The sequence below is a fragment of the Helicoverpa zea genome, chromosome 4, assembly GCF_022581195.2.
Source record: "Helicoverpa zea isolate HzStark_Cry1AcR chromosome 4, ilHelZeax1.1, whole genome shotgun sequence".
Taxonomy (NCBI): Eukaryota; Metazoa; Arthropoda; class Insecta; order Lepidoptera; family Noctuidae; genus Helicoverpa; species Helicoverpa zea.
The window spans coordinates 3,672,760-3,798,369 of NC_061455.1; the positions used below are offsets into that span (position 1 = coordinate 3,672,760).

At 36.0% G+C, this 125,610-nt stretch overlaps 3 protein-coding genes across 4 annotated transcripts; 2 read left to right on the top strand and 1 right to left on the bottom strand.

Moving 5' to 3' along the window:
- Positions 1-24,072: 24,072 nt before the first annotated feature.
- Positions 24,073-78,434, top strand: LOC124629929 (hemicentin-1-like). 2 transcript variants are annotated; one of them, XM_047163603.1, is made up of 7 exons: positions 24,073-24,391; positions 57,823-57,919; positions 64,056-64,255; positions 69,018-69,228; positions 72,186-72,325; positions 76,433-76,601; positions 76,826-78,434. In XM_047163603.1, exons 2-7 carry the CDS (start codon positions 57,847-57,849, stop codon positions 76,957-76,959), a joined length of 927 nt encoding a protein of 308 aa, XP_047019559.1. In that variant the 5' UTR covers positions 24,073-24,391; positions 57,823-57,846; the 3' UTR covers positions 76,960-78,434. The 2 variants fall into 2 exon arrangements, with proteins under 2 accessions (XP_047019559.1, XP_047019561.1); XM_047163605.1 differs by having other exon boundaries at positions 24,074-24,391; positions 72,186-72,313.
- Positions 41,316-45,038, top strand: LOC124629928. The gene is made up of 2 exons (XM_047163602.1): positions 41,316-41,844; positions 42,381-45,038. Exon 2 carries the CDS (start codon positions 42,384-42,386, stop codon positions 44,703-44,705), a length of 2,322 nt encoding a protein of 773 aa, XP_047019558.1. The 5' UTR covers positions 41,316-41,844; positions 42,381-42,383; the 3' UTR covers positions 44,706-45,038.
- A 30,489-nt stretch (positions 78,435-108,923) lies between the features above and the next one.
- Positions 108,924-111,721, bottom strand: LOC124630135 (juvenile hormone epoxide hydrolase-like). The gene is made up of 7 exons (XM_047163870.1): positions 111,501-111,721; positions 111,106-111,333; positions 110,690-110,854; positions 110,420-110,566; positions 110,025-110,235; positions 109,563-109,797; positions 108,924-109,370 (listed from the first exon to the last, which is right to left on the bottom strand). The coding sequence occupies exons 1-7, from the start codon at positions 111,681-111,683 to the stop codon at positions 109,037-109,039; spliced, it is 1,503 nt and encodes a 500-aa protein (XP_047019826.1). The 5' UTR covers positions 111,684-111,721; the 3' UTR covers positions 108,924-109,036.
- Between the last annotated feature and the right edge of the window lie 13,889 nt (positions 111,722-125,610).

A 125,610-nucleotide genomic window follows, 5' to 3' on the forward strand; every position in this document is an offset into this window, starting at 1 on the left:
GTTCGGGTGGCTCATCGTCCCTCTGTCTACTGAGACGACAGACCCGTGTCGACAGCGCGCGTTGTTCCACGCGCTCCTCAAAGAGATGTCAGCAACCCCAGCGGGGCCCAGCAGGGCCAAGGGCTGCCGGGGCTGCGGGTTGTTCGAAAGAGATACCGCGGCCCTGGTACATAAAAGGCCTATGACGGAACACGACGGTTTTTAGTCAGTAAGAGTCTGACACTCCCTCTCCGCTGCTAATCCACAGCGGAAGGGGTCATTTGATGATTTTTGACGTCGTTAAAAAAAAAAAGGCAAATTGTGACCGTCGGATTCACATTTATTTTTAGTCACCAGTAAAAAAAAAAACATGTTTACTAATTGTTTGTAGTTCATGTAAAATAAAACAGTAACAAGTTCAATACTTGTGTGTATATATAGATAGATAGATAAATAAGGGGCAAAGCTTCAAGTTTAAGAGTACAACCTACTTTCTCAATCCTTCAGATTTCCACAAATATCTATTTATTTGTAGAAATAACTTACTGTAAATAAAAACAGACTTCTAAATAAACACAATCAACAAACGCACACAGAAATAATGATCCAAAACCGTCTCAGACCACAGAAATAGATGTCTATCTTAACCTAGATACGTTACAACAACGTTTACATACAGGCGTACTCGACAAATCAGATTGTAATCGTAGTGTGCTAACAAGCGCCCCACACGCGACGTCCGTATGTCACATCATAAGTACATGTGAAATAGTCAACGGCCGGCTATGCGGGCTGACAAATGACGTCCGAATATGAGGTCAGTGGTGGACAATGATAATGTCTCCAGTAACAAATGGAGGGCTGCACCGAATAGCGGGGCCGTCGTGATTTGAGGATTACGATATATTATTACCAACGACACTATCGGGCCTGAGGTCTGATGACACGCGATGTAGCATGTCCAGACGGCCGAATTCTGAGAGTTTATTGCTAGGACTATGCTAGATATGGTTTAGGGTTTGTAGTGTGGTTGGTGATTTAGAGTTGCTGGTCATTTGGGATTTGAGGGTCTGATATGACAACGTCACATCCACAGCTACCCTTGACTTTATTATTTGTAAGTGTAAGCACTCCTTTAAACACTCTTCGAAGCTAATTAACTGTTCGAAATTATTTAAAAAATAATTCACTTTTGTTTTAAAAGTTTCGTGGTAATTAATTAGTCAGTTTAATTCAGCCATGCAAAATAAATTAACGCAATAGTTAGCAGAAGATAAATAGTTCATTTCAAATAAAATATGCAGCATTTTTCACATCAAAAAAATCTGGCAGGGCCATTATAAAATCTACATTACTTAACACCTGCGAACTCATTTACACTAAACTGTTCATACCTTACAGACATCTTGAACGGCTTTAGGCAAGGCTCCAAAATGTTATCAAGTAGAGATATATTACACTAGAAGCCACGTCAGAAAGACGTATTAGGCTGGAAGCCAGGCCCAATAGTATCTAAGGACCATACTTATTAACGTACGAACTAGCCTAATAATCTAGCTTTAGGAAGATGGAGCTGAACCAATTTTTCGTAGGCTGATAGCCTGCATTTTTTTTCAAGGTAATGTGTTTGAATGTAGGTATCGAATGTCTGTTTAGTTATGAATTACGTAACAAAGTATGTACTGTCAAACTATTGATCTCGAAGGCTTAAGACTTACATACACAAGCATTAATTAATGGTACAGGCTTCATTGTATCATGTGGGCCACTTCTTTTTAAAATACTACAACGTTGTCTTATTATGTAAAACCCAAAAAAAAATTAGGTAACTTGAATTACTAAGCTTCGTAAAATATAACAGAGGTATTTTTATTTTCTCATATATACAGCTTAAAACTAATAAAGGTCATCAAAATTACGTAATGAACAACAGAAGTAACATTAACTATTTCGCAGATATCTTCAACATTCGTGTTTACAAATAAAATACAAAAACACAGAGCTTTTACTCGATACCTGAGAATGATACCCCCGTAAACATTACAAAGTGCAAAAAGAACAATCAAGTTCCTTTCGGTTTTTTGCATTTGCATGCAAATGCTGCCCAAATATAATATAATTGCTGTTAAAAGCTTAAATATTTTCATATCAAAGAATTGAATATTCAGTTTTAGAAGCTAACATTTTAGTTTTGTTTTTTTTTTTTTACCGAACTATAAATAATTATATTGTCTACTGAATAGTGATAAATTTAGAAAAAAAAAACCTTTTGGCTTAAAAGCCTTATTATTCCAATGATGAACGTAGGTCCGGTGGTGGTTTCCCAATCAACCATACAGGTCTTAAGCTACCATCATTGAACCACTGTCCACCGCCTTCTTAAAATCGTCAGTCCACTGTGCTGTAAGATATACTACAGTCGTTTGAAATGAGTAAGAAAACTCTAGCACTACTTACCTACATAAAACAATCTCCATAACATCAGCTACGTAACATTTTAAAACAAAACAAATGCTTTGTTCTACATTTTCCAACAAAACATAATAGGATTGTCTATACAGAAACATGTTTCAAACATACTAAGAAGCTCTCAAATCCTAACAACATCAAGTTTCCTACAATTTAAGATAGCAAACAAAATAATAACACAAAGTCTGTTATTTAAAACAAGACTCTTCAAAGTTGGGTAAACAAGTAAACATTGCAGTCTCTTTGAGACTTCCAAAGTGAAGTTTAGACTTTCGGTGATATCGCGAGAGCTTTCAAAAACGATGTTTCGCCACCATTTGCAAACATAGTGCATAAATGTTTGCTTAACGTTTAAATGTACGGAATGTGTTCTAGGAAATGTATGCTTTTCTGGTATTCTTAAAATGCAAAGTTAACATTCAGAAAAGATAAAGAGAGAGTGCTTTTTGAGGCTAAAGAATCCATCAAGGTAAGGATCTTGACGCTACCTGAATGTACTTGAATACTCCATTGCATCTTATCGGTACTGACTTAAAAATAAAATTCTCCTGTGTGATTAAAGGCAGCATAAATATTCAAAATCATTACGATACTGTGTTCTATCCACGAATCATATTGTTACTTAAAAAAAAAATGCTGTGCCTAATTGATTAAAGACAGCTTAAAAACTTAAAAAGTCAAAATCATAATCATATTAATAAAATCATGCTCTACCCACACATCATATACATAAAATATACCTATGAAACATAGTCCACTTAATCCAGATGAATATTTAGCCAGATAATCCAGCAATATAATCTTATGTAAATAGACTAGACGCCCACACTTCAGCCAATCGGAGCATATTCTCGATCAGGTAACGGAGGTAGGGTTGAGAAAGGTTATCGAAAGGAATTCGAACTAGAGATGTCTTTTTTATTAAGTTATCGTGTCGATAAACGGGTTTTATTTATCCGTTGTTCGATAGTTGAGGTAGGTAAAATGAGACTTCAAAGTTGGTTGAGCAAGTTTTAGATTAAGGCTTTACAACATGAAAATAAATTGAATACGTTTTCTTTGTTCTTTAAAAGGATGATTCGTTTTTTTTCCTTTATGCTGTTAATATTGAATAATTATTAATATTTTCTTTAAGCCTATTGGCGTTGTGTAAAATTCTTAAGTGAGCTTAAATAATAATAACGACTGATCGTGGAAAAAGGGACCCACAACTTTAGGATTGACAATACCGTTGCGGCCAAAGCCGGACACGGATACTTATATTAATAACTAAAAATATTTTTTATCGATAACCAACAGACAAATATTGCCCACCACTACATTATTATCGCAGTAATATATCAACAGCGTAAGAAATGACACGGTTCATTAGTTGGGGATTAATATCACTAACGCCAAAATGGCGGGTTTCATTAATCACGCCAATAATCCTGAGTCTGCTATTTCAGGACAGTATGGTCAACAAAAGTAACAATGCAAATTAACGTGTGTAACCAGTACGGTGGGCTAAGTAAGCTCGTGTGGCATCAAACTGTGAAAAATTGTTATTTATACTATGACTTTTGTGGGGGCTTTCAATGAGATTTAAAAGACTGGCAAAAAGTTAAACTTACAGCCAGTTTCTTCATCAAAAGTTAAAGCCAAAGTAAAAGTCAAAGTAATGTCTAAGTAAAAGTAACGGTCAAATTCAATTTTTCTATTAGTTTTGCTGTCACTTTAGCCTTGAAAAAAACGTATTTGACCGTTACTTTTACTTTAAACATTACTTTAACTTTTGATGAAGAAACTGGCCGTTAGACAAAAAAAAATAATAATAATTTGATGAATTGGAGGCGTTTATTACGATATTTTTTTGGAAGAAAATTGTGATCAAAGCATCAATTTATTTGCTCATCAAAAGCCCCATTTTGGATGCATAGGAAGTAATAACATTGCATTAAAACAAAATAGGCTCAATCAGACCACAAACAATTCCTGAACTGGATTATCCGAATCCAGATTGATACGAATTACTGTACAAATTCAAAATATATTTCGACAAAGCGGGTTGATAAAATCGATCCGATAAATGACAGTCCCAAAGGGGTAAAAGAATTTCTACATAATTATCGCTATACAATTCCTTTTTACACCGGACAAAAGGACTGATCAGTCTGTCCTATTGAGACGAAATATGGAAGAAAAGACCTGAATTGATTATATCATCCCTTTGCATGGAGAACAAATGACTAGCGGAGGTGTCATAATGGAAAATCTCCTAAGAAAGTAGCGCTCCAAAATGCGGGTGAGCGGTTGACGAGGAACGTTACTGTTTTCGCCCCTAGACGCTTTTTTTGCACCCGACCATTATTTGAATACCGTAAATCGTTGACAGATGTCTCAAAGACCCCTAAACGCTACGTTAGTTCACTCGTAACTGATCGTTTTGGTCATGCCCACCATACGAATTTGACCTAGAAGAATGCGCCTGACCGACGAGCATTATAGCATCTCCGCTCACCTTTCCTTTCTCTGTGGTCCTTTGTAATTCGGGAAAGTGATGACACTTTAAATGAGGGTACTTTGTAAATTAGGTTCGAAAGCCTTCAATAGGTCTGATAGGCATTACTTTTGTTCGAGGCTCTTCCTTATGAGTTTGTTATGAGTTCAATGTGTCAGCACCAGATGCTAGGGATAGGCGTCCAATATAAACTGTAAATTGTCTTTATTTTCACTTTGTTTTATTGTTTCCGGATCAGGATAGTAGGTGCTTGTAGTAGAATGTGATAGCAATTTTGATATTTTAACTAGTGTCAAATAAAATTGACAAAGATATGTAATCCTCTAAATAACTTCAATGTTTCTTAACTTTATGTTCATGTAAGTACTCGTTTCTGTACAATTATAAAATGATGTTTGAGTATTACTTACGTATTGTAGCGAGACAAAAACATTTATTTTTCTTACAAATCAAATGCCATTTAAGTATGTATTTCAAAACAGAACATTACTAAAATTTTCGTGCCAAAATACTGGTCAGTAAAACAGTGCCATTTCCTGGGTTTAATGAGAAACTGCTAGCTGTCACTATGAGCTTACCTAACACCCTATATCATGGAAGTTCGTTTCGAAACAACCTGTATAAAATATTAGGGTGCATGCTTTATAGGATTGTGGTATCATATAAATTGTGTGGAAATGATTATTTAGTATTGTATCGTGTTTGGTTATTGTGATTTCAACTATTAACATACAGGTATTTACATAATAAAAACTTTTTTGTTAAACTGAACTGTCGAAAAATTGGTCCTCATCGCTGTCACCTGGTAGTATACTCAATAGGCTGGTGACATTGTAATGTTGGATGGCAATTCTTAATCGTTTTTATATTCATAATATTATCCAAAATATTATTTCATTCACTGTAATGGCACTTTTTGTCACAGTATGGTTCAGGGATCCTGTAGGTACAATGTGGAAGCGAGATAAATTAAAAGTAATGAAATAATTTTGGATATATTTAATTTTTAGTAACACTAATAACCACAATTTTTTTGTATCTATAACCCAATAAAAATAAAAACTATCCACAAAAATTTTGTAACTACAATTCAACAAAAAAATGCTTGTTATCAAAGAACAATAACTTCAACATTTTTCTACAAATGTAGTAGTAAAGAAATAAAATTCTACAACATCGTTTTTTGTTTCTCGCCCTCTACAATTTGTTACCGACAGCTGAAAGGGGCGGCTGTAAGCTGGGCTTGACAACTTGTTCAATGTTATTTCTCAATTGAGTTGTATTGGAAAAATGTTTGATTTTCACTACAATATAACCTTCACTCAACTTATTACATACATATTTCTTTAAAATTAGAACTCTCTGCGTATTACACTGGTAATAAAATGGCTGAACCATCATCATCATGTGCCCAGCCTTTTTCACAATTACGTTGGAGTCGGCTTCCAGTCTAACTGGGTACTCCTTCATCATCATCATTTGCTCAGCCTTCTTCCCAACTATGTTGGGGTCGGCTTCTAGTCTAACCGGGTGCAGCTGAGTACCAGTGTTTTAAAACATAATGATTAATTAACACTTCCTTTTTGTAACAATGGTTATTGGGTTTTGAATGAGCTACTCCTTTAAGTTTGATGTTTCATGAAATAAGTAACAAAGAGTGTGTAACATCATTAGGGCGGAAATAGCTGCTTATATTTATGTACACGTGAAATGATAATTAACATAACACGTGGCTTCAGTAATGTTATGTAAATAAATACTTATCATTTGTTTTGTAAATAAAAACACAAACACAAATAAATAAAAACAAAAAGCCGTGATTCAGTTTTTTATACAATATTTTTATTATTCAAACAAATACGTCGCAATGAAAATCGTTTTCAATTTAGAAGATAACTATTCAATAAAGCAGTTTTTAATTCTAAGCTTCATCTAAACTCCACGACCCGTCATCAATCACAAAAGAACTAAAACACTTATTCGAAAAACATACAAAAATAACACTTAAAACATTTTCAAATACAAATACAAAAACAACATTAAGCTGAGATCAAAACCTTAACGACGTCGGGTGAACGTTCTAAGTAGCAAATGTATTAGAAACTGATATTCTACACATTGAGTTTTCCCACACACTGAGTACACCAAAAAGTTCCCTAAGGACATATTTCTTTCAAGCCCTCGGGTTCATTGTACACAAAATTGGTGGCACAGCATCAATGTCCTCTAAAAATGGTCTATCTGGCGAAAAAATTGTTTCAAAGTGATACATTGGTTCGTGAGCGTGTCCACTGTCCAATCTGGTTGATTTACCGTGCCAATAATCTGTGTCGTCGCGTGACGTCAGGTGTCAGGCGTAGTTGCGGCGCGGTATTGTCACGTACTACACAATGGAAACATACGGAGTTGTGTTTTGATAGCACCCGTTAGTGTCAAAGTTTTGGGCATTAATGTCAAGGGCGAGCGAAGAAAAGTTTTCTATGTTACCTACCTGTTTGTGTCGTGAGATTTTCCCGACTACCGATTTGTGTATTTTGGAATGTACTGTGAATAGCACAGATTCTGCCTTATGTTAATTATTAAACCACCCAAAACAAAAATGTGAAAGACTGCCAAGTTCGATAATATGGGAATGCTTCGCCTATAAAAGAAGTGAGATCTGAATAAGTACCAAGTTCCATACACATACCTCAGTTAAAAATAGTTACTTTTTAATGATGTTATAGTTCGGCCATTCAGAGAATGCGTTCCTGACACGTCGCGATTGAACTGACGACGTAACTTTGCAATGGCGTTGCAGTTACGATAAAAATATTTTTGCTGGTTGTTTACCGTTTTAACAATTGAGGAGCATTAAAACAACATTATTATATCAATAATCAATGAATGTTATTACGTCGTCAGTTCAATCGCGACGTGTCAGGAACGCATTCTCTGAATGGCCGAACTATACTTGGCAAGTTCACCGTTATAAACCTACTAAAAGCAATGAATCAAGTATTTAATTTTCTATTATAACTTGCCAAGTAACATCATTAAAAAGCAACTATTTTTAACTGAGGTATGTGTATGGAACTTGGTACTTATTCAGATCTCACTTCTTTTATAGGCGAAGCATTCCCATATTATCGAACTTGGCAGTCTTTCACATTTTTGTTTTGGGTGAGATTTCATTTATTTTTGTAAGGTTGTTTATTTTTATTTTTAACCCCCGACGCAAAAACGACGGGGTGTTATAAGTTTGACGTGTCTGTGTGTGTGTGTGTGTGTGTGTGTGTATGTGGCATCGTAGCTCCCAAACGGATGATCCGATTGTAATGCGGTTTTTTTTGTTTGAAAGGAATGTCATTCGGGAGTGTTCTTAGCTATGTTTGGTGGAAATCGGTTCAGGTCTTCAAGGTCATCAGCTCGTTTGTTAGGTGTGATAGGAATGTTACACGCTCAGTTTACTTGCAAGCATATGTGGGATCTGAAATTTGAAATACTAATGTCTTCTGGAACCACTGAGCTGGTCTGCTGTTAGGACACGAAGATAGGAGACGTAACCCTGAACTGCCGTTTAGTAAACCCATCGAGTTTGGGCTCGTTGAATTTGTCTTGACGAGTTCTCTTCATGTTTCTGATTGACGAGAACCTGATGCTGGAAATGGGATGTGGCGGATGAAACCCTGGAATGCCGGAATGAAACGGATAAACCGATTTATATTTTTGCTGAAAATCTAGAATGACCAAAGGTTAATCTTTGTTGTTTCTCAATCTGTGCAATTCTCCCAGAGCTGGTTTGTCATGAGGATTGTTAAACAGCTTCTTTTGGCCGAGATCGCATATAGCGACCCCATCTTAAAATAAAAGAAATTAAATGAAAGAAGGAAAAATTAAGGAGCTCCTTCAAAAAGCATGAAATAAAATTAAATTATAAATTTAAAAAAACCCCCGACCCAAAAAAAAAGCACGCAATTATTATGACAAAAGGTTAAAAACGCTAAACCCTATAAAAAGCAAAAAATAACTTTTAACACTACGTAAGTACCAACTAAAGCTTGTCAGACTAAACTAAATTTTGACGTGTCGGGGGACCGCTTTTTACCTTTAAAAATACTTACATAAATCAAATGATACCTACCAAATTACAACATTCGTATTAAAAAAACACGTATCTTAACAAAATTGTATAAAAAGTTATAAGAAGTATATGTAATGTAGTAGTATATAATTACTTCTAACGTTAGGCTAATAAATTAGAGCGGTCCCCCGACACGACAAAATTTAGTTTAGTCTGACAAGCTTTAGTTGGTACTTACGTAGTGTTAAAAGTTATTTTTTGCTTTTTATAGGGTTTAGCGTTTTTAACCTTTTGTCATAATAATTGCGTGCTTTTTTTTGGGTCGGGGTTTTTTTTAAATTTATAATTTAATTTTTTTCTTATGATGAAGTTAGTTAAAGAAATGTCTCATTTATACTATCTTTTAGATTTTTTTACATGCACTATGTTTCTTACAAAGAAATGAACTAGATTAAATAAATGGACTAGATTTACCAACTGACTGACATGACATGTTATCATATATTATGTTCGTGGATCAAAGTTACACATTCATTATTTTCGAAAGTGATTCACACTTGGCCGTTTTCAGATTTTTACTTTACTTTGACTAAATACAAACCTTTGTACCATTCGAAGATATATTATATACATATAGATAAATTTAGTAGTTTTAGTTCCTTAGGGGTATAAATTTACACCGGGTATAAAACACCTTCATTATTTTGAAACCGACTCACACTTGGCCATTTTCAGATTTTTCCCTTTACCTTGACATAAAGACCTACCTCCATGCCAAATTTCAAGTCAATACGACCATTGGAAGTGGTCTAGGTTTTTGATGAGTGAGTCAGTGAATCAGTCAGTCAGTGAGTGTATAGTAAAAATAGCTATTTTCTGACGTCAATATCTCAAGACCTACAATAGGTATATTAATGAAATTTTGTATTTTAGATAAGTGAGGGGGTCTCAACAGATACTAGAAATTTGATATGCATAAATAAAATAAATTTTGAGTTACAGGGGGGTCGAATTTGGCCCGAAATGGTTCGTGTAATATAACCCACGGCCGGTGTGTCGCTTTTTTTGCTCGAACTTGGCGGACACACTGCCGTGTGTCTAGATAATTTATTTTTTTATAATAACAGACTGAATTGAAAATTAAATGCATCTTACGAAAGGTGTAGCAGTGGGGTAGAAACAGCAATGAATAAAATGTCCGTGGCTTACTCCTAGTTTAGCGTACCACACGCATAATTCAAGAAAATGGATATGAATTTTTCCGCTATCTTCTTCTGCCGGCCATATACTATGTGATAGGATGCAGATAGAGGCATTTGACAGTGTGAACATATGCACTTACCACAGAGTACTTTGAACTTAGTTCGTCAATATACAGTGTCTTCTCTTATTTCTGTCCGAATCCATTACTGTATTTGCGATGCAAAGGCACTGAATTAAATCTAATCGTTACTTAGATGCAACATCTACCGGTAACTAACTCGGAAGCAGGCCGGCACATTTTAAACCTACCCGGTATCCTGACACTGCAAGCGAGCAGCAAAAAATGTCAGATTAAGGTCAAACAGACAATGAAACAGGGCAGAGTCTGTCGTCCAACGCCTGTTTTCTTTGGCCTCGAGTCAAATGTTGCATTTAGAAGATGAAATTTTCCTAGAAATTTTTGTAAACCTATTGTGAGCTTCATAAAGACATCCATTATTATACTCCTCGACGAAAATTGCATGTTTACTGTTCAGCCATTAAATAAATCGTTTGGATAATCCACGAGGAAATACCAAATGAAGTTTGTTGCCTTCATTTTATTTTCTACTTCGCTAACAACAAGATATTTATATTAAGGGGTGTAGGCGTGCCGAGCCGCAAGTATTGAAAAAGATAATTTTGCTGTGGCTTTCTTTGGAATTTATTTTTAAATTTTCTTCTGCGTTTTCTTTATTGTGTATGCTAATGTTGGATAAAAAATTACATTTAATTAAGTAACCAAGTTTATCAATTAAAATAACAGTTTATGTACCAACTATATTTACTGATGCAATAGATATCTTTTTTATTGATTAATATTCTGTACATTTATAGTTCGGCCATTCAGAGAATGCGTTCCTGACACGTCGCGATTGAACTGACGACGTAATAACATTCATTGATTATTGATATAATAATGTTGTTTTAATGCTCCTCAATTGTTAAAACGGTAAACAACCAGCAAAAATATTTTTATCGTAACTGCAACGCCATTGCAAAGTTACGTCGTCAGTTCAATCGCGACGTGTCAGGAACGCATTCTCTGAATGGCCGAACTATAGTTATAATTACATTTTGATGATTTTTTTACATTTTCTGATAAGATGTATTAAAAAATACCAATTTCACCACAAAGATGTTTCAATCTTTTGCTTAAATATATTCTAGCAGGACCAATATATTTCTCTAGCGTTTTTTACTGAAACTTCCTGCAGTTCTGATACAAATAAACAATCTGTATTATGTCGCGATATTTATTGTATTTATTCTATTACAAACAAATCCCTTATTCTCTTATTTCTAAATCGAGCTGCATATTTCAATAAAACTTTCGTCTTTTGTCAGGTACGAGATTCATAAAGTATTACAGTCGTTTCAATGAGATCTTCCCACGGAATAAAGAAAAATGAGCGGAGATGCAGGATCAGGTTAGCAGGTTATCAGGTTGACAGGTACTGTGGGCATGACCAAAACTCTCAGTTACGAGTGAACTAACAAGTCGTTCGGTGTCTTTGGGTATTCAAAGTCAAAGATTTTCGGAATTACAAAAAGTAATCGGATTCAAAGAAGGCGTAGGGGCGAAGACAGACACGTTCTTTGTCGCACACCCGCATTTTGGCGTACTACTTTCTTAGGAAATTTTCCGTTATGGCACCTCCGCTAGTCATTTTGTTCTTCATGGACCTTCCTGAATGCGATGCTGATGTGATGTAGCGTAAATATTTTACGATGGACGACGTAACTCCCGGGTGCAATAGATGGAATTCTTATTGAGCTCAGATATCAAGTTTGTTTAGCTGTAACGAGTCAAATTCTTTGTGCTTTGCATTCTGTTTTTGTTTGTTTGAAATGCGATTAGAATAAATACCTACTTGTTGATGTTCGGTTAGTTTTGATGTGGAGTCAAAATTAGATGAGTACACGATATCAGAGACCCTTTCAATAACTTACATGTCATAGTATTATTTTGGTTAACTATGTATGTATCTTATGAAGATCAAGTTTGAATATGCACGTCCAAAAAAATATTATTTCAATATACAATTTTACATGATACAACACAAAATTCACTTCGGTGACAACTTTGTTTTGTAAAATAATAACCGCTCTATTTACAAAAGCGAATATTTCAGTCAGTTGTCAATGAAGGCTTTTTATTTTTTATTTTTTTATTATGAAATTAAATGTCTTGTAACCGTGAGATCTTGTTACAAACGTCTTGTTACCACATGATTATTTTTTACTGTTAATGTAACATCTAAGAAAAACTCCAAATAACTTTTGACCAAAGTTCAGTATTTCATTTCATTTCGTTTCGTAGGCACACCTAAGTTTGTGGCCTTGAATCCAGCGAAAAGAGGTTAAAACTACGTAAATGTTTAAGCTCGATATTTAAACAAGTAAAAAACACATACTGCTAGGACATAATATTAATCACCAAAAAAGTTTAATTATACATTACACTGTGTGTTTTTGTTTTATGTAATGTACTTAAAATAAAAATAAAAGAATTGTCAATACGTTAGCATTTCAAAAGGAAGTTTACAATCAGCTCGGAAAGAAGTAAATTAAGTTTTTTCCAAGTTCAGGAAAGCAAACTTTTATCAAGTTGAAGGAATTCAACACATTGCGGAACCGTGCTGCTGTAAACTTGGCACAATTAATTCCTCTAGAGACTGAGTTAAAGCTTCCAGCTTCCGGTACATTAATGAGGAATTTCTGATAATATTATAGACTACAGAAGTCATTTTTAACCGACTTCCCAAAAAGGAGGAGGTTCTCAATTCGTCGGGATCTTTTTTTTTGTTTTTTTTTTTAATTATTTTTTATGTATGTTCACCGATTACTCGAAGATGCCTGGACCGATTTGCAATTTTTTTTTTGTTCAATAGGGTTTACCTCCCAGGTAGTTCCATAGTCATCAGGTCAGGATCTGATGATGGGAACCCCGAGAAATCGAGGGCAACTTTCAAAAATTATAGGCATACGTAGGGTAAAAACTTAACACTAAGGTGTATGTCTGATAACACTTTGCAATGGTGAAGGTTTGAAGCTAACCTGATGATGGAGACCAGAGAAGGTCGAGGGAACTCGACAACTGAATGTGTGAACTGCATCGTGTTTGGGCTTATATTATTTGTATTGACGAGACCTTTGCATCAGTGAAGGTTTGGAGCTGACCTGATGATGGAGACCAGAGAAGGTCGCGGGAACTCGGCAACTGAATATGTAAACTACCTCGTGTTTGGGCTTATATTATTCGTATTGATGGGAACCTTCCACTTATACAGATAGTGACAACTATGCTTGTCACTGAAAAGCTTAAAATAAAAAACTTAAAATAAAACCGACTCCCAAAAACACTGAAAAGCAAAAAAAAAACTATTCTTTGGTGCATCGGCCTAGAAGTCGGTGGCGTATAAACTCAGGTACATCCAATAGACACTAACTTCTAGGCCGATGCACCTAAGAATAGTTTTTTTTTTTGCTTTTCAGTGTTTTTGGGAGTCGGTTTTATTTTTTTTTCTACTACGACTATTTTTAGGCACATAAGAGCCTTTGAATATTGGTATTTTGTTTGTAACATTAATGATAAATAATTTTAAACTATGCACAATTGAAAAATTAAAAATAATGTTAAATTGTAGTTATTGTTTCGGATTTAATTCCTTTGCCATACTTATTAAATCGTTAAGTAGTTCTTCCACGTATCCATTATCCAGTATCCATTAAAGTAGATTATTTATTCAGAGATTACGAATGTAAATGTATTGTTTATCGTTCTTTTTAAAGAGCAATATATCTGTAAATCATTTATACCCAATATTCTATATTTTATGGGACCTTTTTGATAACTGCTTACTATTTATAAAAAAAAATATTTTTATCGATCATTTCCTGTGGATAAGATATAACCTATGTTACTCGATAAGAGCGTAGCTTTCCAACAGTGAAAGTATTTTTCAAATCCGTTCTGAAGTTTCGGAACCTTTAACAAACAAAAAAAAATTATATTTTATAGGACTTTTTCTATTATTGCTATAGCATATTTTTTTTAAATAACCGCTACCGCCGACTTCATGGCCACAATATAAGTGAAACATCTTTAATATTCATCGCGACGGTGCCGTCGCTATTTATGTCAACGGCTTCGTACGTAATTTGACAGCAAAAAGCATTGTTTTGAAACAATATTTTTTCTAACACCATTGTCATTTATAAGGATAAGGCATTCTCTTTAATTATATTGGTAAAGGTATGTATATTACTTTTTCAAATGTCTTCTTCAGTGACGACAACAATATTCATCACCTCTGCCCTTATCTCAATTCATTATTTATTGCGTTCATCATTGCATGTCATCTTCTTTCATACCTTCCTATTATCGTCATTTCCAAGTAACACTCCTTGAAGTACCTATGCGGTCTTTCAAATAACCCATCCGTTGGTGATATTTCTAGAAAAAAGTTCGCGAATAATATTTCATAGAATCGCATCATGAAGAATGCCTCAGTAACCAAACCTTATATAAACCCAGTGTTTATAGCAAAATTACTGAATGCAAAGATTCAATTCAAGGAAGAAGGAAAATGTATATACGCATTATTATGCTGTCGAGAAATTGAATCATGCAATTCCTAGGTATTTTGTAATGGCGCGGGAAACGTAAGTATGTATTTGTAAGCCCACGTACGATACTGAAAAAAGAATTCGTGTAAAACTCTTTCACAAAATGACAAGGAAATATGCAATATGCATATTTGTTTAATAACTATTTCGTGGACCAGGGTAAAAAGTAGCTTTTCTTAATAAATGGACTTTTCTAACTAATGTGTTTTTTATTGGTATAAACATTTTCTGAAATAAGAGCGATCAAGCAAATGACCAAACTCTTCAGCCTAATAATATCAGTTTTAACTTTTCTGTGGTCTTTCCAATGACTATTCAATATGGAGCTATTTCTGCATTAATCAAAATACATGATTATGAAAACAATTTACACCATGTTGAATCATTATAATGTTAAACATAAACCTCAAGGTTATAGGAATCATGTTACCATGATCACAAAGCCATGGAAATTACCATATTGTGAATGTTAATATTGTTCCATAGTTTCATTATACAACCTGCCTGTTTGTGATGTTGATATTTGAATTAGAATTCGATACCTATTCTGTTATGTGTTCCTGGTACACTAAAGTTAAACTAGGGTACGGAATTGTTCGAAAGAGTTACCGCGGCCCTGGTACACACAGGGCTCAAGAAGGAACATGGAAGGTTTTATTAGTCAGTAAGAGGTCTGAGTCAGGTCATTTGATGATTTTTCACCAAAAAAAGATACATTCAGACTGTATTTTTGAGGAAAGAAGTTTTGCAAGGCTATGAATTTTTATGCAGCCAAAAACTCCAGTTAGAGTCCTAGATCAAGAACGGTTTTTTTTAATATAAAATGATCTCTGTAGTAGTTGAAGCGTTTATGTTATAATGTATAAAAAAAGCATATTGCCCATCCATGTAAACAGTACGCGGGTATTTTAAAACAAAATTGAGACAATTTGCCTATCTTATAATTACAATAATAAACAATCTATAACATATAATTAACCCGAAACTGTGACAGTTAATCACTACACCGCCAATATTCTGGGCGGAATACAAAATTATTTTCCTCGGCGTCTAACTTAATTAGTGTTGCATCTTACCGCAACGGCTTACGCAAGTTAATTAAAAACTGTTATATAAGCAAGCCGCGTATATATTTAGATTAACTGGAGTCTTTGTTTTGTCATGATTACATTCTAGAAGTATTTTGAAATTGGAATCATTTTGTTTGTGTATCTGGCCAGATTTTATGACTTCATTTGTCTATTTTTTTATTGTTTTATAATCTCGATTATGATTTTCGTGACTCCACGAAGGTTTTACTGATATTTAAAAAAAAATGCTTGTGGAATGAGTTATTATTTTGCTAATTCAATGAAAATTTAATTCAATCTATAGCAAAAGCTTAAACTGCCCACTAATCTGAAGCAATTTTTTTCAAATATTTTATGAACACAAATTATACGTCTAACCTAATCGAAGAATAATATTTTCATCAAAAAGAAAATTAATCATAACTCGTCAAAAAGTAAAATTGGTAAACGCCAAGAAATTACTTGCAGTCCATTTAACGTTAAAAAAGTTAATGGTGACAGAATTCCATGGAATAAAAAGTTTTATTTACTCCAAAAAAATTTGGTTCAAAGCGAATATTTTTATTACCCACGGAATTTCAGAGCAGAGACGAATATACCGAAATTGAAAAGCCATGCTATCAAAGTATCGAAATAAAATAAGTATTATTGAGACAAAACAAACACGCGTGCGGTATTCAACTGACATTTTAAATGTGTATATTTTTTTTGTACAATCATCATCTATCATAATCATCCGCCTAGCTTTTAACTAACTTTTTGGTTGTTTTACAAGGAGCAACCAGCTGTCTGATCTTCTTAGCCCAGTTACCCGGACAACCCAATACTTCTTTGTCAGACAGTCTTCATAAAAACTATTTTTTCATGCCAATATTATCTTTCAAAGCAAAGCAATCAAAAACTGACTTTAAATCCTAACAATTTTCCACGGTAAACTAACACCAGTTGCACTACGTTCGATCAATATACAGAGTCGTGTTGGTTTAAAAATCACAGCGTATGTATTCAGCAGTGGCAACCTGTACTTACTGTATCTCGTTTACACCAACACAGAGTAAAGAAAGATGAGCAGAGATGACGGAGTGCATGTAGGTCAAGCGATTTCTTCTAGGTCAAATTCGTATGGTGGGCATGACCAAAACGATCCGTTATGAGTGAGCTAAAGAGGCGTTTGGGTTCTTTGAGACATCTGTCACGAAATTTGGGTATTATAAAAACGTATTATAGTAACGTTCCTCGTCACCCGCTCACCCGCATTTTGGCGCGCTACTTTTTTAGATGATTTTCCGTTAAGGCACCTCCGCTAGTCATTCTGTTCTCCATGACCTCGCACTAGTTCCACCCACGAGGTCTGTTCTGTAAAGGATATGTTTTATTTACTAGTTCGACCAGATACTCAGCACTTAAATAGTAGTTAGTTCACTGGCGTTGAATGCGTTAATACAAATGCTTTACATCCAATTTACCTTTGCACAAAGTTACGTAAGGATAAGTTTAGGATAAGAATTTTATATTTCATTCCCACATTATCAAATTCTGAACTAACCTGAGTTTTCAATTGATTATTAAAATGTATATCTGTATACCCGAGCCGGAAAAAATTGCTTAGTAGTAGTGTTGTGTTTTATAATTGTATACATATAAATAAACTGACCATGATTTAAATAGATTTCAGTTCGTGTCTTGTCTTGTAAATGTAATGAGTTCTAAAAATACTGCCACTCAAAATATTAATCTATAAAAAGAAAATGTCTTAAAGAGACATGATTGATGTACAAAAGTTTAATTATCGTCCTTTTCTATTTATAGATTATTAATTAAGGAAACAAGACCTTATTAGGGAACCAATGTACCAATAAGCCGGGATACTTTGGATACCACAAAAAGAAACACGACTTTACAAAGCGTCTATAAATTGCCTAATACGACAAACGACAAATACGTGGAAAATGAGGACAGATGATGAACCTTTAAAGTGTGTGTAAAAAACCTTTCTTTGGAAGATCTTACAAAGTCTAGCCTAGCAAAAAACTGACTACGTACACTACTAACTGATTAATAAGTCCTACAAAAACGAATTCCACCTACTCAACGTTTCGTTCTACGCAAAGTTAAACGGTAAACCTCCTCATATTAAAATCAAGACGGACTTGACGGACGGACGGACAAGACTTGTAAGCCAAACGGGAAATTGAAACATACTTTGAAATAAACATTTTCGCCCGCTACATTTCCGTATTAAGTAGGCATTTTCAGGAATTATTAGCTTGCCAGTTTCTGTCCGTGAATTTGGCTACGTTAATTTTATAATTTAGTCGGTTGTTTATTTTAAATGCTATGTTTTTTATGGGTATATTTCTTTTGCAGTGGAACCCGTATTTTTTGCATCAAAGACTTAAAAGATCCATTTATTTTAATATACTTTCAAGTTAATAATACAAGCAATAAGTTAAAGGGCACTTCAGTGTAAATTCATTTAAATTGTTGCGTCTTATCCAAATATAACTAAATCTTAAGTACCTTTAACCTATATGAATACTTGACTGTCGTAAAGAAAGACATGAAAAATTGCGAACTCGAAGAGGAAGATGTCCAGGATAGAGCGAAGTGGAAGAAGATACGGAAAGCGGATAAACGCTAAGAAGAAGAAGACTGTTACAACATGTTTTCTTTACCTCTTTATCCCATTTTCTGCATAGATGGTAAATCTCTGTCAAATTAACCAATACTCTACTAGAACCAACTTATATTGCATGTAGTAAAAAACGTAAAGCCACAGCATTAACATCAAGCCCTCAACATTCGAGCAGCGCCAGTCAAAAGCTTAAAAATACACCCTGTTAAACTTATTTAAAAATATTCTGAAATGTCCGTGGCGTGCCGTCCAAAAATGTACCTATAATGTTTATTTCGATCACCGGCCGTGGACGATCGCTGCCGTCACAGCGATCGGCAGTGCCGTTAAAATCGCACGCCTGGATGTACAGTATTTCGTGACAGTGAGACGTAATACCTACCTGAACTTTTGTGGAGTTAGGGAATATGGAAGTGGTAGGAAACAGGGTTTTTCAGCATGTCATTGTTCAGGTAAACGCAATAGTTAAAAAGTCGATGTGTATCACATATGACTCATAGGACAGGGAAGTTATTAAAAGGCGGATTCATTTTATCTTTAGATTCACTGACTACTATATCAAGCATCGCAGAGCTTAAACTATAAGGGTTAGAAACTTGAAATTCCTTATATAACTTAAGGGAGCCTTAAGAAAGTTTTTTTTTTTAATTCACTAGAATTTCAAATCGATTTATTGTACCTACAGTAGTATTATTCTTTTGCTCTGCTTCCAAAGGATGTTGTTTGAGAAACTGTCTTCATTAAGATAAATTATAATTTATTAATAACAATACTACAAATTCTACCTAATTAATCAAAGTCGACAGTGCAAAGGTTATTTATGACCGGCTAACATTTAACTTACTGAAACAAAAAGCTATTGAAAGCTAATATTTTTCTTTAAAATAATTTAGTTGGGACAAATTAATAATAACAAAACTTTCTAACTTTGACATTCAAAGGTCAAACAAAATGTTAATATTAAACAATTCGGTTACAGTTTATTTAGAAAATGTTTGCACGATCAAAGAAATGTTAAAAACGTTTGAACGAAGTAAAGACAAATAAGCAACACAATATTAAACAGCATTGCTTATATCGGTTATGAAGTCAGTAAACATTAATCTATTTATTTTTTTATTTTGCATTTTTGAGCCGTTTGGGGTTGAAACTTGGGACCATGGGGCCCAAGTGCCCACAGACTCTTTCGAGAAATCAGTAAGCGATTAGTGGAGTCCACTCGTGACCAAAGGGCTGGCCTATACTTCGGTCAAAGGATATGCATTGCCATCCAGCGTGGCAATGCAGCCAGCCTTTTGGGCACGATCTCAGCTGACAGCGATGCGATTTCATAAGATCAATGGATAGTAAATATTCTATTTTTATTGAATAAAAATTGATAATAGTGTAGCCGTAATAATGTCACTGCTGGCAGAGGAAAATATTGTGAGTAAAAAGTTAACTCTTTTTCATAAAAAAGTTCTGTAATACGGTTCTACACGTGTCGGGACACTCCCACGCACGCTCTCAAATACATCGCACTTACAAAATTGAAAGTTTAGATTAAATATCTGGATAGATGTTCCTCTTTCACGCAAAAATTTAAGATTTTTTGACGGACAGCATGTCGCCTTCAGTTTTCTAAAATAATTTAACATAAGAAAAAGATCTCATTATAGGCACGGTAACTTATTTTACAATTTCAACATTTTAAATAACAGAACAAGCCGGATCAAAAAAATTATTTGCAAAAAAAAAATATTAACAATTCTCTAGTTTAGGGTAAACGCGAAGCCACTTCCATTTACCCTAATTTCTTAGCTCGAGCATTTCATATCGAGTCGGGGACGCGTCGGCATTTCCCGAACCTCCTGGGACGTCCTACGTGACGAGCTTTCACTCCTAAAATATTTGTACTATTCATCGCCACGAGTATTAAAATGTGTGCTATTCGACCCCGTCTTTTTATCACACTTTATTTTTTTATGAGTGAATGTTATGTACCTACGTTTTGTGCGTTGTTTGCAGTTACAGTAACGAGGTGATGTTTTTTTTGCTACCATTTATAACCAGCTTAAAATGGTTTGATACATTTAAAATATTTTCATTTTGCGATTTTTAACCCTGTTTTTTTTTTTGGAAGAAGTGGATGGTTGTGTCTTACCAACTGTGGGGCTAAAATTAATGTTCTTTGAAATACCTTTCGTTCCATCTATGTTGTACAAATACTTCAAGGCCACGTTAACAACAACAATAATTAATTGTTCAATTCTTCAAATCTATCAGATAGATGTGTTGTTAGGGACTTTTTTGCGCCACGTCTTCTTTCCGGCAAAACACGTAAGAAGTAGTGAACGGCGGGCATTTTTTAATCTCATTTATGACATGATGGTCGCAAATTCTGCGTTTCAGCCTATTTTGAATAAATGCATTACAATCAACAAACAAATAATCGACAATTCAAACAATAGCACTTAATTGTCCCCAAAAACCCAACAGCAATGACGACGAAAAAATAAACCTATAGAAAAATAACGAATACAAATGATTATTTTTCCGACCCAAATATCGACCAATAGAATTGCACCATTCGACGTCACGTGGTACAACCTACATGGTATTATACTGAAAATTTTTTGAATATTTTCTCTGGTCGTTGCTACGTCAAACTGACAGGTTGTGGCCGACATTTGGGACGGAAAAATAATCTCCCGAATACCACACGAGCTTCATAATTATCTGGCATTTCCCTCAAGGTTCCCTGCAAACAAATAAAGTCGTCAAGTTTTTCAGGAAAAATCACTCGCGCTTCGCGCTTTTGAAGCTCTTGTGGTATTATAAGTGAAAATTCCGAATATGGTTGTCAACACATAATAGAAGTCGATACAAAGGGTGAAAGTACCGATTACGAGAAACACCAGTCATTTCATTATTGGCCTATTTCACCTCGATTGGTATAAAACCTGGCTCAATCGTCCTCATTGAGCTTAATGATCAGGCTTTTGTGTTGTAAGCTGCGGGACGGTTTCAACTGTTTTCCGATCGAAAAAAAGCCATCTGAAGTTATTTAAAATGTGTTTCATATAAATCATAACGACTTTAAGTTTCATGTGAGCAAGAAATACGTGTATACTTTTATCATAAAGTTTCCCATTTTTTTGTTTCTTTGTTTGTACCATACTAAAGGCTCCGAAACTATTGAACTGATTTGAAAAATCCTTCCACTTTTAGGAAGTTACATTATCCTCGAGTAAGAAAAGCTATACCTATTTTACACGGAAGGCGGGTGAAATCGCGGGAAAACAGCTAGTCTTTTATAACAGAAACGTAAATAAAATTGTAATTACGAGAATAATTTTACATAGGTATTCTAGTTCCAGTTAACGTATTTATTTTAAAACACCAACTTACATTAAACATAGGCACCAATTTTTAAGCTAACGAAACTATTATTTTAGGTCTCAACGTGTCACATAAATGTTTATACAAAAGAAGACTTCTATTCAATGTCAAAGGTCAAACGCGACCTTTTCAGTTATTTTAGGCGATACATTTACACAAGTAAAATTCTCATTTAAATATTAGATCTTTCCTTTTTCGACCTGCTCTCAGGTCAATTGACTTTTCCATTTTCCCATTTCTGAATGGTTGCAGTATGTAAGAGAAGACTTTCCGGTATCCCGAGTATAGCCGAGTATACCCGAGTGAACCCGACATAGAAAGCAGGAAATCGTATATTCTAACTTGTGACAAGTTTAGCCTGTGGTCCGGACGCGGTTGGTGACGTCATTTGATCCTGAACCGATGTAATATCAGATAATGCTTAGAATATTGTCCAATATCTATCAGCGAACTATTCCAATAGGGTGCTGTTAGGTTAATATTAAGCGGTGGTATTTTGGTTTATGCGCCAATTAATGCATAGATAAAACGACTGCAGCTTGTGGAGTGAATGTGATTATGTAATTTGTAGGCAGAATGACTGAAAATTTAATATTAGTTTAGGTATATTGTGTATCTTTGATAAGCATAGGCCTCGAGGTCAATAACTTAGAAAATCATACGTAGTAAAGGTAATAATTAACGTGGATGCGGCATTTTGGTATCGATTAATTAAAATGGGGATTTTGAACGGTCATTGCATAGGTAAATACATAACAGTCAAATATTAACAGCTTAACTCACATCGCTCTCATTCACGTCAAACCCATACTCATCAATTCTCTAACGACAATAGAATATTCAGGACCAGCTAAATCTATTGTTACAAGCACATAATTATGCTATTTACAAACCACCTACCACCAGAGAAATCTAGTTTTAACCGGTACCTAGCAAACAAAGCTTTTGATTTAAATCTACGCAATAATGGTGAGTGAGTGAAACGTGACCAATGCCTGAATGAACGAACGAAAAGCTGAACAATTCGATGCTTCGAACACAATTCATTCAAAGTCTGTGAGCATCGTAAAGCCGACATCGACGGTTAAACAGTGATGTCAATTGCAGTTGAATACTTTTTACTGAGTATAAACGTAACTACAGTTTATTTTATCCTCGAAACTAAAACAGCTTTTTTAAGATTCGAATATTGTTAGTGCGATTATATAAGAACTGATAGACAAAAAGTATCAATCTAATAAATTGAACAATCCTTAATCGTAACAAAACCGAACACGATCGAAACTTCGCTTAACAGCTAGTTTATTAATGTACCTCCAGTAACTTATAAAATAAAAATATCTTACAAAAGAAAACAATTATATTTTCCTGTAAACATCACAATAGCGCGCTTAAAGCTCCAACCAGGCGTGCAGCCACTACAAAAACTCAGTTTACAAATTCAGAAGAATATTAAAATAGTCTGTACAAACTCTGTGGTAAAAGGTTGGAGGTTCAACCTGTATCTGTAGAATTTTTAATCTAGTTAAAAGGCTTTAAAAAACGTTTTTGGGAATCAAGCATTGCCATAAAACCCTCAGAGGATACCAAAAGATTAATTGCAATCGTAATTTAGTGCAGGTTTATTGAGAAAATCTTGTTAAAGCCTTACTGTTTTAACGTACAAAACAAAACTCAGAGATGAAAAGGAAAGAAAACAAGGCGACAATCTCATCATCTCTTTAATACTTCTAACAAAATACACACTTAAGATTAGACCCTCATCGCTCCATTTAAACAAAAAACAATACAAAGTACATTAATTAAGGCGAACAGGACCAAAATTTAATTACGCCGTGCGTAAGTTATGCTAATTCTTCGGCCGATTATAAGATTAAGTTGAGTGTGAATTACTGTCGTTCCTTATAAGAAAAAGGCGGGCTCGTTGTACCGCCTTGTTGTTCTTCGGGTGATTACATTGCGGGAGAATCCCTCGGCGCGTTTCTCGTACCTTCAACGGGCGGTCGGCGGTTTTGCAATTTAGTTGGAACGGGCGATGAGAAAAATTTGCGGCGGAGGACGCGGAGCGCTTGCGCGCGGTAGCACGCGGCGCGGCATCCGCGGCACGGCAAGCCCGCAGTCAGCGACGCGGCGCGACGCGACTAGTCTGCGCCGACACGCTCCGAGCCCGGCCCGCGCACCCCCCCGCACGTCAAACTAACTAATTGATTTATACCCCCAAACATTAGTAAACGAACTTACTACAACTTTATGTGCCACGCAATCTACAGTGCTGTGAACTTTTTTACGTTGAACAACTCCCAGTTATGACTTCAAAGTGTTTTTAGGCTCGTTTAAAGTTTATTTTCTCATGTTTTATTTAATGCTGGAGCCGGAGGAGCAGCAATATGTCATGGTAAAATGACACTGGATGAATGATGGTAAATATTATAGCCACGCTCTTTGTGTTAAGTTAGAACATCACGCTGAGTCACGGTGACAAAAATGAGCTAATGGATTCCCTCGCACAAAATAGACACACAAATAAAACGTGAAATTTAAAACTCTGCATCATTTATTATCTCGTCACCAACGCAATTTGTATGAATAAATGAATAACTAATCAGTTATTACAACTTTTACATAATAATATAGCTAGAGTTCTGGGGAAGACTTCGTTACGATGTGAATTTTAATATAACTAATGCTCCGGTTCCCGGCGACTTCTAATTCTACATTTTACGACTTTTTTGAATATTTAATTTAACGTTCCAACTGTTCAATTTACAAGTGAAACGAATGAAAATCTCTGTCGCACTTTTTACGATTTTCTAACGACATTTTTAAAACGGTCAAGTTTATATCTTTTAATTAACTTTTAGTGAAGCTGAAGGAAATAATTAAAATTAACACCAATAATGGGGTACTGTTTAACGACAAAAAACGCCATGTCAAATACTGTTACTTAACTGCATCCGATAAGAATGGAAGCTGACCCCAACACATTTGTGGAAAGGGTAGGCAGATGATGATAATGACATAACAAAGAAACTTTTATATTAAAAAAAAAAAAAAAAACAAATTAATATTTCATTGTCAAACCAAATTCTGGACAGTTGGCTCTTTGTATAACTTTTTATTTGCTAATTGAGCAATCAGCGGCTTCATTAAGACACTTCCTATTTCCTTGAGCGCCAACGAAGGGAAAAGATCTTTCTCATGTTTTATTTATTTCTATTATTGCTTTTCTTTTGGGCGTAGTTAGCAGACCATTAGGTTTCACTAGTATAACTTTCGGCATTTAGCTTACGCAGAATAAACGTTTTCGGAGGTAACTTATTTATTATAGTCTTATTTATTATACTACACTGTAGGAAGACTATGGATTGTTGGAGAATTTTCGTTTAGCGTGTTAAGTATATTGTGAACTTATATGGTGAACTCAGTGTGATTTAAACAGTTTTAAAACACATTACACATACAAAGATATGTGTATTTCAATAACACAGCTAAATAAAAATGATTCTTTCCATATCAATGTCTAAAACATACACAGCCTTTATCAACATCAAAAATGTTAGCCACAAAACAATTGCTATACTTTAATACACGATTTAAAATTGGAAATGACAGGCGAGCAACAATTTGTCCTTTCTTACTCATATTTATTCTATACAGTTCGCAAAAACTGGCTTAGTGCCAATATCACAAAATGTACCTACTAGGTAGTAATTTTGAGATTTGCTTCGCATACTAAAATACCTTTTTTAAATTCGATAAGAAATCCGTAAAGTTGGATTAAACTTTACGGTGAGCTATTTTGGCCTACTGAGTGATGGTTTTACTTCTGAAAATTGTTTTACATGGGTAAGTATATTTTTTTATTCATATTTGGAGTCTTGTATAGGAACTTCCAAATATTTAATACCTAGTTAGATAGGTATATTAAAGCTGTCGATGTGTGGATTGACAGGCACGAGGTATGAAATTGATCTTCAACCATCCAGGAACAGACCAATTGTGAGGTAAACGTCAAAGGCTTAACCTTGATCGATCTGTATGCTTACTACATATATATTTATTTATATAGGACGACAAAATACAGGAGTCATAATAATGTTCCAAAATATAGCGGTTAACCGGGTTTAAAAACTCCCCTCGATTACCCAAATTAAACTTAATAAAATATTAGCCATTTGGGTGCGACGATAATTAAATTTAACGCTTATGCCTTCATTAATAAAGTCCATATTTACGTGTTAATTTGCAACAATTTACATACTTTCCCGTAATTTTTACGGCACACCCTTCGGAAATATTTTTAGTTAATAAAAAGTTTCGGTCGTTTCAGTATTTGGGCTGGAAAGTAGGCATATTATTTTCACGTAATTTTAATGGCAGGTTGAGTTTTGGAACTGATGTCTTTATTGCCTTCCATAAAACTTAATTTACGTTTGCTCGATTACAATATTGTTCCCTTGCTCTGTGATCAATATTTTTGTCACCCTCGAGGAAAATAGTTCTAAAAATATACCTAGTTCTTTGCTATGTTTTCAACAACAGTTTAAAGATGACCTGTTTTGGAAAAATATGTAGGTTTTTCAGATTTTATAACTAAATGTACTCACAATTTCAAACATTTATTTTATTACACTTCCAATTCACGAAACAGACTTAAATTGTTTACAATATTTAACAAAATACAATGTTTATGAGATAGTACGAACCGGTCTATTAGATATTCATTCGATTGAGCTCAAACCAGGAGCGAAGCAAATTCATGTTTGTCAGTTCTCGCTTCAACATTCACCAAAGATATTGGCTAACAACGTTACAGATGCAGCTGAAATGTTATAGATCGTATACTCGCTGTTCCTTGTAGATTTCTGATATTCTCAGGTACAACATTATTTGATGGTTTGCAATATTCGATCTATCTGTTTGATTGGCTTCTAAAGATGTAATTTTGGCATAAGCCCCATACAAGTAATTCCTATCTCCAGTTAAGTATTGGGAACAGTCGTTAGATGAATACATTGGGTACTTGGTTTGTGTAGGTATCAGGCAGCAATTTTTAAAATCGAACATTAAAAACACAATTGAAAATACGGATAGCAATGAACTGAAATAAGCTCATAATATTATGTTTTTTTTTCATTGAATATTTGTCTGTCATGTTATGACAGGCTTACCTACATACCTACTATGTTTTATGAGGAAAAGGTCACCTAAACATTCGTCTGCGTAGTTGTCAACATTTCTGCAAAATAGTTTCTTTTTGGTAACTTTAATAAATACACCTTCATAATGCTTAATGTCAATATGATTTGTCATTAATACATTTCAAGTAGTGTCATAAATAAATTTAAAAATAACTATGTTTATCTGTCTGCCCCACTTTCACGCCTGAACAAGGAAAACGGACATAACCTATTTTTTACTCAGCTGCAGGAAGTAAGTAGTCTCCCGGGACATAGGTGCTTTACATAAGGTAGGGAAACAGTCAGTCCTTACTATTTTTACAAACCTTTTGTACTTTGTGTTCAAAAAACCACAAACAAAAATGGAAAAGAATAACTTTAATTCGATTGTACGTTCAATTTTGGAAATTTTCCAGTTTCATAGAAAAAATGGCACTCCCACATAAGTTTTTAATTGGCTCTGTCTACATAATAACAATTGTCATTGCAAACTTTTAAGTAATAAGCAATTGCGTAATGACTTTATGATGAAAGTGGCCATTTTATTTGTTTACAGCGAAACTCAATTAATACATGCGGCTAATGTAATTTTAAGTCGATATGCTAATGTAGTTTGATAATTCTATATTAAGTATAATTCGTATACGATACTATTACAGTAATATTTAAACCAATAAAAAGAAGATATTTTGGTTTCTTTTTAACAGTCTTCAATAAATGGAGAATCAGTTCAGATTTTTTTATAATAGGGACAAAAATTTCTTCTAAGATCAGATATCTGCCTAAATCAAGTAACAAAATGTCATTTGTCAACCGTATTTATTATAAATCAATCAATGAATCGATTCTTGAACAGTTAACTACATATCTGTTCTCAAGCATAAGCCAAAACCAATTTCGCTTAAGAAAACACATGCGATCTTAATCCTTCCCCATCAGTTAACATCGATATAGCTAGTACATATACCCCGTTTCCTCCTGACTATTCACCAAGTGCTGCAAAAACACTCTTATAAGCCTGTTAACGTAATCGCTCACTCGTTCGAGATAATCGATTCGTCTTGTTCCACTAAACGTTGGAAAAGTTTTTCGTGTACAAACTGACATATCAATCAATTTTCTGTGTCTTAATTATTTGTGGAATATTTTTTGGGTAAATATAAATCACTCTTTAATAATAATATAATTACAGAAGTATTTTTAGGTACTTGATAATATTCCTTGGATCCGCAAGACCGATGTTGATGAATCTTTAGTTTTTATAGATACTACCTTTCTCCAGCGATTTGGCCCTCTTCTTGGTTGAACTATTACATGTATGGATAAAAAGTAGCCTCTAGGTTATTCTGATTTACAAGCTGTGTTACTGTCAAGTTCATGAAAATTCGTGCAGCGACATAGCACACGTAAAACTTTTATAACATCGGATATCATGGCCGTCTCTTATTTTTCTTAGACGAAACCACACAGATTAATTTTTCCACGTGCAATCGATGGCCAACTTCTCAGTATAAACGAAATAATTGACGATCACGGTACCGAACACGGATACCATTATTTGTGACGTAATTATGGTTAATCACATTCAGGTAGAGGATCCTTATCAGGCATACAATACCCTCCTTCATAATAATCTTCTTGGTCGGGTGAAATCACGTCATTGTTGCCTGATAGTGATGTGATGAGGACAAAGCGTCCTTGATTATAGGAAACAGATACTGGTTGAAATAGTAGTGTGATCTAAGAGGTGATCTTGAGGTGACAATCTTTGAGGTTTGGTGTAGTATTTTCTTGAACAGTAACCTTTAAAACACAAAATAAAACATCTGAATTGATAACCTCCTCCTTTATGGGAAGTTGGTTAAAAATAAGTGATGGAAAAATGAGAAAACAGCCGGCATCATAGGGTACAAGTATAGTTATGGCTAGAAAAGTTATCGTGTATGCCGGTCGTATTTGTAATATCGGACATTTAACTATGTATACATACATAGGTAAGGGAAGTAAACACCTATAGTTATTTGCCATCTAGAATTTGCGTTTGCGGACACAAATCAAATGTACACAAATATTATTCAGACTAAAGGTCATGAAATCGATCTCAACGAACCGCTATTCACTGGATAACTGTGCCAAGCGACCAAACACATCGCGATGCTTGTTTGTTTTAGCTACAGATAATGTATGTACATATATTGAAAATATAGTATCATTTCTGATTACATAATCATCAGTTAAAAAAAAAAACATCATATACCGTAAGATATCATTAGCTAAACTGAGGAGGACTAAGCTCCATTATGAAAGACCAAAGTACTTTTATAAACTAGCAACATTTAATTAATTCTGCCTGCCAACAGCCTATCTTGGCCACAATTAATTACATTCAAATACCTCACACACACAATACCGTCGCACTAACACAACAACACGCCCTAAATTGGCTTATAATGATGTCATAATACAACAATAACGATACACTTCTAACAAAGAACAAGGGTGCTAACAATAACCGAATTTTTGCGAGAATTCCCAACGCCAACAATTTGATAATTACATGCCTAACTGTTATTGGGGGACTCAGCACACCAATTAGCAGCTCGATGCTGCAAATTGCTTCTCGATTAAGCAATTACCACGCAATTGAGTTCTAACATCAAAGCACCCCACCTATATTTTAATCAAAATTAGGTTATCATATTTAGATCAACACCACAACCAAGGTTAAGATGCTAATTTCATTTTGACGCAGGTCAGCGAAAATGGAAAATAAAGGAAAAGCGTCCGGGAAGAAAACTTAACAAGTGACAGCTTCCTAGGGTTTTCGGAACTGACAAGGGTCAACGGAATCGTTGGATACAAGCCTCCCAGAATCCTCGTAAAGTGGGGATCCATAAGTTACGCTGAACAGCGCCTTTCTGCGCAGCTCAAATCATTACGTCTAAACAAAAAGATTAGATCCCTTATCACGTTTACCGGATTCTTTATAACAAAAGGAAAACAATGAAACAAAATAAAGCGTCGCCGTGTTCCGTAAGTCACATCACTAGTGATCCACTCCCTCAGAGATGAATGTATTAATATTCTCCTAGCGTCTCTCCTGGGTGATAAACGAAAAAGTTTGCGATCCAAAAAAATATTAAAATAAAAAATAGGTAGCAACTATATTAATAAATTCTTTTCACGTTCAATACATACGTCTCCGCAGACATAGGCGAAGGGAATTTCAACTAGGTATACGGTATACAGCATAATATTGTTACTAGAGAAGGGAAGATTAATCAGAATTCAGATTTGGCTTCCTTGTTACTTTAGGGTAACACTACGGGCTGACGGCAGCGTTTATTTGAATAAAAGGGTTGTTTTACGCAGATATTTTAATCTAAAGTCAATAAAAAGATCCCATGTAAAGGATTCAATGATCCCCAGTAACGCTGAAAATGTTGTTTATTGTTTTGATAAAACAATTTGTGTGTTTCCTTAAATCATTCTGTTTATATTTATATCAATTTACATAAGCAATAAATAACATTTTTGATCATCAAAATATATAAATCAAAAAACGTCAAAAATTAGGCGGCACCGAAACATCCAACAGAAAGAACTCCAAAAGAATTCTTCGCAAAAAACAAATGCATAACTCTTAGCAACGATCTTTGTCAGAAAATAACAAAAGTATTTGAACATCGTCCCGGCTAAGCGATAAAAAGGCCGAAGATTCGACGTTGGCCGAAAGATTGCTCTCGTCCGGACTCAAACGTTACGTATAGGAGCATTATAGGGGCCCCTACCAGGCATTTATGTAGCTCGATAGTTTTTAGAATTTCTCTTATGACCTAGGCTCTGGGCTCTGGCCAATTTAAAGCCTTTCGGATGATTGGTAGTTTATTGAGAGCGATTGGCGGTATTTTGTAGGCCTTATTTACTGAAAGATATGTTACTGGCTTCCGAAGCCAAAAAGGTTCGTTGGTAAGGCAAACTTAAGTTTACTCGTAGACCCTGGTAGTTTTATACATAATCGGAACTAGATATGATATAACTTAAGGTATATTTATCCGACAGGGAACTGTTGAACTGAATTGTACCGACCGTGGTTGCGGGTGGACTCATAATTCATTTTGTGGCTCATATTAATATCCGATACTATATTGCATAAAACACATTATAACTATCTAGATTCTTTATGAAGTCATAAAGTAGTAAAGAAGCTAATAAATTAAGAACATTCACCTCTATATCAAAGGAAACGATTGTAACCACAACTTCCAAGTTTTATCGATTCTCAGCTTCCTACTACGGACCTTTCAAACTCGATTTTTCTAATCATTCGGTCAAATGTTTGTTCGACTAATATTGTGATAAACTCGTCGCCCTAGTTCTTAGAACTTTATTTAATCAGGAAAGAGTTTCTATCTTGTTTAGAGATAACTCTGTGCTTGCTTGCGGGATGTTTGTTGGTTATTATATCATAGATATAACTTAAGAATAGTAATATCAGTTTTGGAATATGGGTTTATACTCCTTGGGCAGTAAGACCTCTTTTATATTTGATTAGGTACTAGTTTCTGCAATTTGCCATTATTTGCTCTCTAAGGAAACTAATTCCCACAGTTGGAGTTATTCCTATGTATAAGCTACATTAATGTCCATCAAAATTCCTTTAGCAGTTGGCACAAGAAGAGGTAATAAACATACACACTCATAAACGCTTCTATAGCATTGGCATTATTCACTCCAGAAAAACCTAGATCTAAGTGCCCATTTTTAGTTAATCCCAGTTGACACAGAAGTGATTAGTTCACCCGCATAGCTAACCAAACTCAGATAAAACTAATCTAGCCCACCGTTTGACCTTACAGCGTAGACACTCACTAAATATTTGTGGAAAACAAACCTGACGAGACGAAATCTATTTGAAGCTGACCCGAGATAGCGCGCTCAATATGCCCTGCGAACGAAGATTCCTAGGTTTATCTTGACCAGCAAATGTGCTTGAAGTAAGGCAAGTACCGTCACGGACATCAATTCTCTGAAACTCATTGATTTATATTAAATAGTCCTTTAAAAAAGCTCTCTCAGAACGTCAAAGTAGTTGTATGACTTGATGAGTTGTAAACTAGTTGCATGGTTCCAAGGAGTGGGTCTCATAGAAGAACCGGCAAGAACCAGCGAAAGAAACAGAGTCAGCATTAAAAATACTGAACAGGTGTATATATTAATTATTTACAACATGTTAGGATTGAACTTGCAGATTACCACCAGATGATAAGTTGGAGTTTCGGTATGTGTTCAATCTCGCGAAAATATTACAGAATAAAAGTCCCAAGGTTTGAAAGTGTGTGAAAATTAATGCCAACGATTATAGGTACCTTCATTCCTTTCCTAGACGTATTATGAATGAAGATACAAAGCCATACGTGCGTAAGATTCACGTACGAAGTATATAATGTAGTTGTTTCTCTCCTAACGAATTGTCTGCAATTCTATTTTGTTCCCAGTACTTCATAAGCCCAATCTAAGATGTGTCGATATCTTTTCGCTCCAATAAATACTATTGGATTTTCTGTTGAGAATAATATTTCGTTTCCTAGCTGTCGGCAATTAAGTGACTTGATTTTGTTCTTAGTTATGGTGGCGTGGTAATTAATGATATCTGTGAAGGTATTGTTTCAGTGTTAATAATTTTGGAGTAAATTCAATATATAGGTGTTGAGAATTGTTATAGTATCACGTTTTGCTTTCTGTGTATAAAGAGTACCTTTCCCGTGGTTCCACCTTCAGTCCCCGGAGGAACTTTCTTTCTGAACCTGAAAGAAAGAACATAGAATATCTCCTACCAAACTTCCACCAATTTCTTTTAAAGCATATCCGTGATGATGGCGTCAAAGCGTGTCAAAAACAGACATTATTTAGTTACGTTTGCATTTATAACCTTAATGAGAAAGAAAGGATTTCAAATTAAGCAACCTGCCACAGCTTTGTTCAGGAAATTTCGACGGTGACCTAACCACAAATTCTATTGACAATAACCATTATTTGTCCACCAGAAGACAAGGCTAGCTAATTTCGGTACTTTAGATAGAACCTGCTGATTTGATTGATCTTAGATGTCTTTCATAATTTTCAATTTTGAATACGGGTGATTAGTGTTTATCTAGTGTAGCTAAAAACATCCGTTCATTAACTGACTCTCAGTTTATGTATATGTTATCTGTTACACAAAATAACGAACCATAAAAAGTGACGTTCATAATAACGTTGCAACTTCTTGTCTATAGCACACAATAAAATTATCATCCCAATTTATGAACAAAAAAAAAAACAAAGTAGTATCGAGGTCACAACACTGAATAAACAAAAGCTCGTCATCCTACCTAAACATAATTTAGAAAGAGGTTAATCAACTTTCTAAGTACCTAAGTTTTATGACTTTAGGGTTCACTAAACGCCTAGACTCAAAGATAAAAGTTAGTGGCGAAAATGTTCTAGAACAAACAAAAGCTAACCCACGGAGTAACGAAAGATGAACAGACATGCCATTATGCAGGTAGATCAAGCGCCTTCTTCTAGGCTAAATACGTACAGTGTACATAACTAAACCAACAGTTACAAGTGAACTTGGTGTAAGAGTGTTTTGGGTTATTTGAGACGTTCTGCCGAAGACATTTTGGTATTACAAAAAATGATCGGGTACAAAAAAGGCAGTAACGTCCCTCGTCCCCCGCACACCCAAATTTTGGCACTGTTACTTTCTTAGGAGATTTTCCGTTATGGCAACTCCGCTAGTCATTTTGTTCTCCATGGACTAATCAATTTCTGAAGCAAGCGGATCAGTAGCCAAACAATAAGAAGTCATTAATAAGAAATTAAAGTTTAATTCGGGAAGTTCAATTAGTTTTCATCGCTTTTCATTTAAATTGGCAATGTTTTATTTGGAGAAAACTTTAAGAGTACTTTAAGAGGAAGCACACTACAAAGTTTTAGTCTGCCGATGTTTGGTTTGGATTCACAAATAAATAAGAAGATGAATGGAAGTACACACGTAACAAGGTAATTGTCCGGATTCTTACCGACTAAAAACTTTTATTGAATTCACAAAAAAAAATTACCTTTGTAAATTCTTTCTTTCCTGTCATTATTATGTGTGTGTACAAAAATTTGTAAATAAATATGTATGTCGGAGGCGTCATCAGGATGGCACTATCGTCCGACATCAAGGGTAATCAAGCAAATAGATAACTTAAAGAAACTCAAAAATCAAACAAACTCAAACGTTTATTCAAATTAGTCAGAACAAAAGACAGCCCCCAAAACGCCCGCCCTTCGCCACTTCCTATGTGTTTTGGCTGGGGAGAAGAAGTGGCGGAACAAACTCTCCAGCAACACATGTCTGTCTGTTAGGTTAGAAGAACTTTACAAAAAAAAATCAAAAGACTTTACAATAAGTTTAGGTACTACAACGCTAGGCAATAACACTGTTTAGGTACTTGTGTAGGTACACTACACGTAACGAACGGCAGTAACGCAACGACTCCACGAAGACTCGACGAAGCCTCGACCAAGACTGAGCTCCGCGGACGCCACGCTGACCGCCACGACTCTGCCAAGCGCGCCAAAATGCACGCACCAGAGGGCGCGCTTGCGTCTCGTTTAGTGTCACAAATAAATAAAAAAAAGAAACTATCACCGGGCCAACAGTTGGCCGACTGTTTAGTCTGCATTGTTTCCTTATTTTTAAATAAAACCTTTCATTTTTATTTAAAAGAAAATGTTACAAGCGATTTTATATTTCAACTTCTTGGGAAGTTGTCTTTGTCATGTTATCGAATAGGAAAATATCTTGTATTTTCTCGGATAAACAATAACTCTATTTCCGTATTTAATCGGTACCAAGACAGAAGCTTAGATATCAATATAGAGATTGAGTTAAACTTGTGAATAATATAATATAATATAATACATGAATATTGTCATTGTACGCGTAAGCTCAGGAGAGCTCAGTCGCCGAGTCGCTCAGTCATACAATCATCATCCTCCGAGCCTTTTTCCCAAACTATGTTGGGGCCGGCTTCCAGTCTAACCGGATGTAGCTGAGTACCAGTGCTTTACAAGGAGCAACTTCCCTATCTGACCCCCTCAACCCAGTAACCCGGGCAACCCAATACCCTTTGGTTAGACTGGTGTCAGACTTACTGGCTTCTGACTACCCGTAACTGCCAAGGATGTTCAATGACAGCCGGGACCTACAGTTTAACGTGCCATCCGAAACAAAGTCATTGGTCTCTAAGATATACTTAGAAAGCTCAGTCATACAATGTGCTTGTACATTTACACACACAAGTATGCCTTGACCGCTGTAGTAGGATATATCATCTGTATCTCGTTAATTTTAAACAATATCTTTCATAGCATTTGTCAGCTTTGTATCTCCTTTAAATTATCACAAAATATCCTGATTTTGCAACTGTCAGGCCACCTCTTTACCAGACCCCTTCTAATTATGAAATTGGAAGCTAAAAGCTAAGTCTCAGCCCTTAAAACCTCTAGCTTCCAATCTATGCAATTAATACCTTTACTTTAATTGGGGTGAATTTCAAATGGTCTGCAATCATTAGTGCGTGTCAAGAATTCTAGACAGTCTATAAATTAAACGTCGACAGCAATAAAACAGAACTTATATTGTCATTATTTCTTGGTAATTAAGTTCAAGACCTAAAATGCAAATTTAAGTATTTAGGTTTGCATAGTAATAGGTCCCATCTTTTAATGATGATGGAGGCTGTAAAACTATTTCTTAGATTCAGTAAGTGTTGAATTGGACCTATTACAGTTTTATAGTATGTGGTTAATAACAACTGGTTACGGATTTGATGTCTTAGTTCCATGCTATAAAAACGCTAAGAACAGTATACAAATATAATATGTACAGTATACAAGTAAATATGGAAGTGAAGTTTGAATAAAATGGCTATTTTCAGTTTTCATCGAATAACTTTGCTAAATGTCACTCGTAGGCTCGTAGCCCACTTCACTTGTTTCAAAAGAAAATAAGTATCTGTATGTAAAGTGTCTTCAAGTGACTTTACAATTAAAAGGCATTCTCCTGAGTACACAACTCTCGTATATTAATTAGTTTGAATTAATTACTCCAATAAATGAATTGTTTTTTTTTTAGTTTCATAAATTGAAAGTTTTTTATTTATTTTTGCAATTAATATAAATACCAGCATAAAAACTTACGTTAGACTTAATTTTCTTTTATCAGACCTACAGAGAGATCAGTTCCTTTGATTAATACGAGTATAATATCCATTTCAGATGAGCATTAATTACTTTTTGCTCATTAGAGACATATAATCCATCTAGAAAGGTCTTATTATCCTTTACGATACCCTACGGAATGTCTAGCCTTATCTTAGGTCTGTGGCGTATTAACTCTAATGATTTATACTCTATTCTGTCAGAATGGAATATCGATGGCTAAGCCTAGATCTACGTTTGATCTTTTTGTTCAAGGCATAGGGATTATAATAATTATGATGCTTTTTGTTTGTATTTATTTTGTAATATTCATGCAAGTATTCCATATAAACATATGTATGTATACAGACAAGGTCAGTTATTTATGTTACTGAACTAGACTGTTTTTTTTTTTAAAGCAGCTTACGGCTATTTTCAAGAGCTATTCTAATAACAAAATATGTACGGAGGAAACATCCAAAGCCATAATAAATAAAGGCGACTGTCTTTATTTTCGCATCTTTACCTAAAGTTATTTGGGTTCGAAGTTTGTTCTGACCCTCCATACATCGCCGTAATCATCTCAATATAGACTTCCTTTATTCGTCTTACTTATAATATTATCTATGACTTTAATAAATAAAATATGACCTAAACCACGCCTAATAATATAAGCCAACTTCACCGTAGATAAACGCTATTGCGAATGACGTAACATTGCAAATAGTTTCAAAAATGGAACAAGGCCCAACACAATAATGATGTACGTAAGTAACAGCTATCACGGTTCCTATTATTTGTTCACAAAGAACTGTTCCTTGTCCCCTCGTATCATTACGTTCCTGTACTAAATTGAATAAAAGGCGGACACACCGACATTCGTTGTTAACCCGAGATGGTCCCGCAAATGACTGACAATAGACTCGATTGTGTCTGAATGAAGTGATTTGTGACGGATCACAGGTGAATGTGGAGTCTAAAGGTCAATTTGATACTTTTTGTGAGCGTTCGCACTTATTGAGATAAAAGATTTATCTGAAGAGCGTTCAGATTGTATTTTTTGTTAGACTTCAAGGAGGAAATTACTTGTATTTGAAGAGTTATTTTTATGCTTAGATTTTTCAGATGTCTTTAACATAAAGACCTCAGTATAATACCAATACAAATCTATCTTATGTAACTACATATCATTTCCGTAACAATTGATGTTATTATAAATCGAAGTTGTCAGTTATTTGAACACACACAAATACATATTCTACATACTACAAATATTATATTATTCATAACTACATTCATGTCTATCCGTTTCCTGTAAAACTTTTCGAAAACTGTCAGTCAGGCGTGACAGCAGTTTCAGTAGTTTGAAATGATATTGTCATGAGACGACTAACAGAATATGAAATGTTGATACATGATAGCAAGCAGACATACACACACAAACATTTAAATAGCTGAATTAATAGTATAGGTACGTATACTTACAAGAAAGTAAAAAAATATCCTACTTAAAGAACGCAATATGTATGAGGTAGGTATGTAAATTGTTAGGGATCTACCTTTTCACGCAAAAAGATCTGGACAGATTTTCCTACGATGCTACTTTTTTCATATACAGCAAATAGCTTTTTCAAGATACTAGTGAATCCACGGGTGGAATAAAGTCCTTCTAAAAATTTTTATTGGCAGAAATTGGCTTACAATTTTATGAAATCCGTTAACAAGATTTCATCAAAATCTGCTACCAATTTATTGGTTGATGGGTTAATTATTTTTTGCCCACGAATTTGCATACATATAATTATGACATGTAGCCCGAAATAATAATTATAATTCTTAATTAGTTAATTCTGCTAACGACTTTAACGAGATTTTATATGTTTTGTTCATTACAATTCATTTATGGTTTACTCGTTCAAATATTTTAATTAATTAGTTTAATTGACTTCCACTAGTAAATTGTTGCCCAAATACATTGGTAATTTGTAAATGACTCGTGTGTTACTTGTTTCTATTATTTTGTACATTATTTTCAAAACAAAACATTATGACGTAATAGCTTGATATAGGTACGATGTATCGATAAAGAATATCTTAATACACTATGATGTTGAAATTGTTTTCTAAGAGAGAGGTCCTTAGGGGCATCAAAACATGCGTAGGCGTCTGCCAGACCCTATTTGCCTGCCTATTTAATACTTTTTTACATACAGAAAGTCTGCATTATTATTCAGATAGGCTAGACGGATTTAACGATCTGATGATAAAATATATTATAACTAGTGAAAGGTCCAAGTTTTTTCAATGTTTTTAAAGATATTTTTGATCGGTAATATTTGCGTTCTGCGTGTGTCAGTGTTGGTAAAAATACAGAGTGATATTTTTTCGCGTACGTGTTGATATAATTTACATTTAATAAAAGCCTACTTTTTATCCCACAAAGCTACAACAAAGGAATAATAATTATTTTGCAAAGACTCACGATCGAAGTTCGAACTACCAGTTGCATTATTAACGTAGACTTTAATATTTGCTCATTAAAATAAAGACGTTTCATAAGCTGATTATTATATTATATTTTATACTTAATATAATGATGTAAAGCTAAACAAAACGCAGCATAAAGCTTTCTAATACAGATTATGCTGAAAAGAAACTCTGCATTTTTTATTTTAAAGAATACAATGACAATACATTAGCAAGAATAATGCTTCCAATTTCGACGAAAGTTTAAAAGGTCGTAATACTTTTGTGTCTCCGTTAGTGGTTCTAAAAGAAAATGTATAAACTGGTTCATTGTTCGTTTTTGTGCCAGTTGTAACATCATTTCTTATTACCCGCTTGAGACTTGTTTTTGGCAAATATTTTCCATGTTAAAATGCTCAATTTTGAATAACTAAAACTGTTCTATGCCTTAAAGAAAAAGCAAGAACATAACATTTTTAATAATGATGTCGAAAAACTGTTAAATGACTGTACAAACAAAAAATATTACATTACTTAGGTGGTGTTTTTATCAAAGTTATTACTACTATATATTTAGAAGCTTTAAGGCGGTGTTATATCTTCAAATCAAGACACTTTCGCCTGAAAGGGCATTCATAAGCAATTCTGAGATTAGGTCACGCGAATACGACAGACTTATCGAAATGAATAAATTCAAGGTCTTTTATAGGACTTATATATTACAATTTACTTTTAAGAACCTGTGCAAACGACAGACTTAATTATCAACCAACTATCGGCCGATAGTTGGCCATCCAGCGGACTAAATAGTTCAGTTTTAAGAAGATCGTAATTTTTTTGGTCGGAATATACCTGATTTGCCTAATAAGCATAATTATTACCACACGCTCTTCAAGACTGAAGACGCTGAAGACGCTCTTCAACACTTTCTTCTGACTAGAAGTATGCAGTGTGCAGATATTTTCTCTTAAAATCAATGACCAAACAATACAGAAAAAAAAAACTTTACCGTAAACATATAAAATTCCTAAAAGGTTTACCTTGTTTGATCGAATCCAATTCCCTAGGAGTAAATTCTTGGCCCATACAACACATAAGCGATATATTTCCACCGCTAAATCAATTTATCTGAGCACCTTTGAGAGCTCGCTAAGCTATTGCCTAAGTCTGTAACATGGAGAACAAAATGACTAGCGGAGGTGCCATAACGGAAAAACTCCTAAGAAAGTATTGCACCAAAATGCGGGGGACGAGGAACGTTACTGTTTTCGTTCTGATACGCCTTCTTTGAACCTTATCAATTTTGTAATACCAAAACTCGTTGACAGATATCTCAAAGGACCCGAACTCCTTGTTTACTCGTAACTGATTGTCTTGGTCATGCCTATACGAATTTGACTTAGATGAAGACGCCTGACCTACCTGTATTATAGCATCTCCACTCATTTTTCCTTACTCCGTTGTCTGTACATTTTATCGAACAAGATCAAGCGTTCTCTAAGATTCGCAATACAACTTGCAGGTGGTTTTCAAAGCTTAAATATATATATGCCGGTATAATCTTTCAAGGTTTTCTTTACTAGCATTTGATGTGGCATAAAGCGAAATGTAAATGGGACAAAAAATTTATTCTTTTAACAATGATATTGAAAAATAAAACATACGAATGAAATTGTCCGAGTTATTTATTCAATTTATTTAAAAAGGACCTACTTCTGGCTTACGTTACAGTAGGTATAGCTACTGTTCTATTAATTAAGGAAATAACATTAAACGTGACATTGACAGCGTGAATTATCTCGTGCCTCTGTGACACTTGTCGAGTAGACAGTAGACATATAGAAACAGAATTAAACTTGTTTTTAATTTATTTAATTACATTAAAGTATACACGAGCCTACATTGTTCATTTGTAATATAATTATATTGAAACTGTGAACCTTGAATTTGTTTCTTCTCGAGTTAGAAAATACATGCCTTATTTGGAAAATATATGTTTGCATATTGAAATTAATATAATTTAATAAATTACTACACTCATTCAGAGACTCAAACTGAGGAGGTCAGATAGGGCAGTCGCTCCTTGTAAAGCGCTGGTACTCAGCTACATCCGGTTAGACTGGAAGCCAACCCCAATATAGTTGGGAAAAAAGGATGATGATTCAGAGACTCAAACCACTCTATTTAGCTGATAAGCAACTATGTCATATTACCTTTGTAATTCAAAAAATAATACAAATATTTTATCAGATTTTTCTCAATATTACTTTTGATTCCAACCAGACTTATCCGTCTCTACAAAAAAATAAAGATTGTATTCAAATCACGTATGTACAACCTGAAAGGTGTATTCTCAGTTCGTTTTAAACCTGTACATTAAATGTAAATGTACTATATGGGTCATTGTCATAACCGCGTAAAATTTTGTTACAGACAAAAATCTAAAATTTTAATATAAAGTTGAGAGCTTATTCTTATTTTATAGTAAAGATTATAATTAATTATTTATTAACGTATACTCATAATTACAGATGAAATAAAAATAAACTTTCTACAACACAATTGTTATAGAAAAGTCAGCCTCGGTGGACTGTTACCGCTCACCCTCTTCATACAAATTCGACCATTTATAAAAACCTTCCAAGTAAACTTCACGTTCGAGTATGTTTTCCTAAATTAGACATTTTAATCACTTCAATAACTCAATAATAAACATTATGGCTTAAAAATAAGTCACTTTTAGCGTATAGTATAATGTTATTAAAAGCAACATCTATTTGGTGGACGACATTTATTTTTACAAAATATTTGTGATAACAATAAAATGTTGTGAACGGAACGTTATTCTCGAACGCGTCCAATAGTCAGCTGATCGAGCGCAGCGCCATTTTGTCGCCGGCCGAACAAGATCGAAGTTATTGCTCCTCGTTAAAAATCGCAAATTGTTTCAAAGTTGAGTGTGTCTTTTCGGTTCCTTGTGGATTTTGGTAAGTAAAACCTAAGTAATTCATTACTTTACTTTATATGTTAGAATTGTAAGTAATTAATCTATTTTCAATTGCAACTTCAACATAACCTCAAAATACTGCTTGGTATGAAACAAATTGCCAGAAAAATCCACTCGGTGGACATCTTTTTGGTGGGCCGTGTGTCCACCAAAAAGACGAATGTCTACCGAATGGATTTTTTTTTTTTTTGCTTTGTTCGACCGGGTTCTGCATGCGGGCTTTAACAGTAAAACTAGATATTTCACTGCATAATTAAAATATTGTCTTCGGAAAGCGGTTTGATACATACAAATATTTACTAGATACTTGTTTGTTTTTTTGCAATTTGGGTTTCTAAATTGGGTGATTAAGCAGGTATAAGCAAACATTTTAATCGCATTTGGATATCATTATCAGGATGAAATCTGATGATTTTTAACATCTGGTGGTTGACTTCAATGTGAGATATTCGTGTTTTGCTTTATCAATAAATCTTTCTTTTTGCTTTGCTCAAGCTCGTTCTCTTTTATACACAGGCAATGGTTAGAACTAGAAATAAATTGAGTGAAGAAGAAAAGAAAAAGAAACGACGCGAGCAAAAGAAGTTAAGTATGAGGAGAGCAAGAGAAAAAATGAAGAAAGACCCAGTAGCGTTAGAAGAAAAGCGGAAGAAAGATAGAGAGTACTACTATAGGAAAAAATCGCAAGGGGAAATTAAGACAATAAATGATTTATCAGAGAGACAGCAGAGACAATTAAGAAACAAATGGAGAAAGGATGCAAAATTACGTAGAGACAGACTGAAGTTACAAAGAGAAACGGCACGATTCACAGATGAAACCCCTCCAACAAGTTCAGCTAATTCATTGACATCAAAATCAACTTCCCGGGCTGCAGCAGGCCGGGCTGTAGCTGCGAAAAATAAACGTCGACTTAAATTAGAAAATCTCATGCTAAAATCTAAACTGAAGATTGTAGAAAACAAGCTGTCTAAGTACAAAATGCGCTTAAGTAGATTACAGAACAAGAAGAAAAACAAAGAAAGAAAAAATAAAACGAAGGTAGTGAAAGAAGATTTGAGTGACGCAGTTCAAAGATTTTTACTGAGTGACGAATCAAGTCGTACCACAGCTGGAAAAAAAGAAACTATTACCAGATTTAAACAGAAGAAACAGATCCGGTTCCTCAATGATTCTCTTCTCAATCTGCACAAAAAATTTGTGACTCAGATGAATTTACATACGTCGTATAAAACTTTTTGCCGATATAGGCCGTTTTGGGTCTTGAATCCAAAAGTTACAGCACGTGAGACTTGTTTGTGTGCAACACATACCAACATGGAGTTGATAATAAAATCATTAAAAAATGCCCGTATGATCAATGAAAACTCTGCAATGGCAGTGTGTAAATCCATTTGTTGTGAAGACATGAAAGAAAACTGTCTGGAACGAAAATGTTTGATATGTAGACACAAAAAGATAACATTCAATCAATTTACACCAACAGATACAATAAAATATGAGAGATGGGTCACAAAAAAAGTTATGCAAACGATTAAAGGTCACGAAAAACTTTGCCAGAAGACTATCAAAGAAACAGTGAATACGTCCAAAAGACAACTGATGAACCACTTGTTGGACAATATAGAACGTTTCATGAAGCATACTTGCAATATGTTACATCAGTTTCGTGTCATCAAAAATATTAAAATAAATATGTCAGCATGCGAAGGCTTGTTGCATATTGACTTCTCGGAAAATTACAATTGCAAGTATTCTTCAGAAATACAATCGGCCCATTTTGGTGGATCTAAAGACCAGATTTCATTACACACTGGAGTATTCTATTATGCTGACGAAAATACTGAGGAGAAACGCATCGTTACAAAGTCTTTTTGTACGGTTAGCGAATATTTGAATCATAGCCCTACATATATTTGTGCTCACTTAAAACCAATTATTGCAATGATAAAAACATTAGTGCCTAATTTAAAACGTCTCCACGTTTTAAGTGATGGTCCCTCGACGCAATACAAAAATAAGACCATGTTTCATTTGATTGCTGCTTACTTGGCTGAAGAAACACAGGCAAATAATATAATGTGGCACTTTAGCGAGAGTGGGCATGGTAAAGGGGCCCCTGATGGTGTAGGAGGGTGCCTCAAGCGAACGGCTGATAAGCACGTAGCTAAAGGAAATGATATAAGCAATATCGATGAATTTATTAAATGTGTACATGAGAGCTGCAAAGGAATTGAAGTTATAAAGATCGATGATACTACGGCCAAAGAAATTGAGGTCAAAATTAAAAACTGCACTATCCGGCCTTTCCGTGGCACTATGCAAGTGCATCAAGTAACATGGGACAAAATTGATCCCAAAATGCTCCAGTTTCGAAGGCTGAGCTGTATTACTTGCAATCCTGGTGCGTCGTGTTCTCATTATGATCTAGGTTGTATAAGTCTTGACTTACCACCACAAAACTTACACATTGAGATACCTGCTCTTGCCAGTTCGCGCTCTACGCCAGTTCAGAGTTGTCCTAGCCCCTTTTCAAATCTACATAGCCCACTGATGAGTCCAAACTGGACTCCTATAGTTCAACAGTTGTGCCTTTCAATCGACGGAAAAAAAAACTGTAGCTCAATAGTTGATGAGACTGAAAGCAATGATCCTGAAAAATCAACTTCTTCAAAGATCCTGCGTGGACTAAAAAGTCGAAAACGCATTCGGTTTGCCGATGTTTACTCTGACAGTTCGTGCTCACCACCTGTTTCAAGACCTGAAACACCAGCAGAAGTACACCAGAAGCGTTCTCAACGTTTTTGGTCATCATCAGAGGAGGATGATATATTCTTTTAGTCCACCAAAAAGACATAATCTTTTCGGTGGACAAGTTGTTTTATTTTATCTTTATTTTGTTTTTGATGACACCAGGTTGTTTTTTTTTTATTTGTGTTTATGAGGAGATTCGATTATTTCCATCGAAAAAGAATTAAATTATTTTGTTTTTTTTCTTACTTAATTATACATTGCGTACATTTGGTGGACACTCGTGTCTTTTTGGTGGACCTATAAAACTGTTTTTTTCAAATAACTATGTTATTTCTTAATTCTGATCTCAGACAATTATTTAGTATTGTTACAATTGATCTCATTTATTAAATGAATGTACATTTCTTTAAAAATATTAGATTTTTTTATTTTTTGCAAACTGAACCCCCTTATGACAATGACCCATATACATTATTGATACATGTTGCTTCCGAGAAAGGTACGTTTACCCGCTATTGTATTTACTCTAAAACGATACGCGCTTGAACAATAGTAGGTCCCATTTATTGTCTGTATATACGTATTATATAAAAGGTATTTGTTAGCTTGACAATTATGTGATTGTAGGTATATTGTCAGGGGCTCAATTCTGCTAATTTTACGTAAGCGACTTATTATTGATATCGAACTGAGATTCAATCACGACTCAATTACAATTGCTTTAAGATTGTAGATTAGACTATCCTTCAGACCAATGTAATGTCATTCGAAAACAATTGGGAAACAAATGTCTGCTAAGGTTAAAACTGCTATTGAGAATCAATTGATATCCAATTGACATATACTAAATTAGCAAAATAAAGCCCCTGGTTTTTTCAATGATCATGTTCGAGCTTTCTTTGTGTTTGTTCGAATGGGCAAGGTTGGATCAGTTTAAGTGAACACGTGTTAATCTGTAATTAAACAGTGCCGTTTCAGTTCGTGATTAAATTATAGCGATTTACATTTTCGTGTTGGCAGTGAGACAAAAGAGAAATTGTTAAATAATAAATGTCAATTTCACTTTTGCATACTTTTCGTATGCTAGGTTCATTAACAGTATCGTATTCTGAAGATGTGCGCTCTTGCGTAAAATAAAATTTTAAACGTTCTTTCGTTTATGATAACATATTGCTTAATTAATTTACAAGCCGACGTGAAGCACCTACCAAAATTTTTGCTTACCATTAGGGTCGGTATACATCATACTCGTACCTTCAAAAACCCGCACAATTCAATTTGAATGAGGTGAAGAAAAGCATCTAATTAGCCCAGGTTCAACTCGAGTGGGAAACCGGGGTTAAACTCAACCTGCCCTCAAAAAGGATGAATAAAATATATAAGTCCATCTTTTTTGGGCCAAATTGAGATCGAAAACCGTCTGTACCAACAAGGCCTCAACCTAATTTGTATTCACGATTAATGATAGTAATAAATCATACAAGAAATTTTGGCACATAGGAATCTTTCAAAAGTTTTATAAATGTTAAACTGGCGGGCTGTAGGTGATTTTTGGGTCAAACTTTTGCTAGAACGCTAAGAATTTTCTATATATTCAGTAACTAGCTGTTGACTGCGAGTTTGACAATATGAATTTCACTTTATGAATATAAGTTTGACTATTCAGATAGTGAAATAAAAAGTTATTCGATATCATAAAATATCTGAGATCGTGTTTACCAACTTGGATCCTGAATCTTTCAATCCTTTCTGTGAAATAGTAACAACCATATTTCCGAACGATTCGATCCGAACAAACTTTCACATTCATAATATTCTCAGAATTGTGTAGGATTAAGTTTCATCATTATAAATGTAAAGTACTGTATATTTTCGTAGGTACGTATCTTTTGTTATCAAGTACGGGACCGGCATTCACGTACTAAGCATCCCGACAACAAAAGGGTGAAATACTTTAACCAAAATAAAGATCTTTCTCCTTTATCCTGAAATATTCACAAAATTCAACGTGGTACACGTTTTAAGCAATGATTTGCGGATTATGTTTAAAAATTAAAAAGGTTGACAATCTCTTAAGTGGGTGGTGAGGGTTTAATATATTTAAAACATTCGGAACGAACACAGCTTTCCGTTTAATAAAGGTTCTCTTTGTTAAGTCCATTTCTGCTTAAGAGTGAATACTATAGCAGTTCTTATTTCAGTACCTAACATTACAATTCCAGACCATTTTTATTAGATTTTTGGCTTTTAAATAACAATAAATCTAACAACATTTCCCAATTAACAAAAAGTTTGTGACCCTTACCTTCTACCAAAAATTCTTACCCAAAAAATGTTTGTCACAAAAACATAACATTTCAATTTAAGGGGTACACCGGTTCCCAGAACGTCGCAACGTCCCAAGATACGAGGTCACTAAACAAAAAAGTGACAGCAGGCAATTATTGCCAGCCGTCGTATACGCAGCTTGAGAAAGTTGCGCCATAAACGCTGCATGAGAATTGGTTTGAATAAAAATGAGTTCAGACCACGGAGGTTTTTTACGTTTCCATGTTCACGAAATTGATAAAACGGTCGGTGGAGATAGGTTTATAGCACTTTTTTTGAATTTTTGATGTTACAATTTTGACCTGGTTGTATGGTACTTAGAATCTACAGGGAAGACTTTTATAAGTAACTAGCTTTTCGCCCGCGGTTTCACCCGCGTCCCGAGATGACTGCTTCCCGTAGCCGGATGGTGACAAAAACCTAAGTATGTCCTTCTCCTGGCTCTAAACTACCTCCCTGCCAATTTTCAGCTAAATCGGTTCAGCCGTTCTTGAGTTATAAGTGGAGTAACTAACACGACTTTCTTTTTTATATATAGATATAGATTTTGTCTAAGTTTTTTTTTCTATGTATTGATTGTACCAAAGTTTTGCTTACTTTTTCCGTTGAATATAAAACACGAATGTTATGTATGTGGGTCAAGAGAAAATGTAGGGTCGGGAATGTTTGACTTGTAACAAATGTTAGCAATTTCAGATAAACACAGTTTTGGTACCTTAGTGGAACCTAGTGGTATCGTATTTTGTTAGTGGAAACACTTTTAACGTGGGTAAAAAATACTGAGAAAACCTTTTGAAATAACAGTCGTTATGAGTATTTTTTCATCGAATCACACAAAGGTCTTATGCCTTTCATTCCTTTCTTCAAGATTGTTTAATATTCGTTTCGTATTAGTACTAATATAATTGGAATTTCTTCATCTCTTTCACTACAAAATTCTTGATGTCGACAAACATTTTATTTTATAATGAAACCATGACTACATTATATAGTAAAAACCAAATTAAAAATGGACAACGACAGGTGTTTATTTGCGACAATTTATTTAATTGCTTCTAAATGTACACACCGCATGTTTTTGTTCAAAAACCTCACTCACTCACTCAGACCTCCTCAATTAAAATGCTTACAAATTATCACATCACAATTCTCTTTGTACGAGTAGACATAATCAGGTGTTCGTCCCGTTAAGCGTGGTAGACGTGTATTCGATACGACGGCTAATTCACAGGCGACATGACAGGTGCAATCTATCGCGTAGCCTACCCAGCCTACCCACTACATGCGCCTCAAATTAGCTGCGTATCATTGGCGGAGCGTTTAGGTAATTAACTTGAGTCAAGTGCACAATATTTTCACATGGTGGAATTAAAAAAAAAAACTAAGCTTTGTTTTGAATGCATGTTAATTTTGTTTTGAAAATAGCTATTTGACACTAATTTCGCAATGAGCTAAAGAGGTGTTCTGAAATATTTTCTTTCTCTTCTTCAAAGTGTCTCCTACGTCCCAAGAAACCTACTTCCCGTACCTGGAAGTGGATAAAAAGTCCGTCTCTTCGTTTAAAAAATTATCAATTTATTTAGGCTCCAGCCATTTAGGCTCTGCCTTTATTATGTTACAAATAAAGTAACTAACACGACTTTATTTGAATATATATTATTATGCAGTTTGTATTATTTTTGAAGAAACGTCAAATTCCGATAGTTTATCATGATCCATTGACCTTTATTCATTAACAAGTAACCTACGCAGTGCAGCCACATCATCAATGTTTACGATATTGACGTTACGGCAGAGCTATAAATAAATTCATGAATAATTATAACCATATAATCAGTTCACTGCCTACTGAGCCTACGTAAACTGTAATCACGTCATATTATGGCGTTGTGAAGTAAATATAGTTTACCATATTGATAGCAAACTTAAAACATGGAAGCAGTAATGTCATAAAGTAGTAAAAAATGTGTCGATACAAATTCTTATTGAAATTATAAATACGAAAGTAACTCTGTTTTTCTGTCTGTCCGGCTTCCACGTCAATACTTCTTAATCAAATTAAATGATATTTGGTAACAGGTATTCTAGAGCTTGATGACCGACAGACCGACCTGAAACGACATCGGCCCCTTTTTATCCGGGTGTGGGAGGTGAAAGAAGTAGTTGCAGCTTTAACGGAACTATATAATTTAACGTATTTCATTCACTTTTTTTTTTTAAATATCTTGTCCATATTTTTTGCCTCATTTAATATTATTATAGTCATCCGGCGATGCCCTATTTAAAAGTGTTCTAGCTTCTGACCATGATATAATCTTCAACACTAGCCTGTCGTATTATATCAAGCAACCAACTGTGGGAAAAAATGTATTGACGCGCCTGATAACAACACCTCATAAACGCTGCTTAGAAAAATATCTTATGTAAAAGTATTTTCTAAGTTACTGGGTTATTTAACAGTTTAAATATGATTTAGGTATTTGAAACTGGGTTCACATTTTTTGTAGTCATAATTAATCGTCCTAATTTCTCATAGAGTTTTGGACCGAATATTATTATAACAATAGGGTATGTTCCATTTTTATTCGAGACTATTTTTGTTTTTTTATGTATGCGTTTCTCATACCAACCCTGAATTACGATCAACTAAAAGTTCTCAACTTACAGCATAACCAAAGGCTTGTAAAATCAAAGCCTAGTTTAATAAATTCACTTAACTGGAACGCTGCCCGTGCACCCTTTGACAGAATGAAAGCGAACATGGGTGTCCATATAACGAAGTCTATAAAGGTCTTATTTTATATCGAAATATTTTTACACGCTTTTTATTAGCTTCACCTGTATGTTTGTAGGTTTGTAACCGACTTCTTTGGGCGCGATTTTGACCCACTTTAAAAGGCCAGATTTTGTTCAAACTTTGTAGATTTATTGAGGACCGATGACAATACACTAATTTGATAAAATTATTCCATTTTTAACCGACTTCCCAAAAAGGAGGAGGTTACACATACACATCGATTACTCCGAGGTTTATAGACCGATTTACGTGATTCTTTTTTTGTTCGACTCGGAATAGCTGCCAGTTGGTCCCATAGTCATCAGGTCAGGATCTGATGATGGAAACCCTGAGAAATCGAGGGCAACCTTCGAAAGTTGTAGGCATACATAGGGTAAAAACTTGACACTCAGGTGTACGCCTAAAAGCACTATTCAACTGTGAAGATTTGGAGCTGACCTGATGATGGAGACCAGAGAGGGTCCAGGGAACTGGACAACTGAATATGTAAACTACCTCGTGTTTGGGCTTAAATTATTTGTATTGACAAGACCTTTGTAACAGTGAAGGTTTGGAGCTGACCTGATGATGGAGACCAGAGAAAGTCGAGGGAACTCGACAACTGAATATGTAAACTACCTCGTGTTTGGGCTTAAATTATTTGTATTGACAGGATCTATGCAACAGTGAAGGTTGGGAGCTGACCTGATGATGGAGACCAGAGAAAGTCGAGGGAACTTGACAACTGAATATGTAAAATACCTCGTTTGGACTTATATTCTTTGTATTGATGAGAACTTCCCACTTGTATGGATAGTGACAACTATTCGTATCACTGAAAAGCTTTAAACAAAAAAACTAAAAAGTAGAAAATAAATAATAGTTTTAAAAAAACTAAAAAACACGCTTTTTATAGAAAACCGAACTAAAAAATAGAAAATAAATATAAATTAAGAAAATAGTGTTCAAAATTTCAATGAATATAAATTAAGAATAGTGTGAATACAAAAAAATATATTTAAAAAAAGCGTGGGGTGCTTTTTAAGGTATTATCGAAATGAAAATCACTCTACTCATATCTGTCAAATATTTATAACTATTGACACCATGCACCCCACGCTTTTTTTTAAATATATTTTTTTGTATTCACACTATTCTTAATTTATATTCATTGAAATTTTGAACACTATTTTCTTAATTTATATTTATTTTCTATTTTTTAGTTCGGTTTTTACAGAACTAAAATAAGGAACTGTTCCTTACAGTGAGTTATTTAAGTAATTTCCTTTCAGGTAGAATTTATTTTGTTGATCATTTTTCTATTGAAAATAAGTACAGCTGACAGCGTGTGAGTAATTCAATTATTGATAGGCATTTTTTGAATACCCAAAACCAGGATAATTGGTAGGCCGTTGAGTTTATGTTGCTGTTTTGTTTATGCGTTAATTCCTGTATTTCATACTTTTAAGACCAAAGTTGTCCTGAAATTAAGAAGTGACAAAAGGCATACTAGGCAAACTTACCATTTAATCTCAAAATCAGGAAATTAGACCCAGTTTTTCAAATAAGAGAAAAATCTGTTTCTTATACAGGCATTCGATCATAATTCTTGTGGAAACCATCTTTCATCTGCTTGTGACAAACATTGGACAATAAAGTATATCATAAATCATGAAGACTTATCTTGTGAAATCTAGACAGTTTTCCCCTTTTCATTTTTGTGTCTTCAGTTCTTTACCTTAATACTGTTGAGACAGAGGGAGATATATTCGATTTATATATGTATGAATGCTTGCGGCAAAAGAACTGCTTATTCTTCTGTCAAAGTATGTTGAGGTCGGCTTCCAATCTTAGCTGAATGCAGAATTGCTTATTGCATCCACGTAAAGTATTTTATTCAATGATTCACCATTGATTTTGATCGAATATTTGACAAAACGAACTAGGGTGATAAGCTAGCTACCAGGTAACTCTATCGTTGAAAATTTAGATTTTTAACTAAAGAATATATTAATATCTATGCTATATTTTTTTAATAAAGCATTAGTACGTAAACACTTACTTCTACTAAGACTCTCAATAAATACGTCCAATCTCGCAGATCAGGTGCAATGTCTTAAAAAATATACCCATGTTTAATATCAAATAAGTAGAACCACTCTATCACGAGGTTATTACAGTACGTGCCATATAAGACTGGAAAATATGTTCCCACTATACGAAAGAACCTTTTTGATGACACTTTTATAGTTCCCAAGCTTATACCTAGAAGGTTTCAATAAAATTTTACGTCATACCTCCAAGATGTCGAACCGACAACTTAATATCGTCGATACAAGAACTTTGTATAAAAATGTTGAAGAACAAATGGAATTCTCAGTGGGGAACTCCCTTGAGATGGCAACTTCTAAAAGAACCGGAGGCCAAATCTGTAACCTAGTTCTATGATAAAACTTAAGCTATATCTCATGTTTACTTACATAGTACTTAGTTGATACCTAGGAGACGTAACGTCTCAAAGTTCAGTGCTTTAGGCTCCCCGTTGAAACACTTAGATTGAGATTTTAAGTAAGTTCGCGAACTTGTTATGTGAAAGTGAAATTTTCTAGGCCACGGAATAATATTTTGGCGTATACGACTCTAGTTTTACACTTAAATAAACAAACAGAGACAAATTGTTACCCGCGGTATCTTCTGCGGTTTTGCGTAGTATGAGCTACGCCATAGCAGTGCTACGAATTCGTAGTACATGTAGCTACGAGAATAAACGATTCCTACTCGAGCGCAAATATTTGTCTTTCATTATAATAAACGCTTAATATTTTTGAAGTGTTTATCTGTAGAGCATAAAATATAGTTCCAAATATTTCATTCCTATACTGTATTAGTTAGCCAATATAACCACTAGGGACAAGTTTGTGGCATACATTTACATTAGATATGTAATTGCCAATTAACCGGTCGTAGATAATTACCAATAACAAGTATTGTCAATAATCATGCGGCATCTGTCACATTATCGTTTAGATCTACGACCCTTGATATTAGTTTGTAGCTATGTTAATAATATTACATGTATAATAAATTAATTAAACAGTGTAGTGGGTAGCTTATCGATATTAATGGATTGCGTTACTTTGAGAATATATATTAGTTTATGACATGTAGCTTTACTCATTCCAATGATACGTTTTCACGCACCCTGGTAAAAACTACCCTTAGTTTTAATATTTCTTCACCGTATTAATCTGTTCAAATCTGAACGGATATGTGATGATCCAGGATAAATTATAAGCTGAGATTTTTTTCTGAGGACAAAAATAATACCATACTTCTTTTCAAGTTATGTTACTTGTATACGGTGGTTTCAGTCACTTGGTGCTTTGCTTTATCTCTCTTAGGTCGTAGCAGATTGCCGTCCTATCGGACTATAAGAGTGACGGAATAGGGTTTGCATCTGTGTCTCTGCAAATGCTTATACACTATATTACTGCGCAGATGGCCGACAGTCGAGGCCAGGACGACATAATAAGACTTACTCATGAACCACAAAAAAGTCATGAAATTCATTATTAAGGGTTTTATAATAATTGTGTTCTAGAACTAAATTGCTGTCGCTACAGTAACAAGGTTACGTAATAAAACAATAACTTAATACTTACATAACTTGATAAAATTAAGCTGTCATTCCTACTTAATGGGTTACATAAAAGTTTGTTTACTCTACTTGAAACAATGTTATTTTGAAGATGTATTGTATAAGAAATGATAGTAAAAGAGGTATTTTATTATTGGTATAAAAAGCGTCTCTATTTTGCCTACTTATATAATCTAGTTACTAAATAAATCACTTACTAAAATGCGATAACAGTATTCATACAAAATTCACATTAAGAAAATTACCCTTTTTAAGCCACTTACAAGAAAATATTTAACATACAGTCCAATTTAACCATTTTTTTTTTAACGACGTCAAATGACCCCTCCCGCTGTGGGTTAGCAGCGGAGAGGGAGTGTCAGACTCTTACTGACTAAAAACCGTCGTGTTCCGTCATTGGCCTTTTTTGTACCAGGGCCGCGGTATCTTTTTCGAACAACCCGCAGCCCCGGCAGGCCTTGGCCCTGCTGGGCCCCGCTGGGCAATTTAACCATCATGTCCAAACCCTCTTAAACAATCAATAGTTAATCTTATTCCACAACATTGTTAATTGCTAATCCCATTAAACCAATCAGAGGTCCAGTTAAATAATGCAACGTCTCAATACAAACTAACAGACTGGCTAGTTATACTGACCAGCGATAATTTTCCCTTCAATTGAGACCTCGTGGCTCGTGATTAATTGCACAACAGATTGGACCTTTGCACCCTTGGATTAATAAAGTTGCCACCCTTTTCACCTACAAGTCAGATCAAGGTCTTTTGGAAATTTATTTTGTTTTCGAAAGCTGGGACTTTATTTTAGAGTGCCTGTAAATTATACTCATGTCTACCTTTTAACTAAAATTATAATGCAAAAAATAAGGTATATATGTTTGTGTGATTGTGTGTGTACACTTCATGCAAAAACTTGGCTGTAATGCAGCTTATAAAACGAAATTACAGATATTTTTCTATATCTATGTGTGGGAAGTAATTTCCTCGGAACGCGGGTTGAGCGAGTGTTGAATAAATGCGGTCATCAGAATAATTAAATTCATATTTCCTAGCACTAGAAATTATACGAAGCTAATGCTCAATAACCGCCGTTTCATGGAATTTCATTAAATAAACCAAGCACAAGAACACTATACAGCAATAAATTCACAAAATTCCGAGTACACAACAGTATTGAATTGCATAAATTACTAAACAATTTCAATTTTGGTAACAGCGACATCTAGCGAAATTTCCTCGAACTACGTAGAAAAATAAAACAAAACACTCGCGGAAACATGTCTGTGTTTGCAACAGAATTGTGCTTTAACCATATTTACATACATATGTAGGTACGCTATCTGGTCGGGAATATCAAATAGGGAATCCCATACAGGTTTCTAGGCTATCGTAAATTATATGTATCTACTAAGCCTTCAGTGTAGGTTTAGGCTAAATACAGTTTTAGGAGTAAATATTTATTTTTGTTTGTGGCGTGGACTTCGGCTCAAATTGAAATGGATTATGCTTAGTGAGCCCACATGTTATGTAAGAGACTAAATACACACTAACATTGTAAAGTACACAATCAAACAATAGATAGTTATCTACGGATGTTATAGGGACCGTAGAGAGGAAAATTCCTTCCTCTGTGATAGGAACTAAGTAGAAACAAGCAATTGGGTAGGTACCTAAAACATTGAAGTTTAAATCAAGTTTCACAGTTACGTGCACAAATGGGTCAGAATCACTATTTTTGTACTTATAATGTAACACCTTACCTATATAATTATATTCGGTGATATTATAATCAAAACTCTAATAACTACTGAAAAAATTAACACCCGAATTTGCATTAAATTCAAAATTACCAACGCGCCTAGTCTTAACAAAATTGACACAATAGTCCAAAATTCCCGCGAAATATTAATTAAGTAACAATACATATTTGGTTATTGGAAGCCATTGCAAATATGAATACTTGAAATTATGTAGGATATGTACGGTCAGCGTCAAAAGTACCTGAACAAAATAACATTTTCAAAAGTGCCTAACAACGTAAACGGTACATAATTTCCTTACAACACAAACATTTACTTAACATCCTAAACTTTAAAAAATAGACGAATGCTATAGGACTCATTTAAGCATCTTTAGCAGTCGTTACAGGTAGTCAGAAGCCAGTAAGTTTGACAACCAGTCTTACCTAGAAGTATTGGGTTTCCCGGGTAATTGAGTTGAGGAGGTCAGATAGGCAGTCCTTCCTTGTAAAACTGGTACTCAGCTGCATTCGGTTCGACTGGAAGCTGACCCCAACATAGTTGAAAAAAGACAAGCCTGATGATTTCTCGATGATACAGTGTTTAGCAGTTTATAGAATTTTGATTTGTTCAAGTACTTTTGGAGCTGACTGTGCGTGTAGGTTACAATTGTGGCTCAACCCACATGTATTATGAAAGGTATTAATCATTTGAGGATCGACACTAATGTTACAATATTGGACATTCCCAGACAAGCAATTATTGATGATGTATGTACTATTCATATTCAATACTAGATCTAGAACAATTGTTCAGTTATGTGCTGTTTGAAATCTATTCGGGTGTAACTTTGAATTATAAAGGCTTCGATTCCTATTGTGATTTTTTATTTGGTTGATTTTTTTATGTTTTATTTTTTCTTTCTTCTTCAATAATTTAGTAAAACTTTAAGATCACAAAATAGCCTTTGTTACTACCGCCGAATGGACACCAATTTTAAGGACTGCTCAAATACCATTCTACTTATCTCTGTCACATTTAAGTTTCAAGTGATATACTTTAAGTTCTGGTTTAGTCAAGTTAGTAAGGTTATTGCAATTGGTTTTGTGACCGTCAAAGTAACATTTTTGGTCTTCCCACGTTTTGCAACTAAATCCAAAAATATCTCAAACGAAACGATCTCCTCATACTTTATTTTATTCATAGCTCACGGACGGGGCGTTCCGTTGTATCATGTTACAGAAACATTACACGGCTGTATTGTTTATGACGAACATAAAAAAAAAATGTTTTTACCGCGCACACCCACACACATATAGACAATCTCACACACTCATAAACTCATAATGCCTTTATCTTATGAACGCGAGCATTGTTTTGGTAAAATGCTTAATATTACTAGTTGTTTCAGATAAACTAGGGACTTCGTGATTTAGTAAACATGTTCTATCTCAGGATAGCGGGTGAGATATACCTGTGTGTGGAAATATACATGCACCTTGTCGTTGTATGCGCATGCTCGAGAACGTTTAGTAGTAGTCTTAGATACGAGTATTATGAGCGACGTTTTCAAAGGCAAACATTAAAAGGAAATAATAGTTTTGTTTCAACATCAATGCTGGCTGTTTGAAATTTCCATAGGTAATTCTTATCTAATAATTCTACCTATGTTTCAAACAATATAAACAAAAAGTTATCATTCAAATAACCACAACATTCGGAAGTCGAAATCAAATTACGGTTCTTAATTCCGACAATCGGGATTTTACTTAATGTCGGTCTTTTGTGTCGGTTCATGTTATCCTAATGTAACTTGAACCGGTACAAATGATGGAATTTCATTATTTATATCATCTCGTTTGATATGTCGGTTTTTATTTTGTATGAAACCATATATTTAAGCCTTGGAAATCAAGTATTTTGAGAAAAAACTAGTGGTTAGTAAAAGCAACCTTCACTTGTAGATAATTTACTTTTTTTTTGACAAATCACTTCGTAAAAATGAATGAAATCCAATTCGATGGCGTGTTATAGACATCTAAAAAAAGTTTGTTTTTCTTCAGAAAGTAATAATCTTACTTCAAATATATTTTTGTTGGCGTGACCTACTTATATTTACGAGTAGTTTTTCTCCCACGACAGACTACATACTTTTTTGATTGATGATGTTAATATTTGAATGTGTTATCGAAAATCCCTATTCAATCCATACACTATTGGCAAACACACGAATAAAAAATACTACGTAACTTTATTTATTTCCCTTTTATTTTTGGATACAATAACAATGGCAACAATTAAGCGAACGAAAGCTTAACACAATTGTTTATTTTTTTGTTAACCTAATCGCTGGTTGAAAGGATCAACGACTACGCAATAAAAAAGGTTTTATGTCACAATCATACGGGCTGAACAAAATAACTGGGTTTTTAAAGGTCAAAAACTCGTTAAATATATTTTATTTACCCGAAATGAAGCTATTGCGCGCCGTTATATCCGCGTCTTGAACTAAGTGCAACATACATTGTAGCCTTCCTAAATAAATTGCTTACCAGTACATATTATACCTATTGGACCAGTAGTTCCAGAATTTAGAGAGCTCAACCAATCAAACAAATTCATCGGGTTTATTAAACAAATATAATAATATGTAGACTGTGACACAAAAACATCCACATGATTGCTAACAGTTCTCGTTTATTTCAGTGATCTCGCTTCGAGCTGATCGTAATGGGGCACATAGCGAGCGGAGTAAAATCCGCGTTATGGCTATCTCTTCTACATGGCTTCCTTTTCCTCATCGGTAAGTATGCCCCTGTTGTGTACCGTGTTGTATTACGTATTGTTTTTGAAATATTCCTTTTTTAAAAGCGCCTGTCGTTTTGCTAATGGCATGTGACATGATGTGAAAAGGATGGTTGCTTTTTATTTTGCATATTTTTTTCTGACGTGATAACAGTACTTAGTAAATATTTTGTTGTAAGAAATTGTCTTTATTTAAACCATCGATTGGTAATGCGTAGATATGGTACTTATGTATATAAGACATGCTGCAGTAGACTGCGTGTTTTCAAAATAAGCCCAGTAGTGTACTTTGTCTTCAAAAATAGTTACAACATTAAATCTCCTGAGTCAAACACAACAAAATCTTTATAACAAATGGGTACTAACCAAGAACAAATGAAGGTTTATAACTTTACAGCCTTGAAATATAGCTTGAACGGACACACGGCAGCTAGTATTTTAGACTTGAAATGGGAAAACCTATTTGAAAAATTGTTACGTGGAGTTTGGTAGTGCCTGATAAATGACGTTAGGGTTGTTCTCTATCATAGTGGGGCTAATACCAGCTATAAATCTGTATAGTCATGTAGATAGGTCATGCTCGAATTGACAGTTCTCCGAACTGGAATTCACTGTGTTGTTCCATTGTTTTTCGCAATTATTTTGAAACGAGATTTTTTGGTGTGTCCGAGTTTTGTAGGTTAGATTAAAATTTTGAGCTTTTGATGGACATTATAAAAACCAGTGTTCTGAACTAAAATAATGCAAAACCACCGCAAGTCATGATCCAGAAGTAACAAATTTTATGCCAATTTTCAGGATTTAATTCGTACACACTTGTAAATGTAAAGTTCTTAACTACCATGTGTTGCAACTTTGTCAATATAAGAAACTTAAAAAATACTTAATAGCCTCACGAGGATTCCTAACAAAAACGAACTGCAACTACTATGACGTAGGAGCCGATCAGTTATGTTCGATCATCCTTTGTGTTACAATAGTAGTTTCAACACGAATTGAAATGTTGCACATAAAGAGCTAGGGTACATCGCTACATTGATGGCACATAAAACTGGAATCACGTTACGAACGAAATGAACGATACATACATTCCATGGAGAACAAAATGACTAGCGGAGGTGTCATAACGGAATATCGCTTAGGAAAGTAGCGCGCCTAAATGTGGATGAAGGCCGAGGAACGTTACCAGCTCCGCCCTTATACGCCTTCTTTGGGCCCGACCATTTTTCATAATACCAAAAATCGTTGACGAATTCCTCAAAAACCCCGAACATCTCGTTAATTCACTCGTCACTGATCGTTTTGGTCATGCCCCGTGCGAATTTGACCTAGACGAAGGCGCCTGACCTACCTGCGTTATAGCATCTCCGCTTATCCTTCCTCACTCCGTGATACATACAAACATTTTACGAGGAATGGCTTAGAACATGTCCGTGTGAGATTTGTCGGGTCCCATTTTATTTGATGGAAATCTTTTAAGCTTCCGTTCAGATAATTGGCATTTTCATTCTTTGACAGCTGGTACGAGTAGTGAGAATTTTATAAATGTGAGCTGCAATCTTTTTAAAAGGCTTTGTATTATCCAATCCCTGTAGGATTGTGGAAAACTTATCGGTACCTAGATAAAAAACCTAGTATTCAGCGCTTTCTTTTATTTCTTTTATTTTTGAGGTAGACTCAAAGCCCCGCAGAAGCCAGGTAAAAAAACTAGGGCAATGATTTTTGATTTTGATTTTGATATACATTACCAACTATACAAACAAACATGCTTTGTAATGCTGTGAAAACCAGCAACATTTAAAAACAAATGAAAACCTCATTCGAATCTCATATTCCGTTCCACAAAATGTTCCAAACTTAAAACGTGCTTCTTAAAAGCGAAGATCCTGGCATAAAACGATTTCATCCAACACAAGTCCTTGAAAGACAGACAACAAAAAAAAAACAAGGATTATTAACTATTAACAGCCAGCAATAAAGGCCGATGTCGTTGCCAAATAACTGATACAAGTCTGAATGATATCTGGTCGTAAATCATAGAAACTCTTTTGTGAGGCTCGGCTCGTATTTATTTCCTTTTGGTTGGCTGGCTTTGAATAGAAACTGAATGTTATGGAGATAATTGACTTGCAGTTCTGTCTGGCGACGATTTTATAAGGTCGCTATTGTATTTTTTTTATTGGCAGTTGAGCCTTTGCTTTTAAGAGACAAGATAATGTACTTACATTTTGTTTTAGTTTATGCTTTGATATTTATTTTCATGTTGAGGTTTTTAAAAAAATCTAATGTTAGGACGGTTTCAGCCGCAGTTCCTCGCGCGTCCCGAGGCAACTGCTTCCCCTTACCTACATGGCCCTAAGTAGCCTAACTGTTTTTATACTGATAAATCATTCAGCAATTTTTGCATGAAAGAGAGTCAAACATACTTCTACATACCCATGTAGGTTATTTTTCATAAAATATTTACTTAACAGGTCATATGTAGAGGTATTGTTGTCAAGTAATTTAGAATCAAACAAAAAACCGGTACCTACAAACGTGTTATGTAGGTAACATAGGCAGTCTCTTCACAATACAGCACATTGTCAATAACCTTATTAGATACAGACCTTCTTACTCACTAGACGTCCACTACATTCGAGAGCATTACATCAAAGAGAATTATGAACCCTGTTCAAATTGTGTACCACGGTCTTACGTAAGAAATAATAATAGTATTTGTAGTGTTTATATTCAAGAAAGCGGATAGAACTAGCCTACATGTACAATAGGCTGCTATGATGATGATGATAGTCTACAAAATCCTTCACCATCCATTCCACCAAAGTTGTTACTTGTCCGGCATCCAATAATGACACGGTACGAAAATATATTTTTAGATTAAATAAATAATAAACAAAAAATAAATAAATATATCTAGAACGTAATTATATGGAAATAAATGAAATTCACTGATCACTATTGTGTGTAAAAACAATAAAAAGCTACTGCTTTTTCTGTTGAATTTTTACCCAAAATGCTGTACCATCATGTGCCATGAATGCACACCAGACAATATTCAATCCTCGTATTGTTGAATTTTCAACGAAAATTCCTTACCGTAATGTGCGTCTACGCACACCGAGCCTTATTCAAGTAATCTATATAAGTAACGTATATCTCCTTCTCTGCAAAAACAGAAGTACGTACATTCACATGTATCTTTTGCTTCGTTCAGATTCCAAAGCCAGCGTAGAATTTCCGACTTGATAAAAAATGGATCACCATACATAGCAATTCAAAAATCCGGGAATCTATTCTGATAATGTTAAGCCGTCAGTTCGTTGATATTCCTGTGAGTAAAAATTGAAAACTCAAACGTGAGATTCGTTAGAGGATTGGTATTTTGCGAAAGCATTGTTTTGTATTTCTTTTTCAGATGTACCAACCGTTGTACGAGTGTATACACAGAATGTAGATCGACTTGAAATATTTGGTTTTTTGATGATCGCGAACATGAATACCTCTTTTAAAACATATTGAAAAACTACGGTTACGTAATAAGCCACAAGGAGTTTGGAAAGCTCACAGTCGTACGAACAACCTAATATGTGGGACCTGGGATCTAAGTCAAGCATTTATAATCACCCTTACTCTTACTACTTAGTTCAAAAAGTCATACATCATAAATAAAATAAAAACAAAACAACAAAAGTAAAATGGAACTACATTTAAATTGGACACGAACTTCTGAATTAAATTCACTAACTGCTTCCAACTATGAATGCCAAGTATGACGCTGGACTGCTGGGAATACCACAACAGGGGTGGTTTCACACCCCCATGAAACTAATTTAAAGTTCCACAGCTAATACTGATAAAACAAATTATGGCTATGGGGATGACATTATCATAATGGAAGCGGAGGTAATATTTAAGTCAGACAATGTTTCACTCTCTGGGATGCCTAAGGGATAAGCTTATCTAGGGATTCAGAATTTCGGTAGGTTTAAATACGGAACATGGTTCGTGTTAGAACCATGTTCTATATTTTTTATTAATTCTTAAAATAAATGAAGATCTGAGGCATAAAAAACAAAAAAAAATCGTTGTACCAGTAATTTTTTAAACTCATGCTACAGTAATTCGTAAGAAAAAGTGTATAGTTTCGTAATGTAGTATTTATTTATTTAACAGCGGGGTTTCAAAAACGATTTAATGAACACAAGTTTTAGAAAAAGACAAACGAGTAAAAACCTAGCTAGAAATAAAAAAATCAAAAGTTAGGAGGACCCAATTAGTCTCGTAGAATGTAGTTTCGTTTCTACGTAGACAACTGGGTTAGCAAAATATGGAGGTAAAAATATTAGAACGTAGACTCGGCGTATATGAACTAATTATAATTTGAAAAACATTATAATTTGAATAATAGGTGGAATATAGAAACTAGTTACCAAAAAATAACATGTACAATTTTTTTAAAATAAAAAATCCTTTAATGCATACTTAAAATCTAAAAGGCTAATACGAAATTGGCAAGTAACTTTAAAATTCGATGTACATATTTCCCATTATCAAAATAAACCAAGACAATAATAATAAATTATTACTTAATTACTGTTTATTAACCTTATTAACGAAAATGTACCACAAGCTTTACACCCACGGTTATTGAGCACATAAATATAATTTCGAATAAAATATACATTGATGCATGAAGTTAACAGTTCCTACTTTAATAAAGTCTTTAATAAAATGTAAACTCTAAAATGCCATTTTTGAAAGTTAAATTCACTTTTCCTTAGTACTTTAGATCTGGGAAAAATACATAATTACCAAACTCATTTTTCGTGCCAACATGAACAACACTGAGAGAGAAATACAGATATTCATAAACATTTATCTCAATTCTGATAACAGCAAGCACAAATAGAATTCTCAGATAACAGAATTTACATTGAATTCTGAACAAGGAAAATACATCTTGAACAGATAGGAAATATACGGGTAAAGCTCATAATCCCTCATTCAGTGAGTTGACCTAAATCACAATATTATCCTAATATAACTTACAAGTACCAACCAAACAACCCCACTTAGTTTTAATCCTATTTTATAAACCTAACTCAGCGAGAATTGCTTATTTTAATCGTCCCAGCTGCCCTGAAATATAGTCTACAAAATTGCTTTCAGGGAACTCCTGAAACGCTCTGAATTCAGCTGAAAACAATAACAAATATGCACGAGCCACTTAGGTGTACCAACGTCAGTGAGATTTCAAAATTCCACGTAGTGAATGTAGATAAAAGGAGCAATTAATTAGTTTCTATTAACATTTCTATCAAAGTATTGAAATAATAAAACAGCATATTGTTCACTTTGAAACTGATGCGGAAATGTAATTAATAATTCACCGTGTTGTCCATACTTCTAATGAAACATTAACTTTATTTAATAAATATTTACTGGAACGGAACTTGGTTTATGGATTATTTCACGGTGTATTTAACTTTAATACGTTTTGAACGTTACGAGAGCTCTGCCGTACTTGTGATCGCGAATGGACCCTTAAACTCGGAGATTCAAATGGTGCTTGCAAGGAATTCAGCCGGGCTTACAGAAGTGGAAATCTATATACTTAGGAGCTCAATTCTTGTTATTTGGTTATTTTTAAATAGCTTTTTTGCGGGTTTGTTATTTTTAAACTAAAGTAGGGGGGAATATTTACTTGAGTAAATATTTATTATGTTTGGGTAATCAATCAAGGCCAATTTATAAATAGCGTTATGATGTTACGAGTAGGTAGACAAAGTTAATATAACATAATGAACCTCATAATAGTCTACATAATTACGCTCTAAACTTTTTTTTTTTTTTTATTGATAAAACCTTACCGCAGACTTGGGGGTCCTCGCTTTTAATTACATATTTTTTTTACTTAATTATAATTTTCGTCGTCTTGGATTCACAAACTTCTATCTACTTCTAGTCTTAAGACTATGTGAGTCCACCGCGTATTTATGAATTTATTTTTACGCTCTATACTTAGAGCTAGAAAAGCTGCAGCAAAACTAAGGACGTATACTTCATTAGATTTTATTCAAAGGTCCCTCCAAATAAAATTACTGATCAAAGTACTTTTCTGTTTCCACCAGCTGATTCCGGCACAGAAACTCCTCAAGACCACTCAACCATGGACATCTCTTCGCGCCACTTCAGAGCTGAATTCCTTCAAGAATGGCAGGGTTCGCCAGACGCTCCGTACTTCGACCCCAGCACGCCGAGAAATATCACTGGTTTGGTCGGCCACCCAGTTAGACTACTGTGCAGAGTGAAGAATTTACAGAATAGGACTGTGAGTATAAATATGTATATCTATGTTATTATGCAATTAACTGTTACTTAATACAGTTTTCTGTAACTGTTGCCAAAAGAGAATAGCCAGACCATACAACAATTTAATAAGATATGAAAGAGCCTGTTAAAAATAGGCAAAGAAGAGATTTTTTGCAAAATAAAAGTTGTTAAAGTTTCAACAACATACACATTTCTAACATGCCCTTAAAAAGGAAATTTTCTCATAAACCAAATAAAAATCTAAATCACGATGGCTGTTACCCAGAATTCAAAACTAGAAAATTGCGAAAGTTATTTATTTCATACAAAGTAAATTTTCCATTAATTACTGCCAAAAAAACTCTCGTGTAAAGTGGATTTCGCCGAATTTATCCGAACAATATTTATTTTGAAACCACGAAACATTTCACATTTAATGAAAAAGGTAACTACTTGAAGTTCTCACGATTTATCATCGTAAAAAATCTTTTATATTCCAATGCAAAGGCTTTTTCGCCCGGTTTCGTCCACATTCAACTTTAAATTTACTGCTCGGTCGTAAAACCACTACAGCAGTATTCACTTGTCGTCAATTTTAAAGCTCGTGATTTTAATATTTCCATTACTGTTACAGAAATAATAAAGTGAAACGGAACAATATTCTTTTGTAATGGAAATGAATGGACATATCACAATATCATATCGCATATCGACAAAACTGATGTGATGAATAATTCTATTGTAACGATGTCATATATCCAAATGTCATTGAAATGGACATGACTATTCGGATGATGCTTTAATTAAACAATCGTTTTTCATAACGTACATACTGAAAAATTTCTACGAATAGAAAATGGCTCAATAACACTTCGACTCCAACATGGTAAAAAAAAATCTTCTATACTCTTGAAAAAATCACAAAACTGCCTATAAAAATTGTTAAAACACGTTATAGATTAATACCGCCATCCGAACAAATGACCATAGATCCGCTCTGTACTAGATCGTAAAATTCTTAAGTGTTACAGACCGGCAATTTTATATTTACGCTTAAGTTGAGGTATCGACCATTTTGCCTCTAAAGGGCACACTTTACCGCCATTGATAACTTCTATCCAGTAAAACGCTTAAGAAGATCCATTACAAGGAATTCTTAAAAAAGGTTAAGGGCAAATTGAACCCGTATTTTTTTTTTCTTTATGCCTAAAGTCCATCAACGTTTTTCCCGGGCCGTTAAGTGACTCGACGTCACAGTCGTGAAATAGCTGTTTGTAAACAACATTAAAATATTTTTATAGCGAGTTATAAAGTAAGGCAGGTTGACACTTGGAAGTTTTTAATAGAAGCTGACGTTTAAGTTGCGTTGAGACGAGTTTTGTACGATGGTGTGGCGTTGAAGATTGGTCTTTACATTGTATGTTTTAGTGTTTGTATTTTTCGTCATAATAATATAGCGGTCGTGATGTCTCAACTACAAAATCCCCCGCATACTCTAAACTGTTGGCCAATTGCTGGCAGACAGTTTATTTTGAAAGTAATCGTGAATTTAAATACTTTGTAGTCGGTCTGACGGGATGCCTGATCGTTGTAATGTCCCCTTTAACATTCATCTCCATACCAATTTATGAGCCCGTTCAAACTATCAGCCGTCTGTGTATAGCGTGCCCGGAAAACAACAATGGAATTTCTGAATGCATAATATATACAAAAAAATCGGAATTCGACAAGCGTGACCAACTAACATGAGGGGTTCAATTCAATTCCTTGGTAATATTTTTCTGTTGGATAATTTTCCAGTGTGATTATGGACTATATTTCCAACTTCATAAAGTCTTTAATTATTTGGCATGAATCCTGTGACAATTTTACCGTCTTCAGCCGTATCATCATAACTCACAGATAGAATTTCAAAGCGGGGGCATAGTTCAGATCCATCACGCTGATCTATTAGCAAACTGGTATCAATTTGTCGTTTGAACCTTCGAAATCAATACCTTCATTAATAATGTCTTTGAACACTGAGAAAACAGCCTCTGTTATAATGACAGTGTCCTCCTTTGTAATGCTAAGTTGTTCTATTTATATGTATTTTAACGTCTTAGAATATTTTTGTTGCTTAGTAATTTAAATGCTAGCGTTTTACCTCGGTATTGCCTCAGATTATGAGGTGTTTCTTTATTATGTCTCAGTCAGTCAGTGTCCGTTTCGAGAATTTAATTTATTCAAATTAGGGACATTCTTTCCCTAAGCTTTCCAAAAGTGTGTCCAATATTTTTCTAATGCGAAATACCCAAAAAACTACCTATAATTTTCAGAGTAAAATTATACTTGATTTGGTTATAAGTTTCAGCGAGATAAACACTCAAATCGTACGCAAATCCAAAATAGTGATTCCTTCATAGATATCAAAGTGTAATAAGTACCACCTGGTTGTGTACAACACCATAATATTAAACAATGCAATCAGAAGTTTGAAATAGAGGTATTAACCCCACACATACATACTTAAACGGACTTAAACCCAACAATCATTATCCAACATGTGAAGACAAAATCTAAGAAAGATCATTAAAGAGTTACTATTAGCATGTTCTACAGCTGACATCCCGCTTCATAGTTGATGAAGGAAGTTTTAATAAAACACACAAATAAACGTTGATGCAGCTAAAGTTTCAAGAATGCAAATGCAGGTTTGCTATGCTAATGAGGAAAGCTTTCTTTGCACAAATGAGTGGCTCTCAGAAGCATTTCTCAGCAATAGTAAAAAGTACAAATAGGGGTACTTTGGTATTTTGCACCGCAACTATTTTAGAGCTAGGTTTTTCTTAGTGATTTTTATTGTGTCTTCTACGAACAATTTTATAGAATAGAAATAAAAGTTTTTCTCAGCTGAATCCGGTTAGACTGGAAGCCGACCCCAACATAGTGTGGGAAAAGGCTCGGAGGATGATGATGAGAAATAAAAGTTTTTCTAGGGTTTTGGTATGCTGATGCAACATATATTTTGATAGCGTGTGGATCGTTTATTTTGTATTTAGAGCTTTTTTAAATGTATTGATATATAAAGATTTCCGTATCACAAACAAAAAAATAATTTAAATAATACGAAAAACCGATACGAGTATGTTACTTTACTCTTGTACTTATCAAACACATTTACAATTTCTAAAGATAAAACCAAATGTTTTGGTTTCATACGTGAATTTTATGTGTTCGATTCAGGAAACCCTTTGTATCGTATCTATGTGTGTCATCTAGCTTTGCCGTTGGAATGAAAAAGGTATAAAAGATAGGGAATAAAAAGGGTATTTTATGTTCATGTTCCTTTAATTCTTGGGTTGTGTTTATTTGTTATCATTTCTCGCTTGATTCGGGAAACGAAGTGTCGTTGAGGGTTTTGCGGCGACAAAGAACTGATACGTATCACTAGTAACACAAAGATTTGTAAAGGTCACAAACACAATACAAGAAAAAACTTGTTTTTGTTTGTTTTGGACATAATAAAGTTCCTAGAAACGTAGGAAGTTCCTGTTAGAAGGTCCAAGTTTAACGTCTGCTTCGTTTTTATAAACACGATCATACGAGGGGAGGTCAATAAGTTCGCGGAATTGAGGGGTTGGCGGGGATAAATTTGCCCGTTCAGGTAGGCACTAGTTTAGCACCTCATTAAGAGTATATATACCAAGTTTGAACCTAATCGGGTCATTAACTTTTGAGTTATCGACCTGCAAACAACTAAATCGGGAAGAAGTCAGCCAGTATGGAGAAAATTGAACACCGTGTGCCGTTATTAAGTTCCTTACCAAGCAAGGAAAATCCGCTCAGACGATTTTTCAAGAGCTGTTAGCGGTTTACGCGGACTCTGCCCCTGGTAAAACCATGGTTGGTAAAACCAGTGGCATGGTCTTTTCAAACAAGGAAGGGAGTCCATTGAAGACGACCCCCCCTCCGGACGGCCAATTGGGGCCACCACACCGGAAATCGTCAAAAAAGTAGAAAAACCTGTATTGGGACTATAACGGGACAGTACTACGCTTCTTTACTGGAAAGATTGAAAGAAGCCATTAAGGAAAAAAGAAGAGGAAAACTGTCAAAAGGTGTGCTCCTTTTGCACGACAATGCACCCGTCCACACGTGCCATGTTGCGACGGCTGCCATTCACCAATGCACAGTCTAGACTTGCCCCCAGTGACTATTATTTATTTCCAAAAATGAAGAAAAAGCTTCGTGGAAAGAAATTTGACGACGATGAAGAAGTCAAGTCGGCAATTTCGGCCTATTTTGACGCCAAAGACAAATCATTTTTTTTCGATGGTATAAACAAGCTATTTGAGAGATTCGAAAAATGTATTAGGGTTAAAGGAGAATATATTGAAAAGGAAAAATAATTTGGTGTTTAATTTCAACCTCCTTCCTTCGTTCTCATTCCGCGAACTTATTGACCTCCCCTCGTATAACCTGAGAGCTACCTACTTTTGTGAATTGTAATAAGTATTATGCGTAGTATTTTGACTGTAGTTGCCAATCTGCTTTAGGCAACGACTTGATAATTTGACGAATGATAGTTTGAACCTTTAATTAGAAGACTTAAAACCTAACGGCTACTCTAACCCAGAGGTGTCGGGATGCCCGGGAACTGAGAAATTCAGTCACTCCGTGAAAACTCAGCTTCATCAGGTTACACTGGAAACCACTCCCAACTTAGTTCGGAATAGTTTAGGCATATGATGAAATTCATTTTTAGGGGTTCTTAATAAATGACTTTTTCCTCTACGTAGGTATCATGGGTCCGTCACCGCGACATCCACCTGCTGACGGTGGGGCGCTACACGTACACCTCGGACCAGCGCTTCGAGGCGCAGCACAAGCCGCGCTCCGAGGAGTGGGCGCTGCGTATACGCAGCCCGCAGCGCCGCGACTCCGGACAGTACGAGTGCCAGATATCCACCACGCCGCCTATCGGCCATGCTGTCTTCCTTAATATTGTAGGTTAGTATACATCATAGTAGCTCGTGGCTAAGACAAGGCCGTGTGAATAATAAATAATAATAAATAATAAAATATTTATTTATTAGCGAAAAATTACAGATTACAGATAGGTAGGCACAAAAAATAAATAAAAATAATATGCAGTGTTCGTTACAATGCACACGGGTACAATATTATTGTTGTATTTTGCAAAATCTGTACAGGTATATTAACCCTGCCTCTTAAACTAGGGTGACCTGTATCTTAAGAGACAGTAAATCGACCTGACATAAGGTTAAGCAACGCTTTTCCATGGTGACCATCTTGTCATTATTGAGAAGCATTTTTGAATACTTATGTGTTTCTTATTTTTTCCGTAACTTACCTACTAGGTACAAAAATAATGTTATCTAAGTCTATTCAGTCGTGGAAGCGTTACTGAAAGAACTGATTATTGGAAGAACAACGATTAAAAAGAATAACATGGTTATATTCCTTCTGTTTGTCTACTACATTAATAAGGACCAAATAAGGAACAAACAAACAAATTATTTTGCTCAAATAGTGCTGTATTTTTCCAAAAGAAGTTTCTGAGTATTAAACTCAAGTCTGATTTGATTCTGCCCTTGACTTCTATAACATTTTATGTATGGATTTCCAAGAACAGGGCACGACCAAACATAATATTCTGTTCCTTACATTATTTATTGTATCCTGAAATACTTCCAGGAAATTGTATACAAACTCTACGGTTACTTTATACCGGTAAGCAATTTTTTACTTGAATATAAAATTCAAGTAACCGATATCTCGATGAAATTCAACTTTTTATATAATTGTTCTTTCTATCCAAATATTTTATTTTCAAAGAATTTTTATTTAATATTCAAAAACTAGTTAACCGTTTTTCCGCGTTTTCACCCACGACTTGTGGGCACTACTACCCATACCGGGATAAAATATAGCCCATGTTAGTCGGGAAGAGTATACTTAGCTTTCTAACAGTGAAAGATTTTTAAAATCGTTCGAGTAGATTCGGAGCCAAATGTTTCTTCTTGATAAGTATAGATTATGATTTTCATTCAGATTCAGATGAGATTTCATTGAATTATATTCAAAGATAAACAATTTAATTTATATTCTGTAACAATATCCATTTCACAAACATATTTATGTAAATCACACATTCCCTGGGATCGGACTTAGTATTTGCATGAACCCTAAACAATTTGGAACATAGGGTATTTGTTGTTTCCACGGAGATTGTTAGAGGACGCCCTAAGCTCTTGAAATCAATATGGCCGTACCATTTTCAGTTTTTCTATTTACAAAATAATTTACTTCAGCAATAAAACTCAAAAAAATAAAACAAACTTCAATAATATACCACCTTTAATAATATAAAACCTTTTCAGTTTAATATAACCGTGCTGAGAACCGCATCAAAATTAGTTCAGAGAAACGTGAGATAGTCGCGCACAGCATGATACATATGTACGTGTGAAACTGAAATCTCCTTTTTTGTTTTTTTTTTTTTTTAAGGATAAAAAATAGATGTTAGTAAAACAATAAACTTTTAAATACAACATTCGTTATAGCTATCTAAATTCAGCTGAAACCAAATCTTGTTGTTTTGTTGTTTGAAACTTAAAACTAAAACAGGTTATTTGAAACGTTTTACTAAATTATTTATCCACTCTAACAAATATTTCAATGTGCAGGTTATTTTATGTAATTATTTTAATAAATAAATAAACTAGATAGATTTTAGTTTAGTAACTGCATAACTATGGAATGGAGTATTTGCAGTAATTCAATATTTTCCCATTAAGCTAAAATAATTTTCTATTTTTAACTGCGTTCATACAATAATGTGAAATAAATGGACTATATTATTTGAGAATTTCTATACTTCTATGCTAATATAACAAAGAGGATTTTTTTTGAACCGAACCTACTGAACCGAATTGAAAAATTCTTTCACTGATGGGGAGCTACATTATCCCTGTGTAATATAGGCTATATTTCAACCAGATATAGGCAGTAGTGCCTACGAGACGCTAGAGAAACCGTAGGAAAACAACATATATTTGATAAAAAAGCGGAAAAGTAAATACAATATGCTTCAACGCATTTCATCATTTTCCTCCACATTGTTCCTTATTTAATCATCTTATTCAGGATCTAATATATAAAAGATCTTACAAAAAGTTATTAAATAGGGATCAGGCACTATTTACGGAGAGGATATTAATTTTCAGAAAAAAGGGACGGCGCTATCTGACTTCTATAGCTCTGTCTTTCTCTCGCACTGAAATCTGTCACTACGGCTTGTATACGAGTTTTGTATACATAGGTCCTCTTTATAAGTCACGGCCAAAGCTAAATACATTATGTATTTATTGGATTTCGTCCTTAAATATTAATGCTTTATAAAGAAGTCAGGATTTATTCATAAGATATATAATATAGGTACATTGCTTTTCAATGATTCATAGGTTCAAAAAAAATGTATGTACTATACTTTTTTTATTAAAACTAAAAGCTAGCTACATATTCTCGAGTGAATAGGGATATAGGTTGTATTGTGCCCTTTGTTATAAATGTCTCTGACAAATATTTACATTACAGTATGTTGTGATTTGAACTGGCAAACTATTACAATATGAGAAAATCTATTCATTATTCTATCTATCTGTATGTATGTCGCAGTTTCACGTCCAAACTGGAACCGAATTAAATTAAATTTGGTGTACAAATAGTCTAGAACCTGAGATGGAACAAAGGCTACTTTTCACCTAAATACGGAGAGTAGGTCCCTCTGGGTTCAAATGATACTGCGTGGTACAGCTGTGTCTCAAAATTTTAGACTTTAGAAGTCACGTGTAATGCATATCGCATGAAAATAACACAATTAAAACCTACCATATTTTTTTTACTAACATTAAATTAATTATAATCTTATCTCCATCCTCTAGAACCAGAAACAATAATCTCCAGCGGACCAGAACTCTTCATTCAAGCTGGGTCCACTATCAACTTGACTTGTACCGTACGCCACACGCCCGAGCCACCCAGCTCCATAACGTGGACACATGGAGAACAGGTAATTTCAAATGTATGTTTTACTTTTATATTATTATCTTACCCGTAGTTTTCCTTTAACTTTTAATCACACGACACGCATTTGAATTTTCCATGCTCTATTTGTTGCCTAAATTCATTGTATATGGTGTTTTGTTTACTAAAGATAGGAATTTTACGTAAGATGTATGGGGCTAGTGTCTAAAGATTATTTCAAGTAGGCAAATCTACAGATACAATAGAATTTTGGGAAAGATCGTTAGACTACGTGGAGTTCTTCGTAGCTGACTTCGGATTGGTTTTATTTGACGAGTTAAATCTGAAGTAAATGAGGACAGTCTGATAACTAGTTAATTACAAACATTTTGAATACCAAATTGACAACAACGTCCATCAAAATTAATACTGTCAGTATAGAAATTCAGTTAATTAAACTCGTAATATTGACTGAAAAGCCAAGCCAATATCTAATTAGGAGCAGTTAGAAATGTGGTCCCACATTAACTATTGTTAACCGCAATATAGTGTGCAGTCTCCGTACACTATCTGCGGTTTCATGGATCCAACACATCGTTTGTAATGCTAAATTCTATTTAAAATAGTCTGAGCATTGGTATATAATTTGTTGGTTTAGTTAGAGACTATTAACGAATAGCTATTGCATTCGAAGTGATTAAAGGTTCAACTAAAACTAGACCAGTCATTTGTGTTCCAATTTCCAATTTGCTGACATGAAAAAATAAAAATCTATTTTGATCAAATGCATGTTCCACGTAGTATGTATGTAGCAGTAGGCTAAATTCCTCATGTGCAGAACAAAAAAGCAACGGCCCCTAGTTCCCGGCAGTCCCGCTATTCCCGGTCCTGGTGGCGACCGTGGTTACGGCGGGGCAGGGGGTGCGAAGAATCTCCGGGTTATGGGAGGCCACCAAACAAAACTGACTCTGGCGACGTACAACGGCCGCACGCTACGGCTTGACTCGCATCTGGCGCAACTCGAGGTGGAACTTGGGAAGATTAGGTGGCACATATTAGGGTTATGTGAAGTTCGAAGAGAGGGGGAGGACACCATAACCCTCGAATCAGGTCACCTAATGTACTTCCGAGAGGGAGACCAACAATCCCAAGGTGGCGTTGGGTTTCTGGTTAATAAGTCCCTAGCTGATAACGTTATGGAGGTGTCTAGTGTGTCGAACAGGGTAGCGTACCTTATCATAAAGCTCACCGACAGGTATAGCCTCAAGGTAGTGCAAGTGTACGCACCGACCTCGACACATTTAGACGATGAAGTGGAGGATATGTTTGATGATATATCAAGGGCCCTCCACTTCACTACAAAGACCCATTACACCGTTGTCATGGGGGACTTTAACGCTAAAGTGGGAGTACAGATTTGCGGCGAATCGGCAGTAGGATCCCATGGATTTGGAAGCAGGAATCATAGGGGGCAAATGCTCGTCAACTTCCTCGAACGCGAGGGGCTGTTTTTGATGAACTCCTTTTTCAAAAAGCAGCCCCAAAGGAAGTGGACGTGGCAAAGCCCCGACACTATGACCAAAAATGAGATTGACTTCATCATGACGAACAAGAAGCACATATTCAGAGACGTCTCCGTGATCAACCGGTTTAACACTGGGAGCGATCACCGACTTGTCCGAGGCTCTCTGAATATCAACTTCAAGGCCGAACGTTTCCGTCTGATGAAGGCCAGGCTCCGACCAACACTGCTCCAAACCATGACAGGATCTGAAACGTTCCAGTCAAATTTGGAGAACCGATTTGCCGCCGTGGAAACCACAGCAGACGTTAACCAGAACCACGAATATGTGGTTCGGATCCTCAGGGAGGAAGGTTCGAGATTCTGTAACATGCAGCGTAAGGGCAAGAAATCAAAGCTTTCGGAAGAGACATTAGGGCTTATGAAGAAACGACGTGAAAACCCGCCTGTCACTTCGTCAGCTAAGCGGGCTCTAAACCAAGAGATCAACAAGCACGTACGACGCGACCTCCGGTGCTCCAATACTCTTGGACAGCTCTTGCACTCTCTGAGACAGCTCAAAAATGGAAAAGCCCCTGGCGAGGATGGCATTACAACAGAGCTATTAAAAGCGAGAGGTAAGCCCGTACTGGGGGAGCTCCAGAAGCTTTTTAATGCCGTCCTTTTCGAAGGGAACTCCAGAGGCGTGGAGTAGGAGTGTTGTCGTCCTGTTCTTCAAAAAGGGAGACAAAACCCAGCTGAAGAACTATCGACCAATTTCCCTCCTAAGCCACGTATATAAGCTGTTCTCAAGAGTGATCACGAACCGACTTGCGCGGAGACTCGACGAATTCCAACCACCGGAGCAGGCTGGGTTTCGGAGCGGATACGGCATCATAGACCACATCCACACAGTGCGACAGATTATACAGAAGACCGAAGAGTATAATCAGCCCCTGTGTCTAGCATTTGTGGACTATGAGAAGGCCTTTGACTCGGTTGAAATCTGGTCTGTTTTGGAGTCCCTGCAGCGTTGTCAAGTAGATTGGCGATACATCCAAGTGATGAGATGTCTCTACGAAGCCGCTACAATGTCGGTCCAAGTACAGAATCAGCAAACAAGGCCCATACCGTTGCATCGAGGAGTGAGATAAGGGGATGTTATTTCCCCGAAACTGTTCACTAATGCAATGGAGGATATGTTCAAGACGTTTAACTGGAAAGGACGCGGCATCAACATCAATGGCGAACACATCTCTCACTTGCGATTTGCTGACGATATCGTCATCATGGCGGAAACGCTGCAGGACCTACAACAGATGCTGAACGACCTGGCTGAATCTTCTCTACGCATCGGCCTACGGATGAACTTGGACAAAACCAAGGTCATGTTCAATGAACATGTTCTACCGGAACCGATTGCGATACACGGCGCCGTTCTCGAAGTTGTTCGGAAATATGTATACCTCGGGCAGACATTGCAGTTAGGTAGAAACAACTTTGAGGACGAGGTGAATAGGAGAATTCAGTTGGGTTGGGAAGCTACATCGAGTCCTAACATCGTCGATCCCACAGTGCCTAAAGACAAAAGTCTTCAATCAGTGCGTCCTACCTGTCATGACTTACGGAGCCGAAACGTGGACACTGACGGTACGGCTGGTCCACAAGTTTAAAGTCACTCAGCGGGCTATGGAAAGAGCTATGCTTGGCATTTCTCTGAGGGATCGCATCAGAAATGAGGTAATCCGTCAGAGAACCAAAGTCATCGACATAGCCCACCGAATCAGCAAGCTGAAGTGGCAGTGGGCTGGCCATATTAGCCGAAGAACCGATAACCGTTGGGGTAAACGAGTTCTAGAGTGGAGACCACGCCTCGGCAAACGTAGTGTAGGACGTCCTCAGGCACGGTGGAGTGATGACTTGCGCAAGACGGCTGGCAGGAGCTGGATGCGAGCAGCCGAAAATCGATCTCAGTGGCGTGCACTTGGAGAGGCCTATGTCCAGCAGTGGACTGCTATAGGCTGATGATGATCATGATGCATGTTCCACATTAAATGTTGACAGTACTATTATTTAGGCTTTAGCCAAATTGACTGCGACACGTTGAACAAAACATCAACGAAATTCGATGCCCAAAAAAAGTATTACCTTGTAAAAATTCACTGAATAACTTCGGAAACTCGGCTAATAACTGAATTTGTCGACAAATCCCCGCCAGGCGGGATTAAGAGCATTAAATTCCTGATGTATACGGAATTGGGAACTTAATCCTGAGTCAATCGATTTCATGGTTTGAAAGTGATTACGTAATGACTGGCCCGATGAACAAATTCGTTCAGTAATTATGTCAGCAGCGAATTAGCACAGCAGTATTCAATTTTAATGGAAATTCAATAGTGTCAACACACTGAAAGTTTGCATATTAAAAACGCAGTAATGTTGTTTGCAGCAATTTAAAATTTGCATTATTAATGTTTTGCAAACAGAAACATTTAACTGATATTTGTTTCGTAAGTAGTTTTGGAAACAAAGTCTTTTAACGGCATTTGTTTATTACTTATACTGATTTAAATTTTGCTACTAAACGAATAAGTATTCCAATTTAGAATCTCTTAAGCATAATTAAAATTAATTGCAAATATTTTAAGTCTCGACAATTTTTAGGTGATAAACTTTGATTCTGCACGGGGAGGCATATCTTTGGTGACAGAAAAAGGCTTGAAGAGTACCAGCCGACTCTTAGTACAGCGAGCCACAGGCTCAGATGCAGGTATTTACACCTGTGGGCCTAACAACGCTCCCTCGGCAGCCACGAGAGTACATGTCCTATCTGGTAAGAAACATCAAAATTATGTTTCAAAATAAGTTTTATATTAAAACTAATTAATATTAAAACTCAAATTAAAACAGTCTTTGTCAATATTTAATACAAGTTTGGATAATTTTCGAAGCTAACAGTGTCAAAGGCTTCGTCCAAATCTCTGTGATTAATTTCTTGTTTATACTACATCAGCTATGTTGATACTGTATCTCATTTGTATTGTTCTCCGTTCCTAGGTGAGCACCCAGCTGCGATGCAACAAGGATGTGCAAAATCAACACTAGACAAGACCGCCTCCATACTATGTTGTCTGTTAACACTATATGTACTAAGAAAACCTTCGTTTAATAACCTACAGTTTGGTACTTGAATGTAAAAGCCCCTCAAGAGAACCATAAGCTGGGTCAATAAAGTATTGTTATTTGAATGCTTGAGTAAAAACAAGCGTGATTTGATTGGTAAAATGGATAAGGAAAAATGTGTGTACTTTTGGTGCCTAAAAAAACTTTGTTAAAAAGCCACGGCGTCTTGCAAATAGACAACTTTTTGGCTTTAACAGCCTTTAATATCTCGTTATTTGCTTTTATCAAGTTACTTTGTAAAAGTGATTTTGTTTGGGTCGTTAAACATTGTGAATAGAATCCTCAATGGACAACAGTTTCATCATTGGGAAAGTGTTTTGTAGGGTTAAAACCCTCGTTCAATTAAAAAATCATTAGGCTGTTATATTTAGTTTTAAATGTACTATAGTTATTTTGTAAATATTTCTATCACTTCTCTGTATATACTACTTTAACATATTACAATTATATCTTGTAAAGCTGTCCGTCCGTATCATTATGTTAACACATTGAAGGGTCGGTGAAACTGCGGCGTATTTTGAAAAGGTATTGTTTAAACTCATTAGCAGTAACGTAAGGGTATATAATAATAATTAATTATTACGGACGGACAGCGGAACCCTTCTAATTGTAACTTACGTCTAGTTCTAGAGAATTTAATTGACGAGATAAAATGGTTAATAACGATTATGTTTATGTGATCGAAAGGCGTGGTTTGAATAAGATTTTTACGTAAAGATAAGGCCCATAACGTAAGGTCCCCCATACGTTACGTGAGATAATAAGCAGCCGACACGGTCCATGGTGATTGTCAAGCCTAATGGCGGTCGCAGATGCTTATAGAGGTTCCCGGGAGTATATTGCACACTTTTAGAAGACATCGGCACGGATCGGGTTCGGAACAATGTCCCTCGAAATATAAATAACACGAATAAGCGTGGGTTTTACGAAATTTGAGCTCAGTCCTTTCTCTAAATAGTGAGCGGATTTGCTTGGTAATGCTTATATTTTTCAGTCGTCTAATAATACCTACATTTTTCACTAATGAGTTTGGCCTGATTTTAAATTAAGGTCCCTGTTTAATAATTTCTATTCGGCGTAATTTGACTCTAGAGATTCATTTGTTTATTTTGGGCAACAAGTTTTAAAATGGCCTTGTCGACAAATGATCGTCTAAAACCCTTAAGTAATATAAAATATCAGAATAAAGCTCAACTATGAATAAATAAGGAGACGTGTCGGCCATTAAGTAAAGCCTTGAATTTTAATGACACACTAAATTGTGTACAAAATTTGAAACACGCCAGGCCATTTTATAAAAGATGCTTTCCGACGTTTAACACAATTATCTTGACAGCTAATAAGATGTCGTCATTGGGGAGCGAATAAATTAATGTAAATTGACTGTAAATAATTAAACCCAAATTATTGTCCAATTTTAAAATAAATAGATACGGAATGTATGAATAATGAACGTCAACGAAATAAAATTTGTTATAAATTACGTTTTGTGTTTTATTGTGATAAAGATGGAATTTCGTATAATTATGATTTCTGTTGATCCTTCTCCGTGTGAGAGGAGGCCGCGGCCCAGCAGTGGGACGATAAAAAAAGGCTGTAACAGTAACAGTATGATTTCTGTTTTGTGAACAAATGAATGATAATGAACGAGCGTGTTTTTTCTTTTTTCGCATGAAAGGTTCAAATTATTGTGATTTACGGAACATATTTCTCACCTAATTTACCACGAGGGGTAAGTTGAGGTAATGCTTCAAATGGAGTATCTACACTATACACGAAAATATCCTTATAATGGTTAATTTTTGAAGTGGAACATTTTTCTAAAACGACAAATTGGATTGTATGGTAAAGGAATTGTTCAGAAATCTATCTTCGTCCACAGTTTATTTACGCGGCCTAGATTTCAATGAAAATCGATACGAGGCTACGTAAATATCTTCAGTTTAATCTCTGTCGCTTTCACGGCTTAATGAATAATGGACTCTATTTTTATTTAGCACAAAGTGCAGTTTCGTGTTCCAGTTTATTTGTTATTTTTTTTTAATATTGGACAACTATGAATGCGATACTGTGAGCCAGTAACACAGTAAAAAATATAATATGAAATCGCAAAAGAAATTGTAATATTTATCAAACTGAAGAATGTTTAAAGGATTAATGAGGAAAATATTATTTTTACCTTCCCTCTAAGATATTGATTAAAATCCATATTTATTAGGTAAGGTTAGTCTTATCAGTTTTTTGGACTTTGGATTTCAATTCAAAAATTGATTACCGTAGAGGCGGGTTACTTTGACCCTAGGGCATAACTTTGGCCCAAATCGAGAAAATGTTAGAACTGTCCGCCGTGTCGCGACCGTACAACCGAACGTCGTAGTTCCTTCGGTAACTAATAGATGGCGATATAGACGTGTACTTGTGGAACTGTTTTACCGACTCAACTGCACGTCGCTACATATTCGCGCCATTTGAAATTTTGACCCTATCACCGGCGTATTTTTCTGCTGCAAACTTTGATGTGTATTGCTGTATTTTGGTAAGTTTTGCAATTGGATTGTTATTTATTTTCTTAGGCATGTATATAGGAGTATGGCAATTGTTTTTTAAAGACGATTTACTTGTGTGTTGGGACTTAAATTACAGATCTAGAAAATCGGTATACATTGACCGCCTTTTCGGGTAACTTTGGACCAGCGGGCCAAAGTAACCCTGCGAAGTTTATTAGTAGAGAACTTTACATTTTTGATCCGTTTGTTACAGAATTAAAACACAAAGCGTTATTCCTGATGCCATCCAGGTACAGACGACAGCCTGGCAGTCGTCGGTATGTCGACTACACCCAGGCAGATTTAAAAAAATGTCTGGATGCAATCCAATCAAAAGTGCTCACACAGAGAGCAGCTGCAGAGTTGTTTAACATTCCTCGCAGTACTTTGAAGAACAAATTGATCCGGAAGCACCCTAACAAACCAGGTAAACCTAAAATTTTTACTGAAGAGGAAGAAAACGCTTTTGAAGCACACATAACTGCACTTTCGGAATATGGGTTTCCGCTGACAGCATTAGACCTGAAAATGATAATTAAAAATTACCTTGCATCCCAGGGAAGAGTTGTGAAAATTTTTAAGGACAACATTCCTGGTAAAGACTGGTTGGCTTCTTTTCTTTCACGACATCAGTCTCTTTCACGGCGACTTGCTAACAATATTAAAAGAGCCCGAATTCAAGTGTCGGAAGATGTAATTTCCAATTTCATAGAAAACATCGACAAAGAACTAAAAAGCGTTCCACCCGAAAACATATTCAACTACGATGAAAGCAACCTTTGTGATGACCCTGGAAAGAAGACTATACTATGCAGAAGAGGAACAAAATATCCTGAAACTATAGTAAACTCTACAAAAGTTAATTTTACTGTCATGTTCTGTGGCAACGCCGCTGGGGAAGCAGTTCCACCGTTCATCGTTTATAAGTCGGATCATCTCTGGTCGACTTGGACTGAAAATGGCCCCAAAGGTGCTCGATACAATAGAACAAAGAGCGGATGGATGGACAGCGCAACTTTTGAAGACTGGTTTCTTAATCATCTTATGCCAGTCCTCAAGAAGAAAACTGGAAGAAAAGTGGTGATTGGAGATAACCTTGCTTCACACATTAATAAAACAGTTTTGAAGGAGTGTGAGAAGCACAACGTTAGTTTTATTTGCTTGCCACCCAATGCAACACATATACTTCAGCCCCTAGACGTGGCATATTTTCGACCTTTGAAGTGCAAGTGGCGACAAGTAATGCTTCAATGGAAGAATAGTCAATTGGGTAGGAAACTGTCAACTACACCTAAGGATCAATTTCCACGACTATTGAAAACCGCTTTGGATTTTTTGACCGAGACCAAAGCGAATTTGGTTGCTGGTTTCAGAAAGACAGGCATATACCCCGTCGACAAACAGGAACCATTGGCTAGATTACCTCAACAAGATCGAATCATAAACGCAGATCTTATCGGAAACTCTTTTATGCAAAAATTGGTACAAAGCCGAGCTGAAGCGTGCCCTGAACAGAAAACAATTAGGAAAAAGAAACTTAATGTACCACCTGGAAAATCAATCTGTGCCACTGACCTTGCAGAAGCAGGTCCATCGGGTTTACAGCAGGCTAATACTATAAAAGAAATGAAAAGGGCAACAAAACGCAGACGACGCAATGTCTCTTCATCTTCAAGCTGCACTGACAGGACCATCAGTCTGGCTTCTTCCACTGAAGACCACATAATGCCTTATGACTCTGAGGATGATGTTCTCTTGAGCAACTATGTGAGTCAGATTAATGATGCTGATGCACATGCATTTCGAGGCGATTTTTTTCTGCATTCACCTGATCTTCAGCAAGATTTCATAACGTTCATCGAGCATGAGAGTGAAGTAGAAGTGGAGTGTGTCTCTCCTGTTCTTCAATTCACTTCCCTTCAATCCATAGAGGATATACAGATCGTTGAAGAAAAGTGTAATAAGACTGGGAAAAATTTAGATGCACCGGTCTTTGAATCTGGTTCGAAACGGCAAGTTGAGGATGCCGTTGTAAAGAATAATAGAGACCATTCTGCTCTTCATTTAGGAGAAAAAATGCAGGTCGTAGAAGGTTGTCCAGACAAAGACTTGCAGGTCTCAACCGTATGTCAAATCAAAAAGTTACCGCAGGATACATTAGAACCACTAGCTTCTCGTGGAGCTTCACGTCCTCAACTTGATCTAGATCTTGTTGTTAACGACCATGTTCTAGTAACATGGAACTCACGCAAATACCCAGGGCAAGTGTTATCAGTATCCGAGGAAGGAGCCTTTATAACATGCATGAAAAGAGATAAGACGTACTGGCGGTGGCCCGCGATTAAAGATGAACAGCTTTATAGTTGGGACCATATAGTACGTAAGATTAATGCTCCTAAATTTGAAAAAAAGGGTTCTTTCTCTGTTCCTGAAATGAACGAGTGATAAGAAAAGGTTTTTCAGTAATGTTTGTAATATTAGATTAGATGCTACTCGTAAACGTTGATTCTCATACCTACATAAGACTGAAATTATAATTTTATATGACTGAAAAGTAAAATATGTCTCCGAAGGTTACCTAATTAATCTAAGATTGTTACGTTAAAACCGTTTAAGTTAATATTATTTTAAGTTTTGAAAGTTTGTTAAATTTTTTGAGACATTTTGTAGTATAATTTTTTTTTTTTTAATATATAATGATTTAACCTCGTGTTTTAATTTTTTTTGAATTTGTTTCTTACATTAAACCTCTCCTGGCTATTCAATCTTACCGCCCTTGATGGTTTCTTTGGCCCCTGATAGCTGCAAGTGCGATTTTTTACCAATAAAGTTCATAGGGTTAAAGTTACCCTTTCCTAAGAATAACTTTGGCCCAAAACTTTTCATAAAAAAAAAAACAAGTTACGCTTATCATATTTCTAAAATACACTTCGCATCTTGTTGATTATATCCTTGAGCTTCTTTATAACTTTTAAGAATACTAAAAAGACAATACCGATACAAACTACAGATAAAATTCATAAATTATTCGAAAAAAATAGCCAAAGTAACCCGCCTCTACGGTATTAATTCAAATTAATCTAAAAAGGAAACAGGCATGTGCAATGGAGCAAATAGGCTGGCCTGATAAAATAAAGAAATTTAAAAATAGTACTTTCCTTAACCAAAATTATAGGTACAGAAACGGTTACACCCGCGTCCTGACGAAAGTACCTACTGCCCACACCTGTATAAAAACTAAGACAAAAACTGTTTTTCTTTTCAATCGGTCCTGAAGTACCTGCCTGAAATTGGTAAAAATCCTGAACAAGGCACCGACTAAAACCTTACACATAGCTAAAAAAAATACGTAAGTAATCTTCCAGTACTATAATACAGCAGTAAGTATTAAGTAAGTAATAGGGCATTCACTAAGCTATAAGTAATAGCGGTAAGTAAGAAAACTGTTGCGCTCGCAACTTAACAAGAGAAAACGTTTTTAATTTAAGTAATACGTTCACTTCTCTAGAACAAATGACACTCTTTACTTATTTCCTAGTTATGAAACTTTTAAAAGGAGTCACAAGGTTTTATGAAACATTTCTTCATCTTAAGCTAACCTGTTTTTCTTACTTCAACTCTTTTTATTGATTAATTTTACAGAACGTCATCAGGCTGGTACATTTCGAAAACGGTCAACAATAATAAGCAATTATAACACTAATGACCATTTTCATCAACAAATACCAAAATTTAGGGAATTTAGGGAACACTTAATACGAATTTCGATTTCACCAAAGTTTAAGTATCCCTTATAACCTTTATCATTGGGGGAGGCCTTATTCTAAGTGACACTTAGTTAGGGAAACGTAGAGATTGTTGGTGAAAACGGGTATTGGTGTCAAGAGAAAGTAACAAACATCCAAACACAAGTATTTAGGTACGATTCTAGAACCAATTTACCTGAAATTCAAACGTTTCACTATCATCACAGCGATTCAACACTAGCGTACTACAAAGAACACACCTAGTAGGTATGCTTACGCTTCCGTACATTCGTGAGGGAAAGCAGCTACTGTCAAAGCGGTGCTAGGTACAGTCATAGCTCGGCATATTAAGTTATCATTAGTGACCTTCATACGAAATCTATGTGTAATCGTAGAGAAATGTGCGTGAATCAAGGCAAGGAAAATTTTAGTTCAAGAATTTCTTTTTAAATAATAACAAAAGTGAATTCGTACTCTAGTGCTACAAAAAGCAATGGAATGTCAACTTCTTGGGGCCAGCCAAAATATTTTAGTTCGTGCCTCGGCCAGCAATGCGATAACGTTGATTTATGACAGTACTTACACAAATACCTATCCATTCATAAATTGCATCCAACGCCTTGTAGAATATATTTACATTTTCTTTTATTTTCCTAAAATAGCGACATGACTTTGGATTTGCAAGGATGCTAGTAGGTAAGGAAATTAAGTGTTGCAGACTAATCAACCTGGCATGGTTATGTTGGTTTTACGTGAACCATTATTATCAATTGGCGGAGCAAAACAATTAATCCTGGAGTCAGTTCAATGCTATTTTATGGAAATAAAGGGCCACAGAAGAAACCACGGAATATCGCCACGATTAAGACTGTCTGTTTCTTACAAGTCTCATTTCTCGATCCATAAATAAAATTATAAATTATTACGATTCTTATTAATTTACCCAAATAATTTAAAAAACTATTAGTTCACATAAACTATGTAACTATTCTGTTGTCGTTATTTACTCAAGTGACGAAATACTAGAATTATGTCCCTAACAACAGGACGATTGAAACTTCAGGACAAATTCACCGAGTTCCATATCAAACTTGTGTTAGAAAGACGAAAGTTTGGTATTTCCGTGTGCGGCGGGTAGCGGCCTGATTGAAGTATAATGTTGTTTACACATAAGCCTTGAAGAATTTGTAGTAGGTATGTGTCTATTTTAGGTAAATTTTTGAAAACAATGACATGAAAGCATGAAAGAAGAGGTTTAACAGAGATAAGTGGATTGTGTAAGTGAACTGAACAATTGTAGGTCTACTATAATACAGATCCTTGAATCAGATGAGCAAACATGCCTATAAAAATAACTAGTAAAGTAGTAGTTTATAGAAATGTGTCCAAAATCAAAAGAAAACATTCATTCAAAAAAAGTATCGTCTCCCTATGTCTTATAACATATTTACACACACATAGTATTCATATTATCACATTCAATATTCAAAATGTTCTGATGTGTCATCAATAAATCGAATTACACATTATACCTATCCAAAAATAGAATATACCCAAATGTATTTTTTTAAATAAAAATGTATACCTAAAATATTGAACAAAAATTCACATTTAGAACTCGCATAATTTTTAAATAAAAGAACAAAATCGGTGTTCGTTTTTTAAATACCTCCTAATTTAATAGCCTATGTAAAAAATAAACTTTCTTTTTATGACGTCGTCAATTTCCTTTGCTTACGCGCCAGTAGCTTGCCAAAAACGTTCAATACTGGCATGCCAACATTTACAGGCTTTATGTAAATGTTCAAACGTAATTAATTATACCCTCTTTAAGCCCCCAACGTCCGTTAATGAGGCAGTATAATTTATTTTATAAAACAATTTATTTGTATTGCACGCCGTCTTTAAACAGGGAATAGATGTAAATTTCTGCTGTTAAATTATTCGGAAAATTTTTGGAATAGCAGCTCAGAGAATTACGATCTGATAACAAGACAGAATTACGGTTATTGTTTTAGGTTTTAATAAACATTCTGTGTAGAAACTGTGATAATTTTACACTCTAAAGATTACGTTACTAAATAAACTAATAGATTTAAAACGTAATTAACAAACAACGGGTGATCGTAATCATAAACATGGATTTATTTTCTTTCGAACTATTTTCAAAAATAAAAGATTTGACAATTAGAAAATTTGACACAGTAACAGAAATACGCAGTAACAAGACTTGTATACACGTGTAAGTTAATTTTCACCTCAAGCAAATTGTTAACAGTATGCCAGTTGCAATGTACAGAAACTTGTAACTTCATAAGTAACTTATTGCTAACTTAACTAAGTATGAACATACCGCATGCACGCACTAAGAATGATTATGTCTTGGTAAGTTAGGGGTACCTTGATAAGCTACATGTGTTAAATACTGCATTCATATACTGCTTCCCGGCTATGGGTGAAGACGTGGGTGGGTATGTCTTAGAACTGAGGAGAGCTGGGTAGTTTGTTCCACCATTTCTTCTTCCCAGCACAAAACATAGGAAGTACTTAAGTACGGGCATTTTGGGAATGTTTTTTGTAAACTTGACCTTCCAAAAGTGTACTTAGAATAAATTACTTTTTATCTTAAGTTTCTAAGCGGTCAATAGATTGTTCCTATTGACATCAGAATTTTGTCATGTTGTAGAAACAGCCTTACAAAGTAATAAAAAATTTGTTTAAGGAAAAAACTAACTTAGGGATATTTACTTTATTTTTTCCGAAATTATGGAGATTTAAAGCTTAATTTAATATTTTTCTTTAATTTTTCCTTGTTATTTGTTTTTATTACTTTCATCTATTTTCCACGTGTACGAAAGAGAACGTCATCACTAATCCTACTAATATTATAAACGCGAAAGTTTGTATGTATGGATGTATGGATGTTTGTTACTCTTTCACGCAAAAACTACTGAATGGATTTTAATGAAACTTTACAATAATATAGCTTATACATCAGAATAATACATAGGCTACAATTTGTAAACATATTGTTCGAAATACTAAACCTGCGCAGACGAAGTCGCACCAGCTAGTGAATTATAATTTAATTTACCTTATTTATTATTTTATTTCATTAAACCACAGTATATTTAATACTTGACTAAACTAGCTTCCCGAATACCCGAGTAAGTAGTACCCGAATAAAAGTAGCCTTAATGTTCCACGATAAATGGCCTATCCAACACTGAAAGAATTCTGCAAATCAGTCCAAAAGTCCTTGAGATTAGCGTATAGAAGTGAGAAATCCTGCAACTTCAGCTTCTACTAATATACTATCTCTATACTTCTTACATGCTAGTGAAAAGCCCAAAACTCACGTTACCTATACTTTTTCGTTTCAGTCAGTACCTACATTTTTAACACAAAACTTTTTGGTGTTTTATTTTTCTTCACCTTATAAAGTAATAATGCAGGCCGAAAACAAAAACAAAATAGAATCAACTCCAAATTCAAACTACGGAACCGACCAAAAGTCTGACGCTAAGAACCCGGGAACTACTCGTAGAATAAAAATACGAAGTATTTGGAAGCCGGCGCGAATCAAGTTAGATTAGTAAAGTTTGATTTATTTAGTTAATTACACGACGCGTCTGAACTTAGTTGAATGTTCAATTAAAATCTAGATATTTTAGCCTTTGGTTAGTATGCCAAATTCGTAATTTTTTGTTGGGATTTAGGTTAATAGGTTTAGGAAAATAAAAATGTCACTGTTTTTTTAAGTTGGTCTAAGCCTCGCTAGGTTGGTATAGCAATATTTTTTTATATATTTATTATTTTTAGACGCAGACAGACTTTCAAAATAATGTTATTTTTAGCGTAGTTAACTTCGTTTTAGTATTTTATTTAGCGCTCCGGCTGCCCACAGATTAAACAGACGGTCGACCAATGATCAATGATGATCAATGAACCATAGGGCAAACTGCCCTATGGTTGGCATTTTTTTTTTAGAAAATCGTGTTAGTAATCTCAGTTTATAGGCTGGTACTGATACCAGAAAAAACATGTTCTTATAATATGGGCCCGAACAAACTGTAGGTCCACTGAAAGTTTGGACTGTGTGGGCGTTCTAAGGACATCTAATATTTCTCTATATTTTTCTATACATAAGTCTATAAAGTCTTAAACTAAATGATTTATACAGTCATAAAACATTCCCCTCGGGTTTGGTATTAAATTAAAATTAAGGAAATGAAAAAGGTAAGATAAATGTGTCCCAGTTTTTACGGTTAAAACAAAAAATAAACTGTGAATGCCTAAAAGCTTTTTATATTAGATCTGGGACGCCTAGGACTTTTAATATTTAAAGTATCCTTTTATTTGAATAATGCTCAAGAGATTAAAAATGAATTATACAAAGCCTTCTAGTTGCTTAACTGGTTTTAAGTACTTAAACCGATTTCAATTAAAAGATTACAAAGAACAACGGCCATCAATAAACACTCAATAAAAATAAAATTACAACACGAAATAAATTGAATGAAGCAAAGCAATGAAAAGTTACAACGGCAGCGATAGCCAATTCATTCAGACCGGTAATAAACCCTTTTAGAAGTTCACTGTTCACATTAATTGTACTAAAAACCTGTCTTAAATTAATACTATCAGCAGTTCTATTCCAAGCGCTGCAATTTGTCCTGGAACCTTTAAAATTTAATTATATTCGCGAAAATTTGAATCCTTGAGTTCGAGACGAACTTTGAAAGTTCCATCTCTGTGATTCGGCGGAGCAATATTATAGATTGTGCCAGCTAATTGGTAGAGCTTAATTGAATTCAGTTCAAATTGAGTGCCGGGAAGTAAGACACCTCCGATAGAATTGTTAAAACTTATTGATGTAACAGAAGTTTTAGTATAGAAAATTACGTTCATTCTTGTTCTGGAGTCCCGAATTTTCTTGGGCAAGAATAAAAGTAGCAAAGCGAGTGTATGGACCAAATGATCCCAGAGGGATTACTGTGAAAATTAACTTGTTCAAATAAAGAGCACTACATTGCGCAAGATATTCGCAATAACGAAGGGAACAGAGAACGAATAATTATTTTTTGCCATTTTTCCGAGAAGGTTCATTTAAGTCCATAGTCACGTCGGCTCGGAATCCGTAACAAGTTTTTTCTTGGTCAGCAGAAATTAATTCACGTAATCGAAACCCAGACGAACTTCATTTCGATTTGGTAAAAAGATAAAAGATATTTTATTCGAGTTGGAACAGAATAAATTAGGCAAATTTATTTTTCCATTGAATAATATTGTTGTACCTAACAGAAAGTTTTACAAATGGTTGTGAGATAAAGTACAAAATTATAATGAAAATCTAATGTTCTATGGTTGGAAGAGTTATGTTAACCAGAAATCGAGTTTCAGTAACGTTACAGTTTTCTGTTGAAATAATAATTATATGATTATTCCGTCTATTTTTGTACCTCTATAACATAACCATCCAGAAACTTACCTCAGTATCCCATTTATTACGCACCCCAAAAAATACAAACCACAAAAGCAAACTGTAGTTCAAAAGGATTAACCTGAGGAAAGACAGTTGGAACTTTCGCTGAGTCAATTTACGAGCCTTTCGTCTTGAACCGTACCCGCACGTCAGCCTCAAAAATCTCGTTAAAACTTAACTGGGGAAGTTTAACCGGTCCGTGGGTTCTAGCGGCGCAATGTACGCTGTAGCTACGGAACCAAGATTGGACGAATGTATTGAAGTGCACTGCACGAACGGCAAGACGGTTGATTGATACTTCTATTACGTCTTGTTCTACAGAAATTGTATGCCCGTTCTTGGAATTAGTCTGTCGTTGCTTCTTCAAAACAATTGGTTCTTCGAAACAAGTGAAGTGTAGGGATTCGATTACAGGTGTATGTCTAGAAGTAATTTAGATTGATACGTCATTTTGATGCATTCTACGAATAGATGGTTTTATCAATTCATCGTGCTTTTGAAACCTGTCGAATTTGATTCCGTAGATACTGTTTGCTGATCAAAATACGAGGAAGTGTGCAGGTTACACACTCTTTATCTTTTGACCTTAACAAGTCTTTTTGTTGTATATGCTTTTGAAACTGCCAGTCTAGACAAACTTGGTGCACTATTCCGTTATTCCATTTAGACGAAAGAAAGTAGGTTACAGTTGAAAAAATGTTTCTAATAATTCTCCATGTAACACTAAAATAAATTACTGGCAGAAAAAATAAAAATAAACATTGAATACTAGTAGTACTACCCCATTTGTTACGTTGGAGTTTTTCGACAATATCAGAAGTAACAACCTCATTTCGCTTCATTAAATATTCTGTTCTCGTATCTTCGCTTATTAGTTGTTCTTTATGTTATCCTTAGAGCACCCGCATACTGTCAACTTTTAGTCGGCCGATACTTTGTTTGGTTTCATAAATCAGTATGAATATTAGTGGCAGTACGCACGTTACAAAGATCAAGTATTTAACCGGTATCAGACCGACTAAAAACTGATTGGCATCAAGACTTTCATGAAAAAAAAGAAATTTCAACCATCGTGTCAACTGTCGGCCGACTGTTTAGTCTTCAGTTTGTGGGTACTTTTAGTACGAACATGTCCACATCTGAATAATAACCATCTCGGAACAAAACGTGGACCCTTGACAATTACCCCTTTAATTAAATCCTTATCAACATTTGCAGTCACGTGAAGTCATTTTGAGGAAGCAGGAGAAGACCTTCTTTTAGAGTTTTATAATTAGGGAAATAGAAGATTTAAAAAAGTTTATAACAATATGTGAAGAAAAAAGTTTATTGTTTTTATCAGTATGGTGCGGATAGTGTGTTGTCATTGATTTATATAGTAGTAGCAGTATTCCTTTCCATGCTGTATTGTAGAAGTAAAACGAACAAAGAACATTTTCATGGAAGCTACCGTTCTGTTCATTAAAAACAACAAAAACGGGATAAAAATCAAAATTACAGCGAACTCCAATAGAGCGAAGCATAATTTATTTTCAAGCCATTAAATTTTGGCAACGAAACTACATGTGAGACGGTAGAAATACCTAATCCTAAACTTAACTGTAGAGAGAGAAATTTGGCAGGCTTCTGAATAGCGGACCGAACAACGGTATCACCATAGTCTACAATAAATAAAACCTTTTTAAATTAAAAACATTTCCGCTGTTTTCCCCGAAGAAACTGCTGATGTTTACAATGGAGAAGTAAATGACTAGCGGAGACGCCATAACGTTATGCCTCCGCCCTACACACCTACATTGGAAATGGCTCATTTTTTTGTAATGTCAAAAATCGTTGACAGATATCTCAAAGTACCGTCAGCCGAACGCCTAGATAGTTCACTCGTAAGTGATTAAACTTTCACAAAGCAGCCCGTTGTCTGAAGGTTGGTGATTGATTCACCCGTGCATCGGAGAGCACGTAAATGTCGGTCCTGCGCCTGATCTCTTTCCGGCCGTCTCGGATTGCCGTCCCATCGGGTTATGAGATTGAAGGAATAGGGAGTGCACCTATGTCTGCGCAAATGCTCGTGCACTATAATATGTCCTGCGCAGCTGGCTGATCTCCTTAAGTGAGAACAGTCGCCGAGGCCGAAATTGGCAGTGGATGCCATGAAATGATCGTTTTGATCATGCCTACCGTACGTATTTGACCTAAAAGAAGGCGCCTGAATTACCTGCATTATGGCATCTCCGTTCATCTTTCCTTCCTCGATGTGTTTTACTTACAAAAGTTGCTGAACCTATTTTCTGAAAGTGAAGCGTCTAGTTTATTAGCTACCGCGGCTACACAACTTTTCAGTTAGCTAATAACTTTCGATAATCGATACCCGTGTTTTCGACAACTATTTTAAGTTCGAAAGATAGGATTAATCGGTTTGAGAACTAGTTTTCTTTAGTTTTCATCGAATAAGTTTACCTGTCTGAAAGTTAGATACACATATAGTGTGGTGACTAAGAAAATACATAGGATACTTTTTATTTGAGTTAGTGAAGTATATGGGTAAAACCGCGGGGAATAACTAGAATCCTTAAGGTAAATAAAACGTCATAAAATTGTGAAAACACAAAAATTGCGAGATTTTAAAAGCTTCTCAAAGATTTATTAAAATGAAGTGAATTCTTTAATGAACTTAAGCGTTGAGTTATAATCTTGAGTAAAAAACATTTAAGTGCTAACAGCATTCCTGCAGACGAAGTTTATTTATGGGTATTACCGTTTTTAATGGGTGTGTTTTTTTCATAATATTTTTGACTTTTTTGTAGGTGCTGGGATAATAGGTACATGGGAGTCATCACGTACATACGCGTAGGTATATAGGTACATAGTCGGTGTTGGTCAAATGCAAAATTGAAAGAAATTTCATATGGACCTAGAAGTCCAAATCAAAAGAGAATATTTTTATTAAATTACTTCAAATATTTCTACTGGAAGCTGACATAAATTTTCGAAATTCCAGCTCAAAATGAAATAACTAAGTTGCCTAACCCTATTAAACCTAAAATCAGTCGTAGATTGTTATTTCATAAGTACTATGAATTCAGTAAAAACTTTTTGATCCAACCTCCATTGTTCTTCAGTTGAAGTTCAATACAATAGAGTTATTATTTGGGAAGCACTTAACGGCCTTGTTTCTACTTGGTTAACTTCCAGGCACTTTGGAAGTTTTTCCAAAATTATTACAGTCACAACTTTTGTTTGTAGTTTCTGTAAGAGCGATGAAAAACATCGGATTACTGAGAAACATGTTTGTATAATGTTTTTGAATGGTACTTTTGTATTTATAGAAGAACATCTACAATTTATAGTTTAGGTAGGAAAGTAATGAAACGTAAAGTAAACTAGGTGTGAAAAGTAAAGTAAAAATAACTAGTACTATACTTACACCCGTTTTAAAAAAAAAGTAAGAGATGTATTTCCCATATTATCCCCATTTTCCAATTACCCGTATATAATATATGCAACAGAACAAACAAAAAATAAAACCTTAAAATACAGGTAGAATAATATTCATAACTAGGTGTTGCCCGCAACTTCGTCTGCGTAGGCAATATAGAATAGTCAAAATACTACTTATCCCGTAGGTGCATTCTTTCACGTGACAGTATAATTAGGATTAGCACTTAGTAGCAGTCGCATAGATTCATTGATCAAGGTTGTGTTGTGGATGTGACCATTTATCTAAACAAAAGAAGTAAAGTTTGTGACGTTGTGAATATCTCTGGATCTAGTCAGCCAATTTGGAAAATTATTACGTATGGTGCGTAAGTAATTTTCACAGGAAACAGTTACAATCTATGTCTATATGCTTTGAGTCTGACAAAGCTGTCATTTGTACATTTTGTGCAGCTGCTGCGACTAATCAGAAGCCAGAAAGTCTGTCAGTTTCACCATGGATATCGTCTTGTGTAGTGAGACTGGATTGAAGATAGGTAGATAGGTAGTCGCTCCAAGCAAGATATTGGTACTCAAATAGATTCGGTGACTGGAAGGCAACACCAACATAGTTGGGGAATAGCTGGATGGATGATAAAATGAGTCATCATCATCAGAAGGCGCATAGGGTAGGATAGTTTCACAACTGGGGAGAAACACTTGTATGACGGGGATTTTCTGTGCACTGACTCACTATGGTAAGGCTGACCCCACCTTAGGCGTGCGCGATCCTCGGGCGTGTGTGTAGCATGTGTGAAGAGTGCAAGCGACGCGCTCGCGGCAAGCACGCGGCGCTCGAGTTGTGTTCTTACCCCTTCGCCCGCTATCCCCGCCGCCCGCTAAACGCCTTAGCAGTTAAACGTCAAGGAGAGGGGCGCGTGCGCGCCGCGAGCGCGCTGCAAATGCCGCAGGGCAGCAAAACGCGACGCTCACGCAGCGCGCTCGCGACACACACGCGGCGCCCGCGCTACTCACACGCCCGAGGATCGCGCACGCCTAATGTGGGGGAGGCCTAAGCCGGGACTCCACCGAAATGTTTGCATTAGTTCACGAATAGGCAAAATGTACGTATCTCTGAGAGTCCACTTCATGTGTTTGTACTTGAAACCTGCAGTTTTGCCAAGATTTTCAAAATGTACGCTTGCAATTTGTCATTTCTTGGTGGAGCCAACAAATCGAAAGAAACATAAGTGTTGTATACTGTGCGTCACTACCGCACACCGGGAAAATTTCGCTCTTGCGGAGGACGTTTATAGTATACCATATTTTGTGTCACACAGGACGACAGTAAGTATCCACCGAAACACTTTCAAAGATCTGATGAACGAACAAATCAGACCTGACTTGGTCACCTGGGGCCAATCAGAGCTCTATGAAGCGATCATATGCTTTGGCTCCTACTGTTATTGTGGTTTCTGAAAATTTATTCACCTCATTCAACGATGAATGTAATTCTGATGGTACTATTAAGAACACTTGCTTAGCGCAGAAGCTGACGTTGGCAGGTCGACTCTTTTGACTTCTCGAATAGGACACCATTGGTGTTTGTGCAATGCACACCTGCAATGCATGCTGGATTAGGATAGGATACAGGTGGATAGGATTTGCAACAGCAAAAAATTCTGTCTTTGTGATTGAATGACATCAAACGTAGTTTTATATAAAAGGTGTTTTTTTAGACTTGGCTCGGGCCTTACTGAGACTGTTCGTAATCGTGACCAGTGTATTTGCGATCAGAAGTTGAAAGTAAGCATGTCTCTGGTATGCGACTTGTACGTTTTCAGACGCATAAAGCATTTTACGTGTGTATGGTATTAAATCGAGAAAGCTCCCATTTCTTATCTGCACTTTGTATCTGGGCTTGTTCTTAAAGCTACAGAATCCTACATTAGCCACCTACCTCACGCTTAGCAGCGCTTGCGAGAGACAGATCCTCCTTTCTTCTAGGATTAAGTTTACATATTTTGCATCAGAAAAAATAATTAAGGTCTACTTAATACTACTCACTCAAAGTAATTTGTTTTAAGGCCACCACATTAGTGGAAGATAAGCTAAACTATGTTTATGAAAAAATCCTGATATGAACTCCATCTGTAACTTTAAATGATAATTAATTGTTATACTAAAGTCATCATTTTTGACATAATGTTCAAAAAATAATTTAGATGGCACCGTTTTAAATTTGGCTGAGAACTATTAATTTTCCTTTCATCAAGGTAATAATTATAATTGGATTTTGATGTGGCACGGCAAACTGACAAACACTATTGAAATGTCTATCGAAAAATTACACTACGTTTTAAAATATGGTGAATTACGGAAAATACATAACTCCATCTGTTGAAATAATAATCCTCTATAAAGAATGTATGGTAATTTATTGTCATTTACCACCTCGCTCCTTTGACAAATTTTATGTTTTTTATTTAACACAGATTACCACAGATGGAGCTACATACTTTAACCTAGGCTAAACAAAATTTTCATATTTTTTTTTTCTTCCGAAGTTACTTATGAAGGTGTGATTTTCTGTGTAAAGGTTATTAATAATAGGCCGATCAACTAATATGAGTACAACATTCAAATGTACAGTTTTGACAAACAGATTGCGTGTCGTAATATTTTACATCTTGAATTCACAAAATTAATCATATCTTTTGATAGAGTGAATCGATTTCGATGAAACAAAAACTAAGTAATACCCCAAGTTACGTAGAATTTTTGTATATAAGCATTGTCTGCATTGAATTCTTAGATTTTACGTGAATCCCGAACGAACAAACAGATAAACAGATAAACAGACAAACAGACAAACAGACAAACAGACAAAAATGACAAAAATGATGGAAATGGGTTCTGTTAGTTATCCTTTAACATGCTGGCTATTTTTTTTGTCAATTTCTTCAATGTACAAAAATTACTTTTCTACAGATTTATTATATGTATAGAAAACACGACTAATGATGGAAATAAACACGACTATTCATTAAAAAGAATTTATACACCACTGTCTGTTGATTCAGGGAAAAAATAGAGGTGGATACAAAAAAAATATTTTCCACTTTCACCTGGAAAAGGAAATACTGAAAATTTGAATATTGCTAGACTACACTCTTTTTCAATTAAATTCGTTCTTTGACTTAACATTTTTTTTTTAACTAAGTAAAGTTTATAAGCAATTAATTAATCCACACCTCGCCTCTCAAAAACACTTAACAACTTTCAGAACATTAGGTTATACACGAGGCCAATTATCGTTTAATTAGTACCTATATCTTTGAAAACTTTACCTTACTTAAGTTTATAATGATTTAGGTTTTATACTTCACCTTACCAATACTCACTTACAATAAAAAAAATACGTGTATCTTTGGACATTAGGATACGTTTCTTCATCATCATCATCATGTCAGCCAACCGCCTTCCTCTGCTGAACTTAAGTCTCTTCCAAAGAACACCAACTATCCCGGTCAAGGACAGCAGCTCACATCCACTGTCCGTATATTTTCAAACCGTGCTTAAATTAGAATATACGCTGCCCATTCATCCGAAAACAGCCGCCAACCCTGACCCGGCTGACACAATAAAAACAAGCTTACCACCATTACATAAACGAGAGCAATTACATTATCAGTCTGACACCTGACCACACAATGCTTACTAATTAAAAGAATAATGAAAAAAAAAAGCAAAACAAAAACGGCCGGTATCACAATCGTTGACACGTTGAGGTAATTTGGGATAATCTACCGCCCCCGTCACTTCCGTAGGTACCAGGGTATAATGGTGGGGCCACACAATATAGACTTTCAGTTTGGATAAATATCTGTACGAACTTAAAGTTTGAATAAAAATCTAAAGAGGAAATGGAAAGTCTATGTTGTTTTTGCAGACTTACTTTTTGCTCAAGTGGCTCAGACTTTATACAGCCTTTTGTGTGCACTGATGTGTTGCACAGACAAAATTCTATGAAAGTCTATGTGAAACTTGTATCATGTAGACCCTCCATTAAGTGTAACTGGAAAGTCTGCGTAAAAATTTGAATTCTGAGTGAAAATATGATGACAAGATGATTGTGCAGACATTTGTACGCACGATTTGTTGCTCAGACAAAAGTTTGTGTGAAGTAGACATCGTGTGTACCCACCACAATAGGCGTACCCTCGACAGGATTACGCGGCAGAGCCTGAAATCCATTTGAGGATCTATTGGCTAACTGGCAGTGTACTTTATCTACAGCTAATTGTGTGGATGGCTGTGGTACGCTTTGTAGAGACAATGTTGTGTCGATGTTGGTTCATGTTTGTTTGTTTCAGCCGAATTGTGTGATGATAGTGCTGTTGAAGGGTTTATTGACTATGCCAGGTGGAAAGGACAGTGTTACCAAAAGGTTGTTTTGGTGATATAGGGAATATGGGGGGATATGTGACGTTGGAGGACTTTTATATATTTATGAACGTAATTTTCACTCATTATTAGGAGTTACTTGAAACAGACCATATGGAGAGATATCCAATATATCCATGTGTGAGGATTCATATTCTGATATCGGGAAATTTTCATGTAATTCGTTCATATTTTTAATCACCCACTTAAACAAATCGACCTTAATTTTCCATAATGCCTACTAATAGCAGCGGAACTACAACGACAATTACAGTACTGAACCTCTATATTTAAAACCCCAATTATCCCCTACAACATGCCACAAATCAATGTGGCGTATTTACCAACACCCCACCCTAATCGTTCATAGAAAGGGGAGTGTGGGGTTATTTCAGCCACTTCACAACACCGCCGGCCAGACGGGTTTAATCGTCGCGCCTCGGTAGGATTACGCGACGGACCCTGAAAATCGGTGGAGTGAATCTATCTAGAACTATCACTGGCTAATACGGATTTATGAGTGTTAGAATGTGAACTTACAGCCTGCTTCTGGACAGAAAAGAAAGGGATTTCAAGTTTGAATTTCATTTGTTTTTCTTTCCAGTGTATCTTACACCTAATCAAACAGATAAACCTGTTTAATATTTGACGAATTTAAGGCTATCCTAGGCCGTTACTTTACATAACCTACTCCAATCTCAAATGCGAACTCAAAATCTAGATCGTAACGTGCCAAAATAGACCAATACCAGTCAAAATCAGGTCCAAACGTGTCCTTAATTTTCATGTAAATCAGAAATCAGTACACTCGCAGAGAACGTGGTCATCTACGATACAGTCACTAACAAAAGTGAAAAGCAATTTTGGAAGTCACGTTTAATAAAGTATTACATTACTTGCCGTTTTAAATGAAGTTTAAATCTCTTTTAGAGATAATAGCTGTTAGTAAGTTGTCAAGCACGTTTATATTGATCTGTTCTTCGTATAGTACTTGGGTAACCGGGGGTAATCTGCCAAGGACATTTAGTAACAATATAATCTTTTTATTTAAATAGCAATAAGGAAGATAATACTGAGAAGCTGAGTAACAGTAAATATGATTGTTTGTGTTCCCAGATATTGGAAAGAATATTATTTTCTTAGTGAATTAAGTGCAGAAAGGAGTCCTTCATATGTGTGTGGACCTAACAATGTTAGGAAGAAAAAATGTTAAATTTTTTAAAAACTCTTTTGTACATTTATGACGCTATATTTATATTCAAATTATTATATTATTAATGGAAAAAAATATAAGTACGTACATAAACTTAAATAATTGTATTCACAATACATTATGTTCGATATCTTTTATTCAGTTCCATACCTCCAACAAGTGTTTCTGTAATAAAATTGGACCTGTCCTCAGTAGGTATAGACTTAATCAATATCGATAAACAATTTAATAGAACTCTTAGCATAAGCGTAAACATAAAACAAGTCTTACAAAAATTATAAAACGATTGTAATTTCATTTAACAATAATCGTTAATCGAATGAACGATTTTCGATTTATCTTTTTGATATCAAGTTTTCCTTTTGCCTAAATTTGTACTGAAATTAAGCTACACTAAAAAATAGCATTTTTTTTATGTTATTATACGTAGCTCGCTTTATGCCGTAGCGTAGATATACGCGAGACACAATTGATTTTCTATTGTTTTATGATTAGCGACATACAAGAGGTTAAACCAATTGACATGAAGTTTGAATTGGAAAATACCAACACTCGTACCCAACTTAAATGGATAGGTATTTTTAATTTATAAAAGTAATTATTTCAAGACACAAGTGAGACCGCAACCATATCTAACTACTTGCGCAGCCTAACAGCTAATTATAATTTTATAACGTCAATCAATGTCGTTTGAATGAGACAAAGTTCCAAGTAATTTCATCAGCACTTCATCCCATCTAGGTCGAACCTTCATCAATCAGATATTCGCCAGACATTCTTGTACAATAATATCACTTGAACGGCAATCACCGTAATTGGTTCTGAATTTAATTTTAATCTCCTGCAAGCTCTATGAACGTTTTGTCTATGTCACCGGAAAATAACAAGATCCGTAAGTTTATCAATTTACTAGGAAGTTTATAAACTTTCGTAAAATTCTAAACGGTAGATAAATTGTAATATTTTACGTCCACATTTTCGTAAATTGATAAACTTACTGAACTCACTCGTAAAATAATAAGTAAGCAGTAACCAAACGCTACGCGCGATCTGATTGGTTGGCTGTCACGTGTCACTTCTCCTTCCTCGCGGCCGCCATTGCTGGCCACGGAACATAAACAAACCGGTTTGCTCGTGCTTTTTTATTAGTTTTGAATGTTGAACTGTGTTGCAACTGTGAAAAATAGCTTTATTCTGTTAAGATTATCTAGCAGTAACCATAATGAGTGACCTACAAGCTGCGGACACCCAAAATGAAGGAGATAGTGTGGTAAATGCTAATGGACACAAGCATTGCCACTGTGAACATTGACCAATTAGAGAGCAGTGTGTTATTTTACGTATTTCAAAGATCGTATATTTAAAAGAGTTTCTGTGATTGGTATTTATATTATTATTGTTATTGAATAATTTCGTTAGTTTATAAATTTACCGTATGACGTCGGAAATTGATAAATTTACGAAAATGTGGACGTAAAATATTACAATTTATCGCCCGTTTAGAATCTTACGAAAGTTTATAAACTTCCTAGTAAATTGATAAACTTACGGATCTTGTTATTTTCCGGTGACATTTACACTACTACAGTAATCTATACCGTATAAATATAATAAAGAGGTTTTTTTTATTATTTGTTTGTACCTCAAAGGCTTCGAAACTACTGAACCAATTTGAAAAATTCTCCCCTAGTAATATAGGCTATATTTTATCCCGATACGGGCAGTGGTTCCCAAGGGATGTGAGTGAAACCGCAAGAAAACACTAAAACAGCAAGCTGTAAATAAATCGCGTCTGATACAGGATCCATGGAGTATTACTTTGGTTCAGATGGCCAGAGGTCAATTGCTTTGAAAACTAAGAAATTGTGCGCAGAGCTTTCGAATAGGCATAAATCATTTTGAAGTTACAATAACTGACAGTCTCGTAGTTTAATTGATTGTTTTTTGGGCTTAATTAATTTTGTTAGCATTACTCTTTGTTGGGTTTTTCACACTGATAGACCTTTTACTTAGGTATTTTGAAATGAAAGTAGGTACCTATCTAAGTTCTCTAATTAATTTGAAACTATCAGATTCTTATACAATTATAGCTGTTTTCTCGCGGCTTCATCCGCGTATAGGGGAACTATGTTTCTCGGGGATAGTCTAGCTTCCCAATAATGAAAGAATGTTTCAAATTAGTTCTGTTGTTTAGAGCAACAAACAAAATATTTCCTTTTTACTATATTACTATAGATTAAACTAGAAACCATTTCTTAAAAATATAAAATCATTTTACAGCCCCAACCGTCACCATACAAGAAAGAATAAGCGCATTGTCAAATGTCGGCTTCGCAGAATGTCCGTATGACAACATTTCTCAAACCGTTTCAACCGGCTCCATATAACTGTTCCCGTTGGTAATTTGTACTGGCTAGGAGATAAATTGAGCTCTCCGTTTCGGGGACAACGGTTGAGGGGAATAAACTAGTGAAGCTACCAGCAAAGGTGATTTATTTTCTTCTTGAATTGCTTAAGGGTCGTGGTACCTAGATGTACCTAAGTGAAGGATTGGAGCAATGATTATTGCGCTGAAAATTAATTTACGTAATCTTGTAAAAGATGGCAGATATTACTTTTGATGTATTACAGTAATTTGTGTTTTGTTAACACATTTTTTTATTTTTTAGATCCATTTTGCTTATACGTTATGAATGCTTCTAAAAATTAAGTGCAAATCTCTTTTATCTGCTAAAATTAAAAACCTTTTCAGACTGAAAATAATATTAATTTACATAAACACAGACAGACCTTTACAAACCAAAATGAACAACACTTACAAAATGAAAGACGATCAAACGAACCTATCATTAATAAGCGAGCCACAGAGTAGGCAGGAACCTAAAATGGCAGTGTACTCATTAGACTTGTGTCCATCTATGACCACAACAGGCGTTTCGCCAGTTAGTTAGAGGGAACTGAATCACAATTCGCAACACTACGACGCCGGATTTATCGCCGCAACTAATCGCTGGACTGTAATGCCACAGAGTAAATTTTAACAGAAGATTAGTAAAGATAGTTAATTAAATAATGACGATGACCAAAATAAAAAGAAAATATTAAAAGTTCGAAAAAATAAGTAAAAAGTTGAAAAATATGTTATGTACCCTAAAAATCTAAATTTCAAACAAAGGTTAAAAGATTATTATAGAAAAAATAAATGATGAGGCAAAAAAATGTGAGACTTCTGTTTCACTTATTCTATGTCCATACTTCCCAAGTAACCGTTTCCCACGGAAATGCGATTTTCGTAATTGAATACGAAAACGTGTATTACCATGTGAGTTACAATGACCGGAGGCATCCACTTTGCCTAGGGATTTATTTTCAGAAAATACTCGAAATAGAAGTGGCCGTGCTCTTCAAAATCTATGACTCGTTTAGTTTCCTAGAATCGAATGATTCGCTTGTTGGTGGTCCGATTGGCAATTTAAATCGATTGCAGAATCGAATGTGAATTGTTGAACTAATTTTGCGTTTCATTAGCTTTTTGATTGGTATTCCATCTGTTCACTATTGTCAAGGTAGTTTGATTCTTATTGATATAATGTTTGAATGTTCTATTTACTTAATGCTCCAATAACGGTTTCAAAAAGTAATTAAGTTGGAAAAATGTTCCAATACAAGCAGCTTTCTTATGTCCATTAGACTTGTAACTAAGCAAACTACATTCCTTAAGACTCAGTATACAGAAAAAAGGAAATTGACAGTTAATTAATAATTTGGCTTTAATCTTAATCCTATGAAAGATGAGCGTTTTGGGACTTACCTATAATGAAGAATGCCAAATGAAACTTCTATTTTAAAAAGATGAATTTTGACCTAGAAATAGATTTCATCAAAAAACCGTAGAAGTTTATAATAAAAACATGATATCTTTTAAACTTAGGTCCATAGCTCGGGGCTGCGGGATTGTTCGAAAGAGTTACCGCGGCCCTGGTACATAAAGGGCTTAAGAAAGAACATGATGGGTTTTAGTCAGTAAAAGTCTGACACTCCCTCACGCGTCACTTGATAATTTTCCATAAAAAAAACGTCGAACAACATATAAATAAATGTCCCATTTCGTGGTTCTTTTCAGAATGCCATTATCCTTGAAACATACATTCCAAATTCAAATCGTTAGCTCATTTTGTATTGACCACCGACGGCTTAAAATAAAGAGAAGGTCTGTTACACGCGCACTGATGACACCCTCATTGGTTTCCGTTTTTCCATTGATATTAATTATTCAAAGGTTTCCTTTATTTAACATACGATCATTATTGATTAATGTATGCATGTATCACACAGATTTGAAGTTCTGATACATACATTGGGGTATATATCTATAGACACATAATGCATGCTGTATCAATTTTAGATTAGAACAATTATTAACCCATTGCATACCATTGGGTTGATATACGCGAGTCACAATTGATTTTCTATTGTTTTCTAATTATCGACAGACAAGCAAGACAAGCAGTCAAATATTAAAATATAATTTGCATTTTGAAAAGTAAAGTCAACGGCGGCGTGTCTATTTCTTCATCATTCTACCACACCGTCCTACATAAGTTGCGAATAGAAAATGAACTGTATTGAAAATTAAAATACTTTGTGAAGTACTTCAGCATTAGGTATTGTGGAGACCGCGCCCGAGTTTTTGCTCCGCGTTATTCTTAGGGTTCCGTAAACAAAAGGATAAAACGGGACCCTTATTACTAAGACTTCGATGTCCGTCTATCATCAGGATTTATCCCATGAAACGTGATAGCTAGACAGTTCAATTTTTCACGGATGATGTGTTTTTATTGTCGCTCTAACAGCAAATCTATACATATAATAATCTATACATATAATAAATCTGTAGAAAGTGATTGTTTGTTCGGGATTCACGTAAAATCTACGAATTTAATGCAGACAATGCTTATATACAAAAGTTCTACGTAACTTGGGGTATTACTTAGGCTTTGTTTCATCGAAATCGGTTCACTCTATCAAAAGATATGATTAATTTAGTGAATTCAAGATGTAAAATATTACGACACGCAATCTGTTTGACAAAACAGTACATGTTAAAGTAGCTCCATCTGTGGTAAATAAAAAACATCAAGAAGCGAGGTGGTAAATAACAATGAATTACCATTTACATTCTTTATATACTATTATTTCAATAGATGGAGTTGTGTATTTTCCGTAATTCACCATATTTTAACACGTAGTGTAATTTTTCGATAGACATTTCAATAGTGTTTGTCAGTTTGCCGTGCCACATCAAAATCCAACTATAATTATTACCTTGATGAAAGGAAAATTAATAGATCTCAGCCAAATTTAAAACGGTGCCATCTAAATTATTTTTTGAACATTATGTCAAAAATGATGACTTTAGTGGAACACTTAATTATAATTTAAAGTTACAGATGGAGTTCATATCAGGATTTTTTCATAAACATAGTTTAGCTTATCTTCCACTAATGTGGTGGCCTTAAACAAATTACTTTGAGTGAGTAGTATTATTTTTTCTGATGCAAAATATGAAAACTTAATCCTAGAAGAAATCAGGATCTATCTCTCGCAAGCGCTGCTAAGCGTGAGGTAATGTAGGCTTCTGTAGCTTTAAAAACCAGCCCAGATACAAAGTGCAGATAAGTAATGGGAGCTGCCTTATCGCGTCTGAAAACGTACAAAATACGCGTCGCATACCAGAGACATGCTTACTTTCAACTTCCGATCGCAATTAATACACTGTTCACGATTACGAACAGTCTCAGTTAGACCCGAGCCAAGTCTAAAAAAACACCTTTTATATAAAACTACGTTTGATATCATTCAATTACAAAGACAGAATTGTTCTCTGTTGCAAATCCTATCCACCTATATCCTATCCTAATCCAGAATGTATTGCAGGTGTGCATTGCACAAAAACCAATGGTAACCTATTCGAGAAGTCAAAAGAGTTGACCTGTCAACGTCAGCTTCTGCGCTAAGCAAGTGTTCTTAATAGTACCATCAGAATTACATTCATCGTTGAATGAGGTGAATAAATTTTCAGAAACCACAATAACAGTAGGAGCCAAAGCGTATTATCGCTTCATAGAGCCCTGATTGGCCCCAGGTGACCAAGTCGGGTCTGATTTGTTCGTTCATCAGATCAGAAAGTGTTTCGGTGGATACTTACTGTCGTCCTGTTTACGTGTGACACAAAATATGGTATATAAACGTCCTCCGCAAGAGCGAAATTTTCCCAGTGTGCGGTAGTGACGCACAGTATACAACACTTATGTTTCTTTTGATTTGCTGGCTCCACCAAGAAATGACAAATTGCGAGCGTACATTTTGAAAATCTTGGCAAAACTGCAGGTTTCAAGTACGAACACATGAAGTGGACTCTCTCAGATACGTACATTTTGCCTATTCGTGAACTAATGCAAACATTTCGGTGGAGTCCCGGCTTAGGCCACCACATTAGGCGTGCGCGATCCTCGGGCGTGTGAGTAGCGCGGGCGCCGCGCGTGCGTCGCGAGCGCGTTGCGTGAGCGTCGCGTTTTGCTGCCCTGCGGCATTTGTAGCGCGCTCGCGGCGCGCACGCGCCGCTCTCCTTGACGTTTAAACTGCTAAGGCGTTTAGCGGGCGGCGGGGATAGCGGGCGAAGGGGTAAGAACGCAACTCGAGCGCCGCGTGTTCGCCTCGAGCGCGTCGCTTGCACTCTTCACACATGCCGCAGGGCAGCAAAACGCGATGTTCACGCAGCGCGCTCGCGACGCCCGCGCTACTCACACGCCCGAGGATCGCGCACGCCTAATGTGGGGTCAGCCTTACCATAGTGAGTAAGTGAAACTATCCTACCCTATGCGCCTGCTGATGATGATGACTCATTTCATCATCCATCCAGCTATTCCCCAACTATGTTGGTGTTGGCTTCCAGTCGCCGAATCTGTTCGAGTACCAATATTTTGCTTGGAGCGACTACCTATCTGATCTCTTCAATCCAGTCACATTACAAGACATTATCCATGGTAAGACTGACAGACTTTCTGGCTTCTGATTAGTCACAGCAGCTGCAGAAAATGTACAAATGACAGCTTTGTCAGACTCAAAGCATATAGACATAGATTATAGCTGTTTCCTGTGAAAATTACTTACGCACTATACGTAATAATTTTCCAAATTGGCTGACTAGATCCAGAGATATTCACAACGTCACAAACTTTACTTCTTTTGTTTAGATAAATGGTCACATCCACAACACAACCTTGATCATTGAATCTATGCGACTGCTAAGTGCTAATCCTAATTATACTGTCACGTGAAAGAATGCACCTACGGGATAAGTAGTATTTTGACGATTCTATATTGCCCACGCAGACGAAGTTGCGGGCAACAGCTAGTATTATAATAATACAAATGACGTCCACGGCCGATTTTGGACCAAGGTGGCAGTTCTCATAGTAGATCTGCCAGCTGCACAGGGTATATTGTAGTCCACAAGGATATTATAAATTAGAGGTACGGGACCCTCTACAACGCGCGACTCACTTGGGTTTGGTCTGTTTTTTATTTTATTTAGAACCTCGGTTGTTTAATTAATTTATGCTACATTGTTGCGTGCGAAGCCGGCTCTATTTGTGAAGTCTCCTAAACTAATTTACGTACACAACTTTTGTGGCACACGTTTTGCTGTTGTTTTCGTTTGAAATCTACCTAGTGGGTGGAAGTAAGGTAATGCATGTTGTGTTATTTATCTTGTCATTTAAAATTTTGTTATGGTACGTAGATGATTCCATAACTTAAATTGTTCAGAAGATTTCTTGAGTGTGCTACTTAGATATGAGTTTGAAAGGATAACCAGATTGCCCTAACCTTTGTAGAATAAGACAGAAATTAAGCCAGGAATAAACCTCATTTAGATCTTGAATTTGTTAACAGAACACCAATGACTGAGTAATATAGACTAGATAAATGGACTTTAAAGTCTGAAGCTAACCCGCGTTGAACATGCATAGTAATTAAGGATTATTCCTTCTCTGTACTAAAAGACGCCTGTGCTCTGCATTGGGACAATAAAATGGCTGATGATATATTACGATAAAATTACTGAAGCTACATTGAAAAGATTGCTCACACATGTTAACTGACCTCACATACTCACCATATAAGTACCATTGTTACTTAGCTAAAATAGTTATTATTATAGCAACTAATGTTCCCTCTAGACGCCTCGTATTGTTGATGGCAGTTTGCCCAATGGGCGCGCAATACTTCTTCATTAGCATCTGGCTAAACTTACCGCTGAGTCAGCAATATTGAATGACCTTGATATACAAGCTGTTGATTTGCATCCGTGCCATATTAAAGGACGTAATTGTGCTAATGATTCTCGACCCAAATCAACAAAAAAATTGGTACGTCATTTTTTTTTAAATATTTTTTTTCGGAATTCCGTCAATGTCATCTAGCCGTATTTAAACTTGGCGCGTGTGTTATTGGCCTTAAGACCGTGCTGCACCCTCACACAAACGCAAACAGAAAGCATACGCAACGATCATTCATAATTTTCATTCATAAAATTGGATTACTTCTGAAATACTACGACATTACAATGACAAAAAAAGCAGTGCATATTAGCTATTTCCCGTCTACTGTAATTCCAATCGATTATTTACGTATTTTATGACCTCCTCCTGAATTATGGCACAAATGCAAATCAACACCTTGTATAAGCCTTAATGTGTTGGTCATAACCATATTCCTATATCTTTGGAAGTAAGTACTGTAGCTTGGATTTGATAAAAGATGAACGAAACCTTGAATCTAATTACAGAAAATTACTAATTACACGAAAACAAAGGCTTGAAAATTCAAAAAAGCAACGGATGTAACAGTTTTATTAATTTGGTATGTTAATTATTTGTTTCACTTACCAAAATAATAAAATGATTCTGTCCATCAGTGACAGAATGCACACAATACATAAAAAGTTTACGATTAAACATTTTTTTTAATAAAAAAAATTTGCAAGTAAATGGTTGACTGGTCATCGACATATAGGGACCCAAATACAGTACTCATATTTACAAATATTTTGTCGCTTCGATTCCCTGCGGATAGAATATTTACCTTCATATTGCAGTACTGTGTATAAATAACTAGCGAGTAGGTAAAACTCGGCTACCGTAAATTTTAACTAAAACCAAATAACAAAGTATTTTTGAGTTACATTGAAATATTTTTACCAGTAATGAAATAAAACTTCTCTCTGCGACGACGCATTTACAAATCATCATTTTCACTCTATCAAATTGTTTTAAAATAAAACGAAGCATTTTTTCGTTGTTCTAAAAAAATAATTAATGAATTTGTGAGAGTTGATTCCATGAAGATACTTTTAAAATGTTAAAAATAAATTCGATTTGATGAAAAAAAAAACGAAATTCAAGGAATATGGGCAAGGCTCTTTGATAAAAAAAAATCATACTAAGTTCCAAAACTTTTTTCTGAAAAATACAATCTTCGAGTGAAATTATTCTCTGCTCTAGTATTTTGAGATTTTCTTTGAAGTCAAATGTTTTTAGTCTCAAAAGTTACCTTTATAGGCTTTGTATACTTAGGCAAAAATCTACATCAAAGTGGATACTTCTGTAATTCGATTTAAACATGTCTGCTGCTTCAAGAATATTAAAGGTTTGTACTATGAAAACAACGTGTACGACTCACCAGTAAGGTAAAGAAAAATGTTCGTTCCGGATAAACTTTAGGAAAAATATTAAGTCTCCAAAAGCATGAAATACAGCATACTCTATAATAATATTTAATTATTATCTTCATTTTAAAGCTGAGTGGAATTAATTATCACTGTCAATTAAGCAATAGTATGCGTCGTAGCAGACCGATAAATTTTGATAAAAAGTTCGGAGTAAGGTTCTTTACAGTCGACCCTAATGGCGCTATAATTCATAAAAATGCTAATCTAAGCCATGAATTTTCCAAAAGGCCATTATTCTGATAAGCATTCGGACAATAAAATGCATTTGTTGATGGGCTAATCCGAACTAATTTGAGCGTACACAATCCAGACTACAGTCGGCGCTAACGAACCACGTTTGTTACAATAATGGCCGCCACGGACCATATATTCCACTTTTAATGTAAGCAAATACCCCAACATTGTATCCAGTTTAAAAATGCTTTTGATTTAATTGTCCGTAAACGTAAAAAGGCAATTTCAAAAAAGGAATCCAGCAAAGCGCTTCAAGCGAACTCCGTAGGCTTTGAGAAATTTATTGCCATCACAAATAATCTTTCGCTCAGTTTTCCCTTTGCAGCATTCTTTAAATCTCTGTACAAGACAAGTTCGTAGGTCGTACAGCTCTGCATGTTTTACGAGTAACATAAATTACAATTATTTAGCTTCTAACCTAAATAAAACGTGAGTTAATCTCCGAGAATATATTTCGTTTGACGGATGACTGTGTTGTGAAATAACAATCACAACAATGGATGTATCGATTCGGAATAAATCAGGAACGATCTAGTTGTTCGGATGGTAAATATTTATAACTCTAGTTATGATGTGAATGCATACAGTGTTCCAAAGATATGGACTTCTTTCATGACGTTTCACTATACCCTACAATGTTTTGTCTATCTGCTTCCAATAGCTTTTAAAAGCACAATCTTGAATAGTTTTAAGAATACCAAGTATTTTAACTTTTTACATGTCCTGTTAAAATGAAATAAAAATCACCTTTTCACTTTAAACTATCCATATGTAGCCATTTTGTTCAAAGCCTAATAAAAAAGCCATCAATGTTTATTGCTAATAATGTTTTAAACTGCAAGTCTATAAAATAAAGCCAATCTAATGGAAATATGTTCCAATCTTCTTCGTTCCTGGTTGGTGCTATCAAACATGTTATAAAGCAAGCTCGTCAATCTTCGAGAGGAAGATGATCGTTCGAAACAACTAAGCCGAGTGCTACTAGCTCTAAAGACACGAGCATAATTTCTTTCAGATTATGTTAACTTATTTAAAGAAATAGCTTGTAGTGATACCAATGAGGCATCAAGGTGAATCATCACAGTAAAAAAAAAGTTACAGCCAAACAGTTTATTTACACATAAATCGATGACAAAATCGTGAATTTATGTCCTGTAATCAAAGAAGACCAAAAGCAGTACCAGTAAGAAGATGTTGTCGATTTGTATTCAACGGCCGAACAATTGTGATAAGCCACCCTTGATCTTATCCACTCCTTTCTCTAAACTGTCTACAATCGGTAACTTGGGTAGTTTGATAGGGAACTTCGAGTTTGACTCTTCAACCTTGTTATTTTCTTCATTGAATTCCAAGAATAAGTCCAGTGCTGAGAGGACGTCTTCAGAAAATACTTCTGGGGCCTCCATGGCCAAGAAATGTCCTTGGCTGTCGAGAACTGTTGAACGCAGTAGGTTGGTGAATTTGTATTTGAGCATGATCGGAGATTCGTAGATGATTTCGTCCTTAGCGTGAATGGTGCAGGTCGGTACCGATGTGGGGATTCTGAAAGAGGTAAAGGTATAAATAGGTAGGATAGAGGTAGGTATGTAGTATAAAGATTAAAGAAATACATACCTCCAATTTTTATGGAGGGTAAAGAGTTAAAGTTGTTTCTATGTAGTAGATAGATACAGTCGCGGAGTAGCTAGAAGACTTGGCAATTTTAAATTCGGAACCCAAAAAAAAAATACTTACGATGATATTCCCATGCCAAGGGTTCTCTTATTAATGGACTCAGCATATACTCTGACAGCAGTGGTGAACTTGTTCTCAGTCCAGTACATCATGACGTCATCAATGAGTGTCTCAGGCGCGTACAAGAGGGAAAGACCTCCGTCTACTCTGGTTTTGTAAGCTTTACGAGTACCACCAGAAAGGGGCTGCATCAGCCACGCGAAGAGACCCATTGGAGAATCTGACAGGGCAATTCCTGTAATAGAAATATTATGTAATCATCTTCCTCTGCTTTTATCCCAATTTTATTTGGGGCTGTGGGAACGTGTTTTCTCCTTCCATACTCTTCTATCTGCCGTCGTCTTACGTGTAACATGAATGTATTTTCAAAATAATAAATAATCTATTAATCAATTCTAGAGTGCATTAAATAGATACAAGCAAAACTATTTAATAAAATGCATTTCGATATTATATTCTTACCAATGGTATCTGGCTTAGTAGCCTGCATGTGCAAGTACCCGGATTCCTCAACGAGTCCCAGAACGACATCAAGTATTGGGTACATTCTGTCCGCCACCGAAGAGTCCACGACCAGCGATTGGAACAACGGGTTCAGTGAACCAGCTAAGTAGGTGAGCAGTGAACCAGGAGCTAGAGATATCGGGAAGTTCGTGTGGTAGCCAAGGATTTTCTGAAAATAAAACGTGAAGGAAAAATTTCTTTAAAAAATAGGTAACCTATGGTGAAAAACTATCATGTATTTAATTAAAATAATAATTGAAAACCGCCATCAAAAAACTCCTAATTGTTTTACAAATATAATTTTTAAGAAAACTCTATAATTAAAATAATAAAAGAGTATTCGAAAATCTTACATCAGGATAGAAAGTGACCATATCGTTAGCTATTAGGGCACCAAAGTCGCCGCCTTGAACATAGAACTTCTCGAAACCGAGTCGGGCCATAAGGTTTTTCATGATAGCTGCAATTTCCACCTCTCCCATACCTGGACGAGTTGTTCCCTGCCAAATAAGAAAAAAAGGTTTTGCTTAATTATGTGGAACAAAATAATATAAAAGCTTTTCAATTAGCAATTTATCTAATCTCTAAACGTCATATGTATTGAAAGTTCCCAAAATACTTACATCAGAAAAACCAAATCCAGGTAAACTTGGGACTACAACTTCCACAGCGAAACCTCTCTTTTCGTTGTATTCAGTAATAAGTGGAATGGATCCATAGAATTCCCTGATGGATCCAGGCCAGCCGTGCATCATGAGAAGAGGTAGCACCAACGTGCCTTCAGGTACCTAAAACAAAGAAGCGCCATATTTAGTACCACTCCAAATCACATAAGAAGTATATATCTCCAGCAGAATCTTTCCTTGCTTCAAGGACCTCTACGATTTCTGGCTAAGTTAATAACATACTCGAACATTTAGGAAAATTCTGAAAGAGTTGGTCCAGCTCAGAAATGTAATCCTAGCAATCTTAACCTACTAAGTTCCTACTGAAACACGAGACCAATGCAAGAAACTCACATAATATAGATAATACTGACCTCAGGCTTCACCCTAATGAAGTGTATATCGAGTCCTTGAATATTAGTCTTGTAATGAGGGAACTGGTTCAAGAAATCTTCGCGTTCAGTGAAGTTGTACTTGTTAGCCCAGAAGTCCATCCAGTAGTCCAGGTTATCTGAGTTGAAACCGTACTCGAAGGCAATACCTTCTAGAGGTTTGGTCACTTCGCGGCGATTGTTGATACGATTTCTTAGGTCAGCTACCATCTGAAACGTTAGGAAGGAAAACATGTGGATGAGAAATTTGTAGTTGTTCCGTCTTTTGAGCCGACAGAGCGTATTGCAATATGTATTTTTGCAAGCCAAGTTCATTTCAATTACAACAAAAAAAGTTTCAATTAAAATGTATCTAAACAATGAAATAAAACACTTACCTCATCCGTGAACTGGATTTTGAAAGGTCGGATATCCTCGCTAATCTTCCCCTCTTGTCCAAGTGGACCCCACCATTTTTCTATACTTGATAGAAATTCAGGTGAGGTGACCTCCTTGGCGGACACACCCAGGACAAGAGTCACGTAGGCCGAAAGCACGAATACTCTTAAGAACGTATTCATCGTTGCTGATTTCAATGTTCGACTAACCGAAGTCCCAGCTTATATACTGTTCCCCATTTAGTTTATTTCGATCTACACCAATTGTTTAAATATTAAATTTTTAATATTAACATTAAATTGTTTAATTTTACAATATTTGCTCAATTTCGTCAGTGAATGAAAAAAAGGTGTGCTTCCTTTTCTTATTCAAAAATGCCTACAATTTTTGCTTGACTAAGAATGTTTCCTCGCTTTGTCTGCATGATTAAAAACCAGTGGAGTGTACTTCATACCCACGCTCCGGTATTCGACGGTGCAATTCCGTAAAGTATTCGAGTACAAATGACCGCACACAATATGAAAATCAGCCCACTTTCCTTAAGGCAAGTGTATTGTGTGAATTTTGAAATCTCATTTGTTATTTATTTATTTACGATTTTTTACATACGAAATAAAGAAAAACAACAGGAAAGAAAGAAAGAAAGAATTTACAAAGGTAAAGCCTATTTCTAAATCAAATTCTTCCAGCATAGCTGCGAAAGTAAATAGGAATAATAGAGTTGTTTGTTTTGATAGGTTTTCAATGATTAAATAACTGATAACTGTGTTTTTGTTACTTAAACCATCTTTACTCTTAGAACTCAATAATGATTCTTTAATTAAGTGGTGTTTGACCACTTATTAAGTTCCATTTTCAACCTAGATGGGCCATTTCTGGGAATACATGAAAGTAAAGTAGATAAAAACATTTTAGTACTTAATACAACTTTTTCAGTTTCTATTTGCTTCAGGCACTAAAATCAACAATCATTAATAATAGCCACATTGAATATTAAATGTGTCGCTAATTTGTTAATTTGCATAGTTATTAATTAACACCTGGTTCTATATGTCATTAGTTCCAGTCGAAACCATTCAAATAAATATGTTTTGAAGGTACATATTTTTGGCACGTACAGAACTATTAGTTCTCCAAATAAGGAAAATTGAAACAAACTGCGCAAATAAGACTTGAAAATGTATTATTTGTGTTTCATCATACGGTCTTTCTTTATTGTTTCAGAAGTAAGAGTTTCCAGGTCATTAAGATATTTTTGAAAGCTTCCAATTATGTATATAGCACGATTTCAATTTATTATTACATTTTTTCAAGTGTCGTGTTACTATAGCTCCCTCACGATGGTTCTTAAATTATTTAAGAACGAACTAATCACGAGCCACAAAATCCAAACTGTAATATGTCACGGGGTCTCATATAAATCCGTAGCGGCAGCTGAAAGACGTAAGGTAAAACACATCCCATATTTTGAATACGCGGAATATCAATATCTTACAATCACACATAAATATCGCATAAATATCCATTTCACTTCAAACCCAAATCAAATAAATACAATTTCCTAACACATCCTCAAGAATAAGTACTCTTCCAATAAATTCATATAAATTGAAGCACTTCAAAACATCCATCGTTGATATCCGTGCGAATTGAACGATTTTTTCATCGTGCTCCAAAGAAATGGTATTCAACAAGCATATACTTTGGGATGACATGATAAATTATGTAATTTGCAACAGACTCCTGCATGTCGATTCTATAAAATATCACAACTCACTTCGACATCACTCTCACTTCGACTTCGATCTAAAGGTAGAATTCCGTGGACGCGACAATAGTCAACCTTTGAAAATGTATGGCACCGTTGTCGAGGCCCGTGACAGTCGCGCGCGGCCGACGAATTTCGTAAGCTGCTCGCGGCATTGTCAAAAATTTAATTCTGGTTTTACTAAAATTCTATAGATGTTATTAAGCGCTAGACCATGTTGAGAAGCGTACGGCCGCGAGCGGCTCACGAAATTCGTCGTCCGCGCGCGACTGTCGCAGCCCTCGGCAGCGGTGCCATACATTTTCATAGGTTGACTTTTGTCGCGCGCGGCTGCGACAATCGCGACCCACGGAATTCTACCTTAAAGTTTCGTGATTGACATTGTCAAACTACACTAGCGCTTCACTATCGAGCGTGTTGACAAGTTGAACTAAATCAAAGTCGAGATTTTGACAGATTTGTCAAAATATGTCTATCTATAGGGGAGGTAGGGGAGAGATGGGCAGTTGGGAGACATGATCAAATCAGAATAAAAGGGGGGTCCTTTTATTCTGATTTCTGATCATAGTTTTGTTTTTTTTTAATTGGGTAGTTTACGTTACCGACTGGTAACGGTGTTCATCCATAGACTATCTGTCATTTCTGTGAGTTGTCAAGAACAAACACTCGTAAAAGTACTTAAATGATTCTCGCCACAGAGTGTCTTTGGTTAGCACGTGTGCCTAGAATTTTCAGCTGTTTTAAGTGTTTTGGTGAACTTTTGTGACTTAGTTTTGTGTTTGTGTGTTGTCCTTGTGTTTGTCTCCAGTGGTGTACTGTTATTTCGGTAACTAACAACTTTTTTACAAGCATAATGGATCAAAATAAACCCCCCGATCCCGATCCTCCCGACATCTCTGCATATGCTCCACTTTCCCCGAACTATCCGCTATCCCAACTCGCTGATGTTGCTTGCAGCATCGCGGACTCCCAGACCCCATCAACCTCGAATACCAGAAAACGCTCCGGAGATGATGCCAACATTGGCGTGTCAACCCCGCCATCCAAACAACAAAGAAACCTAGTTGGCCGCAGCAGGTACTCTGCTACTGATAAGGCACCTTTTATCGTTCATGTCTCTCGATTGGAGCCCCAGCCTAACGCCGGTACCTCTCTTCACCCTGTTACATTCGGAATATTCCTACAAAAACATAGCATTACTAACGTTGTCCGAGATGGTGTTAAAAAAGTTGGTAGGAACCGTGTATCTGTAGAGTTCAAATCCCCTCAGGATGCAAACTCATTCATTATCAACAGCATTTTACACAAGAACCGCTATGTTGCCTCTATCCCCACTTTTAATATAACTCGGATGGGAGTTGTGACTGGTGTTCCCACTGATTTAAATGAAGAGGAAGTCCAAAAGTACTTACAGGTCCCTTCAGGTTGTGGTGAAATCCTGAAAGTTCGTCGCATAAACAGGAAAGTAGTTATTGATGGGGTGACTGAATTCAAGGCAACAGAGACATGTGTACTTACATTTGATGGCCAAGTATTACCTCAAAGAGTATTTTGCTGTTACACCTCCCTTCCAGTTCAGCAATATGTTTATCCCACCATCCAGTGCCGTAAGTGCTGCAGGTTTGGTCATGTGGAACTAGTGTGTCGGTCCAAGCCTCGCTGCAGTAAGTGCGGCCATGATCACCCTGGTGATGGTTGCAGCACTTCTGAGGCGGAGGCATTCTGTGTGCTCTGCTCAGGGAATCATTTTGCAAATAGCAAATCATGCCCGGAGTTGGGTAGACAGAAGGCCATTAAGACGGTTATGGCTGAGAAGTCCCTTTCATATGCTGAAGCTAGCAAATCTGTCCCACTTCCTTCTCGCAATTATGCTAATGCTGCAAAAGCTATTCCCGCCCCCACTCAGTCATACCGCAAAACTGTTTTCCTTAAGCCAAAGACCCATGCCCCTCTATCTCCCTCTTATGATAAAGCTGCCCATCAGCAGATTATTAACTCCCCTGCACCTTCACAGCCTGATGGCTGCGCTCTGAATAACCCATTCATTGATAATAATGTTTCCTCAATAATAGATATTCTTATTAAACTTCTATCTACAATTCTATCCACCAATAATACCCAATTACCGTCCAACGTTGCCTACCAACTAACTAACCTTTTATTAAATATTAGAAATGGCGCCTCGCCAAGTATTCCTTCAATGGAATGTGAGGAGCGTGTGGCATAAAAAGCACGACCTCATATTCCTCCTCAACAAATTCAAGCCTCTGGCTTGCTCTGTAGCTGAGACTTGGCTCACCCCGAGTCTCAGTTTTAATATGCCACTATTTAATATTCTCAGATGTGACAGATCTGATGGCTATGGAGGGTCGGCTCTCCTTGTTAATAATCGTGTTCCCCTTTCCACCTTGACTCTTCCGGTTCTGGATGGTGATATGAATATAGTTGCGTGTAAAATTGAGGGTATCACTGTTTTATCAGTGTATATTTCCCATCCTCAGCGTAGGTTTTTAACCACCATTAGGGACATTTTGAATAACATAGTGGGACCTGTGCTCGTCATGGGTGATTTCAACTGTCACCACTTTAGATGGGGCTCCAATCGTTGTGATTCGTTTGGGGAAGGTTTAGTAGAAATCTTGGATGATTTAGACCTTTGCATCTTAAATGATGGTAGTCCTACTCGTAGATCCCTTCCAGGACAGCAAAAGAGTTGTGTAGACCTCACATTCTGTTCAGTAGAGTTGGCGGCATCAATTCATTGGGAATGTACTACTCTGACGCATGGTAGCGACCATTACCCCATTGTTGTAACTTTAATTAATAAAACTTATTTAGAGAAAACGTCTCCTCCACTATTGAAGTACAACTTGTCCAAACCTGATTGGTCGAGGTTTGCATCTTTACTGGAGGAGAAAATTAGTGTGCTTCCAAATTTAACTTCAAGTTTCCAAGATTCTTCTGGTCACTGCCATGCTAAGAGCTGTTACGATGGCTTTATCTCGGCCATTACCTCAAGCGCAGACTCTACATTTCCGTTGCGTAACTGTGCCAGAAATAAAATCCCGTCACCCCCGTGGTGGGATCAAGAATGCACATCGGTTATTAAAGAAAGAAAAGAGACCGAAAAACAGTACAATGATGCGATGAATAGCGACAATCTTATACGGTACAGACGAGTGTTAGCTCAATCTCGGCGGCTTCTTCGCAAGAAGAAACGTCGCGGTTGGGTTAAGTTTTGCACTTCTCTATCCCCTTCCACTCCCATTTCAGCAGTTTGGAAGAGCATTAATCGTTTCAGGCGAGGCTGCTCCCCATCTATCTCTTCCCCTATCTCGAGAGAAACTGCTGAATCCTTTTTCGACAAAATTGCTCCAGCCTATGTTCCTTCTTCCTCAGAACTTCTGCTCCCGTCTGTAAATATTGTGGATGATCCTATGAATGAACCATTTTCGTTGGAGGAACTTGATGCGGTATTACGTCATGTTAGGGATTCCGCCCCTGGCATAGACGGCATACCGTACTCATTTGCAGTTCATTTTGGTTTTGAAGCAAAAAAATATTTTTTAGGAATAATAAATTATTGCTATCAATTTGGTTGGGTTCCTGAACAGTGGAAAGCTCAGATAGTAATTCCCCTTTTGAAGCCCGGCAAGACTGCTGATGATCCGAATGGCCTTAGACCAATTGCTTTGTCCTCAGTGTTGGCCAAGATATTGGAACATTTAATTAAAAACAGACTTGAGTGGTTGGTGGAGTCTAGGGATCTACTGCCGAGTAGTCAGTTTGGCTTTAGAAAGGGGCTTAGCACCATGGACAGTGTGGCAATTTTGGTTACTGATATCCGTACAGCCTTTTCCAAAAATGAATCCGCTGTAGCCACTTTCCTTGACATCTCTTCCGCATACGACAGCGTCCTTCTTCCTGTTCTCAGGCAAAAATTGCAACAGCTGAGGATTCCGGGTAAGATGGTACAATGTATATGCGCACTCCTCATGTCTCGCTCTTTGATGCTCAGAGTGCAGGGGGAGGTATTTGAGGTGAGACAGACGTGGAAGGGCCTTCCCCAAGGCTCAGTTCTAAGCCCTCTACTATACAACCTGTATACAGCAGACATTGGCTCCTGCCTTAATTCTGACTGCCACCTTTTACAGTACGCTGACGATCTAGTGTTGTATGTAGTAAATCCATCTATTACGGACGCTGCCTCATCTCTCTGTCTCTCCCTGGACTCTCTGCACACATGGCTTTTGGACCATGGTCTCTCGTTATCCGCCCCAAAAAGCTCGGTAGTGATTTTTCCCCGAAAACTACTGATCCCTCAGGTCTCAGTTAACATTCAAGGACAAGATATCCCCATAGGCAACAAAACAAAATTTTTAGGCGTTTTCTTAGACTCAAAATTATCCGGGATTCACCACTTTAATTACTTGATCAAAAGATGCGAAAGAGCAATCTCCATCTTGAAAGCTCTCGCTGGTGTCTGGTGGGGGGCCCACCCCTTCACTATGAAACTGGTCTACAACGCCTTAGTCCGTAGTATCCTGGACTATGGGTCACACCTGGTGATTCCAAGCAACAAAGGTGCCTTGGCCGGTTTAGATAGGATTCAGTCTCAATGCCTTCGAATCATCTCAGGTTGCATGAAGTCGTCGCCTATTAACGCCTTGCAGGTCGAATGCGCTGAACCCCCCCTAGCCCTAAGACGTCAGTACCTCGCTTCCCGTTTCCTATCCAGGGTTATACCCAAGTCATCTCACCCCCTCATCCCAAAACTCAGAGAGCTTGACACTCTTTGTCACAGCTCCAAATATTGGGAACACAAAGAAATTCCCCTATTCCTAAAAGCATATCGGTTTTTTCAAAATTTAGAATCCCCCATTGCTCCACATCCCAGACTTCCTCTATTTAATTACCCTTATGAAGTACTTTGCTTCACCCCTAAAATATTTTATAACATTGGCATATCCAAAAACTCCCCGTCTGCAAATTCGGCCTTTAATGCGGTTTTGGGTGAACGATGGATTGGGTTTCAAAAGTTCTTCACGGATGCTTCCAAATCAAATGGTGGCTGTACTGGAGCCGCGGTTTACTATCAGAACTCTAAAATAATTTTGAAATTCAGATGTCCGAAGGAGTCTTCAGTATTTACAGGCGAGTGTGTGGCACTATTGGAAGCTTGTCGTTTTATAGAGTCCCATGAGATTAGCTATGGAGTTATATTTACTGACTCCCTTAGCTGTCTCCAAGCCCTATCCCAGAATCCCTTTAGAACTAAACTCCACTGTCCTATTGTCCTGGATATTAAAAAGTCCCTTTTCTCCTGCACTAGGCAAGAGAAAGAAGTACACTTAGTCTGGATCCCTAGCCACTGCGGTATAGCGGGCAATGAATGTGCCGATGCATTGGCCAAAGATGCGTGTTCATCTGAGTCCGCTGACCTTGCACACTTCTCCCTTCAAGGGCATGACCTGCTAAACCTCCCCAAATTGAGTCTTGAGACCTCGTGGCAGGAATGGTGGAACATCTCAGGCAAAAAGAAGGGTAGCTCTTATTTCGCCATTCAACCGGTTGTAAAACCAAAACCGTGGTTTTCCAATTTCAAAAAATACCCTAAACGGGTAATCTCAGTCCTGTGCAGAATACGGTTAGGTCACTGCTGTACACCGGTCTTTCTGCGCAAAATTCGGGTGCAGGATTCATCCCTCTGCGAGTGTGGTCTGGATGAAGGTACCCTGGACCATATATTTTTTGACTGTCCTATCAACTCATCCTTTGATTTATATGGTCGTCTCCAAAAACTTGAAATCCCTCTCCCGACTAATTTCCGTTCCCTCCTATCCCACTCCTGTCCAGAACTGCTCCAGATGCTGTTGATGTTTATTAATCAAAACAATATTAAATTATAAACTGTGGCCTATATTTAGGCCACAGTTTGTATGGTTGTGGTATATATTTTATGTTATGTGTTACTAACATTTTGTTGTTGTTTTTATATATGTAAATGTATTTCTGTTTGTTTCAGTGTCGTCCTACTAACACATTAAGTTACACAAGATCGGCCACAGCACCATCTTAAATCAATATATATATATATTTTTTTATTTATTTTTTTAATTGTAAGCACTTCTTGCTTCTCATTTCACTTGTCATTGGCAGAATCGTCGAAGTTGACATCGACACGGATTGCCATATACAAAAATAGAATAGAATAGAAGTACTTAAATATTTTGTTGCGGTTTCGGATCGTTATAAAGAGAAAACTAATGAAAGGTATGTGTATTTTCTATTATTAATTATTGATTGTCAAAATCTCCAGTTACAATTATAGTAAGTCGATGCAATCCACACCTATTATACCTTTAGAAGAGAGTACTACAGCAATAGTTAATGGGCCCCACGTTTTTATGTGGTTTCCCCGCCAGCTGATATGTTTTCAAAAGCCTCTGTACTTCAGTTATAATATTGGTATTCTCTTAAACAAACGGGGTGAGCTAAATAAAACCGTTTAAATATCTCGTAATGTTGAAACTGATTGTAATTTTTAGGAAAGCTCTTTCATTATATCTAGCCGAATATAAGAAATGGCAATAAAAGTTGATAATGATCTGTAAAATCTGATTTTTTATGCAATAAATTGTGAAAAAGTGCCCATCCCTCCCCTACCTCCCCTAAAGTATGAAATGACATTACGAATCGAAGTGAAATGCGAGTTGTTGATCGAGTTTTATAGAATCCCAGTACTGGCTCGAGGGCCCGCAAAAACGTGCTTTAAATGGAGTGCCAACCGAATACGGCTGAGAGGTAAATATCTGTGTATGTTGCGGATGTGTGTATCATATTTACTCTTATCTCTCCCGTAATGTGATACCTACGAGTTTTTGGAGTGCTTTGCTAAATAAACTTGTGTTATGTTCGTGTTACCTGTGCTATGTAGCTATCGGTGATATTGAAATGTAAAGGGTATATGTTTCCAATACCAAGTGTCTTTTATTTCTTTTGGTAGGTGGGTACTACAAAGTTCGTCGCATGTTCCACAACCTATTCTCCGCTCCAAGGACCAATTAGTATTTTAATAGCTTGGTGTCAAAATTAAGCAGCAGCTAATATTAGTACTAAAAATACGTACTTGGAAGATTTACTGTTTTAATTATAATTAGTAACAGAGACATATAATAAAGTCAACTTAAAATGTATGCTCTATCTGATAACATTTTCTTATCGCCTTATTTACGTATTGTCCATTTTATACCTATAGAACCGTTACCTTGCACGTAAAGGTCGGTCCTGTGCTTGTTTTTCTTGTGTCGGATTACCATCCCATCGAGGTTTGAGATTGAAGAAATAGTGATTGCACCAGTGTCAGCATAAATTGCTTGTGGACTATAATATGTCCTGCGCAGCTGGCTGATCTCCCTATATGAGAACAGCCGCCGTGGCCAATAATTGGCTAAGAGGACATCATTACCGTTTCTATCATGAATTGATAAGTAATTTGCTGAACAAAATAAATCTAAAAGTTAATGAAGCTTTCCACAGAAAACTATCCATAGTAACGTGTATCAAAGGTAACATCGATACATTTACAATCTTCTGAGGTTATATTGATCTGTTTAGGTAGCAGTAGGTACCTACATACAAAACCTTTCCTTATCCGGCCCGAAGGACCAATAGCGGCATCCTCTAAGGAAATCAAAGGCAAGCTGTTAAACTGCGACAAGAAAATACATTCAGTACAAGTCAATGCATGTATAAAAAATGAAAATTTTAACGTGGTAATAAGTTGCTGAAAAATACAAATATATTCATGAGTTTTAACTAATGTATCGAAGTGATGTTTGATTTTTAGTATGATCTAGAAATTCATAAGCTGCTTGAGATTCAATTTTTTATTACCAAACAATGAAAGTAGAAGGAAAGATACCTATAAATAAAAATATCCGTAAATTGAATTATTTATCTTTATTCGAGATAAACTTAAAATATGAAAAAGTAAAACATTCAAACTTAATGCATATTTCATTACCTACACAATTAATACAACAAATATTTATACAATTGTTTAACTCAGTAACCAAAGAAAAATTATTACATAGAAACAGGTAGTAAGATCTACTTCATGGATAAATACGAAAAATAAAAAATAAATATACGAATAATACGAATACAACTTCGTTTGACGGATGACTGTGTTGTGAAATAACAATCACAACAATGTATGTATCGATTCGGAATAAATCAGGATCGATCTAGTAGTTCAGATGGTAAATATTTATAACTCTACTTATGATGTGAATGCCTTTCAAATTATTTTTCTGCTATGATCAGTGTTATAAAATACTTCTGTCGTAATAATTCACTATATTCTAAAGAATACTATCAACCTGATTTTAAAAGCATCATCTTTAAATAGTTTTATGAATTCCACGAATTCGTATTTCATCTTTAATATGTCCTGTTCAAACAAAATAAAAAACCGGCCAAGTGCGAGTCGGACTCGTGCACGAAGGGTTCCGTAAATTACAGTTAAATCAACCTATCTCAAAAACTATAAGAGATACTTTGATCAAACCAAAAATCGTTGAAAGAGTTAATTAGCATGCATCACCTCTATTTTTTTTAGAATTTTATACCCCGTAGTTATAAAAATAGAGGGGGGGGGACATACTTTTTACGACTTTGAGAGCTGATATCTCAAAAACCGTTCACTTTAAGAAAAATGTTTTTTAGAAAACTTTATATCATTTTAAAAGACCTTTCCATTGATACCCCACACGGGTATGTACATCGAAAAAAAAAATTTCATCCCTCAGTTACATGTATGGGGGGCCCCACCCCCAATTCTTTTTTTTACTATTTAGTGTCATATTTTTGTAGCGGTTCATACAACACATATTCCCATCAAATTTCATCACTGTAGTACTTATAGTTTCCGAGTAAATCGGCTGTGACAGACGGACAGACGGACATGACGAAACTATAAGGGTTCCGTTTTTGCCATTTTGGCTACGGAACCCTAAAAAATCACCTTTCCGCTTTAAACTATCCATATGAAACCATTTTGTTCAAAACCTTATAAACTTTAGGCCATCAATGTTTATTGCTAATAATGTTTTAAACTGCAAGTCTATAAAATAAAGCCAATCTAATGGAAATATGTTCCAATCTTCTTCGCTCCCGGTTGGTGCTATCAAACATGTTATAAAGCAAGCTCGTCAATCTTCGAGAGGAAGACGATCGTACAAAACAACTAAACCGAGAGCTACTAACTCTAAAGACACGAGCATAATTGCTTTCAAATAATGTTAACTTATTCACGGAAAGAGCTTGTAGTTATATCAATAAGGCATCAAGGCGTCCTGGGCATGACGTTAAACTGCCTTGCATTCGACATGTACAATCGAATGTATTATTGCGGTTCTCTCCCGCGTTGTACAAAAAGTCTGCTTCGGCGAGGAAGGCAACCCACAGCAGATATGTGGCGGGCTTGGCGGACTCGGCGTAGCAGCACGGCATTTGTGGAAGGCCTAGGGCGACGGTAGAGAGCGTATAGTTACCGTCGGCCAGACACGTCATCCAAACTCTCCTCTAGTCGTAGTGGTTTTCCGTTCCACTAGGGATAGGAGGGAGAGGACGAGTGTGTGCATCTGTGTTTGCGCGAACACTTATGCACCTTAATATTTCCTGCGCACCTGACTGCCTCCGAAAATGGACTCCGATTACAGCTAAGTCCCGTGGCGATGGGTTGAGGTAGAGAGGTCTGGTTTGATGCGAATCAGGCTTTGTCTGATGCCTGCACACGGGCGGCTCTGGGGGTGTATGTATGTACGCCGTGGTCGCTTTCGTTCTGCACATGGGGTGACGGAATGGTTTCGGCAGGACCCAGGGCGACAAAGCAGCCCTATTTAGGGAGGCACTGCTTTCCCTGCTCAGCCAGGGAGGGGACTAGAAAAGGTGTCCCAAAAAATGCTCACCCTGACCTAAGAGAGGGTAGTAACCACGGCTGCCTCTGCATCTATTTATTGCGTGGTCGAAGTTCTAAAGTAAATAAAAATAAAACACCATCTACCAATTTGACTTTCGGCGCGTGGAACGTTCGGACACTTCTTGATAGTGATGCCATCGCCTGTCCCGAGCGAAAAACCGCCATAGTAGCACGAGAACTTCATCGCTGTAATGTCGATGTGGCTGCTCTCAGCGAAACACATCTTGCTGACGAAGGGGAGCTGGTGGAACACGGCGGCGGGTATACTTTTCTGTGGAAAGGTACTGCTGCCTCTGAACCGCGGCGGTCTGGTGTTGGTTTTGCTATCAAAAACCATCTTTTGAGGCATCTTCAGGAATATCCTGTTCACATTTCTGACCGCGTGACCACACTGCGCCTTCATCTTGACCATAACAATTATCTTAATGTCATCAGTGTCTATGCTCCAACGCTGGACAAGTCTGATGACATCAAGGATAAATTTTACGAGGAACTGACACATTGTCTCGAGCGCGTACGCCCCAGTGAACAGATCCTACTACTGGGTGATTTTAATGCCAGGGTCGGGCGGGACTACGAAGCCTGGCCTAAAGTTTTAGGCAGACACGGTACAGGCAACATGAACAGTAATGGCCGACTGTTGCTTAGTCTTTGTGCTCAATTCGATTTGGCTATTACGAACACTATGTTCCGACTTCGCGCCAAGCACAAGACAACGTGGATGCACCCACGATCAAAACACTGGCATTTGATTGATTACGCAATTGTAAGACAAAGAGATATTTCCCAAGTCCAAATAACCCGCGTAATGCGAGGAGCACACTGTTGGACTGATCACCGGCTTGTTGTCACTAAATTGAATCTTTGCCTACGTCGTCCCCGCAGATCAGGCAGAGCGAAGCCTGCGCATTTAAACGTAGATTTGCTTCAGAATCTCGGGACTAGACAACAGTACGCAGAAACCTTGGCTAGTACGCTTCCATCACTAAGAAACGGTGCGAGGGATGCTGATGCTGAGTGGGGAGCTTTATCTTCTCATATTCTGGACACCGCTAAAAGTACTTTGGGTCTTAAAGTCCGTAAGAACGAGGACTGGTTCGATGAGAATGATGAAGCTCTCATGGCTGCAATCGGCAAACACCGTGCCCTTCTTAGGGAAAGTAGCGGAAAAAAGCAAGGCAGAAGTGCTGCAGAGATAAATAAGAGTGACCTGGAGCTGCGGAAACTAACTAGGGAAATAAAAAATCGGTGGTGGCAGGAAAAAGCTCGGTATATGCAGTGGCTCGCAGATACTAATCAGCTCGGAGAGTTCTACGGTGAGGTTCGAAAACTGATTGGTACGAAAAATTCGCTGAAGGTTCCTTTAAAGTCCAAGGACGGTAATGACCTTCTAGAATCCAAAGACGCCATTTTATAGCGGTGGGCAGAGCACTTTTGTTCTTTGCTTAATTGTGATCGATCAGCAGATCTAGAATACATCAGTTCGATACCTCAATTACCTGTAGCAAATCTGCTGGATCAGCCACTGTCACGTAACGAAATTGTTCTTGCTATTAAACAACAGCCAAACAAACGCGCGGCAGGCATGGACTCTTTACCGGGAGAATTGATCAAATATGGTGGTGACGAGTTGCATTCCGCCATCTATGAACTTTTTGTCCATTTGTGGGAAACGGAACGTATTCCAGCAGATTTCAAAGTCTCTCGCATCTGTGCTTTATACAAAAACAAAGGCGACCGTTCTGACTGCAACTCCTACCGCGGTATTTCTCTTTTATCAGTCCCTGGGAAAGTCTTTGCTAGAGTATTACTGAACCGCCTAATGACCCTATCTGAAAAGATTTTGCCGGAAACCCAGTTTGGCTTCCGACCTGACCGTGGTACTTGTGAGGCGATTTTTTCATTGCGTCAACTACAAGAAAAGAGCCGTAAACAGGGGCGACAGCTATACCTGTGCTTCGTTGACCTTGAGAAGGCTTTTGACAGTGTGCCTCGAGAAGCCCTCTGGATAGTACTGAATAAGTTAGGATGCACGGATAAATTTGTAAGGCTTCTGAGACTCCTGCATGATGGCATGGAGTGCTGTGTCGCTGTCGATGACGATCAGTCAGACTTCTTTCCCGTTACCTGTGGGGTGAAGCAAGGGTGCGTGCTTGCGCCTACACTGTTCACGTTGTACTTTGCAGTCGTAGTACGCGATGCCTTACAATTGTCATCCGATGGAGTTCGCATCCGTTTCCGCACCGACGGCAATCTTTTCAATCTAGCCAGGTTTAAGGCACGCACTAAAGTATCGTATGCCCTGATCACCGAGATCATGTATGCTGACGATCTGTGTTTCGTGGCAGAATCCCCA

Bases quoted from the DNA above. Each gene is read 5' to 3' on its own strand.
- LOC124629928 (XM_047163602.1), top strand. From the start codon at position 42,384: ATGGTTAGAACTAGAAATAAATTGAGTGAAGAAGAAAAGAAAAAGAAA.
- LOC124630135 (XM_047163870.1), bottom strand. From the start codon at position 111,683: ATGAATACGTTCTTAAGAGTATTCGTGCTTTCGGCCTACGTGACTCTT. The intron at 110,236-110,419 runs GTAAGATTTTCG...TTTTATTTTCAG, and splicing joins TGGTCACTTTCTATCCTGAT to AAAATCCTTGGCTACCACAC. The intron at 109,798-110,024 runs GTAAGAATATAA...TTTCTATTACAG, and splicing joins TACTAAGCCAGATACCATTG to GAATTGCCCTGTCAGATTCT.
- LOC124629929 (XM_047163603.1), top strand. From the start codon at position 57,847: ATGGGGCACATAGCGAGCGGAGTAAAATCCGCGTTATGGCTATCTCTT. The intron at 72,326-76,432 runs GTATGTTTTACT...GACAATTTTTAG, and splicing joins GAGAACAGGTAATTTCAAAT to GTGATAAACTTTGATTCTGC. The intron at 76,602-76,825 runs GTAAGAAACATC...CTCCGTTCCTAG, and splicing joins GAGAGTACATGTCCTATCTG to GTGAGCACCCAGCTGCGATG.